Source organism: Talpa occidentalis, unplaced genomic scaffold (assembly GCF_014898055.3).
Source record: "Talpa occidentalis isolate TD23 unplaced genomic scaffold, MPIMG_talOcc4v2.1 talOcc4.5, whole genome shotgun sequence".
Taxonomy (NCBI): domain Eukaryota; kingdom Metazoa; phylum Chordata; class Mammalia; order Eulipotyphla; family Talpidae; genus Talpa; species Talpa occidentalis.
Window position 1 is genome coordinate 36,499,207 of NW_023604861.1, and position 144,179 is coordinate 36,643,385.

A 144,179-nucleotide genomic window follows, 5' to 3' on the forward strand; every position below is an offset into this window, starting at 1 on the left:
CACTACATTAAGTTCATAGCTTAGTTTCCAATCCCATCCTCCATCACACCATTGTATACTTTATCTTGATTTTCCCGTTCCTACATCCCCCTTCCACTTCTTCCACTAATTAGTCTAATAGTCCAAAAGTTATTTTCTTTATTCAGTTAACCTTTCTGTTTTTATTTCTGTTGTCATTTCTTTTTTATGGTGTTTGTCTTTCTCCATCTGGCTAATTTCACTAAGCATAGTATCCTGTAGGTCCATCCATGTTGTTCAAAATGTTAGTATTCCATGTTTCTTTGTCACTACAAAGCATTATATATATATATATATATATATATATATTGTTAAAGATTCATTTATTTATTTATACAAGCACTGGGTACAGTCAGAGTGCAGGAGGGTGAGAGAATTCACCAGAGACAGAGCGGGGAACAGAACAGGCAGACTGATGAAATACACTGCTAAGGGGAGCAGTGGGTGAGACAGGAGAGGTTTGCCGCACCATGGGGGACCCTCGCCAGCTGCTGGGGATCGAACCGATGCTGCAGAGGCTGCGTGCAGCTACGCAGCCCAGTGCTCAAGCACTGCGCCACCAAGGGAGGCCCTACATAGTATTATATTATAACACATACAGTACATCTTTATCTACTCCCTAGTCAATGGATGCTTTGGTTGTTTTCAGCTCTTGACTCTTGTAAATAATTCTGCACCAAACATGGTATATACTGCTTCAAACTGGAGATTTTCTATTTTTGGGTAAATGCTCAAATATGGGATAATTGGATCATATGGAATTTCTTTTTTTAATTGAGGACTCTCCATTCTGCTTTCCATAATGGCTGCACCAATTTACATCCCCACCGACAATGTGCAGGGGTTCCCCTCTCTCCACACTCTCTTCAACACTTATTTCTTCTCTTTTGGATAATAGCCACTCTCACAGCTGTGAGGTGATATCACATTGTTGTTTTGATTTGCATTTCTCTTTTAATAGAGATGATGAACATCTTTTTATGTGCCTATTGGCCATCTGCATGCCTTGTTTGGAGAAGTGTCTATTCAGATCCCCTGCCCATTTTTTAATTGGGTTGTTTTATTTTTTATTGTTGAGTTTTATGAGTTCTTTGAATGTTAACCCCTTGCTGGACATCTGAGATGCAAATATCTTTTTTTTTCCCCATCAGCACATGGCAAGTTTATTAAGGAGAAAAAGGAGAGAAGCTTTTGCACAGACACAGATTGGCAGTGAGCTGCCATGATATGCAAATAAATTCTTCCACTCAGTCTATAACTTATGCTAGCAATACTTGACTTTAAACTGTAAATAATACAAATGGAGTCTTTGTTTTTGCCTGTGTTGTAATCTGCAGCTACTGACATCTTTTAATTCTTGTGCTCTTGACTACAGATTCCTATCTTTGCCCGCTCATAGGGTACTTAACACAAGTTAGAGATCAGAAAATCTTTCATAGAAAAAAATAACAATTGGAGATTAAATTACTTCCTCAAAGACCTAGAAATGATCTGAAGTAGCAGTAGGTAATCATTAAATGAGTGTTCCTTCTAACTTTCCCATGCCCAAAAACACACATTTGTAATTTCATATCTCATTCTTTCAGTTGAATATTTGCATGTAAATACCTATAATTTTTTTGTTCTGTCTCTCTCTTTTGTGAAAATGTCTTCACTCTCTAATCGTCAATTACCATAGTTACTGAAATGCAGTATTGTATATGTGAAAGAACATTTCACATATATAAAAGTCAAGGATTTGGAATTCAGTACTTCTTAACTTGGTAGATGGCCTTCTAAATTTGTTTTAGACATTCTAAAACTCAGTAGCTCATCTTTCCAATGAATATATTTTATGTGACTTCTGAAGATTATTGCTTAACTCCATAAATATCTGATTCCATTAATTTGAGATTGACGTGCTGTATGAGAAATTGAAAATTTCTATCTGAATTTTAACTTAAAAGGTATTATATATTTTTTGTTTGTTTGCTTGATCTTCTTTTTTGCTTTTATCCCATGACTTACTGACAAGTTTCACTCAATTTCTACTAGGGACCTGTAGTTTTACCTGAGACCACAAAGCATTTACAGAAATTGCCCAACTTTATTGAGTTTGCTGGTAATTAGCTCTTTTTCAAGAAAGCTGTTATATTGATTAACTCTCCTGTGCATATCATCAAGACATTCATGATAGTTGTAGGTGATAGCAGGCACACTATCTGTGGTATAATCTAGAAGAGTCTGTTAGTAGGAATTTTAAAGCACTTGTTACCTTGACAACAACAGGTAATGCCTGGCTACTCAGCATGTGTTTCTGCAAGATCCCAGGTAATTCCTTAGATATTAATGTTAGTTTGCTTGTTAAACTAGTATCTCTAAAATATTGGTTTCTAGTGAAAGTGAATATATTTGTTTGAGCTCATAATAGAGTCTGAGGCAGAAACAAAAGTATATTTTTTACATTACACACACCTTGATTTCTCTCATATTTTGACTTACTTGCTCTGAGCAGACATTTCTGGAACAACTCATATGAATGGTCAGTATTTAGAAATCTGTAGCATGTATATTGTGGAGGGCGTGTGTATGTGTCTGGGTGTGTGTATGTTGCATACCTATTTCATCAACTAGTAAGACAAGCATTTATATATGATTAATTAATCATATTTTCTTAAGTAAATATGATGGCATCAAAGTAAATCCCAAATGCTAATTAACTTAAGATTTTTATATCCATTCAGCAGCTGTTAATTCTCTGTGCCACAAATTCTAGGAATTTTAAAGAAACACACAGTTGTACTATTTTATTTAATAAAATAAAAGTTTAAAAGGAGAACATAATTTTTTCTATGTTAAATATAGCTACATTAGCAAATAAATCATATTAGATAACAGTTTCTTTTCTGAGAAAGGACCAGAGCTAATAGTTGAGATGAAGTAATCAAAGCTTAAGTGTCCAAATCACAATGTATATATTTTTTAATGAAGATAAATTCTGAATGTTAGAAAGGTTAACTTTATGGGACCTTTCATTTCTTTAAAAATTATGGCATAGGGGCCTGTCTGGTGGCACAAGGGGTTAAGTACAGCACTATGAAGCAGTCTGCGGCCTCTGCAGCACGAGTTCGGTCCCCAGCCAGCCAGGGAGCAACCCACATAGCAAGGCAGACCTCTCCTGTCTCACCCACTGCTCCCCTCAGCAGTGTATTTCAGTCAATCTGCCTGTTCTTTTTCCCACTCTGTCTCTGGAGAATCCTCTCACCCCCCACATCTCTGGCCTGTACCCCAACTCTTGTATACATAAATAAATATATATTTTTTAAAAAATAATTTTAAAAATTATGGCATAGAATTTTCTCCTTAGTTTGTGTGGTATACTTCTGAAAAATTCTATTACAGAATAATCATCATTTGATATATTAAACTATCACTTCAAAAAACAGATTTTAGTGGTTACAATCATTATAAATAATAGGTTCTCTTTTATTAATACAATTAATTGGTTTACATAGTACAGTATATAATTACTAATATTTTGAGCTGTTAATTAAAATGGGCATGATGGATAAATTTCCAATAGCCATATCTTAGTATTCAGATAACCCTTCAGTAGAGTTTCACCAAGCAGTCTTTCATTCCTTATCATGCTTCTTCCATGATAATCCAGATAGCACCATGGTAGCACACACCCCAAAATAAGATTAACACAACCAAGTTTTTTTGTCATTAATGTTACATGTCCATTAAAGTTTGGCAAGGGGACTGTGTTCATCTTTGTCACTTTGTGACAAAAGCTGATAGCCATTCCTTCTACGCTTACATGATCACAGAAGCAATGAAAAATGCTTCAAAACATACTCTGAAAATTTCAGCTTGGAATTGAGAGATGACACCTAACACATTTTCTGAGCCAAAGAAGCTAGCAGAGCTAAGAGTTAAGTTCAAGAGATTTTGGTGCATACCTTCTGCAGAGGGGAAACGGAATAATTTTGAACAAGGAATCAGTTTAATGCATCTTGAAAGCATACATTCCAGTGGTTATCTTCTCTGACTCCTGTAGAATAAAAATGTGTATGTTTTCATATGAAGAATGTTTTTTTGAAACTCTATGTAGCAGCAGTCATAATTAGGTGTGGCAATAAAGATAAAAATAAAAATTGTATTAATAGAGAAGAAGAATAAATAGGCAAATGCAAAGTAGCTTGTCTTACAGGATCAAGATGATTGTGTCTATTTTAGAAAAACATTTGAGTTCATAAAAATAAAAATACAGTATAATAGAATACTGTGTTGATATCTTCATCCATTAAGAAAACTTGTCAGTAAAAACAAAACAAAACAAAACTTTATTGTGGTTGATAACAATAAAAATCCCCTCAAGTTGTTTGTAACAATAAAAGAGATAAAATGTCTGAATACTGAGATAGTGGATGCATATCCTAGACATAGAGCCAAGAAGAATTCATTTTGGAAACCACATAGGAGTCATGGAAAAAGTGTCAATCTCCACTGTAAACTGAAATAATTGCCAAGAGAAGGGCAGTAATCTCTATGATCAATACATCATTGTGAATTTGCCTCCTTTTATCACATGTGATTTTATTAATGGTTTGTAGATATATTCCATTTACCTAAGACATATATTTGATTTTCAATAAAAAGCTTCATTCTCAAGGCTCTCACATTAATAAAAACATTACAACAGAGTCCATAGTTTTAAATAGTTACTGGATTTAATTTGAAATTGGGTTAACCATTTATATTCTATTTTAGCATATATTAATCATACTTATAAGCAGAGAGCTTTCATTGTAAAAGAAAGAAAAGGTATTACATACCTGTCTACTGGATATTTAGAATTGAAATGTGAATAGTTTTACTTCCACAATGTTTGAGAAAATTTCTAACAAATTGAAATCCCCACTGTTGACAACGATAATCTCTGGAAATGGTGGACATGACTTGAAAGGCATGGAAAGTGGGGTAAAAAGCATTTAATATGTCAAGAAGTGGAGAATTGGAAGAAAAGGTGCACATGCTTTTCTGTTTTTATGGGTATAGGCTGAGAACTGTATGTTCTTTGCATCTGACTCAGTGACTCAATCTCTAATAGAAAACTGGTAATTCTGGCCTAAAGATATAGAGGACAGGGACTAGGAAAGTATAACTACTGGACAAAGAGAGAGGGAATGCTGAAAAGTGGGTAACATATCAGAAGATTCTCAAACTCTGTTCATACACTGCCAATGTCACCAGAAAATTCCTGAACTTCCTGTTCTTTTCCCCACTCTGTCTCTGGAGAATCCTCTCACCCCCCACATCTCTGGCCTGTACCCCAGCTCTCGTATACAACTCAGAATGGATGGCAGCTAAGGGAAACAAAACAAAATGGTGAAATAATATTTGACCTGTCAAATATCATGAAGAGACAGAGCATACAATTTAATTCCAAAGTTTAATTTCTTATAAAAACTAAAAACTGTCTTTACAGGTCCGTAAGAGAATCTGGAGTCTTGCATATCGATGATATTTAAGTTGCAATCTGAAATTATGCAGCACACATACACATGCACACAAAGCAAACTGTATTGTGTGCTCAAGAGAAATGGTAAAAGGAATTCCCATGATGATTCATATATTGAAATGATCAGAGAAGGAATATAAAAGCAGTTAATGTATCTATATTCAGAAAAGTACTAAAAGAAAACAGGCATGAAAAGGTAAGAAAAAGGTAAGAAAAGGTAAGAAAACTTAACAGGGAAAATAACAGAACCAAGTGAGAAATTTAAACATTGCTATCTCTCTTAGAATCTTGGGTCCAAATTCCTTTGAGTTTATTAATGTTTTTTTAAAGATTTATTTATTTATTTATACATACATACATACATGCATACATACATACAAGCACTGGGTACAGTCAGAAGCACGGGAGGGTGAGAGAATTCACCAGAGCCAGAGCGGGGAGCAGAGCAGGCAGAAGGACCGAAGCACACTGCTGAGGGGAGCAGCGGGTGGCGGCAGGAGAGGTCTGCGTGCCATGTGGGACCCTCCTCCGGTGGCCCGGGAGCAGCCGGGGATTGAACCGGCGCTGCAGAGGCTGCGGACAGCTTCGCAACCCAGCGCTCAACCGCTGCACCACGGGGGCGGGGGAGCGAGTTTATTAATGTGTTTAAGTGATCTTTAGATTATTATGATAAACCGAGCATATATATTTATCAAGTTTTGAATAATGTGTATAAAATATTTTATTAAACTTTTACTTAAGACCTGGATTTTCACTCATTTTATCATTAATTATATTTAATGATATATTTGGTGATTGGTCATTTTGCTCAAATAGCTGGAAAGTTGTGTACTTCCTATTATTTAATATTTTCTATTAATCCTATGGGTTTTTATTATTTTTTTTAAAGATTTATTTATTTATTTATACAAGCACTGGGTACAGTCAGACGCACGGGAGGGTGAGAGGATTCACCAGAGCCAGAGCAGGGAACAGAACAGGCAGACTGATGAAATGCACTGTTGAGGGGAGCAGTGGGCGTGGCAGGAGAGGTGGGTCTGCGCGTCATGTGGGACCCTCGCTGGTGGTGGCTGGGCATGGAACCAGCACTGCAGAGGCAGCGGGCAGCTTTGCAGCCCAGCAGTCAACCGCTGCACCACCAGGGGAGGCCCTAATCCTATGGGTTTTTAAAGGGATTTTCTTTCCGAAAAGTGCTCTCAACTGCTTTCAAAATAAAGTTAAATCATGTACATTTCTGAAATTTTTTTAAATGTAGTGTTATTATTCTCTTGTTGATTAGTGCCTTAACCATGAATCTGTAAAGCATCACAATCATACCAGAGTTTTTACAAAGTAGAGACAAATATTTTAATCTAAACCTTGTCATTAAGTTACTCAGATATTAACAGAAAAACTTTTTACTGATGTGATTTTTTTGTCTATTAAACATAGATATTATTTCTAACCCCACATCTTAGCATGGTTATTATGAAAACCATTTCCTATACAATTGTTTGAGAACAGAAACACTCTATCAATAATAATGCTTAAGTATATGTTGATGAATAACAGGGTTATTTTTACCAAGATAACATTTGATGTCACACACTATACCAGCTATTATCTGAAATGTTATAAAAAAAGTAAAGAGGAATGTCATACTTATGCTGCTTAGCAAATACTGAACTGCTACTACTACTTCTTAAACATAGAAATATAAATATTTCACAAGCACACACACACACAGTTTGGTATACATGAAAACAAGTAAATCTTCTCAGGAGCTTCACTGTTTTAGGAGGCTAGGAAAACCAAGAGCAGGAGAAAAACGGGACAAATAGAACACCTTAAGAAGTTGTAAAATTAAACTAGCAGAAAATTCAGTACATAAATGTGAAAGGCAACTGCTAACACAAGTGATTCAAAAGAAAAGTAGAAAAAAAAGTGGGAGCAAATCAACTGGAAATAAACTCCAGATGAAATAATAATCAATACGCTCACAAAATATACTGGACCTGACTTTATTTCTACAAGTGTACTGGAGAAAATTATCTTGAAGCTTCTATTTTAATCTTCTTCTCACCCTGACTCCAAACTTTTTTTTTGTTTGACTGAGTAGAAGGTTTACATCATCAAAGGGTCACAGCAAGATTTTATTGAGGAAAACAGAATAATAATAACCAACAAAATTTTTGACTCTCTCTTCTGTATGTGATTTACATACTAATGTTTGAGAATATACCATCTGAAAATACCAAGGAAAAAAATGAGGATGAATTTTTATATGGCTTTGTAAACTTCCAAAATATTATTGAGTATTTTACATTGCCACTATGCAGATAATCAGTAATTAGGATAAAGGACTCCTATGAAATATGATTTCAGTGTTTTTCACAACTATTAACAATAAATCATAAAAATAGAAAAAAATTCTCCATTAAATTTTGAATAAAAATTAGCACAATGAACATATTTAATTTTTCTTTTATCATTTTTATTTAAAATGTTTCTGAAAACATGGAAATACTTTATATTTTTGGTATACAATTCAAAAGTGATAAACTTTTATTTGAAAATCACAGTCTGATGAAAACCTTCATTATATCTTTCTCCTGTTTCCATTTATCTATAAAATCACACAATTGCTAATTTATGTAGTGTGATATCTCCTTATATTTATTAATTGTAATTTTATTCACATCATACAGAAATACACAGAAAGATACATATTTCACATATATATTTTTAATATATACATACAAATATATAAAGTTTCAAAGTAAAGATAAAAGTGAAAATTGAATAGTACTAAATAATTTGCTAGTTACATTTCTAAAGGGGAGTAAAAATGAAAAAAAAAAACCTTTAGAGATAAAGATAGGGTTGGATAGCATTTCTTAAAAATATAAAAACCCATCTATTCTAAAAGAGAATGTCTTATACTGGTACATTAACTGGTACATTAAAATTGCTGTTTACATATATATCAGTACATCAAGATGTTTCCAGATTTTATTAAAACAGTAGTTTCTTCATCATTATTTTCTAAGTTTTTGTGAGTTGGTTGTAAATCTTTCAAATTTTCATCAATTATCATTCCTCTTGTCTCTCTTAACATTGTCAAGTATAACTGTTAGAATCTTTTCATATATGCATACTAGTACAATAAAATTTTAATACAGTAATATTTTCATATAGTTGTATGAAACAAATACTTCGTTAAAATAGACAATTAAGAGTATGTCTATACTGAAATTATCTTAAAATCCTCCTGTTTTAATATTCATGTCATCTAGATTAATTAATCTAACTGGTTTAATACAAACTCTCATGAATTTAAAAGAATTTAACTTTTAGTTTTTGAAATTTTTCTCATAAAATCTTTCCCAGTTTCTCACTAAAATAATTATTAATGAACATTTACATAATCTCACATGCCTCCATTTTACTTTCTTCTAAAGTCAGCAGAAATGCATAAATGCTGCTTGTAGTTTACACAATAAGGAACTGGCATATAATTGCTATAAGCTCTAAGTGGTAGCCCCAGGCAATACTCAGGGCAGGGGAAACAAAAAAGATAAATATTCAGGAAATACATTCCAGGTGTAGTTTTATCAATACCCTGTTACTCTGGAAGTAGGATATGTATGTAATGGTAGAAAGAGACCTGCATTTCATTAAGTCAATATTGGATACATGTTACTAAATACAGAAAGGGTACTATGAGCTAGTATTTGAATTTATGTTTCTGTGGTACAGCTGAGACTGTTGTTCTACTACCATGCTTGTCTGTTATCACAATAATAAATAGCCAGGTATTTTCTCTGCTAACGATTCCTGATAGGTTGTCCCTTTTTTTCAAGACAAGGAAAGTATAAAAGAGAAAGAATGTATAATAAGTACAAAACTGGACTCAGGAAAAGGTAAGGTTAAGGGGTAATAAAATGAAAAAAATGAAATTTAAAGACTAAGAATAATGAAAGTGAGAAAAGCATATAACAGAAATATATTAAAAATTTCTTTCTTTATTTATTTATGCAAGCACTGGGTACAGTCAGAAGCATGGGAGAGTGAGAGAATTCACCAGCGCCAGAGAGGGGAACAGAACAGGCAGACTGATGAAATACACCTGAGGGGAGCAGCGAGCACCGCAAGGAGAGGTCTGTCGCGACATGTGGGACCCTCACTGGTGGCCGGGGATCGAACTGACGCTGCAGAGGCTGTGGGCAGCTTCGCAGCCCAGTACTTAACCGCTGCGCCACCAAGGGAGGCCCTATTAAAAATTTCTTATTTTGTCATAGGTAACTGACTATTCTGGGACCTTAGAAGTTACATATTTTTAATAACATCAATTTTACTAAATACTCTTTATTTCCTAAATAAATATTTTTTTTACTTGTGCACACAAAATTTTTAATTGTATATTTATTAATTGTAATTATATTTATTAATTGTATCTATAAATTAAAAAAAATTTAAAAGATTTATTTTAATGTATGCATACAAGAGCTGGGGTACAGGCCAGAGGTGCAGAGGTGAGAGAATTCACCAGAGACAGAGTGGGGAACAGAACAGGCAGATTGACTGAAAACACTGCTGAGGGGAGAGGCAGGCGAGACAGGAGAGGTCTGCTGCGCCATGTGGGTTGCTCCCTGGCCGGGCCAGGGATTGAACTCATGCTGCAGTGGCTGCGGATTGCTTCATAGGTTGCGTCTTCCACTTGTGCCACCAGGGAGGCCCTAAATAAGGGTTTTTAATACTAAAAAGTAAAACTGCTAACCCCTATCACTTTTGAAAGCTGGATGAACTGATGAATGGAGAAAGATGTAATATGTATACACAACAGAATACTACTCAGTCATTTAGAAGAAAAAGAAATCCTGCTAGTTGTGACAACGTGAATGGACCTTAAGGAGATTATGTTAAGTGAATAAGTCAGCAGGAGAGAAAAGCCATATCATAGGATTTAACTCCTTAGGAGAATGAAGAGAAACCCAAACAAAACACACAAAAAACAAACTCTTAAGACTCTAAGGACAAAATGGTGTTTGTCAGAGAGGATACAGGGGGAGGAAGTGGGTAGAGGGGGCCAATCAGTCCGTGGGACATGGTGACTAACATTAGCAGGTTTCCCTGGTGAGATATATGCAGTTGCTAAAGTCAGAAAATATACTCCTGGGATGTACAAGTGTTGTAAACTAATGTTACAATAATGAAATGAAAAAGACAAGAAAATCAAGATTTATTTCACCTAATACAGAGTATAAAAAGTTATAATAAGAACTCAGAATTATTAGTAAGCTAATCATATAGGTAAGGAGAAAGGTTATAGATCACCTATTCTCATGTGTCAAGCACCCATTTTCCAGATACAGAAAAAAACGGAGATGTCATAGAAATATGAGTTTGGAGATAATTGTCATGCAGGTTTGCCATCTCTTGCAAAACATTTGTTCTATACACTTTCAATTTTTTCACAGAAATATAGAGCTGCCACTCACATGCATCCTACAATAGTCACAAGTCAGTCTGAATAGAGGTTAAAATGTATTATTCAATAAGCAATACAGAGAGGCTTGCGGGAAATGTATCTAGGACTGGCTGTGAAATCTGGATTGCTTCATGAGAGAAGATGGATGTGATTAGGAGTTAAGATTTTAATTACCATCAACAAACAAAAGATAAGACTCTTTACCAGAGTCTAAATTACTGAGTAACTATGACATTATATTCTATGATTGAGAAAATACAGACTTGATATTTTATTAAATATAGTCATTTGGTGATTTTCCTGGCTAATCAAGGAAAAGTTCACATAAAAGGTCTTTTTATATGTATATCAGTACAATGAAGTCTGTATTAGGAAAAATTTATAGGTTTATATCAAGCAGTCAGTTCACTAGAAAAACCTTATATAAAATACAAAATTGTGATTTTTGTTTTTCCATATGTACCATATTCATTTTTTATATTTCTTTATGTTGTATAAGTTCTCATACATAGAAATATGTAATGTATTAAAGATAATAAATTCATTTTATAAAGTTCTGTCTGTTTTTATTCATCTTTATCTTTACTCAAAAATTTTTATTGAGTGACTACTATTACAGGTAACTTTACAGAGACACTTTGATATACCTCTATTTACTAGCTATGTGACTGAACAAATTGCATATCTTTGTAGTTTGCTCATTAGCAATAGGCAATTAATAACAATAATACATTTGTACAATTGAGAAAAGAATCAAGTAACCAACATGCTCAGGACAATCTTGGAATATAATAAGCAATGTGTATGTTTATGCTGTTATTACTGTCAATTCTATGGTAAGGAGTTCAGCTCCTGGTTAAAAAACTACTGGTAATTTTTCAGGTTCTACCACAAATACTTTTTAGAAAAGCCTGATCTGGCAGGCCTCAAGGCAGAGCTGACTTTCCCATACTGATGGAGGATAAGGATAGAAAAACTGGAAAGGAGGTGTGACAAGAGCAGAAATTGGTTCACACAATGCAATGGCTGGAGGTGGGGGTAGAAGGGGTTAACTTAGCCATTAACCCAGCTATAGGAACTAAGATCTTTAGGCACCAATGTCTAGATCACAAAGCACAAGACCTAAGCAGGTATCAGACTGTTGTAGGGGCTGTCAAGAGAGCAGACCTGAAGATGAACATATGGGGACTGATATATACATACATATGGACCATTGCAGAAGTCTGGCCCCTCTCAAATTCTACATAGTTTATTCAAGGTCAATAACAAACAAACCACTCCATGAAGAAGTGAGCTCCTCCCAAAGAGAAGACTTATCAGTGCAATCTCTGCACTGGCAGGGGGCAACAGTCCTTCTGCCCACCTGTGCCTATGCAGGTGCTACTTTTCACCAACTCTCTCTCTCCACAGGGCAGCATCCTTCCTGCCTGTCCATGACCTGCACCATGCCGGGGGCTTCTCTTCACTGACCTCCCTCAGCAGAGGCAGCTGTCCTCAAGGCTGCCCACCTGCGACCATGCAGGTCTCTCTCTTAGTAAACCTGTCCCTTTTGGAGCAGCCCTTTCTGCCCTCTTGTGTCTATGCAAGTGCATTTTTTTTTTCATTCTTCACTTCCTTTCATAATAAACTGCCCTTTTGGTATAACTAACGTCTGTGTCATGGAGAAACTCTCCTGGGAACTGGCCAGTGCTGGTGAAAGGGGATCTCTGGTGAAACCTTTCCCAGAGTAAACCCAAGGACTCCACTCTCCGAACCCAACAACTCCGAAAATGACATCAATATGATATTTGGTGTACAGTTCAGGCTATATAGTCTCCATAGAGAATTGCAGTCAAGATTCAGGTGCCCTTGCCTGGTCAGAATAAGTAATGTACATATACATATTTATACATAATTCTAAAATGATGCCAGTGCTTCAGGATAAAGAGTGGATTGAGGTCAAAAATTTGTAAGCAAAGAAGACTTTGGCAGATAAATTTATCCAGGACTAAATGCTTTTATATTAGAATAATGGCAAAAGAAGAGGATACTTAAAATATATTTTACATGATGATGTAGAAAACTGAGCAATTTATAGAATACGTTAAGAAAGGGAGAGGGGTGGAATAAGGAGTAATGATCAGTGAATTTTCTCATCTGATTTTATAGGATAATATAAGAAAAAAATAGAAAATTATTATATGTAAAATTCTTAATTTATGTCATTACTTGCTAGGTCTTTTAATAATGCCTTTTGATGTTAGTGCCTATTGCTTTACCTTCCTAACAGCCCTGCAGGTTTTATTAAGATGCTGGGAGCATTTCCTCCTGAACAGCAGTGTGGCTGTCTGCACCAAGTTTTCTACAACCACAATAGCTTGTATTGTCCCCTTAATATAAACCATTAGTATTCAAAAAATGCACAATTATTGACTAAACATCCAAAACATTAAAAATAAAAACAAAAGTCTAATTGTAAACCCTACTTGAAGACTTTTTTCTAGTGAAGAATATCACCATTCCAGATCTATATAATCATCCAAAAATAACCACCAATTGTGTATAAATGATCATGGTAATGAAGCTAAATTCTACAAAGAAAAGGTTTCTGGTTAGGGTCAAATTTGCTTCAGCATGCATTTGCAGAACCACGACATAGAACAACATCAACTTTACAAATACAACAGTGGCACTTTAGAATAAGTAAATCCTGATGATCTCAATAAAACCAACAGTGAACAGAGGCAGTTATTTCAACAAATGGTACCATGAATAGAAATGGGTGATCTGTGCTAAGTCTGCATCTCTTTCTGAACACACACAATAGCAATTGTTCTCTCACAAAGAAGGCAAGATAATAAATCTCAATTACAACTTTGTTCTCCAGTACAAAGAGTTTGCCAAATGGCAAGACAATAAACAATAATGTTTAAGGTAACACATGAAATAGGCCTAATATTTGTAGTTACCAGATCTTTAAAATAACAACACAATTAATTTGAGGGTAAAAAATGAAGTACATGTGTTCATTTTAACTTAGATCTGTGAAGTCATGCCACACAGTGTCAAACCATGTTCCAAACCTAAATATGAGGGTAAAAGACAATTATCATCATGCCAGTTTATCATTTATACAAGTTCTATGACTTTTGTATGACTTTCTAAGTTAGCAATCTTCAGTTTGATGGGCTTACACTTCTGTACCACATAGAGCTAGATCTCTTATTTCCCCCTCTTCAACTTTGGTACCATGTTGCCCTTGCAAAAATTTTCTGAAATCTGAGATTCTCTAAATGAAAAGAATAATGGCAAATGAATGGAAAAGAATGGTAATTTAAGTGAAGATGTACTCTTTTGTTCCTGATCGGTGTAATTCCAAGTAAAGGAGAAATTTTAAAAAACAGTTTTCAAAGATACCTCATAATTACTATACGGGAAAATAAAACTTTTGATTATATTAGTCGCCTTTAAGGAAAAATGTTACACAAATGACTGACATGAAAGTGTAAGAAAGAGAAATTAATTTCATGCTAGATGAATATGATTCTTAATTTTACACATTGTTTAATACAGTTAGCATTCTAAATAAAATATTTTTCTCCATCACAGTTTGCTGAATAATTTAGCATATCCTAAAGGGTCTTGTTTATCTGGATCAAAAATAAGAAAATACAAGCATTATAGTTTAGAATCCAAGCCATAATAACTAAAATATTTTAAATGGTATATGTAAACCCATTTATAATTTCATTCCTCTCACATAGTTAAGGAGTGAATAAAATATTTCCAGTAAGTTTCCTTTCCATTAGGAAAATTTAAAGGAATTAAATATATATATATATATATAAAATTTATTTTCAATTAAAAAAAAATCCCATTCACAAAATTAATTTTAAAATTTCACATGCAAAACGTAGATTGTTTTTAATATGTTACTATTTTAATAGACTGAACCTTAAGGTTTTTATTGTTGTAAAATATATGCAACATACAATTTAACATCTTAATCATTTTTGACTATATGGCCTTAAGCACATTCATGTCTTGCAACCATCACTACCATCCATCTCCAAAACTGCAATACCCTTCCAATCTTTTTGAACTCTCTGCCCTTTTAACAGTGACTTCCATTGCCACTTCGTTCCAGCTCCTGTGAGCACCATTCTATTCTCTCTCTATGAATTTGACTATTCTAGGTACCTCATGTAAGAGGAATCATGCTACATTTGTCTTTTTGTGTCTGGCTTTTTCATTTATTATAAAGTCTTCAAAGCTCTTCTGTGATGTATCACGTGATAAAATTGAGCCCTAAGATTTTGCTGTATTAATCTAAACTGACTTTATTAGAAATAAGCTTACAGTGGACCTTACATTACTTATTCAATCAGCAAACTTTACATTTCACACTACCACATACACTCGAATTTTAATCAATATATTCTAAGTGTTGCTCAGGTGTGCAATTCAAAATGTGAAATCATTATTTAAAAAGAAATTATTTACCTATGAGAATGTTATATTTTGAAAAAGACTGGAAGCAAGAAGTTTTGATGAGCATGTAGACAGAAAGGAATTCTTGTGTACTGTCAGTGGGAATGTAAATTGGTACAGCATGGGTATAAAAAACTTGAATATTCCACACCAAAAAAAAAAAATTGAAAAATAGCTACTATACAATGTAGCAATTCTACTTTCAGGTATTTAGCTGAAGAACATGAAAATACTAATTCAAAAATATATATGCACCCCTATTTTCATCATAGCACTAGTCACAATAGCCAAGACATGGAAACAACCGAAGTCAACACCAAAGGATGACTGCATAAAGAATGCATGGTGTATATACTCAATGGAATATTACATAACCATAAAAATATATAAAATATTGCTTTTTGTCAACAATATGGATGGAACTTGAGGTGATTATGATAAGTAAAAAAGTCAGAAAGAGAAAGACTAATACCATAAGGCTTTACTAAGATATAGAATACAAAGAAAAGCAAAAACATTGCCAAAACACAACAAAAACAGCCACTTTTAGACTTTGACAACAAAATGGTGGTTACCAGTGAGGGAGGGGAAATGGGAGGAATGGATTGTGGGGGTCAATTTTGAAAGCACAGAAACAAAATATAAACTGGGGGGAAAAGTTTTCTGCCTTAGTTAAGCATTACCATAAGCTTTAGAATACTGAGTTATGTCCATTAGACCATCAATGTATTATCTCCCTTAAAGGACTGCAAGCAAACCTCCACTATTCCCCACTGAGTTTCTTTGTTGATCAATGAATGATGGATATAGAATCCAGACTTTACTTTTTAACCAAACAATGCCAGCGAAACAGAGACAGCAGTGGGCACCTGCCCATATTTCTTCTAAAGATAAATATCCTACCTGAGTCCCAAGATTCAAAATGGTTTCTATATACTATGAGCCCCCCATCTCCTGAGAATAGCCATTTTCCAAAGGTTTTGCAACTGACGGTAGGTTCACTGTCAGTCCTACGGATTTGAAAATGAATTTTGGAGCTCTTGGCATCATTTTTACAGGTTTTAATGGTGGAAAAAAGCAGAGGTAACAAGCCACCTGGGAGACAGCAACTTGAGCCCTGTGTGAGAATATCTATACACTCTTTTCTCTGGCATTCTCTTGTAGTCTCTTCCTCTCTTAGCCATCCCTTGTCCTCTCGTAGCCATCTCTGAGTAATGCAGCCTTTGTGTCCCTGACCTCTAGGCTCAGGTGTACACACTTGCACATGTGCTCACAACAATGCTCAGGTGTCCATAGTATACATGCCCCACACCCACACGCCATCTACGGTAACAAGATCAAGGCCACAGGTAATAACCACAGAGGCCAATGGCCTAAAAGCCTGACAAACTTCATTTACCTTCAACCAAATAAACCAAACTTTCCAAAGCTCAGCTGTTCTCTCAGCATTTGGCTTACAAGTGGTGGGCAGCTGATCTTAGATACTTTGCAATAATATTATGCTGGTTAATGGCCCTAAACTTTTGGAGTGCAGTGTAGTGTAGGGTATACATTTATCAAGATGTAAAGACATATTCCATTATAGAGATGACTATAATGCAGTAAAATTCAGGAAAATCTAAGAGGTTCTGAATTGCACCAGCTAAGGAAAATGATCAAAAGCAGGAATACATAGACTATGATGGTTAATTTTGTGTACCAATTAATTGGACTAAGGGTACCTGGGTAGTTGGTTAACATTGTGTCTTTGAGGGTGTTTCCTAAGCAGATTAGCATTTGAATCTGTAAATTGAGTAAAGATTACCCTGACCAATACATGTGGGCATCATCCAATCCATTGAGGGAATGAATAGGGGAAAAAAAGAAAAAAAGGCGGAGAAAATGTGCCGTTTGCTTGAGCCAGGACTTCCATCCACTACAAGGGACATCAGTCTTCATGTTCACAGGGCTCTGCACTCAGACCTGGCAACTTACATTGCACACTATTAGCCCCGTTTCTTGGACCTTCAGATTCAGACTGAGACATCATTGGTTCTCAGGCCCTTGTACTTTAGATGAATAGGACAGACACTCTTCTAGGTCTCCACCTTGGAGTTAACAGTGCATGAGATTGTTCAACCTCCACAATCACGTGAGTCAATTCCTCATTACAAAGCTTCTTCTATACATCTATGTATAGTCTATGGTTTCTGTTTCTAGAACAAGAAGACAGAATATTCTCAGAAATAAAGTTACCCCTTAGTAAAAGTATTTTTGAAAACTTAAACATTATGCAACATTCTGGTTGATAAATGCATATACTCATGTAATGGAAAGCTGGGAAATATAACAATTCATTTTCTTCTTGAAGCAATTCAAATTGCAGTTTTCTTTATTTCAAACATAAATTTCCTTTGTTAATGTTCTCCTATTTATATTTATTTTAACGCAGGAACATGGCACATAACAATATATAGATTTATAAAGACAACATTAGAGTATAGCATTCTGAAGGTTTTAGTAATGCTATAAAATTTATTATTTTCACAAATTAAAATATGTATTAAAAGATAGCACTCTCTTACAATGTAAGAGATGGGGTAAATTATGTATCATATGATTATTAAAAGCAGGTTTTATCTATCTATCTCTCTGAGAGAGACTGAGTGAGCTATAATTTGCCAACTATACAATTTACCCATTCAAGCTATGCAACTACGTGGATTTTAGTATATTAAAAACATATACAATCATCACAACAATTTTAGGACATAATCATCACCATATAAGGAAATCCATACTCTTTATTATTTTCCCTCTCTCCACTCTTTCCTCCCACACTTAGTATACTAAACTGAGTTATACCAAGTTGGACAACCTAATTGAGACATATCACTTTAATTACCTACAGAATTAAATAATCTACTGGACAATTGATGTCTTAGTATTATTTGTGCTTCCACATTTGTGTATGAACTTATTCTGTTTTGAATGTCTGACCATATAAATTTTGACCAAATATTTCTATGCCCCAAATTCTATTTTCTCTTCTCTGGTTACATTTTATACACTGCAGATAAAGAATGACAAGTTTTAATGTGATCTTTTGCTTTTGTCTTCCTCTTTCCTTCACTCCTTCATCCTCAGAAATATTTCAACCAAAAATGTTTGCATCCTAAAAATATCAAGGAATCAAATATTATGACATAATTTCCATCTATAAGTACAATGAAAAATAAGTCATCAAAAGAAGAATCTTCTCTATGACATCTTGGCAAATAAACATTTAAGCTTTGTGTAAAAGCTTCTATACAGGGGGAATACATAGAGCAACTGTAAGCTTTCATTCATATTTTCGCTATTGGAATGTAACTATTCACTGTTTATTGAGGTAGCATTAGTTTATGGCATTATCTAGGCATTAGGTGTGCAGGCACATATATCAATGTCACTAACAGTATATGCTTTATTGAGCTTATCCCCAAAAGTCTTGTTTCCTATCCCACACCATAAAATTGACCCCCTTTACCCAATTTATCCATCTCCCTTCCTCCCTAGAGTTTCCTTTATAAATTCATGCATGCTCATTGCTTCCAGTCGTTCTAGTAATGTAGTCTCTAGATGTCTCACTAGCTCCCTATCCCTCTTTTCCATATCCTGAACTTAACCATGTTCTTATTGTTGTAACATTCAAGCAGATAATCTGATGGCCCTGATAGTTCCCTCTGAAATTAATAATTATCCTTAGGCAGTATCTTTTAAGGTGGCAATTTAAAATAACTAAACAGGGCCTCCCTAGTGGCCCAGCGGTTGAGCACTGCACTGTGAAGCTGTCTGCAGCCTCTACAGTGAGGGTTCGATTCCCTGCCGGCCGGCCAGGGAGATTCCCACATGGCAATACAGACATCTCCAGTCATGCCCGCTGCTCCCCTCAGCAGTGTCTTCAGTCCGTCTGCCTGTTCTGCTCCCTGCCTTCTCTGGAGAATTCTCTCACCCTCCCGCACCTCTGACCTGTACCCCAGTTCTTATATAAATTAATAAATCTTTAAAATAAATAAATAAAATAAAATAACTAAACAAAAATCAATTCCTCATACCAGTCATTGTAGTATAAAATTCATTTATAAGTCTTCATCCCTCTCTCTCCTTTCTGTTCCCTTCACATTACAGAAATAAACTATTTATGTCCTTGTCCAAGAAACTGATAAATCAGTACAGCAGGGTCAATGACCATGGTTCATCTCTAGAGACAGACTTTAGATTAATATCAATTAATCTTTGACCATTCCAGTGCTAGGACTATTCCCACTATAGACCATTCAGCCTAAATCATCCCTTTCCATGTAGCTATAATATATTCGTTGGCATTCAAGAAGTCAAGTAATCTTTATGGCAGTAAAATGGTAGCTGAAAGTCACTAGGAATTAGTAATATTATGTTACTTTTGTCTTGATTAGCAATAATTGGCATTATTGTAAATACTCAGAAACATGTGCAATTTAGAAAATAAGGATATTTTTATAAATCTAGTTTTCTCTTTCTTAATTTGTTTTCTAGGATGAAAATATCATCTCAGTGCTTATCATTTACCTCTCCTTTTCATTGAAAATAGACTTTAAATGAATAAAAACTTGTTCCCAACTGGAGATGATTTTATGAAAATAGTCTGTCAACCTTGAAGCTAAGTGATCATAATCAAAAGTCACCAAACTGTTTAAATTTTACTCTTAGTTACCTCAAATTTGTCTCACTGCCCTACTGATTAGGCCTTACTGTTAATTCATCTGTTTTTCTTCTGTACTTTCTTCTTCACCTTATTTCTGCTTCATAGTCCATCTGCCACTGTTGCCCTCATTCTAAATTTAACCACTGTCATCTTTTCGTCCTCTCCCTGTATTTACTTCAGATAGGCAATGTATATATTTATCAGATAAGCGCTTCATTGGATGATCAATCTATTTCCCTTATATATTCTATTATATTGTATCCTGGAAGATATAATATTTTTAGCACAGTCGTATGTATAAAGAACAATACTTCCCTGCTGTTGATTAATTCTCTGTCCTATGGTTAGTTATTACAGTTGATTCATTATGCAAATATAGAAAATGATCTTAAACAACACTGCATATAAGTAATCCACAAATTATTTCTTCAAGGAGAATTTGGAAATAAATTTTCAATCTTCACTTAAACTTATCTAAGTAATCTTTTAAGATTTATTGTTTTCCTCATAGTTCATGATTTTCCTTAAAAATCTGCATTCAATTGCTACCAAAGACACACATGTCATATATCTTTCCACTTTGTCCTCTGAGAAAGTACGTTATATAATCACATCAATTAAATATTAAGGTAATTTAACAAATTTAGCAAATGTGGTACTAATGAGAGTCATATTACCATGATTAACTTCATAAATAATCCCAAGGAATTAATAACTATTATGACATTATTTTAACTTTCCATTTTTATATACTATGAAGATGAAAATTTTTAAAGTACTACATTTCATATCAAAATGTTACAGTTAGCAAAAAAACAGTATTTTTTCCTTTTTTAGTTCATCTTATTTTATTAATAATTTAAGTCATTTTTTATTTATGTGAATAAAAATGGAATACCTAATCTGTTAACATTCACAGTTAATGTAAGTGCAAATTGCAAAGCATTTTTTTTTCTACTTTTCTCTGATTTCTTTTGAGTATAAGTGTCGTGTTCTTTCTATCTCTATATTTTCATTTCACTTAAGTTTTTTATGTAGTGATTTTGAAGAAGATTTGGAGTAAAATATGCAGTTTTGTTTATTGATCAATTCATTCAGCAAATATTTAGTGAGTTCATACATTTTGATACTAGAACTAAGAAAGATACACAATACTTTGAGAAAGTCACTCCTTTTAGTGAGCTAATAATATCTTTTGTTTAAATATATTTTGCAAGAAAACAGTATTTATCACTTGCTTGACTGAGCTTACTTTCAGGTTTGCTGGCAACAGTCCTGATTTATGCCACTTTTTCTCTTGTCCATCTAATTAACTCCCTTTGCCACTCAAAATTATCCTCCTCTCTAGGATCATTTACATGTTCAACCTCAATAAAGCACATCCAATGCCTGACTCAAGATTGTACCTGAAGGAAATCACATTACTATTAAGCAAAAATTAGTCCACAGTTCAACTTTTATATCAGTTAATTTTGAGTAATCATATCATTGATTAGTTCCAATAGTTATTTATTTTCTATAAAAATAATAGCCTAGCCCATAATCCTATCAAAGTAGTGTGTGTGTATGTGCGTCTGCAATATCCTTATCTGGTTTTGCTCCCATTATGCTTACTTCATAAAATGAGTTTGGAAGTTTTCCATTCTCTTTAACTTTTTGGAAGAGTCTAAGAAGTATTGGCTTTAATTCTACTTCAAATTTTTGGTAGAATTCTTCAGTGAAGCCATCTGGTCCTGGTATTTTCTGATTTGGACATTTTTGATTATTGATTCAATTTCCTTATTCAATTTTGGTTTATTCAGATTTTCTATTTCTTCATGATTAAATATTGGTAAACTGTATAATTCCAGTAATTTATCCTTTTATGTTTTCTGATTTTGGTGTGTAATTGTACACAGCAGTGTCTAATGGGTACAGCAACTATGGAAAACAGTACGAAAGATGCTTTAAAAATTAAAAATAGAACTACCATATGATCCCACAATTCACTTCTGGGTTTATAGCCAAAGGAAATGAAATCAGAATATTAAAAAGTTTATATGTGTATGTGCACTCCCATGTTTCTGGCAGTATAATTAACAGATTCAAGACATGGAAACACATAAGTGAATGCAAAGAAAAAAATAAGAAAAATAAAATAATTTATTGCAGTAAATCAAATTCCTCAAATTTTCATCATAAAAATATTTCATCATGGTATAAAAGAATATTACTGGTCAAAAACACTCATCAAACAAAGAACATAGAAAAATTAACAATTAAAACACATGAATGCAATTATCATCCATATTGATCAATGAAAGCCAGACACTGTTTATCTCAACACTTATGAATTACTTGGCATGTTTTTTATAATTAGCTTATATCCTTGAACAGGAGAATCCAAAGACACCAATGACAAATGAAACCACCTCTACATACCTATAGAGACTGATACCCTTCAAAATAAAATGAAGATCATGTCTTTAAAGAGTTAACTTTGAGAGCCACTGAATCAATCTTTGGCAAAGATAGCTAGCATATTTTGCTAAAAGATGGTTAGATGATATCGATGAACAATTAACAGTTAACAAGACGGTTCTACATCTAGAGAGTCCTATGGATTAGGGTGAAACCAAAGCACCACTTGCACATTGAGATCAACACAGATGCACAGATAAAACATGGAAGAGATTCATGCTTTATTGAAAAGGAGGCAGATTGAGAGAAATGCCTATAGCCTACAGATTGGGGAGGGAGATACGAACCTCAGGGCCACTGGCTCAACAGGACCCTGGGAAGAGAGAAAGAAGTAACAGTGCAGAGGCACACACCATCAAAAGACAGGAAATATATTCAGAGGAGATGGAGGTGCCCCAAGCGGACAACATGGCCATTAAGATAAAGATCATAGAAAGTAATCTAGACTGTATTCCTTCTCCTCCAGCCATCAGGACCCTGTGACATTCACTGACAGCACATAAAATGCCCAGTCTCAGATCCAGAGTAGCAGAGAGTACAGAAATCAGAGGAGCAACAAACCCTAAGCAGTCATATCTCCCTCAGCACATTTCCACCAGTGGCCGGATCCCTCCAGGGCTCCCCACCTCACTGCTAATTCAGCAAATGCAAATGGCATCAGTACCTGTGGAAATCTGCAAAGGAAAATGAATTAAATCAAATATAATCAAACTATAGCACCACATTCAGGAAAAGTAAAAGTAGTTTACTTCTTTAAGCTATTCAATACTATTCGAGATATTTTGAAAAACAGAGAAATTAAAGTAGCAAAATGGGCAAACAAATGATAAAGCGCATGGCAACAAGAGAAAGCAATTGAATTTGACATCACAAGAAGAGCACAGCTCTCAGAGTCCAACCAGAAAGTCACAGATGATTATATCTCCCTATCAGAGAGAGAATGCAAAATCGTTGTAATAGAGACACTCAAACAGATAATAGAAAAAATAGAAAGACAAGTCAAAGTGATAAAAGAGAACTCAGAAAAGCTAATTAAAAGATATTTAAAAATTCAGTAAAATGAATGAGCTCAGAAATAAAATTAACAAACAGAAGGTAGAAATTGAAGCTTTAATTAAAAAATAACAGAGAATCAGGATATAAAACAATGAGTTCAAGAACTCAAGAAAAAGCTTTAGAAACAGAATCAACCAGATGAAGAAATAAAAAAACACACTATACAGTTACAGTTGAGAAACATTGACCCTATTGCTAATAAATATATTTTCTAAAAGTTTCTGATGCATGAATACACATGGTATCAGTTAGAATGTATAAATAATGATGAGTATTATTCTGTAAGTATTCACCGCACTTTATTCTCTAAATGTCACATGGATTACTGTGAAATCAAAGTCAGTTCTACATTCACATTCCTGTATTTTTTAGGTTATGAGGAGGAAAAGGCAGCTGCAAAGAGAAGGAGGAAGAGAGGCAGAGAGAAAGAGAGAAAGACTTGCTTAGTTTGACTTCAAATGTACTTTCTGTTAACAAAATTTAACTTCTTTACCAAGAAGAGGTTAAAGAAGTAGGTGGGAGAGATTTAATGGAGGAATGACTCTTGCCATAATTTTGGGGGAAAAATGATCTGCTTTCATGATGTAGACTTCCTCTTCCAAAACTTCACTTTTGGATGGTTAGGTTTTCCAAACCTAGTTAATTGCAACCTAGTTAGAGGGTATAAACTCTCTTATGGGCTCTAATGTTGGACTATTTGTATTGTTTAATCCAATCAAACAAGACATTTTATAATCTTGAGAAGGATAGGCAATTGCCAGAACTGCTATTTCTTCCCTATAAATAGAGACGTTCTTGTCTTCCTTATATACAGGCTTTCCATAAGGAATAAAATATAATGTGGATAGCAAAATGTTGGTAATAATAAAGAAAAAGAATTATCTGCTATTATTTTTATAATATATTAGTAACTGCCACTTTCATTTTAGTTATCATATTGATTTAGTTAAACTTCTTAACTAAATATTATTCAAATTTAGTCTGTAAAAGAGTATTTTTCCAGTAATATAATATTTGATCATGTTCATAGATTAAGAAAACAATTCATTAGCACAGATTCAGACTTCCACTTTGTGCCAAAATGTACTTGATAAGATGAACTGTATTTTCTATATGTGTATAATAGAAATCATATCTTCCTGACATATTTGGAGTTGTTTTTTAAAGTTCCCAATTAGAAAACTCATATAAAAGCACAATGTGAATTCTGTAATACTATAGCAATTAAAGTAATCTTTATTATTGAGAAACTGCTGTTTGAAGATAAAAGTGGTAAATGTAAGAGCATCAAAATTAGAATAGCTTTCATTGTAGGAACTAAATTTTTTGTCAAAATGAGGGTTTTTATTAATAGAGATGAAAATAATTGCTCCCTTTTAGCTCTAAGGAAACTATCAAGCAAATAACACCAATTGACATGATGACTTGTAAGTAAGTAGAAATGGATCTAATTGAACCTATGTTGAAAATCATGTTACCAGAGTTGAAGCAGCAGTCATAATAGTGCTGTATCCTGAGTTTTTCTTATTCTTTCATCTATCTCCACAAAGAAAACTGATAAGGGCATTGTTTAGATAATAATGTTCTGTCCAGTAAAATTACAAATGAATGAAAAAAACCCTATGATTAGAATCTTATATTTTATTTTATCAAATGGAATATATTCAATAGTCATTACAGTTGTTAAATGAAGCTGGAACAAGAAACAGAATTTTATGATCACACTACAATAAAATTCTTCATGAAAATAGCTTTGCATGTCAGTTAATTTACTTAATGTGAGTAATAATGTAGTATATAACTCCATCTAGACACTAACGAAAGTATGCAAACACTAACTGAACCAGTGTCAAAAAAAATTAATTGTGAAGAGAATTTCTAAACATATTATTTATTAAAAAATAGTAAATTCTTAGATTAAGACAAGAAATTTATAATTTTATGCTTTTCAAGTATATGTTAATGGGCAATGAAAAACAATTAATAATCCTCAGCATTACTTCTGAAACAAAGTTCTTAGAGCAAACCATCCTATCATTAAAAAATAATGCAAAATAAAATTCATATTCAAAAACATTCAAGATACTGTATAAATATTTTTGAGAGTTCTTCCTAAGAAATTAAATGATTAGGGCATCCCCGGTGGCGCAGTGGTTGAGCACTGAGTTGCAAAGCTGCCTGTAGCCTCTGCGGCACCGGTTCAATCCCCGGCTGCTCCCCGTCCACTGGAGGAGGGTCCCACATGGCGCGCAGACCTCTCCTGCTGCCCTTTGCTCCCCTCAGCAGTGTACTTTGGTCCCGGTCCTTCTGCCTGCTGTGCTCCCCACTCTGGCTCTGGTGAATTCTCTCACCCTCCTGCGCTTCTGACTGTATCCAGTGCTTGTATGTATGTATGTATAAATAAATAAATAAATAAATAAATAAATCTTAAAAAAGGAATTAAATAATTATACTACATAAAAGATCAGTAAGTGGCAGTCAATAGATAATTATATTTACAGTACATCATGAGTCACCCATAAGGCGACCAATATTAAGTTTAGCTGGAATAATCTGGGAACATTCAGATTCATATATTACTATGGGTAAATACTTTGTAGTTCTACCTCTATACAGTTGAGGGAAGTGATGAGAACACATTAGAATCTAAAAGATTCCATAACATAGTTTGTCAATAATTGTCAGTCTAATAGTTTCTCTTTTGACATCAGAGGTCTGTATTGAGGATAATGATTGGACCAGTTCTTGTGTCTGCCACAGGTGATAATTTGATTATTACTGATGCTCCTACATGCTGAGGATTGCTACCATTCCATTTCCCATTGATAAGATGTTTAAACCCATTTCAAAATTCTTTATTGACTGCCTGATTTCTGAGCTTACCTCTGAAACTATTAGTCAGACTCCCATCAGAAGATAAATAGTCCATTTTAGAAAGAATTTTTAAACATGTTGAACCAGCACTAGAGTATAGAAAAGACATGAGCAAGAACTGAGGATTTACAGAGGTGGAAAATGTGGAACTTGCTACAACACTTGGAGCTAAGGGAACAAAAGTAAGATCTTGGTAATAATAATTCTAAGCTGATTGGCAGAATCCAGTCAGTCTGACACAAGTGACTAAACTCCAAATTAAAATTAGACTCAGTTCACCTCCAACAAGTACCGCAAGAATTCTCAATGTGGACAAAACCAGCACACCCAAATAAAAGGACTGCAGACCAAAAAAACGGAAGAGAAGAATTCCAAACATTGGGAAACTGAAGATTTCACCGAAAGTTCACACACAGAATCCAGAAAATGAACAGCCAATTAGGTTATGAGCTTAAAAGAAAGAACTGAATTAGAACTTGAACAAGAAGAACTTACTCATTAATCTCAAAAATGGCTAGTCAGAGAACACAACAAGGTTTTCAGGCAGCAAGCCTCTGTTTCTCATTGTCCCTACCTGGAATTTCCCTTTCCATTTCTGCCACCAAGTGTTAAAAAATAAAATTCACAAATGTAGACATCTTATTGGCTTTATTAGATCAGGCAATATGCAAGATTACACAAAATGGAGGGTATTTAGAGAGAGAAATAGGGTGGAACAAGGTTATCAGCAAGAGAAAAGATTGTTTCTTGTAAAGCCACCTTCCCTGGGGGAAGGTGGGGATCTTATTATGTAGATTAACTCACTAGTGCTGATTAGGAAACTCCAGATTGATTACTTTAGGACTGTGTTTTTGGGAGAGGTTGAAATTGCACTGAGATTAGATGTTAAGTCTGTTGTGGGATCCCAGCATGCCTGACTCCAATTTTGGTGTTTTTTTTTTTTTTTTTGTATTTTTAATATTCCACATAACCTAGACTATATGTATCATATTCAGGAAACAAATGGTAAAAATAAGAGAGGCACATCTCACCTTTACTCCTAGCAACTATTTTGAAAATGCTGGCTTCTAGTACACTAAATCTTAGACTCTTCCTGATTAGAGATGATAAACAGGATTATCTCTTTGGGGCAATCAGTAAGGTTTTACTGACTATGAAGCTGTGACTATAGACTGTCAACTGTCCACTATCTACTCAGGTCAGTGGCATGTTAAAAATACAAAAATAAATCAGAAAAAAAAGCATATAAAAGAGCTACACAACTGGAGATAGTGATCATGATTACCAAGAGACTGCACATAATGTATAATCAAAACAGGAATGTGACTGGAACTCAGAGGTTTTACAAGGGTAACTCAGAACTTACATGCAAAGTGCTACCAATCAAATGACAACTGCAACAATCATTATGCAATAAATATAAGGAAGCTAAGTGCTCTTATCTCAGGACATCATTTCCCCCTAACAAGACCACTAAAAGTAGACTTTAGGTTAGCCACAATAGACAAACACAAATAACGGAAGAGCTTTCCATTGATGAAAGAAATTTAATGTGCTTGGTTAATAGAAAAGAGTATAGGGCCTCCCCTGGTGGTGCAGCGGTTGAGCTCTGGGCTGCGAAGCTGCCCGCAGCCTCTGCAGCACCGTTCGTTCCCTGGGCGCCGGTGAGGGTCCCACAAAAAAAAAAAAAAAAAAAAAAAGAAAAGAAAAGAGTATAAATAAGAGTTAAATACTTTATATGTACCTCAACAGTAGCTAGTTTACCAAACTAACAGCATTTTTGAAGATGTCGTTAGTAGGCAGAATGAGGGGTACCCGGGCACCCCAAAATTTGCACTCTAAAGGGATTCTACCCTTCACTGCATAGACAAAGCAAACGCTTAGTGCGTGAGATCTTTAATAGAACGATTGTGCATAGAGAGGGAAGAAGAGAAAGGATACAGTTTCCAAATCAAATATCTATTTTTCCAAATCAAATACCTATTCCCTTATGGGTAAATGCCTAGCCAAACAGGGTTAGTGCCAAGCCGGGCTGCTAAGACCTGAAAGACTACCATGAGTCTAAAGCACCTTCATCAGCATGTGTGCCCTCCAAGTCTCCCTAGTCCTTGGCATAAGTCCAAAGTTGAGAAGCAAGCAGATCCTTCTCCATGGGTCTCTTTGTTTCTCTCCAAGTATCTCCATTTCTCATTTCTCTGTGTCTCCAGCTTCCCCTCTCTGCCTCTCCTTAGGTGGGGCAGGAAACATGCAACCTCCTTTTTTAATGGAATGCCTCTGTTGCAACACTCATTCCAGAATCTTGAAGAGATGAAGTGATTAAACAAGTCACTGACCTCTTAAGGAAAAAGTACACACACACTCACAGAATAAAATATTAAATCATGGATATAATTGTATGTAAATGAATAGGAATGTGACAAGGAATGAATGTGTTCAATGTGTTTTATGAGTGTCTCAGATTCAGATGAGATCATTTATTTCTTGAGCCCTAGGTCTTTCTCATCACTCCTTCCTTGGGAACTCTTGTCGCACTTATATTTACAGCTTTTATGTGCCGTCTCAAGGTCAATGTTGGAATTGTATTAGTTTTACTCATCAAGATACAACTTAAAACACCACTAACTAATAATTGATTTAGAGGTACACATATACAGTTAATTCAAATATTTAGACTGAATATGTCTGATACATAATTTTAAGCAGACTATTATGTTCATTGAGACAACATATGCTAATAAAAGTGTAAATGAAAGCATGGGTCTAACATTAAAGATTATATCAAATAAAGTATAAATTAAGCTACTTATATATGTAACTATGTAACTAGTTATTATATGTAATATATATCTAGCTGTTATATAATCTATATTGAAAATTAGTACTTATCACACTAACTAAAATAACAGTGAAGTACGACAATTCATATTTTGCAACTTAGGTCATGAGTCAAATGAGAAAAATATGATTTTTTTTTTCCTTGCAGAGGTATCAACAAATATCTTATTTCTATTGACAATTAATGTAAGCATTTACTCAGAATTGAAAATGTACACTATCATAATAGTATACAATAATGGAAGTGTTATAGGACAGGGAGAGGGTCAGCCCAAACCCTGCAAACCTGCCTATTCTAAATGGGTTCTGCCATCCGCCGCATCAACACAAAACATAGGAGACTTTAATGGGAAGGAACTTTAATAAAACTAGGAAACAATACAGGTAAGGCAAAGAGTCTAGTTTCTAAATGAAGCACCCAAAGTTACCCGTCCCCTCGTGGGTAAAAGTCCATCCAAATGGGATTGGCCCAGAGCAAGGCCCCAAAGCCTGCCACAAGACTAAAGCATCTTCCAGTGGGTACCCACAGAAAAGGGTCACAAACAACCGGACAAGCCCGGAAGGAAAAGAGCAAAATCAACATCAAGATAAAAGCTGCCATTGTCACCTCCCCACGGGTCTCACCCACATCTGTGTCACCCAGTCCACGACCAAAAGACAAGCGCAGTTTCTTTACGTGTCTCTAGGCTCCATGCGCCTCCTCCAGGTCTCCTGGCTCCATCCTGCTTCCTTCCTTCCTCAGTCTCTTCTCCCCTTCTCCTCTTCCTGCTCAGCTCCACCCTCCCTTGGGAGGGGCAGGGAACCTCCCCCTTTCCTGGGACCACCCTGTTACAGAAGGATTACTATAACTTTAGCATTTATGAGAAATTATTGTTCTTGCACTGCAATGTCAAAAATTTATATATTTCTCCCAAAGATTTAATTATTTTAAAATATGCTTAAGAAGAATTTTCAGATGATTATCTCTTCAAGAGAATTATCTCTTCAAGAAAAATTATTGAGTTTCAGAACATTTGCTTTTGATCCAGATACATATGTATGCAGTATCCCTCTATTTTTTCATAGCCTAGCACAATGTCTTATCTTTAATAAAAAAGAAATTAAGTATCTATGAAATTAATTAATCAATTTAAAGTAAGAGCAAATTTTTTTTTTTTAATATTTTTGTGTGTGAGTTTGGCTACTGTCTCAAAATTAAAGCAGTGGATTCCAGAATGTTTCCATCTTTTTCCTATAATGGTTCTCTCATGTAAGGTACTATACATAAGCACAAAAAAAATGTAATACAAATAAAATACTTTACTATCTCTTTGGTTTTAGGCTTAACCCTGTTAATACATGCAGGCACTAACTTTGTAATAATTCATGTAGCTAAAAAACTTTTGCTAAATCCTGGGTCACTGTAATGTTACATATAAGTAAGATTTTTAAACCTTCACTGACCTCCTTCAGGATGCCTAGATTTTAGACTTAAATGAATAAAACTTAAAAAGATAGCCCTTTAGACTGCAATTGTAAATTTATGACAATGCAGAGGAAAATCAAAAGAATAATAGAGCTTGAAAATGAAAACCCTTGGCTGGTCATTATTTGTGACTCATTATCAACAAGAGCCATAAACCAATATGTGTCAGGCCTAATAAGCGCATAAGAATACTGAAATTTAGTATATTTTATTGACTATTTTAGTTAGGCAATCTTTGCATACCAAGGGGAATATTTACTCAATATATTCTTCCAAATGTGCTAGAAAAGTAGACTAAACTTAAATGTTTCACTGTATTAACACAGCACATTGTAAACTCATCCAAATTAAATTCATTTGGTATCTTGCACCCAAGATATTTATTTACCCTTGTATATACAATGATTTTACATTTTACCATGCATATTTACCTCCAGATGCCCAATGAGATATTAATTCTTAACTTTTAAAACATTAAGAAGAAAAATATTTTGGGCTTCCCCAGTGGTGCAGGTGGTTGAGCGCCACATTGTGAAGCTGTCTGCAGCCTCTGCAGCACGGGTTCGATTCTGGCCTGCAGGCAACAATCCCACATGGTGTGGCAGACCTCTCCTGTCTCTCCCACTACTCCCCTCAGCAGTTTATTTCAGTCAGTTTTCCTGTTCTGTTCCCTGCTCTGTCTCTGGTAAATCATCTCACCCTCCCGTGCATCTGGCCTGTACCCCGGCTCTTGTATATATAAATAAATCTTTTTTAAAAAAGAAGAAAAACATTTTATGTAGTGTGAAATACACTACAGCATACAATAGACAGCATACAATAGACAAAGGCATTCAGGGCCTCCCTGGTGGAGCAAGGGTTAAAGACAGCACTATCAAACTAGCCACTACAGCAGAGCTCCACCGGGTTGGCAAGGGAGCAACCCACATGGCCCAGCAGACCTCTTCTGCCTCTCCCTCTGCTGCCCTCAGCAGTGTATGTCAGTCAGTCTGCCTGTTCTGCTCCCCACTCTCTCTGGTGAATCCTCTCACCTCCTGCACCTCTGGCCTGTGCCCCAGTTCTTGTATGCATAAATAAATAAATCTTAAAAAAAAAAAGAAAAAGGTATTCAATATTTATAGAATGTAAAATTCCGCCCCCTTTGCCCATCTACAAAATAACACTGCAAAAAAAAAAAATAAATAAAGTACCTTATATTTACATAGAAACATACTATCAAGCCCATTTTGTTGTCTGCTGATAAAATACAATAATAAAGTACACATCTTTGATAAAGTTTTAACAGATTAGAGTCACATGGTATAATTAGCAGTTTGGAAAGTTAGATATATTTTTTAAATATCAGGAATTTACACTTGCCACTTTACTAAGATGCATTTTCTGTACAAAGATATTCTTTTGATTCATCTTGAAAACACAAGCACAAACAGTAACTAGCCTATTTTGATATTCTATCATACTACTACTTAAGACAGATAACAATATAACATAGTTGAGTGCTGTTTTTCCAGTTCTGTTCTAACTCATTAACTGATTTAATATAACAATTCTTTAAGGTAAAAGTTTCCTTTTATCATTTGGAGATGAACTATATAATATCTCCAAGTTCACACTCATTCGTTATTTTCACATCAAATACATATTATCTCCCATTTGCTTAAGATATAAATACTAACAGGTAAAACTCCTGTGTGTAAGGAGAATACAGTTTTCTGATTTTTTCTATGAATTACTGAAGAGGTTGCAATAATATTAACCTTCTGTGTTGTTTAGTAAAACATACACAAAGTACTAAAAAATTTGCACCTTATACTTTCAGGAAGAACGAACAAAAGCAGACTATTCATGCTAAAGTTCCAGCGTTGCAAATTTATATTTGTAAAATAGATCTTGATAGTACACTCTGAGTCAAACATTATTTATGAAAATTGTAAAGCCTAACTACATTGATTCTAATCATAGGAACATCAAATGGATCTAAATCTTTTGCTTTCTATCTGAAATAATACAATTTTCTTTACCCCAAGGCATAGTTTAAAGAAAACACTAAAAAATCCACTAAAATCTGTGATGGGAAAATATAAAGAGGTTTTGAGTGAAAAAGAAAAAAAAAACACACATAAAATGGTGTGAGCCAAAGTGAGGTGATTAAGAAGGCTATTATCTGGATGTTTTAGATTTTGAATTCAGATAGGCAGGCAAGCATTACCTGCTATCTTGTAAATCTCCAGTTGCAAAGGTAATGCTCTGTGTTCATTTATCTGAACTCAAAATCAGACCCCAAAATGGAATCTTTATACAAGATGCAGTATCTCAGGCATCGAAAAGTGGTGATGGGTTTTTTACAATAAAGCTTTGAGTTAATATATTGCCAAAGCCTTACGGCTAGAAAAAGTAAGCAGAAAAAAAAAGACATACTGTCTCTAGGACATCTGAGATTTGTATATCTTATATTTCATCAAAATAAAGGTAAACAGTTCCTTTAAAAAACTGACATTTTATGCAGCCTTGAATCAAGCTTGAAATAATACGTTACATCATAGCATTGAATCATATTACTCAATTTTTTTTTTGATGATCACCTTAATTAACTGTCTCCAAGCAAAACAGAATAGTCCATCAAGAGAGAGAGAAAAAAAAATTATGCTTAAAACCCATGGAGAGGTTTCTGCCTTCACTTTCATGATCAAAGTTGAGGGTTTATTAGACCCAAGGATGCTGTCATTCTTTGGGTCTCTCTTTGGATTGTTTAAATAGGTACTTCAAATGTTCTACACTTTCTCACTAAACCAATGAAAAGAAGATTGAAGGAATGTCAGTGCCATTTCCCTTCAGGTGACCCCTTTCCCAACTTATTCCCTTTCAATTTTTTCAAAAATTCCAGTAAAGGAACATTTTACAAAGCATATGTCTCAGAGATGCAAGAAGACTTGATTGGATGCATGTGCAGATACCAATTGAAAAATCCTTTCTAGGGCCTCTCTCATGGTGCAAGGGTTAAAGTCTTAGCACTATCAAGCCCTGTGGTCAGCCACTGCGACAAGAGTTTGATCCCTGGCCGGGGAGATAACCCACTTGGCACACCAGACACCTCTTGCCTCGCCCGCTGCTCCCTTCTGCAGTGTATTTTAGTAGACCCGCCTGTTCTGCTCCCCACTCTGTCTCTGGTGAGTTTTCTTATCCCCTCTCCTCTGGCCTGAACTCTAGTTCTTGTATACATAAATAAATTAATTAATTAAACAAATCTTTAAAAAAAAAAAAAAAGAAATATCCTTCCTAATAGATAACTCTGATTCCCTTCACTCATGCATTCCCATTTCTACAGTTGTCCCATAAAGGCATTGTTTTTGGTTTTTTTTGCAGAGTTCCCAGGCTCCACCTGAAGATACACAGTATACAGAATGGTTATCAGTAGTACTTGAGGACTGATTAGAGAGATTATTTAAATGTGCAAAACTGGCTTTTCCTATAGGGATTCTCATTCGGTTGATTTAGGAGTGGATAGGCATTTGTATTTTTATAAAATATTTTAAATGATACTAATGCATTGTAAAGGTTAAGTCATAACTGGACTGGGTCTCAGTTCTCTGCCCATTGGAGATAATGCTTGCGGATTGTCTTATAACATAGTGAGAATCATATAATAAATGCAAAGTTAGATTTATTTGCAAAGTTATTATATAGTATTTTATCCAATAACAACATGTTCTCTACAGAAAGACATGGTATTTTCATGCCTTTTAGAAGATCATGTTTTAGGAGTCATTTGCCTAATGTTCAGTTCCTGTCAAAACATATTTAAGATACCTATTTTTAGGGCCTCCCTGGTGGTGCAAGGGGTTGAGCACCGCACTGTGAAGCAAACTGCGGCCTCTGCAACATGAGTTTGATCCCCAGCCGGCCAGGGTGAAACCCACATGGTGAGGCAGATATCTCCTGTCTCGCCCGCTGTTCCCCTCGGCAGTGTATTTCTGCTGATCTGCCTGTTCTGTTTCCTACTCTGTCTGTGCTGAATCCTCTCATCTCCTGCATCTCTGGCCTGTACCCCAGTGCTTGTATGCATAAACAAATCTTTAAAAAAAAATACCTATTTTTAGTGTCTCTTTATATTACATTCAAAACTATTTTATAGAGGGAAGGAAAAGATTCCTCTTTGCCTAAATTAATCATACAAGTAAATAAACACAAATAAAATTAGCATCAGGATTCTTCCTTTGAATTGGGAAAATCTATTGCCCCATAGTTGTTATGAGAAGAAACTTATACAAGATATTTCAGATATCAAGAACTATTCTTAAACAATTGTGCAATTAAATCCTATGACAACTGCTTATGTAGAATTGTAGAATATTCTTATTACATGCTTTTCTAAAAACCTCAACAATGAAGTAATTCAAATACTGTAGATATTCAGACAGAAAAAAAAAACAGATGAAAGGGAGAGGTTTCTATTTTGATACATTATATTTAATAAGGCAGTTAAGTTCATAAAACTGATATGGCAAATTAGTTCCAACTGGCTTTCTGGATTCTGAAGTGTGAGCAAATCTAAGTGTCAGATAATGACATGAAAAAACACAATGAGAATATCTTACAGTAAAGGCAACAAGCAGTGGCGGTAACTTCCTAGTTATGCCCTATTAAAGAACACAGACTTTTTGTTCAAAAAGGTTCAGCTCATTTAACACAGTGAAAAGAACTGTGATAATGATCTAATGGCATTGCTTTCCATGGAGTGGATTTTGAAGCTATGGCTTTTTATTTTTTGAAGCAGGAACATCTTAAGGTCTGGAGGAAAAAAAGGTAATGCTTTTTCACATTGTAATTTCTACATGGTCAAGTACTACAGAAAATTCAAATGGAGCACAATTCGAGAAGATGGTTTCAAGAAAATGTATTTTTATAGTAATTATGGAAAATATACCTTCCTTCTTGCCACATAGTATTTTTCTTAAAGTGGAGAAATTTACTTCAGTAATAATGGTTTAGGAGTAAATATTTTGACTAATATTAGTTTGCATTGTATTATCAAGTTGATTTTTTTTCTTGTTCTGTAATTTTGACTGAAGCAACTACTCATAATAAATAGCAAGGATACTGAGAAAAAAACTAGAGCACAAATTTGTGGAGAATATTTAGATTTCAAATTTCTATGAAGAAAAATGTTAAAAGGAGTGAACATTATTTTGCTTCATGAAATGCTTCATCTTTTCTAAATCAGGAATACGTGGAAGTATAGTTTTCATAAGTCAAATATCTGCATTTTTCCCCCTCATATACTGCCCTTCTTATATATTAACACTTCCTTATAACACATTGCATTCCTGTTTTTAAGCAACATGGCTTTCCCTTTCTTTCTCTTCACGAAATGGAGTGTCAGCTATTGTCACTCATTTTCATAGAAAGTATTTCTGAGTTGGTGTGTGATGCTTATATAAAATATAATTATACAATCTCTTAGAAGAGTAATAGGGTATTAACATATCACTGCTCTGTATGTAATGATATTAACAAGAAACAAAATGTTTTCTATGCTAGAAATATTTAAGTTCTGAATGGATGAACTAATTTAATTCTGATGATCAGGCTAAGAGAGGTACAAATGTCTCTTTATTTCAATGACTGGCTTCAAAGTCAGGAATTCTGGTTTGAAAGTTCCCACTTCAACTGGGACCCAGGATTATCTTAGTCACAAGAACTGAAAATGTCACAAGAACAAACAACATCAGAAGGAAAAAAAACAGAAAGTCACTAAAAGAACATCTCTCAAGCCAAATTCGAAGCACAAAGACTTGATTTAATCCAATACAATAATTATATCAGTTGACATCAACACATTTAAAAAAACTCTAAAATAATGCAGTGTCCTGTAGAGTTCAGTATATCAAGATTTTTACTTATTTAATTTTTAGACAATTTCTAATTTTAATGGAAGGAGCTGAAATTTTTTCATTTGCCTTTTCCAAATATTTGATATAATGCATTACCAATATAACAGAGAGAAAAAAACCTTTTCAAATGAATTTGTTTTTAAATCTGTGCAGAATATTACACTATTTAAAGATACAGCCAAGATAAGAGCAAAAAGTAAAGTCATGGGCAGCAACAAATTTGGGGAACAAAAATAAGTACATTTCTAGAATATGAGGTATTACTAACACCAAGATAGAAGGTATTTTCAGGACTTTGTTATTTATAATTTTCCATTAAAATTGGAAACTTCAAAATTTACAATTATAATTGCTAAGTATGTGTGAAAGCATTGTCTTACGATTTTTGAAAAGGTTATGTCAGAGAGTGCATGTTTGTAAGGAACAGAGATACTGATAGGAAATAATAGTCTAAGAATGGAGAGGAAGATGCTGGTATTTAGACAACTTCTCTCCAAAAACATGAATGATTGAGTAAAACTCTGTGATTTTGTATAGTGAATGTTGCACAGTTGAGTCATTTACTTTATGTTTTATTTTTTTTTAAGATTCATTTATTTATGCATACAAGAGGTCGGGTACAGGCCAGATATGTGGGGGCTGAGAGGATCCACCAGAGACAGAGTGGAGAACAGAACAGGCAGACTGACCGAAATACACTGCTGAGGGGAGCAGTGGGTGAGACAGGAGAGTTCTGCCTCACCATGTGGGTTTCTCCCTGGCCGGCCAGGGATTGAACTCGTGCTACAGAGGCTGCGAACTGCTTCATAGCATGGTGCTTAACCCCTTGCACCGTCAGGGAGGCCCCTGAGTCATTTATTTTAAACCTCAAATATCAGAAAGACCTGCAAACACCATAGCTGGGAGCATGGGGGTTAAATATTAAAATAAATTAACACAAATTATTTAAAATGTAGAAAAATACCCAAAAAAGATTACTGGTGTCATTCCTGGAAATTAAAATTTAAATTCAAAGAGCTTTTTAGAAATACAAAAGATAACATCAAATATTGTGGTTTTATTGTCCTGAAGGAAATTAAACAATTTACTATTGAATTTCATAATCTTATTTCACCGTTTTGTTTCCCCTTTTACTGGTTATATACACCAGTATCTGTATTCTCCTTGAAACCAACTTTATTATCTTACTGATTTCCTCATTAAGGTGATAAGGAAATCTTCAACACATGACATGTTTGAGAATAATATTCTTAACTTTTGCAAAAAATACTTTGACTATATATACTAATCCTCTAATAAATGCTATTTACAAACACATTGTAGTATTTCTGTATTCACAGATGAAAATTAAAAAATATTAAAGACAAAAGCGAATTATCTTTCTCTTATTAAAGGAAAGGAAAACAAATTTATTGGAAATAATCTCAGAACTCTGAAGATATCAAGTTCATTTTTAGAGAGCCAACAGGAAACATGGTGTAACCCCAGGATTTGATCTAAAATCACTTGGAGCTGCCACTGATTATTGGTCTATATATGTTATGATGGATTCATACAAGTTATTTCATTGTCATTTAATTGCTATAAATGATAAACAGTCCTGTAGTCCTGTTCATTTCTATTATGGATGTGATTACTTGATAATGCTTGGACAATGTTTAATAAATAACATTAGGGATGACCAACCATGTACCCAGATCTTGTACATGAGTACAAATGTTTACCTTTGATTTTTTTCAGAGTATTTAAATTTTTACTTTTATTTTTTTAACGATTTATTTATTTATTTATACAAGCACTGGGTACAGTCAGAAGCATGGGAGGGTGAGAGAATTCACCAGAGCCAGAGTGGGGAACAGAACAGGCAGACTGATGAAATACACTGCTGAGGGGAGAGTGGGGGTGGCAGGAGAGGTCTGCAGCCATGTAGTACCCTCACCGGTGGCCAGGGATTGAACTGGCACTGCAGAGGCAATGGGCAGCTTCGCAGCCCAGCGCTCAACTGCTGCGCCACCAGGGAAGGCCCCTTAAATTTTTATTTTTATACATGACTATTGTTCTCTCATTTCTCATGACCTCAAGCAATACATTAAAACATAGGTTATTAAATACTTATTTTTTTGTATAAATTCCTATAAGAATCAATCTCTAGGAGATTTAAGCATGAGTTTCTGTTCAAATCAATGGTCTATTTATCAAGAGCAATATCTATTTCCCTATTTTGTATGGAAATAATGAAGAAATGTTAAACAAGACAGCTTTTCTCAAAAATTAACTAGGGCATTAATAAAAACTCATGAAATCCCTAGGAATTAATGATTTGGCTCAGATAATATCACATCTCACAGAATATCTCCTTCCATGAGTCATACATAAATGTTATCTTTCCATGCAAATGGCCAACAGGCATATGAAAAAATGTTCAACATCACTTGTCATCAGGGAAATGCAAATCAAAACTACCGTGAGATACCATCTTACACCAGTGAGAATGGCACATATTAAAAAAACTAGCAACAACAAATGTTGGCGAGGGTGTGGAGAAAAAGGAACTCTTCTGCACTGTTGGTGGGAGTGCAAACTGGTCCATCCACTATGGAGAGCTGTGTGGAGATTTCTGGACCTACTAAACATAGAGCTTCCATATGATCCAGCAATTCCACTCCTAGGTATTTACCCAAAGGACACAGAAACATCAATTCCAAAGAGCACCTGCACCCCTATGTTTATAGCAGCACTATTTACAATAGCTAAGCTTTGGAAATAACCCAAATGCCCAAAAATAGATGACTGGATCAAGAATATGTGGTACATATATACCATGGAATATTACTCAGCATTCAAAAAAGATAAGCACATGCAATTTGCAGCAACATGGATGGCGCTGGAAGGGATCATGCTCAGTGAAATAAGCCAGAAAGAAAAAGAAAAATACTGGATGGTCTCACTCATAGCAGGAATCCAGAAAATTAAATAAGGGACCAGGAAAATGAATAACTATAAGAAAGTGAAAATCAAAATCAACAAAAAACTATGAACCAGAGACACTCTATGGTGGGTAGGGGGCGGGAGGGAGGGATTGGGGTCAAAATAAGGGGTTGCAATTGTATGGGAATACAAAAATAAAATTTATTATAAAAATAAATAAATAAATAAATAAATCTGAGTCACTGAAAAAAAAAATGTGATCTTTCCAAACCGCATTATATTCAATATAAGTCAATAATTTTAAATATGGCAAATATAACTAGCAACTAATTCTATAACCAGTCTGACACATTTTTCAATAACCAGTTGACAAAGGCTGACAATCTGGCTTTAAATCGACAAAAACAGTTTCATCTGGATCTGCATTTCTTTTACTTTTATTTTCCTGATTTATTTTCTTCTATTCTACCCCTTTAATTGCATTTAAAGTAAATCACACATGTAATATTCAATTTTATTTATAATTAAAACATTCCATTCTTAAATTTTGGAAAATTTAAGTGTTCAAAGTTAGAGAGCTGTTATGTGTTTAAGAAGGGAATTCAACACAGCCGATTCACTAAAAAGTCACCCTTTTAATTATCTACTACATGTCATTAGTTTGGTTAGTGACAAGCTTATTTGAAATATACATCTGTGAAACATATATTGATAGAGTCTAATAGAAAATAATCATTTTTGTGGTTGAAAATAATATGTATTGTTCATTTATTCCATTTTACATTAAAAATAGCAGTAAGGCACATCCCCAAATTATTGACTATATACTTGTTCATAAAATCTTACAATACATGCTATTTGATGAGGTCAAAGTAGCTTCTAAAGTGAGTGATCACCATACTTTAGATCTTCCGCTAGCTACATAAAATTTGAATGTTTTAGTATTGTGGAAATAAACACATGGTCTAAATAATTTATATAGGGAGGTATATTTATATATGATATACACATACATGATAAATAATATTGTGAAATCTATGTCATTTATGTATATATAACCATATATGATCTCAACAGAAGATAGAATAATACTTTTTTACTTATTAGAAATGTCAGTTTGATATACTACTTTAAAAATGACTCACAGTTTTGTTCCTAATTTATTACATCAGGGGCCATTTGAATAAAATATGATGCACAAAAAACCTCTACACAGAAATTAAAGAATTACAGGATGACTGAATGCAGATGTTATCTAGTAGGAAACTCAATGTATGCACAAGGTAACTGACACAGACTGTGTAGCCTAACTAGACCAATCATGTCTATATTGGTAGAGAGCTGATTGAAGGAAAGAATTTCTAGTCCAAATTACTATTGAAATAAAACAGCATTTTTGGTTTTTACCGTATTTTCAAATAATTTACATTCCTAGCTATTGACCTTTTCCTAAGTGTTAAAAAGATTGAGTATAAGGAATTTGTATGTCTGTAAGATCTTTTAAAAGAGAGCAACAAAATTATATTTTTGAATTGGATTCATTTATACCCTTTCACAAAGAAGCTGGTAGAAGACAGAGAGGACTGGCCTAGAGGCACATTTTCCTCCCTGTCTTTATCAGGAAGAATTTTAACCATCTTCAGTTTTATTTATTTTCTCTATATTTGACATGATCTATTATTGAGAAGGAAGAACAGTATTTTCTCTTCTAATAGAGACATAATATTCTCTTTTATAATCTTCCCAGTAGGTAAAATATAAATAGCTAACAGAGAAGTCTGTTTTGTCCCTTCTAAAATCACCTGAAGACAGTGATATTCAAAATTTAAGGAATTTATGATTTGAAGTTGTATATTTAGAAAAAAAAAGTCCTTCTGAAAGCATAAAGAGCTATATGCCAATTAGCTTTTTAATTGAATTTGATTTTTATTTAGAATTTCTAAATAGGCTACCTTAGTGTATATTAAGCAAACTATATTTAAGACATTGGAAATACTTTGCTAAAAAGTGGATATTGAAAATATTAGAATATTTCATTCTTTCTTGTTGATCCTTTTTCCTGGCAGCATACATAACTGATAGCTGTAAATGACTCTTTCATTTTCCCTTTAAATTTTATTGGCCCCCAAAATAGATGACTGGATCAAGAAGATCTGGTACAGATACACAATGGAATATTACTCAGCAATTAAAAAAGATAAGCACATGCAGTTTGCAGCAACATGGATGGAGCTAGAAGATATCATGTTCAGCGAAATAAGTCAGAAAGAAAAAGAAAAATACCAGATGGTTTTACTCATAGCAGGAATTTAGAAAACCTAAATAAGAGACCAGGAAAAAGACTAATTAATACAAAGTGAAAATCAAAATCAACAAGTAACTATAAACCAGAGACACAGTAGGGGGTGGGGAGAGGGAAGGGGAGAGGAAGGACTAGGGTCAAAATAAGGGGGGGTGCAATTATTGGGGAGTATAACCAAAATGAAAATGCATACATTGTGCAAAAATGAAAATTGATGTAAGAATTATATAAAATAAAATACTAATTAAAAATAAATTTTATTGGCATTGTCTTTGTAGTATTTCTACCTTCTGACTTTTTTCATCTTTTATTTTATGGTTCCAGATTTTGTCTTGTAGTTTTCTCATTTGTCTAAACATAAAGCACTTTTTCTATATTCTTATCCAGTCTATACTTCAACTATATTTTCATTCACACCTATGATTTCATTCTTTACCAAAAATGTTTTTCTTTTCCTTGTAATTCTATTCCTCACTTTGAAATCACTAATATTTATAGCTATTTTAATACCAATAGGGCTCCTTTGTGACATAAATTCTCAAAAATATGCATTTTGGATAAAATAAATGTTACACCTTTGTTCATTTTTTAAAACCAAACATTAATGAGACCATACTGAAGTTCAGCAAAATATCAATAACCTTACTTGTAATTATTTTCCATTTTTGCTATCTTGAATTTTCTGCTAGCTCAAAGGTATAACATAAAATATGAGCATGGTAAATGGCTTTGCTTATTTAATGTATGTTTTATTTAAGTATTACAGACAGCACCTACAAATAGCTAAAAACACTTCTTTAAGCGATCATTCATTAATTTTTTAATGTCAGTAGATCTGGGTAATATAATATTAAACATATTATCTAGTGTATTTGGAATGTTTTATAATAAAAAGTTCTAGAACAAGAAGACAACAGACTAAATATTCACTGTTGGTCCTCCTATTGCCTAGGTGCTATAATTTTCTGAACAATAACTATTGCTAAAAGAAATAAACACATCTTGGAATTTGCTCATAAGTCTCAAAAGCCATGATGAAACCAACACTATAGCTATAGATCAAAGTAACACTAACAAAATGCATCCTACATTTGTAAAGTAATGTGACTTTTCTCAAAAATCTTTCACTACATCTGAGACAGTTGCATTTTGTCACTCTAAGAATCGAAAGAAATCTGCATCTCACTAACTGCTGTTGGCATTAAGTCTGCAGCTTTCCCACCAACTAATCATACAGACTATGATTAAGGAAATTTGGTGATAAGGAGCTTTGGTTAGAATTGCATGAGACAGATTGAAATATTAGTCTCAGTGGAAATTTGACTTTTGCAGTTTATGTATTGTATTTTGCAGTTTATGTCAATGAAGGATACTTTGAATATACCATAATTATCAATGCAGAAAAATGGAAAGAAAATAGCATTTATGAAGAATTTCTGTCACAATCTGAGAATAACAGATGTTATTTACACCTTAAAATAGCTGTTTTGTGTTAACAATCTTATCAAGAAAAATGAAGTGAAAGTTCCTCCTTCCAAAAGTCATATATACTTTCATACTTATATACATGGTGGAACCTTATACAATATAATCAGAGTCAACCATTCTAAGAGCCATAATGAAATTTAATAATGGGCACGTTACCATATGCTTTGTTTGGAATCTTGTGGTAGGATACTTCTTGCTTTATAATTACCACTTCTCCAAAAGTAGTATTTAGGAATTTATTTTCCCAACTTTGCATGCACAAGGTCACTGAAACATGTTTAAGAGTTTGTCAGACTTATGCATTAGGAACAAAAACGATAAGGAAGATGCTGCCACAGAGAAGCTATTTTCTAGCTGTAAGTGTATCAGAGCAGGGGACAGATGTGGCAGGGATACTTAGCCCTACATAAACTTTGAAAGCTGCAGTACCTATGACCAGTAGAGAGGGAAATGGACTTGGTTAGCCATTAGCTGGTTCCTTCCAAGTCTGACTCAAGGCTCCTAGGGAGGTTATACGAGCTAGCCTTGACGCCTTTGATATTTTGTATTTCAACGAGGTATAGTCCATTCTATAATTTACAGCCTTAACTTATACAGAGATACTTTAACATGAAAATCTAAAAATCTAATGCAACTGCCATTCATTAACTCCCCAAGTGGAGAAAGCGATTTAAGAAAATTTTAAAAAATGCAGAGAAAAAAATGTTAATGGAAGACATGTTAGAGATATCTAAATACCTCTACAGAAAATAATTGGGTGTATGATTGTTTTTCTTTTTAGACATATCTTATGTTTTGGGGGGATATTTTCATTAAATATAAAGTGATACTTAAACTATGTGTTCAGGAAATATAAAATTGTCACATGTAGACTAATAAATATTACACTGAAGAATTAAAAATAAGTAAATTTATGAATTTATATAGGAGTACACAAAGGTAGTATAAAAGTTACCATAAAGTCTATACTGCCAACTAGTTCTTGCCCCTGAAGGCAATGGTGATTTGTATTCCCAAATCTTCGTGGAGAGACCCTCACTTTATAGGATATTACTTATGGTTTTGTTTATGATCACTTCATCTAATTAAATAATGAAAATAATGTGTGTGTGCTTTTTAAATATTTCATAGAGCAATAGTACTTACAGACTTCAAAATATCTTCAGAAAACAAAAAAAAAGGTAATTTTTCATGTTGCTATTTATTTTTTGAGATTTAAAAAGGTAAAGTTGGTTGGCCCAATACTAAATCCCTGCCTCTTATGCAACCTTTGTAACTTTTTTTAAATTGAGATAACATTGGTTTATAACACTGTGTATGATTCAGAAGTACATGTTCACACCTCTTCAAATATATGTTGTCACACTGCACATACCATCAAAGTACCCATAATTTTCCACTCTAGATCACTGGGCATCCTTCCTCTTAGTCCCCCACCCCCACCTTTCCTTTGGAATGAGAAGTTTTACTCTGATATAGCAACTTAGGTAGTAGACCAATGAGGGGCATTCCCCAGTTCTGATGACAAGAATAAAATAGGAATTTTATAAGAAGGTTGTATCCTATTATGTGCTCTGCTTTTTGAGCTGTCCTTTAAAATTCCACTTTAAGTTATTCTGGAACAAATTACTAACTTTGGGATAAGCTTCAGTTAAGCACTTGTTCATGACAAGTCACTAGCACCCACTTCATCTATCACCAGTTATACACATTGTGAATAATTATATCTTAGAGTGTAAGAAAATTCTATGTTGAGTTCTACCTTTTTATTTTCAGCAGCATTTTCCACTTCCTTTCCTTAGTAAGGAACACAATGGCAATCCATTTGTGTAAATATTCATTTGCTATGTTTTCTTTTTTCTGCTAGTCTCTAAATCCTCTATGATCAGGGATGAAGTACATGACATTCATTCCTGAATCTCCAGCATCCAACTGCTATATATCATATAAGAATTCAAAAACTGAATGATGAAAGAATTAGACAGCATAAATATGGATGTCTCTATTTCTTTATTTTTCTACTACCTCCCTATTTCCTATTTCTACTGCATAAATAGATCTGTACCACAAAGGTCATAATGTTTAAAATACTAAATTCAAAACCTTCTTGTTATTCCCTTTGAAGTTATTCATCATGACACTTATTTTGGATGAGACTATAGAGAAAATGGATAAGATATAATATTATACTAACAGCATGGCTAGTATTAAAAAAGTCATTACACAACTGGGTAATGTATAAAATAGCATATTTTGTACAAAATATATTATATAATATAACATACTTCTAGCCTAATAGAAGTGCTTGCAAATAACTTAAAATAAATTAGGCATGTATTTCAAAGCAGTCAGATGATTACTTACATTTTACTGAAATAGTGTCTTTAAATTTCTTACTACAAACCATAAATCATGCATTACCATCTTTGGCCATCAACAATTTTCAGTTTTCTCTGTATTTAAAATGTGTGCTTCAAATAACAGTGCAGTTGTTCAGTTCTGATCTAGTCGTTCAGAATTGGTACAGTAGCTTTTTCAATTGTTTTACAGGAAAAGTATTCACCTTTTCTAAATGAAAACTCACCAAAGCAAACAATCATCTGCATCAGTGATTATCCTATTTTCCATATCCCAGTTCTTACAGATTTTGCCTTGGAAAATTCCATACGTATTATTTCTTATTCTGGCATATTTGTGAAAAGTACTATATCCAGCAAGCATAGATCATCTTATAGCAAAGGATTATTACAATATTGCATCATTTTACTATTTTAATCAGATTATTTCTTTTATTGTACAGATAATGATGTATGCTTTTTTACTATGTGGCAAGCAAGATCATTCAAATGTTATTTTACTTAACAGCTAGTAGGGGCTTCCCTGGTGTCCTGGGGGCTAAGTCTCAATGCTATCACTGCAACAGCCTGAGTTCGATTCCCAGCCAGGGAGCTAACCCATCTATGGTGCAGTAGACTTCTCCTGTCTCACCTGCTTGCTCTCCTTTCAGTGTATGGTGATAAAGCTGATTCTTCTGCTCCCTACTCTGTCTCTGGTAAATCCTCTTACCCCTCTCTCACCCCTCACTTCTGGTCTACACCCCTGTTCTTCTACACAAGAAATAGAAAAAAGAAAGCTACTGTCTCATGTCTAATAGAATTCAAAATAACAGTAACAAATATATAAATGTGCCATATCTATCAGCTGTTTTGTAACCATAACCAGTAGTTTCCATCATGTATTGATTTATTGCTCTAAAATAAAATATAGACAGTCTAGCTATTCAGAAAGTAACAAACTATTACTTAGCAGTACAATCAAATTGATAGCAATGCAGTATTCTAGTTCCAACTGTTGAACTTCATAAACAATCTCTGGCATTTGCAATCAAGGGGTTTTGAATCAAGAAAATGAATATTTGTGTTATACAGATATACTGTGTCCTTCAGATAAAAGTAATTGCTAAAGACTTACAGGGATGATTATGTAGATGAATACAATTTTGTTTGCTGAAACTTAAGATTTTTGTAGGACAAAAATCCCTCTTTTTCCAAAGTGCTAAACAGTCATAACTTAATAATATGACTGATTTAAAAGAAACTTTAGAAATGTAATTCATCAGGCAGCTATTGTTTTCTGATTCAATCTTGTACTTTAAAAGATTCAAAGTTCATAATGTTCTCCTTTTCTCATAATTTACAAGTTCCTTTAAAAAAATATTGTTCAATAATTGTTACCACTTTCGGAGAAATAGAGATAATTGAATTCAAGGAATATGGTATGATTTAAGTGATACAAGCCAGAGGATTTGTATTCTTCATTAAACACTGGAATGGAAAATGAAAAAGTTCAAGATGATTATTTTAATATTCCATAAATTGTGAAATAAAGATTTCAAGTTTTTATGTTGTCCATATTTCATTTATTCTGTGGCATATATAAATGGCAAAAATTCCTTTAATAACAACATTTCCAAGAAAATAAAATAATATATATATTTACTATCTCCTTCCATTGTCTGTCTAATAATGGATTAGATGTATCCTGTCAAATGTCCATTTGTTTAATTTTTTGTTTTGATAAATAACCATAGTACATCATATATTTAAGGAATAATAAGATACTAAGATTACATCAATTACTGTGCTCAGAAATTTGTGTATGGATTTAATCTCAAAATATCTAGTTCCAAAAGAAGCAGGGTAATATCATTAGATCACAGGTGTCCATATATTTGTAAAGTTGGAGAAGAAATGAAGCTAAGACAGGAGCAGTTCAAGTTTAAAATATGTCTTAAAGAACTGATACAAGAAAGTCACACTTTGGTAACCAAGAAAAATATATAACAAAATCTAAGGGAAGTAACATTGAGAGAAGATTTACCTCTTCTGGAGATTTTCACAGATATATTATACATTTACTTTAATCTCACAATAGCCTTGTGAGAAATAATTATACCCAGATGCAGATGAGAATATCAGGATCTTAAACATTGTTTAACATACAAATTTGTAAATGGCACCTCTGAGATTTAAATACATACCTGTCAGTTTTAATATTTTTGTTTGCCATTATGCAACATGGTCTATAATGTAGCTAAAAATATTTTTCCCTCAGTAATGAGAGGTACTTATTCTAATGAATTAAATTGATTTAGTTTGCTCTCCTGAAGAAAAAAGTGGTAGATCTATATTGGCAGATATAAAAGGGAAATAGAGGTAGATGACAGAGCATGGGTTTTAAATTAGGCATTAGTAATTTAATATCTACTTCTAAAATTTCAATAAGTTTTAGCTATTATAAAATCTACTGGTTTTATTTCTATGCATAGTATTTTGGAACAAAAGTAAAACATCCACATGAGCCACCGTGTTCCAGTCTATGGAATCATAGTGAATAAACCCTTTAGGAGTTTTTTCTTTTTTTTAAAGATTTGTTTTATTTTTATGCATACAAGAGCTGGGGCACAGGCCAGAGGTGCCAGAGGTTAGCTTCATAGGTTGTGTCTTAACCCCTTGTGCCACCGGGGAGACCCCACTTTAAGAATTTTAATTTAATTTGACATGAAGTAGATCATTTTGTCCCCATTTCTACCACTTGGATTTTTGCAGGGAGGAACTATTAGTAATTGCATTTAGAGATTAATCAGAGCATCAAAAATATTGTTCTTGGGCCTCCCTGGTGGCGAAAGGGGTTAAGCACTGCACTATGAAGCAATTCACAGCCTCTGCAGCACAAGTTCAATCCCCAGCCAGCCAGGGAGAAATCCACATGGCGAGGCAGACCTCTCTTGTCTCGCCTGCTGCTCCTCTCAGTAGTGTATTTCAGTTAGTCTGCCTGTTCTGTTCCCCACTCTGTCTCTGGTGGATCCTCTCACCCCCCGCATCTCTGGCCTGTACCCCAGCTCTTGTATGCATAAATAAATAAATCTAAAAAAAAAAAATTCTGTTCTTATGGCTTGCTTGTTTTGGGAAATTTTTCCAGATAGTAACTATAGTTTTTATTTTTCCAAAATTTGACAAAACCAGTAGATATCATTTTTCTGATTTTAAGTGATAGCTGAAACATTATTTAGAATTAAACTCACTAACTCCAAAGCCTGATCGCATCACTTATAACCAGAAGTGATTTGATATTTTTTAATGAGAAAATAAAACATCAGGGTTTCTTAAGTAAAATTGTAGTGCAGACAGCATAATACTTGATGATTTTCTTCATTCATCAGATAAAGCACCGAGTGTCATATCATTGAATTATTTTGAGAAAAAAAAACCTAAATGCTGTAATACAATGTAAAAAAATTACATCCCAATGTTAAATTCAACCAAAGGACAGATTAAGAACCCATTACTGCTATCACACAAATTGAAATTTTCATTTTATAGCCTTGAGATTGACTTAATATGATATGGAGAACTAAAACTATTTTTTAGTGAGAAAATGCTCCAACATTTCTATGTTTAAAAAGCAAGATCTCTGTGATAGTTTCTTGCACTTTCAATACTCTTATGTAAAAGACAATTGTCCCTGTAAAGATCGTTTTTTAAAGAAATCATTCAAGTAACATTAGTTTATATAACAATATGTAATTTCAGGTATCCAGCATTATTAATCAGCATTGGAATCTACCATATTAAGTCCATCACCAAAAGTCTAGTTTACATCTTTCATCATACAATTGAACCCTTTGACTGATTTACCCAGTTTTCTTTCCTCTTTCCTTTTGTTTGGTTTATTTTGTTGTTGTTTACTTTTTTCTTTATTTCCATATGTGAATGAAATCATGTGGTGTTTGTCTTTCTCCATTTGATATTTCACTAAGCATAATATCTTCTTGGTCCATCCCTGCTGTTGCAAATGGCAGGATTTCATTTTCTTTATAACTGTGTAGAATTCTATTGCATACCAATACCACAACTTCTTCAGTTAGTCCTCTGTTTTTGATAGGCACTTAGGTTGTTTCCCCATATGCGGATGCATATATCTCTTTGAATTAGTGTTTATATAGTCATTAGATAAATACTTAAAAGTGTGATAACTGGGTTTTGTGGTATTTCTAGTTTTAATTTTTTGAGAAATTTTCCATAATAGCTGCATCAATTACACTCTACCCAACAGACAAAGTGAAACTACAGAAAATCAATCATTTTAAATCACTACTTTGAAGTAAACATTTAGACAAGCAGATGGTATTTAGTATGATGGCATGAAAGTCCAATCATTTCAGATTCCAGAGGATTGACAAACTTTTAGAATTAAGAATCTCCTTCAGCAGTTGCCTTTTTTTAATTCCTGCAGAAGTTTATTTTTAATTTATGATGAACTACATTTTAAAATGTTACTGAAGTTTGACAGAAAGAATTACCATTTTTAAAAATTCTATCATTTTCATCGCAGTGACATTGGTTTTTAACACAGTATATGATTTAGGTACTTAGGTTTGTATCTCTTCAGATGTATGTCATCACACAACACGCGTCACTAATAATCTTCCACCACAGTCCATGGTGCTGTTCATCCCTGTACTCAGCAACATCCACCCTCCCCTTTGGATAACCTCAATTCTGAACTCAGATTTCTGGGGCTTGCTTTGGTTTGGTTTTGTCTGTCCCTTTGTTTTATTTCTTCATAGTCTGTGTATGAGTGAAATTATCTGGTGTTTATCTTTCTCCTGACATACTTCACTTAGAGTAATCACATCCAGTTCTATCCATGTTGTTCCAAATGGCAAGATTCTTCTTTTTTAATAGCTGAGTAGTATTCCATTGTGTATATGTACATCTAAGAAAGCTTCCTCTTAAGGAGAAAACAATCCATATAAATTAACACACTAGTGATTATATTGTTACGGCAATTTCCCAGAGAAATCAGATGGCACTCAGAGAGGTGGAGAGAGAGAGAGAGAGAGATTTGTCACACCGGCAGACACAATGGGATGGCTCCCCAAAGGGCTGAGCACCCAAAACCAAAAATGGCAAGGTTTTATACAGCTTGTATGAGGAAACTTGCTATCCCATCCATCATAGCATAAACATTCTTTTATTGTTCTGGAAGGGGGTTCAATGTAGTCATGGCTACCACTGTGAACAAGCAGTGCAGTACACCCAGCAACTTCTCCACTCCAGCAAGCAACAGAATCAAGGCGGTAGACTCCCCCAAGCAGCAGGCTTGGGAAACTTCCTGCTTCAATATGTACACTTAAAAGCTTACTATTTGGGGGCCTCCCCTGGTGACGCAGCAGTTGAGCGCTGGGTTGCGAGGCCTGCAGCGCCAGTTCAATCCCGGGCCACTAGCGAGGGTCCCACAAAAAAAACCAAACAAACCAGCTTACTATTTGGGGGCCTCCCCTGGTGGTGCAGCGGCTGAGCACTGGGCTGCGAGGCTGCCCACAGACTCCACAGTGCTGGTTCCATCCCTCACCACCTGCGAGGGTCCCACAGGGCTTGACAGACCTCCCCTGCCGCTCCCGCTGCTCCCCTCAGCATTGTACTTTGTCAGTGTGTCTGTTCTGTTCCCGGCTCTGACTCTGGTGAATTCTCTCACCCTCCCGTGCTTCTGACTGTACCCAGTGCTTGTATAAATAAATAATAAAAAAAAGAAAAAGACAAAAGCTTACTATTTAAACAACTTTTGTTAGTAAACCAATGTGCAGATTTCATTCAATAAATTAGGGCTAGAGTTAGTAAGCAAAGATTCTTATTAGTTAAGCATTCAGTTCATTAATATATACTTTAAAACTGTGTCATTGCACAACAAATGAGACACTGAATATATGCACAAAAAACCTTTTCAGTTATATTAGAACTTTCATCTTAACATTTTTCATGATTAACTTATACAAAACAAATTTATCATCTTGTTGCTATACCGAGAATGATAGATATGTTTTTTGCAACTTGTCCTAAAATTTGTAAATCAATTTTATAGATGAAAAGAGTTTTATTTGAAATAAGTTGCTTTTCTGGAGTGAAATATCTTTGCTTTCTCAAATCTTGTTTAGTTCCTTCTCATCTGTGGCCATATTAACTGAAACTTTGTAACCAATGCAATAAGTTTTATTTTATCAGAAAACTTTCTATTTCATGTCGCAGCCTGATAACAGATAATCTTTAGAAAGGAATTACTATCTTAGGACAAACTACTGTAGACCCAAAATTTGAAGTTGAAATTCAAGTTAAACATCCATTTTTTTCTTGTTATACAAATAAAATGGCACAATAGAGTTCTAACATGTTTGAAAGTATTTTGAGCAATTTATTGTTTTTTTGGAAAAACAGTGAGAAGCTGTGTTTCGAATAGAGGCTATTTGGTCCTAACACATGAGTGACAACATTCACAAGTAAAATTTATATCAAAACTATTTTTGTGTGATAATTCAGAAGTTAAACAAATCACTTGAAAAGAGAAAAAAAGGTCAATTAAGTAGTAAACACAAATCACATGTTAATTGCTAAATTGTTTGCTATGTTCAGTGGTCCCTTCTTTTAAAATTAAGTGAAAAATAATCCATATTTCAGTCAAACTTCTGTGGCTAATCAATAATTAAAACTAGGCCATAGTGGGCCTCCCTGGTGGCACAAGGGGTTAAGCACCGCACTATGAAGCAATCTGCAGCCTCTGTGGCACAGTTCCATCCCCAGTCTGACAGAGAGCAAGGGAACAACCCACATGCGCAGCAGACCTCTCCTGACTCGCCTGCTGCTCCCCTCAGCAGTGTACTTTGGTCAATCCGCCTGTTTTGTTCCCCACTATCTCTGATGAATCCTCTAACTCCCCTGCATCTCTGATCTGTACCCCAGCTCTTGTATGCAAAAATAAATAAATCTTTAAAAAAAAAAACTAGACCATAGTTTGTTTGCTATAATTTTATCTTTCACTGAATAACATAATAACCCAAATGAAAATAGAAATACTACCAAAATACATCAGGTAAAGTACAATCTAAAATTTAAACAAAATCCTGCCTAACCATCCAGAAAATTTTTAATAAAGAATTCTAAAAAATAATAAAATCAATCTTTGTATCTTCTAAATAATAAAAATGAAGTAACCACTCTACTATGTATGCACATTTAGTATTTAGCAGTAAGTTGTTGTAACAGGCAGGGAGCTTTTCCAATTTGACTTTAAAGGCAAAACAATTGCAGGATAAAGGAAAATTAGAATAAAAACACATTTTGTTATATACTTTCCTTAACTATATTGATATTGACATATCTCCAGAGCCTATTTAAATATTCTGCTGGTGTTCAAGAGGAGAAATTTTGAAGTGCTTGGCCCTTGTGACAGATGATGACAGCAAACATTTTCATTTTCAATTTAGTCATATTCCCCAGAAATAAGAGACTATGACCTCTTCTCAAAAGAGGGATTAATTTATCAACACCTGAAGAAACAGAGTCTTAATTGATGTGTGTTATATCATAACCAAGGAAATTACCATGAGAAATATATTGTTTTTTATTAAATACACAAAACATATATTACTATCATCCACAATGATTCAATTATGATAATTTACATTTCACACCTGAAAGTTATTTACACTTAAAATATGCTCTAGGATTAAAAGCGATATATTGTTAGAGAACACTATTCATGATACCTGAACTATTTAAGTTTTCCTTAACCCTGCTATAAATAACATTTATATATATGTACTTGCAATGAGATTTACTGTTTCATATCAACCCACATATATTGAAAGATCAACATTGACTTGTTATTTACTCTGCATTCTTTGTTTTAGATTTTTTATTACAATTTACAATGATCATGCATCCCCCACACCACCAGTTATATGAAAAATTTTTTTAAAGATATGGTCAGATTTTTATACTAGTAAAGTTTACACAGCAGGAAGTAGTATAGCTGCCCATCATTAAGGTCAAAAATGTTCTCTCAACTATTCAGACAAGTTGTTCCAGGTTTCAAGTCTCCCAAATTAAAGTCTTAAATATAAAATTTAATTATAAAATTGCCACCATCTATATATTTCAGTCATTCTTCTTGAACACTCTCTATTACAATATATGTTTTTAAAAAATATAGTCAGAAATTTCCTTATGTTCTCAAATAGTAATGAACCATGCATCATAGCTTCAAAGACTACAAACACAGTCTTATGGATCAATTTTCAGGGAATAAAAACAGGAAAGGAAACATTATAGAAAATTGAAGTGTAATCCTCTAACACAAAACTAAAAAAAATACATAATTAACTTTTTTTCACTTTCAATTTTCATTTTTTAAATTGAAGTAACATTGACTTACACACTGTATATATTCATAGGATCACATTTCTTCAGATGTATGATACCACACCCCTCCCACCACCAATGGCCTTCCAAAGAATATTAATAAAATTAATATTTGCTCACTATTAACTAACATGAACACACACACACTCACCATAGTAATTATTGGCTGCAATCATTCTGTACATATTCTTTTGAAGTATATTTTAAATATCTACCTAATATATCTGAAAGACTGAGCTATAAGGTATGAAACATGATGTGTGTTTTATTTTTATTTGATTCCCATGCATTATTATCTTAAGCTTAAACAACTAAGTGCCCTCCATTTTTGTTTATCTTTTCACTGTGTTTATTTTTTTAGAATAGTTAAGATCAATGAACATCCATCAACATGTAGATTATATATTTAAATTACTGAGACTTCTGATCTTAAATATCATATATTCTTCCAGGGGTTGTGACTTTTATAATTTATTTCATAAGTTGTAAAGTATTTAAGAGTAAATTAACATAATGATTACATTTAATAATTCATATATTTTGTTTTCACTTACAAACTCATTTCATTTCATTGCATGTCCTACTTATTGTTAATAGAAACAACTGAATTTTTTTAGGTTTAAAAATCATCTCAACATTTTAAGTCTTGATAAAAATCAAATGCAAATTATCTATATTTTAATTAACATATTTAATTATATCAATCACAGAACTTCATACTCTTAACATTTATCATCCCAGAGTATGAACAAAAGTTTCCAGTTTTTTATATATATGTTGGACATCTCTCTGCATTAAGTTAGTCATTACTACCTTTGTTATTATTTAAGTTTTGTGGTATCACTGTTGGTTAAAATTGTTGTAGCAGTGCTACAGGTTCAATATGGATATGGAAAACTGGAAAACCATACTCTCAGGAACAAGATAGACACACGTCTAAAATGTGAAATGGAAGGACATCAAAGAAAAATATCCTGGAATGGACTGGTCTTTGTAATAATATTCATTCTAATTCAGCTATCTGTATATTGTACATGTACATGTAAGCTGCCATTTGTGTGTGTATGTATAAAATTTAGAAAAACTTATAACCATCCCATTGAATTTGAAGAACATCAACAAATTTACAGTGAATTTAGACTTAATCAAATTTAAATTTGCTCAAGAGTTGAATTATCTTTTCCTACTGAAAAACCTGTTGCATGTACTTTTCCACAATGTGTACATGAAAACATTTATGGCTAAGTTAAATTATTTGTTAATTCATAAGGAAGCTATTTTATTTTTAAACTTTTTCCCACTCCTGTTTTGCATACCCAAAGGGAAAATCCACAGTTTAGAAACTCAAATGCCATGTCAATAAAACTTTAGTTTTGTTAGAACTTAGGTTCAGCTAAATATTTGAGATGTTTTTCTGATGAGTACATACTTACATTGCTCACTTTTAGTGCAAAAAGTTCACAAATGTTGTTACAGAGGTGTCCTGAAAAACAAGTAAGAGGACTATGATGAATGGGTGGTCGGAATCCCAAATGATTTTCTTCTGAAAGAAGACTCAAGAAATTTGCAATGCAAAGTTATTGCTCTGCAAGCACAGAAGACCAAAGATGCAGATATAAAAGTTGAGGTCCCTAAGAAACCATTGTTCTTCCTCAGCCCTCAGTAGAATTTTGAGTTACTCAATGTTTATTTATGTGCTAATGATATGAAACAGGCTTTGTTTATTTACATGGGCTTATACATAAATTGATAATTGGATTAATTTCAAGCTTAGCAAACTTTAGGAACATTACAGTATTCTGGTATTTGTGATCTGGTCTGTTTGTGGCTGAAGGCAGAGAACATTCAGGTTGGATTAAGACATGATATTCTGACAGTCCATGACATTCAGTGGCAAAATAGCTAATTAAATTATTACCTGTGGTCACCTAGAATGATATGTCTATAAATGACAAGACTTTAAGAGACTGAGTCACCTCTCAAAAAGAATAGAATGAAGAGCATGAGGAATTCAATGCTCTAGGGTGGGCTGGTTGCTTTTAATTTTGCTGGACAGCTTAAATAAAATGCATAACAAGCTCAAGGTTCTAAATTCTCTGTTCAGAACTCAGACAGACAACCAAGGATTTTCAGGGTCTCTCATTTCTTTTTGCCTCTAGGCTTAGATAGATGAAAATCAAACTAGAAGCTTGATCCTAAGGGTTTTCAATTTATGTAGGTTGAATTAACAATCTGACAATGCATCAAATGTGACAGAGCTTTGATAGGAAAAGAATAAAACACTGAATGTAAGTATAAGGACATATTGAGAGATTTGGATTCTTAAAATACACCAAATGTCCAGACTCTGAATCAACCTTTATTTCCAACTGAGACATCACCCCATCTGATGTGACTATTCCTGTCCTACTCAAATATCTTAAAATTATTTGACCAAAGCAGTTGGTTCCAAAAAGAACTTAATCCTTCCCACATTTCATACTCAACAACTCTCTTAGTGTCTCTAGAACGATATTGAATTCCAGCATGTGTATGAAATTATATATTCAAACATATGAAAAAGAAGTTTATATTCATAAAAGAAAAGAGTTTTGCATAGATACTTTGGAAGTACACAAGATAATGTATTTTAAGTGCACCAGATGAAAAAAGGGAAGAGAAAGAATGAATTTTTAGTTGAAGATGGATATAATGATAGGTATTCTGGATATGGATATACTGATAGGAATTTTGAGTTTATTTTGTTATCGTGCATAGATAAGATCTTTGCTTGGACAGTTATGGAAATCTTAATTCAAAAATCGTTCACACTAACATAAACGGATAATCTAGACATTCCTTTGAATATATAAAGTAAGGAAGTGAAGGATCTAGGGACATGTTTGACATGTGTGATATCCTAAATTATTCCCCAAATAATGAGGTCTAGAAAATTTTCCTTCACCAAACTTTGGAAATATCCTTAATAAGGACCACACACATCTATGAAAAGGCCAGGAGTGGAAATTTTCCTGGAGTCTTGCTTGGTAATGGGGAATGACACAGCATTTGAATGGTATTCTCAGATACAAAGTTAGCATTAGAAGGATGGGACCAGAGAAATAATCAGACTGATTTGATAAGTAGGAATCTCTGAGGTGGTTGTTTAACATAGAGTCCACAAATCTGGGATTATTTGTCAAATAGATTTTCCCCTGTGTGAATAACCAAAATTATGCTTGGTTTAGCAAACACAGCACTAAAATATTTAAGAATTGTTTCTATACTTACTTTCAGTGAACATATAAAGTAAATTTAAATTATTTGATAAACTCACAGTGTACGGAATTAAGATAATGGCAGGTTATCTGAGAAATAATACCCAAATATGCACTATAAATATTTTTGCTATCATTACTCAATATAGCTATAAGCATTCACCAGAATCATTTTTCACTGCTGAAAGAGAAATTAATTAAGTGGACAACAGCTCAAAGCTAATGCTAATTTCTGTGGTTTAGTGTTGTCCACTGGTAAAAGAAAGCTTGTAGCTATCAAGTTATAATATATAATTGGTAAGGTGAACAGTTAAGTACCCAGTTTTTTAAGTCATGGTTGAAATGATAACCCACAAGTAACAGTCTTTATGTTATATAGAGAGCCTAGTGAGACCCATGGGAATTGCACTCTTCCAAAATATAAATCAAAGCAAAAACACATTCCTGATGTTATCACACATTTCATTACTGTTACATTTTTAGAAGACCAGGAAGGTGGTGATTTCCATTTCATCCCCATATAAATTCATCTTTTTAACTAAATTGAACACAAATAAGATATGTTTTTTTTTTTATTTTTTTTTTTTATAGTTTTTTTTTTTTTTTATAGAGGCATGTTTTTATTTATTTATTTATTATATTTGTTTGTTTGTTTTGTTTATACATGCACTGGGTACAGTCAGAAGCGCGGGAGGGTGAGAGAATTCACCAGAGCCAGAGGGGAGAGCAGAGCAGGCAGACTGAAGAAGTACACTGCTGAGGGGAGCAGCGGGTGGCAGGAGAGGTCTGCGCACCATGTGGGATCCTCTTCCGGGGCCGGGGAGCAGCCGGGGATCGAACCGGCACCACGGAGGCTGTGGGCAGCTTCGCAACCCAGCGCTCAACCGCTGCGCCACCGGGGAGGCCCCATAAGATATGTTTTTTAAAAATATATTAAGCTTGTTATTAAAAGTTCATTCAACTTAGGGGCTTCCCTGGTGGCACAAGGAGTTAAGCATTGCATTATGAGGCAATCCGAAGCCTTTGCAGGATGAGTTCGATCCCCGGCCGGCCAGGGAGGAACCCACATGGCAAGGCAGACCTCTTCTGTCTCACCGGCTACTCCCCTCAGCAGTCTATTTCGATCAGTCTGCCTGTTCTGTTCCCCACTCTGTTTCTGGTGAGTCCTCTCACCACCCACATCTCTGGCCTGTATCCCAGCTCTTGAATGCATAAATAAATAAATCTTAAAAAAAAGTTCATTCAATTCAATTGAATTTCACCTGTTAATTCACATGTCTGCTGCCATATAGGAAATTGGCACAGCCAATTCTAATAAGCAAAGTCTATTTAAGACTATTGAAAACTACACTTTTAACCAGTGACATTGTTAGGGAGAAATGATGTCCTGAGCTAATCCCATACAGGCTTTGTGGACCTACCCCCACTCCAGACTAAAGCCATCAAGACATTGGGAAAGACAAATCCCGTCACCACCAAAGGGAGGGTGGCTGGGACCTGAGGGTGGAGTTGGGCAGCCAGGTTGGGTATAAAAACCAAACACGTGGGCCTTGGGCTGGCTCGCTGTCGCTCGCCTCCTGGCTACACAGCTCCTGGCTCGCGGCCAGCTCTCAGAGTGCCATTTGGGATTCCAGATTGGCGGATCGGGTAGGACTCATTTAAAACTTTGTCTCCCACTTTTCTCCCTGAGCAGTACATTTCCTCATTTCCCCTTCCCTTGTAAATAAAACTTTTATTAACCTTTCACGTGTGCCTGCAGTAGAGCATTGATAAGTCCTTTTAAGCGCGCGGGTGAGGACCCACAGTCAGGCACCTCGTTTTGTATGGGGGTTGCTCTACAACAACATGAGATCACAATTAACCTACAAAGTCAACTCTCCTACTCGGACCACAGTTTAGTCAACATTCACCTTGACAAGCTTACCTTAACATAGGATGTCATGCTATCCATTACATTGTAGCATTTTGCTAATACTTGAAAATCAGGAATTGACAGACATTCTAAATGACACCAAATATCCCAAATTATTATACCCTCAAAAAATGTCTCAGTTTGAATGATAAATTGCATATTGGCTTTATTGAAATTTTATTCACAGTATATAAGAATAATATTTGTCACTACTTTTTAAATACTTATTCTTTAATATAATTTTATGTGATCATTGCTATGGCCTTCACCATTAAACTATGCATAGTAGGTTGCCGTCATGTTATAATTGTTAAATCCAAGGAACTTAATCCATTCTTAAATTCTTTGTATTAGTTAGCAATTACTTCATCACTAACTACTACAATTCCTAGTGATTAAAAAAAAGCATCACTATTATAGCCCATATACTACTATGGGTTAAGAATCTGAGCATGGTTTACCTGGGTCTGGTGATTCTGTGTCTCTCACTGGCTGTAAACACGCATCATCCAAGGTTGAAAAGATCTTAAGGTTTGATTGAGAGTGAGTCTGTTTCCAAACTCACTCACATGGTTGCTGATGAATTCGGTGCACTGTGGGATATTGCACTGAAGGCAAAGAAAAGAAAATCATTGTTTACAAAATGTTCACTGTGTGTCAGCTACTCTAAGATACATGATATTACTTTGCTTAAATCAACTTATTAGTTATTTTGTATTGTTAATTTCACAATATTAAGATCATACTGTATATGTGCATGGAATGAAAATTATAAGAAACAATCAAATATAAGTAAAATAAAACACCAAACCCTGAAAATAGTCACTGCAACTATTTTTGTTTATACCTGAACCTTTGTAGGCAGTGTGCTTCCTTTCTGACTAACACGTGGTTCTGTCCCATTTCCCCACATTTTCCCAGTTTAGATACAATGAATTGATGCTATTCACAATAGTTGTGTTTCACAAATTTGCTGTGAAGATTGAATTAGAAAAGGGTGAAGTGGCACAAGGGTTAAAGTCTCAGCACTATCAGGCTGTCACCAGCCACTGGGGCATGAGTTCTATCCCTAGGCAGGGGGCTACACAGATGGCACAGCTGACCTCTCCTATCTCACCTGCTGCTCCCCTCAGCAGTGTATTTCAGTCAGTCTGCCTGTTCTGTTCCCCACTCTGTCTTGGGAAATCCTCTCACACACACACCCCCCCCACCCCGCACCTCTGGCCTAGATCCCAGTTCTTGTATGCATAAATAAATAAATAAATCTTTAAAAAAATAAAATGAAAGAAAAGAGTGAAGTATTGCTGCAAGGGAAAGATAAAGTGACAGAAGCATCAAGTCATAGCAACCGATATAATGCATAAACGTGTTTAAAGGTAACTACATAAAATACACTGTTGTTTCATTAACATTAAACTCACAACCAACAGCATTGTAACTCAGGTCTGAATTAAATTTCTTGTTAATACAGCTATGTTTTCCATAAGGCAGATGGCAATCTTCTTGAGTTTAGGAACAATATTCGATCAGGGTGATTTTTTAAAGACAATGAACGTCCTTATAAGGAGAGGGAGATTTGGAGAGAAACAAATATATGTTGGTAAGACAGCCATCTGAAGATGAAGGAAAAAATGGAGTGATGCAGCTATAGTCAAGAAATATCAAGGACTGCAGGCAATTCATCAGAAGCCAGGAAAAGGCAAGAAGTAATTTTTTACTACAGCCTCCAGAGGGAGCATGGCCTTGCTAACACCTTGGCTCAGACTACTAGCATCCAGGACTCTAAGAGAACCCATTTCTGTTTTAAGTTAACCTAGCTTGTGGTAATTTGTTATGGCAGCCCGAGGGAAACTAATTTAATCAAGTTTAATCTTAGCATGAAATATTAGGAAGGTAATATAGTTCTATGCCAAGTTACCCAAATAGTTTAGCTATATCAGGGATGCATGCTTATTCCTCTTATTTTCAAATGTAAAGTAGTTCAGGTGAGTAGTAGGGTGAGGGGAAGGGGAAGCAGGTGTGTAGTTTATTGTTTCATTAAAATGGTACCATATTTGTCCTCTAGGAAGGCCAAATTTATGAAAATAAATATTCCAACTTTATAAATAAACTCTAGAAAATTTGCTGAAAAGAACTTTCTAAATTGAACAAAGAAAATCATCAAATATTTTGGAGTTGTATCCTCTTAGAATTGATGTGGTTCCTTGTTTCAAGGCTACTGATTCAGATTATCCATTATCATTTCTAAATATATAATGCTATACTTCCTACTAGCTTATGAGCCCCATATTTGGAGACAATATCTATTATGCTGCTATTGTAGCCTCTGTTTTTTTTAATAGAGTATAGCACATGAGAATAAATATCTATGTAATTATAAATTATTTGATATATGTGCATGTATATTAATGCTTTTAGAACCCAAGGGCAGTTTTTTAACCATATATATGCAATTTTATAATAATATATATTGCAAAACCCAAACATGTTGTCATGATACTGGCGTTATATCTAAGAAAAGAAAGGAAAAGAAAATTAAGAAAAATTCATGTAAATGACAAATAACCTACACACATATATAATTTCATTTCAAGATATTCAAAAGAAGAGCTTATCAAGTTTTTATTCTTTCCTCTTCATTGGTAATGAATGACAAACATAATGCTATCTAAGAATATACAGAGGCTTTAGATAGGGAACTGTCCTTTGTGGTACTAAGAAGGCAACCACACAGAGCTTCCTTGGTGGCCTCGGGGGAAATTTCAGTGCTATCATCTCTGCAGCCTGTGTTTGAAAGCCAGCCAGTGAGCTAACCCACATATGGTGAGCTAACCCACATATGGCACAGCAGATCTCTCCTGTCTTGCCCGCTGGTCCCCTTAATAGTGTATTTCAGTAAATCTGTTGTTCTGATTCCCACTCTGTCTCTGGTGAATCCTCTCATCCCATGTACCTCTGGCTTATACCCCAGTTCTTCTACCAAAAAAAAAAATAAATAAATCTTTAAAAATAAAAGAAGACAACCATAACCATACACATCACATGTTTAAAGAGAAACATTTCTACTTTGGCTATTTCCAGGTGGTAGCATTTCATTTTATGTGTTTATTATTGTTAATGATATAAATACTATTCTTTTAGTATTTACTATTGTATCTTAAGAAAATTAGCAAATACCTAATAGCTAATGACATTAATTTATATATGATACCATGGAAGGGAAAGAATGAGTGGATTGGGAACACAATGGACTGTGATGTGGGAGGTGTGGTAATAAAACCCAAAGAGAAGAGATCCTACACCTTTAAGTCACAGACAATATTGTAAACCAATAAAAAAAAATGGAGGAAAAAGTCTTAAACAATGCCTGACATGACACAATCAGCATTTTATAAACAGTAATTGCTATTAATACCTTTGTAATTACTGGAAAATTTTCAAGAGATAGTATGTGACAGGAGAAATCACAGGTCTGAAGATGGGATACCGGGGATTATCAAAATTTCCAACTTCGGGCAGAAATAGTGCTTACATGTAATCATTATGAAATGAGTAAGGTTTTTCATTTTCTTATATGTTTTATAATTATAAATATAATCTAGAAGGATCTGATGTTTTGTCAGTAAAGTATGATCTATCAGGAGCCAGTAAATTAACAAATTTCAAGCAGGAAATATCTGATAAAATGATCAAAATGATTCACTAGATGAAGCTAACTTCAGATTATTTTAGCTAATGGAATGTAGATTTAATTAAATACCTTGAAAGTCAAGTAGCCTCTTCTAAACTAGACTGTTATTGATTTAAGTACTAATTAAATTCAATAAAGATGTAGTTCAATGCTCAGGTATCTTGCTTTTACTTGGGAAAATTCTAATGTGAGGAAAAAGTTATGTAGTTTACTAAAAATCAAGCTTTAGAGCCTAGAGTTATTTTTTAACTATGATTAACTTTAAATTAAACACAAAATTTATTTTTAAATAATAAAAATTATATATTGGGGGTTATAAAGTTAGTATCAGTATGCATGGCCAAAAAATGTACAGTTTAGGGCCTCCCCGGTGACGCAGCCGTTGAGCGCTGGGTTAGGAAGCTGCCCGCAGCCTATGCAGTGCCGGTTCGATCCCCGGCTGCTCCCGGCCACCAGAGGAGGGTCCCACATGGCGTGCAGACCTCTCCTGCCGCCCGCTGCTCCCCTCAGCAGTGTACTTCGGTCCTTCTGCCTGTTCTGCTCCCCGTTCTTGCTCTGGTGAATTCTTTCACCCTCCCGCGTTTCTGACTGTACCCAGTGCTTGTATAAATAAATAAATAAATAAATAAGTAAACAAACAAACAAATAAAAGAAAAAAAATGTACAGTTTAGTAATAACTCTTTGTTTTCAAAAGCAGCTGCTTTTCTATAAATTCAATTCAATAGGTACTAATTGATAAACTGCTACTTGTGTACTCCAGATGGATTATTAGGCTTTGAAAATACAGTGTTTATGTCAATAACACAGTACTGTAGTTCTTATCACATAAGATTGGCTAAAATTAGGATCTTACTCAACTTACCATGAACTTTTTATAAAATGACAATTTAAATAATATATCAGTAACAGGATTTTTAAAAATTCCTGTTTTTATTCAAAATATATTTAATAAGTATTTCATTAATGTTTTTCCTTTAATGTTTAGATAATATACAAATTGAATTACTATTCTACCCCTGTTTCCTATCATATTATCATTTTTATGAACTAAATATATATTGTGGGAATAATTATAACTGTTTCCTGAGAATGTATAATGGTATCATAATGGAAAGATTTTGAGTAGACATTTCTTTTCACCTGCCTCCTCTTTCTGTCACATGTAGATCACTAAACTTGGATTTAGAGGACTAGGACTATGGAATAACTAAGAAGATTAATGGGGAGATTAATATATACTTGTGGTTAAAATATGTAATCTAATACTGTGGAAAACAAGGTGAGCAGTATAAGTACCAACATTCTCTAGACAATTATAATGAAAAGTGAACAGAGAAATTATTTTCCTCTTATTTTCAAAAGAGAAATGTGTATCCCATGAAATACGTTATTATCTATTCAAAAAGAGAGCCTGTTAAAACTACTTCAAAATATGTGCTTTTCTTGAGACAAGCATGAAGTAGACATTGGGGACACAAATGCAATTTGAGACATTTCATTTCTACATTACTTATATAGTCTCTGTTATTATAGCTTCTTTCATAGTTAAAGAAGAAATGGAACACTGAACTTTGTGTCAACCAAAGGGAATAGAAAAACAACCCCAAAACTCAATACTGTTTAGTTCAATTTATGAAGTGATTTGAGGCAGGTAATTCAGATACTGGAAAAACTGTCTTTCACTTAAGTACCAAAAAAATCTAATTTAATGCAGTTGATATCTTCATTCCAGCTAGGAAAGCTGTTTCATCTTCATTTTAGTCTAGATGGCTACTATATGAAGTGACAATGGGCTTACATGCTCAGGTTATACATTTATATTTTGAAAAGAGCTGAGATACCTTCATTTTTCAATTTCATTGCTTACTCCAGTAAGGCTCAAAACGCGAAATGGACATAGCAATTCCACTATTTTAAATTACTTCAACTTCACAAAGAGGAAATGATTAGTTGAAAATAAGCATATGTGTAAAATTGGAAGATATTAATGTTGTCCATTCTGATATTTTAAATGAATAAAAAGTATTGATTTGACTCCATTCCTTGGATAGCTCTGAACAACTACCAACATTTGAATGTCAAATATTTTTGATACATTTTTGCTATATATTTTGATATATCTTCTGTTTTGTAACAGGCTATTTTTATTTGTTTCTCTCACTCTGTCTCTATCTCCTAATGACCAACATCCTTTATTGAAAATATTATGTTATCAAAATACAGTAATGCGTGGATACTAAATAGTAGAAACAAGAAATTTAATTATAAATAATACCTATTAAGATCAGAAATGAGCTTTCATTTCAACAAAAGAATCAGATAACTCATGTAGAAAATGAGGAATGGAAACTGCAAATAATTGGTATTGCATTAAAACCGTGATCTAATTATATTTGTTATATGCATTTTTGTCCATTTTAATTCACGCACAGGTGTTCATTCATAAGTGATTTACTTGGGCCTTTTCTGAAATGCTATCTTTGTAATATATCTTACATCCCTCCCTTTTTTCCAAATGTGGTCCAGAACCTCATTATCTTCTGGGTATATTAAAGTCATTGCAAATTGTCTTATTGCTAAACTATTTATCTATACACTATTAACTGGTAACTCCCTTTGTTAGTCACATTTTTACCTGAACTCACCCTTTTTAATATCCTACCACCATCTAAAAGTTATTGGATAATGTATAAATAAAAATGCTTAGAATTTATGTAATTCTACAATCTAGTAGAATCTAATTGGCATAATCAAGAATTTTCTGTACTTACTTTAAGATATTAGTTTCAAGGGGGCTGTCTTTCAAATCTAGAAAAGTGAGTGTTTATGAAGCCGATGAAGTCAAAACACTACTTTGAAAGAAATATCCCAGAAATTGCAGTTGTCATATATGTATGTAACTAGGTGTCAACAATTGAAGCAAGCAAACAAACAAAACAAGTAAAAACTATTCTAGAAACCAGATATCTTTACAAAATTCTGTGCTACTCATTCCCTTTTATAGCATATTTACTCTTCAACATTCATCACTATCACGGTTGATTCACCTGTTAGGATAACATGCTGCTTTATTTCCTATCTACTTTTTTTAGGTTAATTTTGTTTTCCTCCTGGACAGATGATTCTCATTAAATTAGATAATCTTTCAGCACCATTACCTGGGAATGTCTGAAAAACTCTAGTTTTAATTTTCTTCCTGAGTGTCTTATCTGTTTTAACAAAAGGTATCCACAACTCCAAAATAATAAGATCGATCAGAGTGGTGACCTGATTAGTTAATAAAATATGCTGTGCATATAAAATATCAGAAGAAAATAGGTGGTATCTCAAAAAGCTTTAAGTAAAAGAAAATACACATTTAAATGGATTCACTTCAAGCTCAAAGAAAATGGAAATGGAATTTTAAGGCATTTGACCTCAGCATATTTAGAGACCCCAAAACATTACATTGTGACTGTGACAGAACAGTCACAAGTGGATTGAGATTACTACCAAAATATTTCCCCAGATAAAATTTCTGTGGTATCTGGTATTGATAACTGGGGTATGGAAGTATAAATTCAAACTTAAATACACAAAAAATAGTAAAAATAAAATAACAAGTATTAGGCATTGCTGAGTGGCTATTGAGTAAGATTTGCTTACATCCCTTCAAGTCAGTATCTGGATCAGCTCTGGGTTCAAATGTCTCAATAAAATAACAAATTATTTCATTAGTGAGTGCTACAAAACACAGAGGAACTGACACACATCTTTCTAACATACTTCAAAAAAATGAAGAAAAGGAAATGAATATGAATATATTTTATGAGGTCAATATTACCCTGACACCTAACATAGACAAAGAGATCACAAAACAAAACAAAAAAACTACACATTAATATCCTTGATGAACACAGATGCAAAACTCCTCAACAAGTTGTTAGCAAATCAAATTGAACAATACATTACCAAAAGGATCGCACGCCATGAGTAAGTGGGATTTATTCCAGGGATGCAAAGACAGTTCAACAAAAGCAATTAATGCAATTCACCACATCATAAAAGGAAAGATAAAAATCATGAGAGTATCTCAATAGATGTAGTGAAAGTGTAACAGGGTGGTCCCCAGGAAAGGGGGAGGTTCCAGGTTCCCTGCCCCACCCAAGGGAGGGTGGAGCTGAGCAGGAAGAGGGGAAGCTGCAGGAGAGACTGAGGAAGGAAGGAAGCAGGATGGAGCCAGGAGACCTGGAGGAGGCGCATGGAGCCTAGAGACACGTAAAGAAACTGCGCTTGTCTTTTGGTCGTGGACTGGGTGACACAGATGTGGGTGAGACCCGTGGGGAGGTGACCATGGCAGCTTTTATCTTGATGTTGATTTTGCTCTTTTCCTTCCGGGCTTGTCCGGTTGTTTGTGACCCTTTGCTGTGGGTCCCCACTGGAAGATGCTTTAGACTTTTAGCAGGCTTTGGGGCCTTGTTCTGGGCCAATCCCATTTGGATGGACTTTTACCCACGAGGGGATGGGTAACTTTGGGTGCTTCATTTAGAAACTAGACTCTTTGCCTTACCTGTATTGTTTCCTAGTTTTATTAAAGTTCCTTCCCATTAAAGTCTCCTATGTTTTGTGTTGATGCGGCGGATGGCAGAACCCATGTAGAATAGGCAGGTTTGCGGGGTTTGGGCTGCCCCTCTCCCTGTCCTATAACAAAAGCATTTGATCAGATCCAATATGCATTTATGATAAAGTCTCAAAATGTTTACAGAAGGAACACATCAACATAACAAAGGCCATATATGACAAATCTACAGCTAACATCATACTCAGTGTTGAAAAACTGAATGTTTTTCCTCTAAGATTAGGTATAAGGCATGTATGCCCACTCTCACCTGTTGCATTAGCAACATTGCAGTGATAAAAAAAAGAAACCAGAGCCAGTCGTGCAGTAGGCTATAGGAGGCAGGATGCCTCCTTTGGAGAGGTCCAACCAGGACTCCAATCTTATTAACAAGGCATCCACTGATTAGTCCCTGGGGCACAAAGCACATCAGTATTGCCCCAGGGTGATCAGGCATCCCGCTTTTGTCTAACTTGAAAGGAGCCTTATATGCTACACCCACACTCACCAACACTATTCAACATGGTTAGTATTCGAAGTCTCATCTGGAGAAATCAGGCCAGAGAAATGGAAGAGAAAGACTCTCAAATGGGAACGAAGTAAAACTATCATCATTCACAGATGATAAGATAAAATAAATTAAAAATATTCTAAAGACTCCACTAACAAACTACTAGAAACAATAAATTCGTAAAGTAAAGAAGCGAGCTACAAAATCAATATACAAAAGTCTGTTGAATTCCTGTATGGAAACAATGAACTGGAAAAGAAAGAAACGAAGAAAAAAAATCTGATTTGCCATTTCATCAAAAACATATACCTAGGGGCAGACTTACAAAGGAGATAAAAACAAAAGACCTTTGTTTCTCTTATTTTTTAAATTTTTTTATTTTTTTTTTATTTTTTATAGAGGCATGTTTTATTTATTTGTTTGTTTGTTTGTTTGTTTGTTTTGTTTATACAAGCACTGGGTACAGTCAGAAGCACGGGAGGGTGAGAGAATTCACCAGAGCCAGAGCGGGGAGCAGAGCAGGCAGAGGGACCGAAGTACACTGCTGAGGGGAGCAGCGGGCGGCAGGAGAGGTCTGCGCGCTATGTGGGACCCTCCTCCGGTGGCCGGGGAGCAGCCGGGGATAGAACTGGCGCTGCAGAGGCTGTGGGCAGCTTTGCAACCCAGCGCTCAACCGCTGCGCCACCGGGGAGGCCCTGTTTCTCTTCTTTAACTTAGAATAGCAGGAAAGGGAGGGGAAGCTGAGTCCGGTAGTCTTGGTCTCACACCTGGTGTGGACTTGTTACAGAGCAGGGAGAGGTGCACCCCAGACTCCCCCAAAACCTGCCTGCTCTAAATGGGTTCTGCCATCCGCAGCATCAACACAAAACATATGAGACTTTAATGGGAAGGAACGTTAATAAAACTAGGAAACAATACAGGAAAGGCAAAGAGTCAGTTTCTAAATGAAGCACCCAAAGTTACCCATCCCCTCTTGGGTAAAACTCCATCCATATGGAATCGGTCCAGAACAAGGCCCCATAGCCTGCCGCAAGTCTAAAGCATCTTCCAGTGGGGACCCACAGAAAAGGGTCAGAAACAACCAGACAAGCCCAGAAGGAAAAGAGCAAAATTAAAATCAAGATAAAAGCTGCAATTGACACCTCCCCACGGGTCTCACCCACATCTGTGTCACCCAGTCCACGACCAAAAGACAAGCACAGTTTCTTCACCTGTCTCTAGGCTCCATGTGCCTCCTCCTGGCTCCTTCTGGCTCCATCCTGCTTCCTCCTTCCCGGTCTCCTCTGCAGCTTCTTCTCTCCCTGCTCAACTCCACCCTGGAACCTGGAACCTGGAACCTCCCTCTTTCCTGGGGACCACCCTGTTACAGATTGAGAGGTAATTCCAGGCAATTAATCAACCCTGCCTTCTCTCCTCTCCCTAGAGCAAGCTCTGTTCACTGCTTTAGGGATCCTAAATTTCAGGGTTCAGTCTCTTTATTGTTCCCCTTTGAGGCATGAGGCACATGCTGTGGGCTTAGGTTACCAGGCCAGGCTTCTAGAAGATGGACATTGTGGGGGCAGAAAGGGCTGACCCCAGATTCTCTGAAGATCCCAAAATGCTGATACCTTGAATGCTGAATCCTAAGTGCTGCTTTTGCAGTCCCTTATATTTCCTACCATAGTCTCCACCTGCACCAATACTTTGTTAGTATTTCACCTGGGGCTCTCCATCCTCACCAGCAACCCCCTCCAGGGTGTGCTGCCTGTGGTAGTGTTTGGCTTCAGCATTTCCCCCCAACCCCTGCTGTTACACTGACAAAATTTAGTAACATGGCCACAAAAAGCTACAAGTAAATCAGCAATATTTAATCTTACTAGTGGCTAAATATTCTGATTTACAAACACAATTTGTAATGATATGGTTTGAAAAACAGAAGCCATTCCTTTAAGACTCCAGATTAAATGATAATTCGTCACTGAGTGTGCTTCTTGGAGCAAATTTACATTCCCAGTCGAAGAATATTTCTAGCTGAGTACCTCTCTTTTGAAGGACTTTAGTGGAAATGACCATAATGCACAACCAAGAACATTTCAATTTTCAACTATTCCCAGTGATGTTGCTTTTGCTCTATTGAAAAAATTAGTGATACAACTTCCATTAAATAACAAGCATCAGATTGCCAGCCTGCAGTATGTCTACACTTGATGCCTGCAACCCATCTGTTCCCATTTTCCAATGTCATATATTATGCTTCTGTCATGTAGAAACTACTTTCAGACTCTTTTCTATTTTTTTTTTTCAGTTATCATTAGAGTCACCTGAGAGTTTCAAAAACACATAAAGTAACAGCAATTTAAATAAGAGAGTAGTTTGCTTTTCCCCTTCCTAGAAGTAGGCATAATAATATGGTATTTCACTCCAAATCTGCAGGGGTACAGATTCCTTTCATCTTGTTTCTCTATATGGTAAACTTTTTCAAACCCCAGGTCATATCTTAAGCTAAAGTGACTGGTGGATTTTCATTTCTACATTGACAGAATATGGAGGAAAAGGGATATTCTCTAATATTAAAAAATATATATGCCTGGAATTTAGAGGTACTGCTTCAGCTTTTATATATGGAAAAGAAAAGTTTAAGAATTCAATCTAGATTCAAGGAAACAAAGAATGTAGCCAACTTATTTTAAAGTCCTTTCGGGCATGTAAATCACAGACATCCTGGCAAGCAAACTAATGATGTTTGCTAGTAGCAGAGTCTATATCTATAAGTTACCTTTACCAGGAGATATTTAGCAGATTGTCTAGGATTTTTTTTTTTTTTTATAAAAAACAAATATGAAATCTGTGGCTCTTTGGGGAATGCCTCACTGGAAAATGTCACTGAAATTTCATCACTATCTGAATATAAAATGGAAATGTTTCACATTTTTCACACAATGTAAGAGTTTCCACACATCATTTAATCACTTACATATAAGTTGGGACTTAAGGAAACCCAATGCCCTGAGAAAGAGTCTGGGAAGCCACACTGGAAGTCATGTAGCAAGCACTTCCCAGGATACCTTGAAATTGAGGACTTGAAATTATTACTAAATACTAATAGGTAACATCTCTTCCTTGTCAGAGATTAATTTGATAAGCAATAATATAATAATGTAATATGTGTCATTACATAGTAATATAAAAGAATATAAATAATAAATATAACGGTATTTTATTCTTGACTAATAAAGTCACATGTGGATGCAAATTAGGACAAAATATACTTTCATTCCAAGAGATCATGACTCCATATAAGTAGCAGGAATTCTGAATTTACCTTATAAAAAAAGAGGTGATTCATATTGGAGGACAACTGGAATCATTGAAATTAACTTCTGACTATATATCCTATATAAATTCTCATAAATATGAACCAAAAGGTATAAAAAATGTTCACATTCAAAAGTGATAATTAATGGGGAATCCTAAACAGTAGTAAGAGTTGCTTTTGTTACTTTGTCTCCTCACCTGAAAAGTCCCATTAGCAGTAACTGCAGGGATAGAAAGAACAAAAACATGGGCCTCAGTCCTTTGATGACTGGAATTTAGAGAAATCAACAGATTCTTCCAGAGATGTTCACATAGACAAAACCCATGATATTTCTTAGTCATCTCCAGAAAACTCTCATTTATTCTTACTTCAGGAATTTCCGCAGGTGATCATTAGGTTTGGCCCGCTGGTATTGTCTTTTGCCAGTCTATTAAGAGTCTGTTTCAGGGTTTCCCCGGCAACTCAGGGTTTAAGTCTCAGCACTATCAAATGATCACCAGCCACTGTGACATGAGTTCAATCCCCGGCCAGGGAGCTAATCCACATGGCACAGCAGACCTCTCCTGTCTTGCCTGCTGCTCCCCTCAACAGTTTATTTCAGTAGATGGGCCTGTTCTGCTCCCTACTCTGTCTCTGGTGAATCCTCTGAGTCCCTGCACTTCTGGCCTATATCCCAGTTCTTGAATGCATAAATAAATAAAATCAAATTTTAAAAAAGTCTGCTTCTTTATTCACAACATAATCCCCACATAGAAGGGATTGTGGTGGGCAGAGGAGGCCAACACACATGCATTCAAGTTCCTAAGGCTGTTGTTCATGAGCCATTCTCTCATGAGAATGTATTATGTGCTTATGTTTTCATGAAGTATTTCTGTTAGTATCTCTAAATAAACATATAAAAATATACCTGGTTGACTAAATGTTATCTGTTATGTTATTGTTAAGAGTTAGAATTGGGACCGAATCTTAAACATCATTCCATTAGTTGCCTACATTATCTTAATTCCTTAATAATTATACAATTAAAATTTTCTAAAAACTAAAAGTATATATCTTATGAAAACACAGAAATAAGGAAATTTCTTTGCAGGTAGTGGTCCACATTTACAAGGCATTCTGGACATAGAATGGTTCACTTAATAATTTACATATTAACAGAACTACATACTACTTTTGAAGACTTTTATAACATGATTTTCTGTGCAAGTAGTTTATCAGTCAAATGATCTGTTCTTCAAATTAAACATGGCAGTTTACATTGAACACTTGAAAAAAATTTCTCTATGGCAACATCAATAGATATATTCACAAGACAATGTAATGTTAAATCCAATACTACTAGACTGTTTCTATTTAACTCACCATATTTCTAAAGTCAACACAATCCAGATTATCTCTTAAATGTGTTTTGTATTCAGTAAGCACCTTTACAAACACCTTTTAAAATATACTTTTGGAAGAAGGTAAATCCCCTATCAATTAACTAGAAATTCTATATGCCATAAAGATCAATGGCTTAGCTACCCTTGAACCAACATAGAATATAACAGCTGAAATTTTATGTTCCCTTTCCACGATTACCCACTGCATTTGCAAGCAATGTCAAGTGTCTAATTCTCTAAACACATTTCAATAGCTAAGGTGAATTAGCTTTCCTATTTTCTTTGGCTCAAATTAATATCTAAGAGAGTTCTTCAAAATACAATATGATTAGTCATCTTTAATCAAGTGAATACACTGACTAATAAGAATCTGCCTAGTGATCACTCTCTGGAGAAGTACATTAATCTATGTACTTCTTCACTTGTGTCTTCCACCCAGAGAGAGGTCACTCATACTGTCTTCACGGTGCCATTTTAAGTGCATCTGAAGCTGGGTAAATAGCCCTCCTGCCTGCAAGAAATGATAATTCAGGTCCTTGGATAATTTAGAAGTTTGCAAACCCAAAATGAGTATGTGAGGACCTTTTAAAATTAAGGAAAAATAAGCAGGTTATCAAAACATTAGCTTTGTTTCTAAATATTCCTTTTCAAAAACAACAGAATGAAAATATTTAAAAGTGCATTTTTATTATATTTAAACATTATTTTAAACAATATTCATAACATAATCTAAATGTACAAAGACCTTTAGGTAGGAAATCATGTAATATGTCAGAGTTAAATTACAGATTTTTTTAAAAAGGGGAATAAGATCATTTTTTTACAGATCATTTTTCATAATCATGTTATAAATAAGATGCATCTACATTTAAAATTTGTAAGATTCAAATAAGCTTGAATTAATGATGAGAAGTAAACATAAATCTTGAACTACTTACTCAGAAATGTATTAAAACCACAATATCCTTGTGATAATATGTATTAAAAGACAATAGTGTCACATCTCCAGTCATAGTCACAGCCTACCTGCAAGGAAGTTTGCATTGACTCTGCAATATATTTAACAGCCCTTATTCCTTATACTTTTTAAAGAGTAAATCCACAGAACCTAGGGAAAATGAAAGTCATATAGTCCCAAATTCTCACTGTATTATGATGCTTTTTATTTGCCATCAGATGTGGTTTTTGCAACTTTGAAGTTGGTGCAGAGTGAAAGAATATAAGTATTTTCATGGTGCTTGTCGCCTGACTTTAGCAAATTTATTGCTCCTACTCTGTAACATTACCAAGAATGGATAATTTTATGTGGATTTTATTTATTTATTTATTTATTTATTTATTTATTTATTTGTTTATGCAAGAACCAGGGTACAGGCCAGATGCACGGGAAGATGAGAGGATTCACCAGAGACAGAGCGGGGAACAGAACAGACTGACGAAATACAATGCTGAGGGGAGCAACAGGCACGACAGGAGAGGTCTGCCCCCCTATGTGGGACCCTCGCCGGCTGGCCGCGATCGAACCAGTGCTGCAGAGGCTGCAGACAGCTTCACAGTGCTGTGCTCAACTGCCTGCCCCACCATGGGAGGCCCTGTGGATTAAATGTAGAGATTAAATGTAGACTACCATGCTCTATCAGGTGTTATTTCCCCCATTTTCACTAAGGAGAAACATAGTACTTAATTAGGAAAAATAAGTTTGTTAGGATGACTCAAGTAAATGAATGGCACAGGCAAATCAGCTTTGAAGTTTGTGTGCTCACAAATTTTACATGTGAAATTGATAACAAATGAGTGTGTTTAATATGCCTGGTTAGATGTGATTCTAGTGGGATAGACTATTTGAACAGTGTATCTAATAGTTTTTTATTTCACATGAACAAATGAGTCATCTTTGTGTTCTAGAATTTGAATGGGAAGTCAATTATATATTCCCTACATTGATGGAATTACATTCTAAGACCAGATTAGGGATCCAATAGACAACCTGCAAGTACAGGAAAAAAAAAAAAAGATACAGCATTAAGAATTGTCCCATTTTGAGACCTCCCTAGTGGCACAAGGGATTAAGACTCAACCTATGGAGCTATTGGCAGCCTCTGTAGCACAAGCGCGATCCCAGGCCAGGGAGCTATCCACATAGCACAGCAGACCTCTCCAGACTCACCCACTGCTCCCCTCAGCAGTATATTTCAGTCAATCTGCCTGTTCTGCTCCCTACTCTGTCTCTGGTGAATCCTCTCTCTCTCACACACACACACACACACACACCGCCCCCCACCCCCACAAACACCTCTGGCATATACCTCAGTTCTTGTATGCATAAATAAATAAATCTTTCTAAAAAAAATTTGTCCTATTTTGATGATTAAGGATCAGAATTTTCAAAAGCTAAGTTAGAAAGAAAATCAGACAGCAAGGAACTGAATAAAGAGGAATTAAATGCAATAAAGAAGGAAAAGGATTTCCAAGAAAAAGGACACCACTTGAGATCATGTTTTCTCTAGCTGAAGCTGGGGAAGAGTGTGGAGGGATTGTGTTGGATAATGGAGAGGCAAGAGGAAAATATAGTAACATTTGTTATTTGTAGAAAATATTCTAGGTAGCAAATGTGATGGAAATACCAGTGAGGAGAGACTTGGGATAGATATCTGAAGAGAAATTATTCCAATTGTAAAGATAGAGATGATGAAAATCTGAACTACAAATGTAGCAAAGAAGAGAAATTGAATTCTACACAGTATTTTATTATTGTCTTTTCCTAAATAACCTCTCAGATTTGTAATTAAGGAGATATGGTTCTTGCCTTCCAGTTCATTCTTGAACAATGATGCAAATACTGATACAATAGCAGTTTTGATCTTAGTCACACAATGATCTGAGAGACTTAGAAATTAACTTTTGTGGATAGTACAATAAAAAATTTAGAAAACAAGATGAGGAAAGATGTATGAAAGAAAGTGACATAAAAGAGATTAACTGCATGCATGTCTCATCCCAGACTCAAAACACATGTATATGTGTATAATTTCTCAATATGCAAACCTAATATAGTCCCAAATAAATGGAAGGACCATTGATGGTTTCTGGATGCTGATAAACATATCCTAATGTGTAGAATAGTTTTACAGATTATGTATATGAAAAAATTATACTTATGCACTTTTCCATATTGATATATATTACATACCAATGGCATTAATCTTTGAAGTCTTAACCAATGGTTAAGTCTTGATTGACTTAACAAAACAACACAGACTGTATGGTTTAACCAACACAAGTTTTCCTTACAGTTGTGGAGAAGTCTAAAATCAAGTTGTCAGCAGATTTTGTTTATCATAGGTCCTCTTGTTTTTTTTTAAGATTTATTTATTTATGCATACAAGAACTGGGATCTAGGCCAGCAGTGTTGCAGGGGGGTGAGAAGATTCACCAGAGACATAGTGGGGAGCAGAACAAGCATATCTACTGAAATACACTGCTGAGGGGAGCAGCGGGTGAGACAGGAGAGGCCTGCTGCACCATGCAGGTCAGTTCCCTGGCCAGGGATTGAACTCGTGCTGCAGTGACTGCTAATAGCTTCATAATGCTGAGACTTAATTAACCTCTTGTGTCAGCAGTGAGGTCCCCCAAGACTCTTTTGATGGTTTGTAGACATTTTCTCACTGTGTCCCTAAATAACCTTTCTTGATGCAGACATCCTTGTTGTCTCTTTATTATTTTATAAAAGACTCTGGTTCTACTGGAGGAGGGCCCCACCGTTGTGACCTCATGTACCATAATTACCTCCTTGAAGGCACAACTCCAGATATGGTCATGTCAGGGGCTAAGGCTATAACATATAAAGGGGGTTGCCACAGTTCAGTCTGTAAACAATAAAAAAAGATAGTAATAATGTCAGAATAAAAGAAAATAATGTCACAAAATAAAAACTATTACGCAATAATGTCAGCATCTGTAATCTGAAAAGTATCCCATATAAATCACCTTCCCTCACTCCTTTCATTATCTATTCTTGTATTTTCTTTAAACAACTTGATACAATAAACTTGAACACTCTTCTCCCCTCCTCACATCTACATCTACATCAATGATATTGTGCATCTGCCATTAACCAAGAGATGCACTCATCGATGTTTTTTGATGAAAAGAGTTGGTAACATTTGTCCCAAAATTTAGCATATAATTTTCATTGGTGCTTTTTGAGGGGAAGATGTTTCCTTTAGACTGATCTTTATAAAATAAAACTACATTGGGAAATGTATCACATCTCATATTTTCAAACGTCATTCAACTGTAAATCAAATTTATAATCTAAATTAGTGATGTAGGAACTGTTAATTAGGAAGTACTTGCTATGACATTAGTAGTAATTTAAGTGGCATAAACTTTATTAAGGCAAAATTTTAAGTGTCAAGTTTCAAAACTATTAGAGATTAAAATTGCCTTAAACTATTAAATGTTATAAAACTACATTATACATAGAAACATTTACACTGAAACTTAATTTACCAATATTCTATTTATCCATTTCTGTTGTTGAATGATACACAGGAGGCAGAGTCTGATCTGGGATTATACTGCTTGTTCTTAGAACTTGGCAAGCAATTTTACAAATTTTAGTTACCCGAGATAACAACTTTGAAGTTGGATGAACTGTAATCCTCGAATAAAATCAATGTAACACCCAAGATTTTCAATACAAATCATACACAATACATTTCAAAAGTAAAGGACTGAAATACACAGTAACTAATCCATAGCCTCAGGGGTATATGAACAGCTGGCTTATTTTTCACTACTTATAAGCCTTTGAATTTCACTGTACTATTTTCTGCATTTCAGCTTCAACATGTGGTGTTTGTAACATCCTTAGTAATAAAACCTAGATAGTTGTCATAAATATATGCCTCTAGTTATGACATATAAATCATAATCATATAAATAAACACAGCTATTCAAAAATAGAGAATGATTTGCAAATGATATTGTGTACTGAAAATAATATTTGAAATAGCTCTGTCAATTTTGTAGTCCAAGAATATTCTATGTCTACTTTTCTAAGTGGTCAAAATTAGAATGAAATTTTGGGCCTAACATAACATATGAAAGTATATTAGATTTCCATTAACACATGCATAAAATGGAAGAAATCCATTTGCTATTTTGATATATCACTTTAATTTTCTAATTTATAGCAAATAGATCAATTTATAGATTTTTCATAAGTCTTTGCATAGCCATTTTTATGGATATACATGAAGTCATAAGTTATGCTTACACCAACTAATCTAATACAGGGAGATGCTAGTACTATATAGAATTGAACATAATCCTTCAGAAGTCTGAAGTAAATACTTAATATATTTATTTTCTTATTAATTAAAAATTGTTGCAGAAGATGCTTTACAGAAAATCCTAATTCCTTCCATGATTCACTTCATCAACCTATGTAAATAGTGATTCAATACAGTGTTAAAGGGCACTTTCTATATAAGTGGAATACCACAGCTTTTGTTGTATAGAACTGTCTGCCCACTATGGCCTATGGGTCCAATCTGACCTGCCTCCTGTTATTGTAAATAAGGTTTCCTTAGACCCCTGACTCATGCTTTCATTTATATTTATTTTCTACATGTATTTTCTCTCAACAATACCAGAGATGTGCTCTTGCAACAAAGACAGTATGACCAGCAAAATAAAAATGTTTCAGCTGGCTCTTTATGAGCAGGATTGGATGGGGTGAGAGAAATCACTTTTCCTATAGATTAAGAAAAGTGAGGAAAATAAAAAGCAGAAAATAAACTCACGTTTTAATCACCTGATGCCTCAGTTTCCCATATTTAAATGTTAACTAAATTTGAATTCTTTTAGAGGATATCAGAATGACACCAAAATGATTTTTATTGGAATAAATTGCTTTCTTTAAATGTGTAGAGATGAGATGAATTTTTCTGGAAATGTATACATAAATTTAAATATATTTTCTAAACAGCACATACATAGAATTCCCCACTATTTCACTATGGTGCTATGGAGTCAATTTGATTTCCCAACTGAATGAATCTGCTCACACCTTTTTACTCATGAAATGAAGAAGTGAATGGATTGTAATTTATGGTTACACTGTGTAGTGGTCACCAGGGGAAGGAATATAGTTATATATTGAAGTATATATATTTTTTATTTCCTTAAAACCCCATTCTCATCACCCTCAATGAATACTAAATTTATCCCATGTTGCTGTTTCTTGAGCTAAATGAATAGACTAGAAAATTTTTCTTCATTAATTGTTCCATGAATGTCAAACAAACTTCCTTTATTAAAATCAGAAACAGAGATCAACCTTGAAAATTCCCTGAGCAGACAATATCAGTTTAATCATCCAAACAAAACTGAATTTAGCTTAAGTTAGCAAAACTAAATCGACCTGGGCCAATTCTTGCTGATGTTTCTGAAAATCACAAGTGAAGCTTCAACTGATCTCCAAAGTTGACTTGAGGTAACCACTAACCAATTCCCTCTCATTTATGAAAATGCTAATATTATAACAATCTCTGTTAAGAATAAATGTAAAAATATACATTTATAGAAGTTAGAACCTATAGCCCCCAGAGAGATATAAAGACATAAACCTACTTTCTCTCAATGAAATTAATTTGGAAAAAAGTAAGCTAAAAGCATTAAAAAGACAGTCACTGCCTTCTCACCATGTAAGGTTTTTCTGTTGTTGTTTTTTGTTACTTTCTTTTAAATAATATACCCTTGAGCCTCATTATATTTGGTTTGATTGCTCCTAGTTTATGAATTTTCTCTTTGGTGTGTTCACAACAAACTTTTACTAATTACTACTTTGGTGACTCAGTGGTTTTATTTCTGTATTTCTAAACATTTGACACGTTATAACAAAATTGGAAAGTTGGTTTTTAGGTTAAATGATGAACTGCAATATTAAGAACAGGCATAAACATATGCCTATGTAAATCAATGATTACTGTTTAGAAAAGGTTTGTAAATTATAAATTTGTAATTAAATAATCTGGAGTAATGAAATTATTAAAGTGAGTATGTATTTATTCCCATGAAACCATAAATGGGATAACTATCTTTTCTGAAAGAACTTCTTAGAATTACGTCACAAACCCCAGTTCCTTCACCATCTAGTAGATGATTACTTAATGTATTTGAATTTTAGATTATTATTTTAAACTATGAATTTTTTATCCTGACCAGGAAAAAGTAAAGAAATGTACAGATAGCACTCCGAAACTTGTATTGCTTTATTTAGACATAAAATCTATTCTGGAATTATGAATATATCCTTTTGATCATCAAGCAAAATTATCTGAATAACTCATACATTTCTTTCACATTTAAAGCACTCTAACCCTAAAATAATCATAGTCCCTCACAGAATAACAACATGATGGAGAGGTCAAATTTATTGTGAGTCTGTTGTTCTATGCCTGCTACTTCAAACTCTCTATAATATAAAATGACACTAAATAATGTCAATATATTTTGATCACTGGAAGAATAAAAGGCTTCTGAAAGGATGCAACACTGACTTCTAACTTAATTTCCCATCCCAAAGAGAAAAACTGAAAACTGGTCATAATAGCTTGCTTCTTGAAAATCAACAGAAGAGTTTTTCTCTGCAGTCTACTATGATGTACTCTTTTACAGGCATCTTTCTCAGCAAAGTGACTTCCTATCACCTCTGCTATGTTATGTTCATTGTGAGCAAGTCACAGTTTCCATCCTCACTCAAGTTGAAAGCATTACACAAACTAGTGAATCATTGGGGATTTTATACCTTAAGAAGTCCTGGTCTACTGAATGAGCTGTTTATCATTCTTCAACTTTGGCAAAAAAAAAAAAAAAATTAAATATGAGAAGTGAATCTATGGTTGTCTCATACAGCATTTCATAGTTTTAAAAACATTTAAATTTTTCAATTCAGGCATAGAGTTTTAGTTTTCTTATTTCATCCAGTGGGCCTAATCATGCATTTTTCCTTCTTCCTTACTTTGTTTTTAGATGACATATTAAAAGAAACTGTGTTTAGGGCCTCCCTGGTGGCACAAGGGGTTAAGCATAGCACTGTGAAGCTATACACTGCTGAGGGGGACAGCAGACCTCTCCTGTCTTGCCCGCTGCTCCCCTCAGCAGTGTATTTCAGTCAGTCTGCCTGTTCTGTTCCCCACTCTGGCTCTGGTGAATCCTCTCACCATCCCCCATCCTCTCACCACCGCACCTCTGGCCTGTACCCCAGGTCTTGTATGCATAAATAAATAAATCTACAAAAAAAGAAACTGTGTTTACACCACATATATACAAACACAGGCACACATACATACTTTTGTGCTTGTTATATGTGTGTCTATAAATTATATACATGCCATATTCCACATTGTTTTTGGAAGAACTGAAATTAATTTATGCATATGTATATCAGTAAAAAATAATTCACACTTTCATTTTCAGTTCAAGTTCTTCTATGTGCTAGATAGACTGTCATCATTTTGTATCTCTCAGGATTGTTACACAGAAGCTATTTAAGTCTTTCTTACTAAACTACAAAGGAAAAAAATGAGTGAAATAGTTCCTTAAGAGTACAAAGTGATGGCGTGCAGACCTCTCCTGCCGCCTGCTGCTCCCCTCAGCAGTGTACTTCTGTCCTTCTGCCTGCTCTACTCCCCGCTCTGGCTCTGGTGAATTCTGTCACCCTCCCATGCTTCTGACTGTACCCAGTGCTCGTATAAATAAATAAATAAATCTTAAAAAAAAAAAGTGCAAAGTGATAAAATCCTTTTTGTTTGGGTATATGCTACTCTTCACTGATTAGAATTTCATTTAAATAATTTTAAGTAAAAGAAAACTAAGGTTTACTCATAATTTGTTTTATGTTTTCACGTGTTTGCTTTTTAATATGTGATGAGATCATTTTTCAAACTGTAGTGTGCTTCTTAGACATGCTTTATTAAACCTGCTGAATCAGAAATATGATGACTTTGGGTGGAGAAACTGGTTCTGTAACAATCCCCAAGTGATTAATAAAAACAATATTTGAACTACATTTTCATAAAAAAATATTTGAACTACATTTACATTTATACATTTGAACTACTAAATGCATATGTTCTGCACAAAATATATAATATATACATATATATAAAATGGTATTTTATTAGTACCCTCACTTTACTTAAAAAAAAAAATTACATTGATTACTTGGTCTGAAACAAGGGAAAAGACATAATTATTGACTCCGCTGTCAATAGATTCAATGAAATATGACTTTATAGTGTATAACTGTCCAAAACTAGGCCTTAATTTTTCATAATAACAATAAGAATTAAATTAAATTATTAAATAAGAATTAAATTAAATTGTTAACAATAAGAATTGAATTAAATTATTAATTAAATTATTGCTATTTACAGTTTGGCTATATAAAAATTAGTCTTTATTGGAAGCAGTATGCTTTGATTTTCTTAATCTTTGTAGGTAAAATTTAATAGACATAGAGAATGTTTAATTATCACATATATAATGCATTTATATAAGCTACATAAACACATGAAGGGTGAGGATTAGAGTTTTTTTCCATGAATGAATAATCCACATTTCTTTTTTTAAAAAAATTAATTTATTTATGCATACAAGAACAGGGGTAGAGGCCAGAGAATGGGTGGTGGGGAGGTGGTGAGAGGAGTCACCAGAGACAGAGTAGGGAGCAAAATAGGTGGATCTACTGAAATACACTGCTGAAGGGATCAGCGGGCAAGACAGGAGAGGTCTGCTGTGCCATGTGGGTTAGCTCCCTGGCTAGGGATCTAATTTGTGCTGCAGTGACTGCAGATAGCTTTGTAGCTCTGCAAGTTAACCCCTTGCACCACCAAGGAAGCCCAACAATCCACATTTCTTAATTTCAGGGAAACATTTTATAATCTTTTAGAGCATATGTTCTCTATTATACTTACTCTAGCACATTACATATGTTTGAAATAAGATATTAAGAAATGAAAAACTCTCAAAGTTAAACACTGTAAAAGATTGGCCTATAATAATAGGGAATATTAATTGAAGGAAAGATATAATTTACTGAAGAGTTCTGTTTTCTATTTAATAAAGTTGATTTTGGAAATAAAATATACTATTCTACAAGATACATTCTTATTTTTCTTAGTCAATAAGTTATGTGGGGAATATATAAAAAGTACCAATATTACCCTAACTCTGATGTTTAACTAGGTTCATAAATAAAAAACTGTAAGGAAGCAATACATATATTTCAGAATGTTTATTTAATATTTCATAAAGACTGTTAATGTGGTTTAGTCCATTGTTTTATTTTCTCAAAATATGTTAATATTGTAGAGAAGTATATAAAAATATTTATGGTATATGTCAATTGTTGAATAATTTGGTCTTTATTGATGAAATAGCAATTTTCTTTGTAATTTATATTTGCATGTTTAGCAAAGTTTCATCTTAGTAGAAGGCCTAGAATTAGATTTTTGAGTTTATTGTAATATAAAACTTCATGCTTTGCAAAGAAAGTTTTAGAAAATACTGCAAAGACATTTTCATAAGTATCTTCTGTTTCCTGATAGACCCTGTCTATATGTAATGTTTTTTCTGTAAAGACTAGAGAATTAGTTTCAGTAATAATCTTGCTTTTGTGTTACAAAATGCCTGAAAGTGGGGATTTTTAGCCAAAGGCAAGAAAACCTATGGCTTTATTGTTAAGAATTTGAAATGCTCCTTATTCACTGAATAATAGACACTGGCTTAAATTCTTGAGTGCTCCTCTTGTCACTCTTAGTGCCCTATACTCGCTTAGATGATCACCCAGTTTTCCCCATCATCAAAAAGGATTAGCATTTGTCCTATCAGGGAGTCCTGAAACTTACCAATACTTCAGAATTGATTCATTCTAAGTGGCAAAGGTCAAAGTAGACAGTCCCTCAAAGTCCAGCTTTTAGGTCACCACCATTGGTTACCTAAGGAGACATAAGAGAATCAATTTTATTTACAATTACTCTCCCCACAGGGTATGGCAAGCTGATAGTCCAAGACAACCAAGGAAAAACTAGCCATTGACATTTTCTACTTTCTTCAATTTCCTCAACCAGAGCATGGTCAGATGTTAGGGAAAATGGCATCTATTTAGGAAAATATCTAACAATATATATCTAACAATATATATCTAATATCTAACAATATATATCTAACAACAAAAATATCTAACAACTAATACTTACTACATGTTTGATTAAACATTTAATTTTCTTCTTTGGACTTTTTTATTAGATTATTTCCTTTTTTACAATAAAATATTTCTTTCATCTTTATTTCACCCCTTTTTATACTTCCTTTTTTCATGATTTATTTATTTTATTTATTTATACAAGAACTGGGGTACAGACCAGATGTGCGGTAAGGTGAGAGAATTCACTTGAGACAGAGTGGAGGACAGAACAGGCAGACTGACCGAAATACACTGCTGAGGGGAGCAGTGGGCAAGACAGGAGAGGTCTGCTGAGCTATATGGGCATCTCCCTGGCTGGCCAGGATCCAACCTGCGCTGCAGAGGCTGCAGACATCTTCACAGTGTGGCGTTCAACTGCTTGCACCACCAGGGAGGCCCTACATCCTTTTTTTTTTTTTAATTTTTTTTTTATGCATACAAGAACTGGGGTACAGGTCAGAGATGTAAGTGGGGGTGAGAGGATTTGCCAGAGACAGAGCAGGGAACAGAACAGGCAGACTGACAAAATACACTGCTGCGGAGAGCGATGGGTGAGACAGGAGAGGTCTGCTGTGCCATGTGGGTCACCTCCCTGGCTGGGGATCCAACTCGTGCTGCAGAAGATGCGAATTACGGGCCTCCCTATGGTGCAGTGGTTAAGCGCTGGGTAGGTAAGCTGCCTGCAGCCTCTGCATCACCGGTTCACTCCCTGACTGCCAGGTGAGGGTCCCACATGTCACGCAGACCTCTCCTGCCGCCCACTGCTCCCCTCAGCAGTGTACTTCATCAGTCTGCCTGCTCTGCTCTCCGCTCTGACTCTGGTGAATTCTCTCACATTTCCGCACTTCTGACTGTACCCCATGCTTGTATAAATAAATCTTTAAAAAAAAAAAAAAAGTTGCGAATTGCTCCATAATGCAGTGCTTAATCCTTTGTGCCACCAGGGAGGCCACCTTTTTATACTTCTTTACTTTGGAACTCACTTCAATTCATATTCTATAATTCACAGTATGAATATCTGTGTCTATCCTTGGTTAAGTTTCTCTAGGATAGGTGAGCTTTAAATATGATTTCACTAAAACATATTGCCCCTAGGTATTCAGCTTATGCTTCTGAAATGAAAGGATTAATAAGTGAACTAAACAATCAACTGATAAGTATAATTTTATTTTTTGCTGTATCATTTTTATTGAGACAATATTTGTTTATAGCACTGTATATGATTTATGGATATTGGTTCACACCTCTCACTTTTAAATATTCAAATTTGAAGAACGGAACTGAAATTGAAACTCAATTCTCTATTTTTTGTGATGCTCATTTTGACCAAAAAAAAACAAAAAACATGAATGTAGCTTTGAAGTGTATCATCCCTTTTCAGGTTAGATTTAGAGTAATTGAATGTAAGATGGTATTTCCCATTCTCTTTAGATTCTAGTTGATTTTTATTAGCTAATGTGACATTCATAAAACAGAACACAATATCAAGTGATAGAACAAGGAGAAAGCAGCAAATGTACCACAAAAGAAGAATCTTGTTAATTGAATTGTATTCCCATCCTCTTGAAAAAGTGACTTGAAACGGTGTTAAAGAGTGAGCTAAAAATGCAAGAGTACCTAAAACAATGTTCAAAGAGTGTTAACAACAGGGCGATGCGACAGTACTATGGCAGGGTCAAAGGACAGTGCTAAGGAGTGGGTCAGGTCACTGTCAGCAGGTTCTTTCTTACCCATGCACACAATTGCAAGACCACTCTGGCGCAGGGTCCAACAACAGGGTTCATTTAACAAACAGGAAGTTGGGGAGTAGAACAGGCTAATTGTGAAAGATGAGGTGACACGACTACAGTCCACAGCAACAGTATGAAGCTGGTCCAGATGCTGAACCAGACAATGATGGACTCTACTGCACCAAGAAGTGTTGCTGGAGAACCAGAGGCTGTAGCCAGCTGTTTGAGACACTGAGTCCAACAACATTCCTTGCAGATAATGTCAGTGTCAGGTGCAATTTTCAAGTCTCTGTGCAGGTCTGGAGTTCTGGTGTTCTGGAAGTCTGAGGTCATGTGCTCTATGATTCTTTTGCACCAGAGGTCATCTGCTGAATCCTTCTTCAAATGCTTCTCTTTTCAGAGGCTGGCTGCTGACTCTTTTCAAAAGTGGACCAATGAATCCTTCTGAATAATCTGAATATTAACTAACAAATTGAACTGGGGCCCAATTGGTCCATTTAGAATCCTAGAGCCAAATATAAAAAAGGGGAAAAACCCAACCTGGCCTAAACTAAGGTCAGGGCAGTTTTATAGCCCTATTGGCTCTAGGGAATCAGAACTTGACTGGCTATAACAGGGGGCAGAGGATTATTTACAGGTGGTGCAGTGAAACAGACATGCATACCGGCCTAACTGCCTCTGAGCACTGTGGGATTTAGTTTCATGCTTATTGTGTAATTTAATTATGAAGTTTGATTATTAGTTTGAAAAGTTTAGGTGATATACCAGAAAAAAAATGAATAAAATTCATAATCCCATAGGTGTTTGTTATTTCCAGCAATGATCTGTTTTATTATGCTTTAAGTAGATTCCCTGAGATGAAACTATAGGACTCACAAATACATAATTGATTCTATTACATTTAGTCAGTCTACAGATATTTGTTTATATTTTAACTTTAATTTTTCTCTCTGACTTATTATTTCTTCCCTATCATCTCTCTATAGTTAATGATCTCTAGCTCCATACACAATACAAAATAAAAATAAGATGGGGTTTCTTCTATGGTTGAAATAGCCCCATATGTGATCCTTAGAAAATAAAACATTTATTAAACAAACATGGGATAAATGCCTTAATAAGATTTTAGTGACTAATGGAAGTGTAGGAGTTCATCTAGTACTTCTGTGAGCATTAGAATTCCTTCTCTGCCTTATTGTTTTGTGACATTGAGCTGCCTCTTGATCATGTCCAACTGTGTTTCAAACTGTCTGATTTCTGACTCATGTTCCAGTTGCTTGGCCCTGACACTTTGGTTCAGTGCTCATTTTGACCATAACTGTACTAAATCTTTTTTTTCCCAAATCAGTATCATAAAGAAGTGACATAGAGTTAAAAAAAAAGAAAATAAATCTCCCTAGGGTCAGCTGCCCATGGTTGGGCAGTCATCAAATACTCTGAGGATATTAGCGAAGAGAGTGAGATAAGTTTTAAGTGAATGGTAAGAAGAAAAATGTTATACAAAAAGAGGCAATTAAAGAATAAACACGATTTAGAGGATCCAAAGCAATATTGATGTCAATTCCGTGGAGTAGGAAATATACCTACTTTATACTATGTGTGTACCCAGTGTGTACCACAAAGACTGTTAAAGCAAGAAAACATCAAATATTTGATAATTAAAGGAGAGAGAAAGTAAACTTTCTCTGGAGTCCTTTTGGGGTTATTATCACTCTTATTTAAATAACCTGAGAAATTGTGGGGCATTAACTCCCTGTCTTCTTTTAGAAATTAATAATACTTTCTTGAATTCAATCATTGACTGCACAAGGCAAAATGCTATTTGGTGTTTTATATCCAAAAGGCCTCTGATAATGTAGCTATTTATCATGTATAATATACCAGATTATAAATAAGGGGAAATAAAAAATAATTAATTAAAATATTTACTATTAACATAAAATGAATTTAGTTCTTAGTGTTTTAAGCTGTAAACTTCATTTTTAAATTTTAATACTAAAATAAATAAAATGAAGAGGACACAATACTTTCTCTCCAACCATTTTGAAAATCTAGTCATAATTGAAACAATATGCATTTAATATTGCCATAGTGTTTCAGAATTAATTTAGATAAACTATTAATCAAAAACTGTGTTTCATTAATCTATGTTTTCTTTATTGTTAATTAAACCCCTATCAAACACTAATTGCAATTGCTCTAGAGAGTCCTCAATAATATTTATGCTAGTGTTCTAATAGAGAAAATGTGTATGAGTGGTAAAATTCTTTAAAATATTTATGTGAGTACTGTATATTCATTCAGCTAAGATACCTTTTGTAAACTCTCCTAAGTTTCAGTCTCTTCTTGAGATAGCAAGGTAATTTATGAACTTTGTAACTACTAATGAAAACACAATTATTTTTGAACTAAAATGAAAATATTCATATCATTCTTTTTTTGAAAAACATTGCTCATTTTATTAATTATACAGAATAATGTGCTATTTAAATTTGTTTTATAGCAATAGAATACACAACTATATATATATTTTTTATTCTTTGCAAACTATAAAATTATTTCAGCTTATTTCCCACAAATTTGAAGTAGTGTATATCCTTGAATTATTATGTGGGCAATATTATGTGGGCATGATATTCTGATCCCTTTATTCTGTTTCCACAGAAAGTATAATGTGGTCAGAAAGTTATGGGTGAGTTATGGGTGAAACATGGAAATTCTCTAGCCATTCTCTAGGAAATTCTCTATGCTGCTATTTCTATCAACTCTTTCAGAACTCCTGTTTACATAAGCTAAAAAGACCTTTGAGATGTTATTGGACATTGATGCTAAAATAGTTCTATTTCCTAGAGATTTCATAATGTATTTGCTGTCCGTGGGTCAGACTGTGCTTAATGGAATCACATGATAAATGTTTTGATAAGTCCAGCTTATGCTAGGTTAAATCATATCTATCACTCATACTATGTTTATTTCTCCTTATCCTGGGTATATTATTATACTAAATAATTTTCCCAACTGAAAGAACACCTACAATGTCATCTCAACACAGATAATGTTATGATGATAGAAAAAGTCAAGAGAAAGGATTTGGTGCTCCCACTCCCAACCAAAGTAGTAAATAGCAAATCAATTCCAATGCTGTAACTTCAAGGGGGTTACAAGAATTAATGTCATATTGAAGGATTGTAAGCTTGAAGGATATTGATTCTCATCACATACACATTCCTACTTCCCAGTATAGGGATAGATTGTATTTGAGAATAGCTGTAGTATGTTTTAAGATTAATCACCTGCAAATGAAATTACTATTAGTTTGTGAATAGTGATTATTTGCGATATGTACTTATTACTTGAACAATCAAATAGTCACTGACAATCAGTCTGAAACTTTTAGTATAGGAAACATTGTTATCTTTAGTCCAAGGAACAAAGAATATCATGACTAGATGGCTTTTCTCTAATAAAGACAGCAAATAAAGACAGTAATGCACATTTGCTACCTTATCCTAAAATTCACCTAGGTCTAAACTATTATAAAAAAAATTCAAGGTACATTTGTCATATCAAAATTGCATAAGCATTACTATAATTTATTATGTAGCTTAAGTAACATTTTACAAAACTGTAGAGCTGTTCCTAAATGTTTTGACAATGGATGTGCATGTGAAAGTTCAGAAATAAAATTTAAGTCCTGCCACCTAAACATGTTTTCTAGTTGATTTTTGTCTAAGAAGTGTTGGACATTTCCCCTCCAAAACTAAGCACAGAACTGTAACTTACACCCTCTCACTAAGAAAGTTGAAATATTGGTAACATTCTATAGATTTTTTTTTATTTATTTATACAAGAACCGGGGTACAGGCCAGATGCGTGGGAGGGTGAGAGGATTCACCAGAGACAGAGCGGGGAACAGAACAGGCAGACTGACTGAAATACACTGCTGAGGGGAGCAGCGGGCGAGACAGGAGAGGTCTGTCGCACCATGTGGGACCCTTGCCATCTGGCTGGGATCGAACCTGTGCTACAGAGGCTGCAGACAGCTTCACAGCACTGTGCTCAATTGCTTGTGCCACCAGGGAGGCCCGTCTATAGATATTTTTTAATAAAGTATCCTGAGGCTCTCATTTATCCTCTAAATGACTTAGAAATTGATAGCTTTGGATAGGTTTCAGAGCAAGATAATGTTTGCCAGCTGATTTCAGTAACACTACAGGCAACATTACCACTCCATAGTTATAATTCTGAATATCAAACTGTGTCTGATGGAGAGTGAGGCTGTAAAGATATTGTAGAGATCCATGATGGCAAAATTACAATAAAACATAACAGAATTTGGAGCCAAGACATCCCTCCTTCAGTAAACAACTGTTCCTTACAGAAATCGCTCTTGTTCTAATAATATCATTTAAAGATTAAGAGGTCAACCAATGAAAGCTGTGAGTCATGGCATCTGACCTACTTGGACTTTGTTTGATATATGTGACACATATTAGGTGTTACTATCTGCACTCCACCAACCAGTTGATGCACATTATTTCAAATTCTTACTCTCTCACCTGTTTTCAAGGGCACTTGCTTATGACTAGTTGACTCAAAAAAAAAAAAAAGACTATAATTTGCATCACAGATTACTCTTTATGACAGGCTGAAACCAGTTGGGAGATTAAGTTCAAAGAATTGCTATAGTCTAAGTCAATTGAACAGTGATCTACAAATGGAGAGAACATAAAGACATAAATCTGAGCAGAGTATATTATACCTTATTTTTCTGGAAATGAAGAGAGAATGAGATAAGGATTCACATTAATGCATTGGGAATGACTAATAGTTTTAAATGGAGTCTTGGAAGAAATAAGATTGAAGAATAATAAGGAGACTAGAAGAATGTTTTGAGGACTAACTACTAAAAAAAAAAAGAAACAGATTTGATTTGTAAGAATGTTTTTGTACCATGTGAATTCTTTCCTTAGAGACACACTATGAATATGAAGGAAACTACAATCACCCAAACGTGAATTCCCACAACAAGACTAATGTAGTCACCACAACTTCTCAGTGTTCAATTTGCCAATGACAGGGAACTGAGCACCTAATGGTGCTGTAAAGGAGTGGAGAAGCAAACTATTCAGCAGTAAATTATGCTGAAACTATTTTTCTTTTTTTTTTTAAGATTTATTTATTCATTATACAAGAACTGGGGTACAGGCCAGATGCATGGGAGGATTCACCAGACAGAGCATGGAACAGAACAGGCAGACTAACGAAATACACCGCTGAGGGGAGCAGCGGGCGAGACAAGAGAGGTCTGCCCCGCCATATGGGGCCCTCGCCGGCAGGGATGGAACCCGCACTGCAGAGGCTGTGAACAGCTTCACAGCACTGCACTCATCCCCCTGCGCCACCAGGGGAGGCCCGAAACTTTTTTTTTCAAAGAAGAGTTGGTACTGTATTTTCATGGAAAGAAGTACTGTTTTTGGAATATCTTTCTTTACCATTATTAAAATTATTAACTCTGGGCCTCCATGGTGGTGCAAGGGGTTAAGACGCAACCTACCAAGTTATCTGCAGCCACTGCAGCACGAGTTCGATCCCTGGCCAGGGAGCAACCCACATGGCACAGCAGACCTCTCCTGGCTCACCCGCTGCTCCCCTCAGCAGTGTATCTCTGTCCATTTGCCTGTTCTGTTCCCCACTCTGTCTCTGGTGAATCCTCGCACCTGCCGCACCTCTGGCCTGTATTCCAGTTCTTGTATGCATAAATAGACAAATCATTGTGCAAAAATGAAAAATGATGTAAGAATTATATAAAATAAATTTTACAAAAAAATTATTAACTCCTACATGAAAATTTCTCTAAAACCAGCTGTTCATTTCTTTGTCATTTGACATCAGCAGGGTGGGTTTTTGCTGGAGTATCCACCTCCAAGATGGCATCTTAATTTACACATCTATTTCCTTCCTCCCACCTTCAGCTCTACTCTTTGGACAGAGTTAATTTTTAATAAGTTGAGGGATTCTTGGAAAGTTATTACTGAATTTTATTCCAACTCAGTTTGTTTTTAATTTTTTAATTTAAATTGCAGTATGGGAAAAATGATACATATTGTCTCACATGCTCTGCAACATAGTGGTTATTTATATTTATTTGTGTCAAACAATTTGATCAACAAATGCATGAAAAATTCCCCGAGAATTTTCTATCTGGTGTGTTTATTTGGTTCTTTGAATTTGTCTTAGTGATTTAAATAAGCCAAGAATAAAAACATAAAAAAGTGGCAGTTTTGAGGGTCAAAAGTAGTGGAAGCGCAATTGACATTTGGTGGTATTGGTGGTGGAAGCGGTGCAGCTTTAAACTAGACAATCCATGTCCTCTTGGGACAAGATGGCCCTCACAGATTTCTGCTGTGCTAATATTCAGTAGCACTATTATTTCTTAGATATCTTCTCTGATTTTGTAAGTCTATTCATCCTGTTTTACTGGTGAATTTATGGCTATAAAATAATCATTAAGATAATTGTTTTAGTATTTAGATTATTCAGAATTAATTTCTGTTGCATGCAGCAGAGTCCTGCCTTGTAAGCAAGTAGACATAAAGACACATTTTAAATATATTTTGTGTGAAAAATCAATAAGCTGGGAATTAAAATTTTAATGACCCTTTAAGTTTCTTTTGTTTTGAAAATTTTTCTGCACCAATGTGATTGAAATTTACCTCACAAAATATGCAATTCATCATATGCATACTCCATCAAAAAGTAAGAAATACAAATCTAAGGAGAGTTTCATAAATTTTCTATAAAATATAACTGAACACTGACTTCTTCATTGTGGGGAAAAAACATTCATCACATAATTCTGTGTAAGAAATACAGGTTTTTATAGAATACCAAACAAGATTGATTTGTAGCAGTTTTATAAAGAATACAAGCATTAGTATTATACCAGTATTGCTTTACCCTGAAGTATTGTCATTATATTTAGCCATAAAAAATCCGATAGCACTGAGGTGTTATTTTATTATTATTTAAGGATAACTATGTCTACCAAACACTTATACACACAAATTGATGTGCCCTCAGATGATACAGTACTCAAAATTTTTCGCAGTACTTGGCTTAAATATGACCATTTCATTGGAAAATTCACTGCTACCACTCAAAGGAAGGTCAATATGACTTTGGGATATGTTAACTGAAAACATTTTTATTAAATGCAACTTAAACTAGAGAAAAATTAGTATTTATTATCACATAAAACCTAAGTAAATATAAAATTATGAGTTGAAAGTAAAAATAGTTCATCCATTAAAAATAGTACATATTATTTACTCTCAAATTTTGTCATAGCTAAGTACTTTATAAAATTTTAAGTTTGTGTTCCAAATTATGTAATACTTTGCTCATTGAGACAATTCTAACATTGAACAATAAATAATTGAATTTCATGAACATGACATAAAATAATTTATGAACAGTAATATAAGGATAATACACTGTGTTTATAAATGAACTTTACAAAGAACCTTTATTTATAAAGATAGGTGATTCAATTATACATAGGGTTTTTTTATATTACATTCCTTCACTGTTTAGAAAACAATCTAATGCTTAGTATTAGAAATACAAAGCTTATTTCAATATTGTTAATTTTCTTTTGCAGTTAATTTCATTTAATTTCAGTCATTATATATATATTTACATGTCTTATATGCAATATAACATATCATATATACATGTACACACAGACCAAACCAGTGTTTTCTTTCCCAAGAGACTATATAACTCTTTATCTTGACAATGTTGTCAAACTATTTATAATCTTCTCAGCCTGGAGTAATTGTTCCTTTATCAGGCCCACTTCACATTTAGTGAATAAGTATAATGTTATATCACACTGAAATACATGTTAGTATAATTCTGTGTATCAGCTATTGGTCTGTGAGTTACCTGATGGAAAAATGAGTATTTGTATCCATTTTTATATGTAGCATCTATACTTGTATCAAGTATGGCATATATACACACAAATGTAGAAATGAATTAATAACTGTACCTATTCTTTTCATGCTTGATGCCCCAGTACATTTAAGCAGCATGGTTCCTGACTCAGCAGTTTTTCTGAATGTTTAATGAATTAAGGAGTAATTTTCATTGTGAAGATTCTCATTTTTATTTTTTGGTACTTAATAAACTATAATAATGACACAAATATAGCATGAAGTAGATATAATATAAAATTAGATTATAGTTTATTACATGTATAGATATCATATATTATTATTGTTTCAGCTACCCCATGTTTTCTGCTCAAGAACAGTGTTCAAAAAAGAGTTTAATCTCTAGTATTTTTTATTTTATTTTGTTTTTCCTCGTGAAACTGAAATTTCAAACTGTGGTAGTCATTTTATTGACCAAGAAATATATCTATTTCTTTGGAAGTTTATAAGTTTCACCAATGCCCAAAATGATAATTCAGACTTATTGAATTACAGCAATCTACAATTTCCTGAATATTAACTCTATGTGTAAGTAGTTCACTTAATCAAGCAAACACTGTATAAGGATTATTATTCTCTTTGTTTACATGTTAGAAAATACGGGCCCAGAAAGCAAATGACTTTCCCAACATGACAGGGTTAGAAAATGTATCTAAACTTCACAAGACAGTTTGTCTCTGGAGTTAGTATCTATAATCCCAACCTTAAGTGATAGAGGAAATCTCCATTTGTTAGTTCATCAAAATTGAGCATGATGATTTTGCCTTAGCCATTCCTCATATAAAATAATACTGTCTTCAAAATAAAAATCATGCTTCCCAACAATCCCCAATTTTCCTTTGTTTATATCCCAACCTCTTCCCTCCATTAGACAGAATATGTATGTATCACCACAAAACAAGGATCTTGTAAGTAATAGCAGCTCTTTAATAGGCAAGTAGTCTGCGTTTATTTGGTAGGAAATCTGTTTTCCAGCTAGAGCTGTTTGCTAATCTTGGAAGAAGGATATATAAAAACTCTTTCCTGCCAAAATATGTTCCCCTCTGCCAAAATATGTTCCCCTCTGGTGTTGGAACTAAGACTCACAAACTAGAGTAAGAAGGATACCAAACCCAAAACACTCAAACTTATCCTGAGCACCAAACAAGTGTAAGTAATTAATATGATCTATCAATAGTAAACTGAACTTTGCATCTGCTCTTACAGCACATTATGAGTCATTCAACTACATTTTTCCACAAATGTCTTTAAAAATATTGTTTTTTAGTCATCTTTTAAGGACAAATAACAGAGATTAGTTTAATCAAATGAGACAAATTTCCAAGTGTACCTCAAAAATTGAGCAAAGAATTTGGAGGGAAATCTTTGTTGGACAAAGAAACACATATCTTAACATTTCTATCAAAGCAAAAATATCTTTTCTGAACCTTAAGAAACAAAAAGCAAAATATTATCCAAAATGTATAGGTGAAATAACACTTTATCTTTCCATGATATAAATATAATATTCTTTTTTATGTTGTATTTTAAATTACCCACTACAAAAGAAAAAATACTCATATTTTGAAGTAATTAAATTTCTTTTTATCCTTGTCCATGTAGAGATTCATATCTAGATAGTTTGAGAGAATTTTCTTTAAAAAAATCAAAATTCAATCCATATAGGAGAAACAGTGATTATAAAGTCTATAATAATATATACTTTAATTTTATGATGACTTATGCTATACATTATATATAACTGCATATTTGAATTTTTATACCATGAATGATATGAATGCATACATTAATGTATAATTCATAGGATGAATATTTCCATTAGTAAATCATTCAAACATTTTCTGACATAATGTGCATAGGTAAACTACTTCAAAACAAGTAAAAAATATATTTTCAGTTTTTTTGTTAATTTTTTTTTTTTAAACTTTTTTTTTTTTTATAGAGGCATGTTTTTATTTATTTATTTATTTGTTCGTTTGTTTCGTTTATACATGCACTGGGTACAGTCAGAAGCGCGGGAGGGTGAGAGAATTCACCAGAGCCAGAGCAGGGAGCAGAGCAGGCAGAAGGACCGAAGCACACTGCTGAGGGGAGCAGCGGGCGGCAGGAGAGGTCTGCGCGCCATGTGGGACCCTCCTCTGGTGGCCGGGGAGCAGCCGGGAATCGAACCGGCGCTGCAGAGGCTGCGGGCAGCTTCGCAACCCAGCGCTCAACCGCTGCGCCACCGGGGAGGCCCTTTGTTAATTTTTTATTATTTAATTCTTTGCTAAAGATTCCAGCTCTTTTAGATTTTATAATGCTTTCAACAGCCTCATATAAAAATTTATTGACAATAGGCATGTTCACATAATTTTGTTGCATGCCAGAAATATGCCTAAGTATATGCAGCAACTGAGAAAATCTCTTTATGCCATTCAGAAAATTCTTGCCATTCGTCAGAAGTACAAGAAATGCAAGCAGGAAACAATTTGCAATTCATTTAATAATCAGTTTCAGCATGAGATATATAGGGTTTAGAGGACAATATGCTGTCATTATCTAAATGACTCCTTTTGAAGTGGATTTTTGTGAGCTAATATGTAAATTTGATCCTACATTTAGAAATAAATGTGATGGACTTAAACATCAGTAATAGTCTGACTTAGCAACAATAAACTGATGGTTAGTGAACAATAAACTGATGGTTATTCATATGCCTAATTCTGAATTCATATTCACAGATTATATACATATATATTCAAATTTTTATATATATATATCTCCAATCCTAAAATGAGGTGTGGAAGTGTAGATAAAAATAAAACAATGCTGGGCTTCCCTGGTGGCACACGGGGTTAAGACTCAGCACTATCAATCTATTGGCAGCCACAGAAGCACTAGTTCTATCCCAGGCCAAGGAGCTAACCCACATGCAGCAGACCTCCCCGCTGTTCCTCTCAGCAATGTTTTTCAGTAGATCTGCCTGTTCTCCCCATTCTGTTTTTGGTGAACACTTTCACACTCTCTTCACCACACTGCCCACACCTGTGGCCTACACCTTAGCTCTTGTATGCATAAATAAATAAAATAAATCTTAAAAAAAATAAAATAATGCATACAGCGATTCTCTTCTTATAGATTCACTTATTTCATTAGAATTGCATTTTTCTATTAACATTAGTGGGAATTTTCAACAAGAATGCTTTTTTGTACAACCTGCTACTTTGTCTTTTCATGTTGATAAAATAAAATATAGGAAGAAAAATAAAGAACAACATCTTTAGAATTAAGCATTAACTAAAATAAAAACATAAAACTTTTTAAACTTAACATGCAACTGAAGAAGTGAAATATAAATCAATTCTAATGTAGATTAAATATTAAAAAATAGGGAAAATACACTTAAATGATTTTTTAAAAAATATTTCAGTAGCACTGTAAAAAAGAATGCAGACAGAATACAACATGGAATGGATAAGAAAAAAAAAAATAATCACTGACTACCTGGCTAAATGGCAGACTAATGAAAATGAATTAGACCATGTAGTTTATATCACTCAATTACACCATATAACTTCTGTGAAGTATAATTTTAGATGCCCCCAAAATACAGTTGGGATATTTTCTGTAAAGGAGACGATTTAGTGTTGTTCAAAATACATTGGTAAGTAGGTGACTAAGTTTCTGGCTAGTTGTACTAAACAGTTCCTGAAAAGGACATGTGAAATCCCAAGCATGTTACAATTTGGATCCAGCAGTTTTAGGAACCATGATGATGGTAGCACTACAACCTATGCTACTACATTAAGAGAGAGAGGACTGAGTAATTTGGTGGTATCTTTCCATGCTCCATCAATAAAAAACTTTGGAACAACAACCAAAAAAAACCCTACAAGGTGCAACATAATTTCCCATATTCAGGGATTGGATATGGTCTTTCTTTTTGTTTATATCAAATATTCTTATAGTCTCAAGTTAGATAAGTCAATCATACGTAAGTTTCTAGAAACACTAGTGGAAATTATTTTATGTGCCTTAAATATAAGTACCCTCAAGTTGGTGTTATTTGGTTTACATTTTAAAGATAGGGAAAATTGAGAACAGTCTTGCAAAGTATGCAATGCATTGCAAAAATGCCTTTAGTCCCTAGAATATCAAAGTACTTTCTTTCATTTAGTAATTAAATATATAGATCGTGGTTTCCTGCAATTCATACAAATACATGTATCCTTGATCTTTAGAAATTCATGCAATCAACTGTGTCATGAAAGTCAGTCTAGAACAGAGACAAACAACCTTCAAAAGAACTCATTTTCACAATGCAACCATTGAACAAGACCTTAGCTTTTATTTTTCCATTAACCCTGTTCACACTGCACTTAACTTCATGGTTAACCAGCTGTCTTGCAACATAACACTTAAGGTTAAGAATATATGCATTGTCAAATGAGCACAGTAAAATTCACCGTAATTAACATTTATATCTCACATTAATTGAAATAAAAGTACTACAAATGGAGCATGGTCTGATAAGAATTACAGATTAGAAACAAATCAACCTTAAATATTTTCCTTAAATAATCTAAAGTCATGATTTCTGTTCTATTTTGATGAATGAGATCATAATTGATTATGAACAAACTGGATGTACAATATTCACATGATTAGTTGTCCTCTGGATACTTCCACTCAGATCTGAAAATATCTACACCCACACAGTTTACTCTCCATCTACTTTAATAGAACTTTGCTATTCTATTCTATTTATCAACATAACTTCCTTATTCTTGAAATTATTTAAATGATCATATTCAAAATTCTTTTACATAAAAGGGAAACCTTTATTTTTCCTTCCAGAAATATCTGTGGGAAAGTCAAATGTATATGACACCATTCAGTTCCTTGATAATAGTATCAAAGGACTGTTCTTTTTTCATATTTTTTAACTAAGATTTTTTTAACTTTTTCAGAACAACAAATAAATTTACACTTATGTAAAAACACTCAAAAACTTCAGATAAAAAAAATTCCCTAAGCTATTCCTTGGCCAAGCTAGAGAAAAATTAGAAGAAAATGTAAAATGATAATTAATTTCTTTTGGATCATCTACATCCTAACTAAAAACTAAATGCTTTTTATCTCTCTAACTCTTCCCTCCAATCTTTGCTCCTTATTTCCCTATGTCCCTAGTTGTTTCCTTGAACTGCTTTCTTTCCCTTTGACCTGGAAAAAGTCCAAAAACTAGGTCAAAATCACTCTTAGAACAAGAAAAGCCATTTTAAGATGTGCTGTTGCACTGAAGTAACAGCCATCATCATGTTTCTAATCCTATACAAGATCAATAGAAATTTGAAGAGGATATAAGTTAGTTATAAGAATGTATAACCAGGGTTCTTAGATATATACCAATTATTCATATGATTGGAAAACTGTTATCAAAAATTAATGGGGGTCTCCCTGGTGGCACAGGGGTTAAAGTCTGTGTGCTATCAAGCTATCATGAGACACAGTACCTGAGTTTGATCCCCAGCCAGTGATCTAACCCACATATGGCGCAGTACACCTCTCCTGTCTTGTCAACTGCTCCCTTCAGCAGTGTATTTCAGTAGGTCCTCTTGTTCTGCTCCCCGCTCTGTCTCTGGTGAATCCGTTCACTCCCTGCCTCTGGCCTCTTCCCCAGTTCTTGTATGCATAAATAAAAAATAATAAATATTAAAAAAATGATGGAAAAGATAGTATGGGAAGAATCTAAGAGTGTTTTTCAAAACTCCAAATTGAACAAAAAATCAGAAGTGTTGGAAAATCCCAAAGATGTTGAACATGGCATTTTGGAGTCTATCTAAAAATGGCTCAGTGGCTGAGTGCTGGGTTGTGAAGCTGCCCTCAGCCTCTGCAGCGCTGGTTCAATCCCCGGCTGCTCCCCGGCCACCTAAGAAGGGTCCCACATGGCACGCAGACCTCTCCTGCCACCCGCTGCTCCCCTCAGCAGTGTGCTTTGGTCCTTCTGCCTGCTCTGCTCCGCTCTCTGGCTCTGGTGAATTCTCTTACCCTCCCGTGCTTCTGACTGTACCCAGTGCTTGTATAAATAAATAAATAAATCTTAAAAAAAAAAAAAAAAGCTTTTTCTGTGAAACTATCTTGTTAGATTTAGTCCTCTGGGCAATAAAAGTTGAATCTTTTGTAGCTTTTAGAAATAGCCCTTTAACACTTTTAAATAGCCAAACATTCAGGTAGACCATAAAGCATGTGTAAACCCAGAATTTTCCTCAAATTTTGCTGATATTTGTTACTTTGCTGCAACTTAGTAGGTATTAAGGAAACTAAACTCCCAATTTCATGTTCTCTCATATTCAAAAGGAAGATTCTCTCAAAATCCTTAATGAAAACCTTGAGAAAATGACTTCCAGAAAATATGAGTAAATGCCTTACTTCTCTTTCTGTAAAAACAAGTATATGGGCAAGACACCTAAAATCAGTGTTATCAAAACTTTGGCAATTATTCAAAGCCACAGATGAATTGAAAGTCTTTTATCCAATAAAAATTACTAAACCTTGGTAAGATAGCAGGTATTATGACATTTAATCTGGGACTATTACCATACCTTCCTCTTTCCCTTTTCAATGGTTTGATTGTCAAAAATCAGTAGTAGTACAAACAGCAGAGATTACTGACTATTTTTAGGAGATTTGTTATTAGTATATAATCCACCTGCTCCATGTAGAGGATAGCTCCTGAAAATACTCTTCTAGAATCTTTCAACCTGGGATAATCCAGTATATTCCTAATATTGAATAGGGAAAACAGTTAAGAAAATGTTCAATGGTCAAAGTCAGTAATCAATACCTCTTCAAGCACTGTGTTTCTGAAGTATGTATGAAGGTGAAGGTCCTTTCCTGTCAGCTGTCAGCACAAGTGACTGCAGCTTGAACTGAAAGAGATCAGACTTTTTGTGGCAGTCATTCAGAAAGTAATGTCTCCAAATACTGTTATTTATGTTAATATTAAAAATATTGATTTTTAAAATATTATTCATTGAAAACCAACTTTTTCTATTTCCAGTGTTCTTCCCCCAAGTTTCCAATTGCAAAGCACACATAAAAATAAATGTTAAAACTTAAAAAATTTCAAAAAATTGAAATGGCTTTAATATGCTAAGATATATAGCAAGAACTAAGCAAGCAGATGGGATGAACAGTAGGCAGATTGAAACTCATATTTGATTAGCCTAAGTAATGCCATCTGACATCCAGCTATGAAATTGTAGTAAATTATATTTTCTGGATATATCCATATGAAATCTATTGGTAAAGTAAAGAAATAACATATTGAACAATCGAGGTTTACTTCTCATTCTGTCAATTCTACAGCAATTTTGGTCCATACCTAATTTTTCTTCTTAAGCAATTAAATCCAATAATGCAAAATGCCTTATGTAACAAGTCTCTGTTAAAAATATACTTAATAAAATAATGCTAATGTGCTTCCAAAAATCAACTATACACAGAGTAAAGAGTGAAAATCCCATATATATAACCAGCAATAATAAAGCCATGTCAACCTATGCAATGGTTTTGATTTGATTCTAATTACAGAAAGATGCTTAACTATCCAATGATTTTTGGGAATTCCAGCTGAATATCAAAATTGAAAGCCGGAATGTCAACTGAAAGTGTATGTTCAGTGTTGTGTTGATTATTCTCCTTTAACTTAGTAATACTAACTGAATGAATGGCAAATCACACATCCTAAGAGTAACTTTAATTATATAACATTTTCTGTGATATGCTGAAGAAATACAATGAAAATTTTAAGATTTGACTTATTTTAAAGATTTGTTAATTACTATATCTAGATTACAATAATACCACAATTCTGGGCCTCCCTGGTGGCACAAGGGGTTAAACACAGCACTATGAAGATATCTATAGCCTATGTGGCATGAGTTCGATCCATGGCAAGCCAGGGAGCTACCCATATGGTGCAGCAGATCTCTCTTGACTCACCCGCTGCTCCCCTCAGCAGTATATTTTAGTCACTTTGTCTGTTCTGTTCCCTACTCTTTCTCCAGTGAATCCTCTCACCCCCCACACCTCTGGCCTGTACCCCAGTTCTTGTATGCATAAATAAATAAATCTTTAGGGGGAAAAAAGACACCACAATTCCTTTAAAAAATTACCTGAATATTTCCAACTTACATAAAATTACTTTAGTCTTTAGTTTTGACAATCATGCTAACATTTTATCTTGCCTTTACTCTTTGAATACAATTTTCAACATTATGTTTCCTAAACCCATCAGTAAAAGAACCTAGGAATATTTTTTTTTAAACTGAGTTTGCTATACTTTTTCAATTAATAGAGGTTATGATTATGGTAAGAATTACAGGTGACATTCATGGCACATGGTCTCCAGCTTCATGGACAGCTCTACCAATGCCAAAAAAAGCCAGTAAATCATAAATTACTTCTAAGATATTTCCAATATTTTCATCACCTAACTCCCAAAAATAAAACATGAGAATTATCTGCATTAATTCCAAGAATTTCAGTGTATGTGTTTCTTTTACAGCATTTAAATGTCCCATTAAACTTATTTGTTCATATATACATGCCTCAATACACTATAAACTCCTTGAGATTAATACTTTTTTTTATTCTCAGTCTAATATACATTGCATATTGCAAATTTCTAATGAAATCAATTCCCATTTCAATTCCTCTACTTAAACATTCAGATAGCATTTAAGTGTTATTAAACATGAATGAAAATTATCTGGGATTATTCTCTGTCCATATTCAGTTCTCCTGATAAGCTCTGTAGAAAAAGGAACTAACAGTTTTCAACACTGTAGTTGAAAGTCAGTTATATATATTAAGCACAAAGTTGGTCATGACTCTGTCCAATTAATACCTAACAGGGAAAGTGTGAGGAAAGTGTGACGAAGGGGGTAAAGCGAGAAGGCGTTCAAAGGACTGTGGCAGATAACGGTTGCTTTTGTGGTAGGTGTGTTGTGGCTGCATGAATTGAAAAGATGTGGAACTATACTTCTAATCATAGGCAGTGCCATAAATCTATGTCACCTAAATATAGAATAATACACTAAAAACAATTAAATCTATGCATTAAATAAACCTCCCTGAAGTAGGAACAAATAGTCAATAAAGTGAGAATTTATAAATTCTATATCATGCAACAGTTTATGAATATGTTTTCAGAAAGAAAAATAACTGATGAGGAAAATAGCAAGTAAATTATCCAAAGTAACTACATAAAACAAAAATAACAATTGTAGATTAAAAGGGATCAATGAGTTCATAGAAACACACACAGATCCACAAACAAAACTTTATAATACATCATGGCATTTCAGAACACAAAGATAATATAAAAATTTCCTAGAAGAAAACATCAAAAACAAAACAAAAAAAATCACCCAAGTTGCCTATAGCAAAACAGATTACTCTAAAATAAGTGATAATCAAAATGAAATTAAACTTCTCATCAGCAATAATGATGATAAAAATCTAAAAAATATTAGGAAAATGATACTCAATATCAAATTATAAAATTCAGCTAAATTACTGAATAATATGGCAAAACAAAGATGTATATATGTATAAACGTATACACACACACACACACACACATTTGCTTTATATATATGAGGAAGTCCTCAGAAAGTTTTCACAATCCATATCTTGACATGTTATGTATGATAGGTTTTAGCAACAAAAGAATTTCCTTATGAAATTAAGGTAACAAAGGCTCAATCATGTAGGCAGTGAAATTATACCCCTAGAAACCCTTGCTGTTGCTTTCCTAATAAAATTATACAGAATCAGAGTCTCCCTGGTGGTGCAGGAGTTAAAGTCTCAGTGCTATCAAGCTATCACCAACTACTGCAGCATGAATTTGATCCCCAGCAAGGGAGTTAACCCACTTGGTGCAACAGACCTCTCCTATCTCACCTGCTGCAACCCTTCAGCAGTATATTTCAATAGGTCCACCTGTTCTGGTCCCCACTCTGTCTCTGGTGAATTTTCTCAGTCCACCCCCCTGCACCTCTGGCCTACAACCCAGTTCTTGTATGCATAAATTAAAAAAATTATATAGAATCAACATAGAATTTCCAAGAGGAATGTTGTCAAAGGATAGTAGCATCTAACAATTCAGAATTTAAAATCACGTAAGAAGATTTTAAGACTAGTAGAAAAAGGAAGAATATTGAATAACAACATTTTGAACAATTTTGCATTAGTGTATGTATAGTGTGACAATATTAACAAATTTTATTTCAAATTTGATTCAATATACTCATTTAATATTAATAACAATAACACTAAGAATACATTTCATATAATCTAAGATTTACTTGAGTTTAAGATACACCATCACATCATGGATTCCAAAGGTCAATCTATTGTAAGATATACTATTCATTTATTACCATAGAGAAAAACACTAAAATACCATCCTTGACCAATGGTAAAAGACTACATATTAAAGGTGATGAAAGAGGGAAAATTGTAACAATAACTAATACTTATAAAACAATTATGTGCCTAGTTCTTGTTCTTTTTATACATAAACTAATAGCATTTTAATAGTCATTCTATAAATTGTGTTCTATTTTTTCAGCTTTCCTCAAATGAGTAAACAGAGGTGAAAAGAAATTAAGCCCCCCCCAACCAAGACAGCAGTTCTAGAAGACCTTAGAGCAATTATTGAAACCAATTATTAATGTAGACACAAGAAACAAATATAAAGCATTCCTTGAATTTACAAAGGAGACAGTATAAGATGATATATATATATATATCTGTCCTGCAATGTATGTTGTCTGGGTGTCATGAATTATGTTAAAATAAACTTTATTATAACAGGCATTGAATGTGTAATGGTAAAGCATATTATTTAGTAAAATGCAAATAGTGTGAAAGAAAAGACAAACTAAGAAAATGCAAAATAAACGAATCTGAAGAGCAGAAGTAAAATAGATGAAGTGGGATACTATTAATTTTTAAAGTTTTTTATTATAATATTCTTAATATTTATGTATCAACTTCATAAAACTAAAATGTATACTTATTTAATTATAAATTCTACAATTTAAAAATAACATGAAAATCCATTTATCAAAACTTAATAGAACTCTCCAGTTCTTCATGATGTGATTCTTGTTCATTCTCCTCATCATATTGCTACTAACTCAAATTACTAAAGAACAAATTCCAAAGCTAAAATTGACGTGCAAACTTCCTAAGAACTGGTTAAAGTAATGTCAGCTTCATCATTCTGCTAAGGAATTTTCCACTTGCCTTAACCTCTTTGCTTCTTAAATCTTCTCATAGAAACCTTTCACCTCAGGTCTATAAATTTGTGAAAACTACTTTATCACAGATTGCTCCCTTGATTTTGTAGGTTTAATTTTTTCTCTAATCTTTATTTCATTAATCCTTTGACTCTTAAACTCTTTCTCACTCTCAGTTTATATTATTTTCCCAAGGTTGCCTTCCATGAGTGGACATAACTTTTGCTATAACTTGTAATTGAGTTTGAGATACTCTGTTTATAGCTGCCTTATAAGGCTGTCATAAGCAGCACCAAATCAAAAAAAGTGACAGTGATAAATTTTTTAGCTAATTTGTTTCTAGGTTTAGTGCTGTCATTATTTATTGAAAGGTTTTTAAGGGATTAGGAAAATTTATAAGTGGTAAAAATATATAATATATTCCCACCTTATTCAGAATATAATTGTTAATACATTTCAGATAGAAGGAATACCATTCCCTTGTTAAATGATATTTAGAATCTTCTTTTTCCAAAATAACCTGCTTTAAATATTGATACATATTTGAACTTGAATTCTTCAAGTGAGCCAAATATATACAATTACATTTTATATCTTTTAAATCATCATAGAAAAAACTGTTTTGTCTAATCAACAAGTGCAATTTGAAAACTGTCAGCTATTAAGGAAATGTCAAGGGCCTTTTATGAAAAATTGTGAGAAACTTTTCATGAAACTGAATATATATGTGATGATCATATTTTGTCTTTCACCCATGGACGTTTGTATGTTAAAACTGGATACCCTTGAATCTGTTTTATGGGAAGCATTTTATTTATTTATTTTTTTTAAATAATAAATTTTATTTTTATATTCCCCCATACACTTGCAAACCCCCCATTCTGACCCCAATCCCTCCCCTCCTGCCCCCACCCCCCAAAAAGTGTCTCTGGTTCATAGTTTTTTGTTGATTTTGATTTTCACTTTCTTATAGTTATTCATTTTCCTGGTCCCTTATTTAAGTTTTCTAGATTCCTACTATGAGTGAGACCATCCGGTATTTTTCTTTTTCTTTTTGGCTTATTTCGCTGAGCATGATCCCTTCCAGCGCCATCCATGTTGCTGCAAATTGCATGTGTTTATCTTTTTTGAATGCTGAGTAATATTCCATGGTATATATGTACCACATCTTCTTGATCCAGTCATCTATTTTTGGGCATTTGGGCTGTTTCCAAAGCTTAGCTATTGTAAATAGTGCTGCTATAAACATAGGGGTGCAGGTGTTCTTTGGAATTGATGTTTCTGTGTCCTTTGGGTAAATACCTAGGAGTGGAATTGCTGGATCATATGGAAGCTCTATGTTTAGTAGGTCCAGAAATCTCCACACAGCTCTCCATAATGGTTGGACCAGTTTGCACTCCCACCAACAGTGCAGAAGAGTTCCTTTTTCTCCACACCCTCGCCAACATTTGCTGTTGCTAGTTTTTTTAATATGTGCCATTCTCACTGGTGTAAGATGGTATCTCATGGTAGTTTTGATTTGCATTTCTATGGGAAGCATTTTAATGAAACATCAACCATGAAAAACAACTTCAGGTTGTAAAAAAGTAGCATATATTGTTATATTTAATGGGTAAAAATAAACTCTTTATACCCTTTATATTTAGTTATATTAGGTACAAAAAGTATAGGATTAGGTTTTCACCACTAGAGCCAAAATCATAAGTATTATTGGTTTTATATATGTTAAATCATTACAGAACAATCAGAAACAGCATAAAATGTAGTTAGCATTTAAAAAGCTACCCCAATAGAAATATTTTATAATAATGCTATCTATATGTATATCTTTTTTTATTGCTATAACAATGTTTTGCAACACTGTATATAAATTTAGAGGTATTGAATTACACCCTTCAGATGTATGTTACCTAACCACACTCACCACCAAGTAACACATAATACTCCACCATAGTTTGATCTCCACCCCCACCCATCCCCGCCATATCCTTCTATGGTAGCCTCAATTCTATAGCCAGATTTCTAGGGTTTGTTATTGGTTAGTTTTTGTGCAACACTTTGTTTTATTTCTCTATATTCCACATATAATTTAAACCATCTGGTATTTGTTTATGAACACTTTTATCATTCTTCATTGTCACCTATAACAGTGAACAAACTGCAACTATTAAATTTTGGAATTTAAATATTTTATCACAATCATCCAATTACAGAATTGGAAATGATTCAGAGAACTATATAGTACAGTTTATATAAAATTAGCTTATCTAAGAGTTTGCTTTTAGTAGTGTCAAAATTATAAACCAAAGTTTCTTGCTGTCATGTTTGTGATCCAATTATTACAAATTAATATAGTACAATACACCAACTGGAAAAATGCTAGTATTAAAAAATAGTAGTTCTTACTATCATCTCTTTGCCCATTGCATTCATGATTTTTCTAAAATTCTGGATCAAACACCCAGTGTTCAGAGACAAAATAATCAGTTCCAAATAATTTATAAATTATTGTATTGTTTTCACACACTGAAGAAACCTTAGTTATTTGACTCAAGAAAATTTATTTTGCTTTGTTTTATCCCCCTAAAACTGTCAACTGGCACTATTAGAATTCCTTAAGTTAGATTGCAAATGCAGAATGTGAACACTAATTAATCCACCTTTCATATACAGCATCTGAATACTAATGTATCACCTAAAAATCTAACAGTTTGTCTATTAACTTGATGGTACTTTTGTTACTGACCTATCTGGATTCTATTGCTTAGTCTCAGAAAATCAGAGTATGACCTGAGACAGTCTAGGTAAAATAAACTGTGAGCTGGTAGGATAAGAGTTGCCCTAAGTCCTGTTGGAACAAGTGGACTAAATCATTTCTTGGTGAGGCCTGTCCAAACAATTTGACATGTCACACTGAGCATAAGGAGACATGCTAGACAAAAAGTGTCAGATTCTCACTAATGATTATCTTCCACTGTTCTGGAGGAAAAGGCTGAGAGTCTGCTTGCACAGCTGGAATGTAGCCCCATTGTGCATGATCAGGCATATAGCTTAACCCAGAACAAGCTACAACAATGCTCTCTTCCACCCCACTGCGGCCTCATGAACTAGCCTTTAAATATCTCCTAACTCCCAGGAACAAAGTTGAATTCTCTGTTTTGGAACAGGTTCCCTCAAATCAAGCCTTGTCTGGTTAATCTCTGTTGAATTCTTTTTCTAGAGTTTAGTTAAAGTGTGAACTCTTTTGGGCCTGGGTCTATAACAGAACCACTAGATTGTTTCTACAAAGGAAGTTTTTTATTAATGAGTGGGTGGGGGTGTTATCAAGCACTGAGGTTATCAGTATCCTCAGAAGGGACAGAAATATTTCATTAACAATTAAGCAACCATAGGCCCAGAGGGATATAGTAGAGTGACCTCTGAATCAGGGGTCATGTTATGATCCTTAGCTCAGACCCAACCATACTGTTTAACTTAAAGAAACAATTAGGCTGTAACATAATCAAAAGGACACTTATTTGAGAACAAGAATAATAATCTAGTTCACAACTAAGTCACAGTTCTAAGGTTTTACAATCAGGTCAGGATATAGGAGACTTTTTAGGAATCAGTCAGAGAGGTGATCTGAACTTCTGTCATTTGTTGAGGATTTTTTTTTTTTTGATAGGTTTCTAGTGCATCCGTCTTTCATGATTGGTGGGCAGAAGACGCCACAGAGAATTCTGAAGAATGGGGAACTGTTGTCAAAATCAGCAGATGATCTGTTGGTTTTTAGTAGTCACCGAATTGCTGAGTCAAGCGGTTTAATTTTCACCTAGAAAACTCAACCTGCCAGTTACAGACAAGACGGAGTCTCACTCAAGCACAGGTCCTACAGTAACTACAAGTCACATGTGTTTTGACATTTTTTGGTAAAGCAGTCATCTGTAAAAGTCTTTGTATTTTTTATGCATTTTGATTTTTAACTCTTATCAAGGAGCGGAAAAACTTTTAAAAGGTTAGGCAGTGATGACATTAGTGCTAGCGTGAATCCACAATCTAAAAATGCTGCCAAAGACCCAACTCATAATGTTTAAAACTTTCACAATCAATTAACTTAATTTGACATTCCTTCGAACAAGTCCATTGTGCATTTTAATGTAAAAAAAAAGAAAACTAAAAACATATATGATATCTTAAGATAATATTGAAGTGAAAATAAGATTTTGTACATGTTCTCTCTGAGAACAGAACAAAGATCCACCTGTCAGCCAACCCCAAACCTAAAAAAAAGTCAGTTTGGCTCATTTTTCTTTCATTAGTGTTTTAGAAATGCATTATGCAGAAAAGAAGCAGATTGCTAGTAATCTAATCACAAAGAAGGTTATAGCAACCTCCTAGAACTCAAAGCAACTGCCTCCAGGCAGACTTCTCTTCAGATAAGGGGAAATGCAGGATGCAAAGAAAGGTATTCTCTATTATAAAGCTTTTAACAAAGAGTACAAAGGAAAGAAAAAAAGGTCTATTAGCTTTAGAAGTAGAAATGTTGCCTTAGAGAAAGTATTACTCAATCTAAAAGAATGCTAGCAAAAAAGGAAAAACACTTGGAAAAGCAGGTTTGAACCCAGAAGTTACACTTTATGTGACAGTAGCTCATGCTAATCATGACCATAAATCTCTGCCAACACATATTATAAATTAAACTTGAAAGCTGTCAACTGGGAATATAATAACAAAACTAACAACATATTATCTATATTTATTATTGTATTATTGTTTTATTTTACTGAAAATTGTAACTGCTTTAATGACATTTCAAAATAGTTTAGTTTATATATTTTAAAATTAATAGCAAATAAATAGTGAATTTTAATCAGTATAATACTTTGATCCTTTCTGGGGTTCTAGATGAAAAAATGTACAAATATGTAACTATACAGAGAAACTGTATGCTTTAAAAGAGTGTACAGAGAGCAAATGTAGACAATAATGAGGGCTGCCCAGAAGTCTAAGACCAGATTCAGCACTTCACAGCTTTAATTTTCTTAACACTCCCAGGCAAGGAAGTGTGTGCTGCTATGAAGCCCATATGAAGAAAGCAAAGTACTAAGAGGTTAAGTACCTGATTTCAAGACCAGGCTGTGACATTCAGGATTGCTACTCTTGCATTTATGTACTAAGGAAATGTACTCTGGATGATGTTGTTTTGGAGAGGTGTGGGATTCAGTGAGGGCGTCCTTGGGTTACCTCTGAGAAAAACTTCCTTAAAGTTTCCCTTTCAGAGGAACATGGTGAGCTTCCCCATGAGGCAGAGACCTTTGGTTAATCCCAAAGAGCAGATTTACAGTATTAAAAAAAAAAAAAAAAGGAAAGGGAAGAAGACACTTACTTGCACAGACACATGCAGGAAGGATGAGCTGCCACTGAACAGGACCAGATTGTTAAGAGACACCTGCATAGTCACAGGCAGGCAGGAGAGCTGCCTCTTGCCAGTGCAGAAATTGTACTAATACTTGTGCTCTTCTTTTTGGGAGGGATTCATTCCTTTGTGGAATTATCTGTTGTTAAATTCATTGCTTCTAGGGTGTGACTAGGTTGATATGTAAATCGTGGGGACTCTCAACAATGGCCCTCAATCTCCATATCTCCACTTCTGGTCTGGCCTCCAGCCTCCAGATACTTAGCTGGTTGAACAACTGTGTTTATCATTTCCACGCCCAACTCCAGTTTCTGGTTTTGTTACACCACCATTCTGAGTTTTCTACTCATAGTCACCATCACTGCTGGCTTTACCTAGCCATGTTGTCTTTGAATCCGAGGGCAAGTAAGGGAGAATTAGGCAGCCTCAAGGACAGTGCAGGTGGGGACCTCGGGAGAATTAAGGCTTCAGAGATGAGGGCAACAAGAAGAATGTAACTAATTCCACTGGGAATAATAAACATCCCAAGATTAAGGTCAACATTGTCACCAAACTCTGGCCTCAGTTTCCTTCAGCTAATAAAGGGAGGTGGAGTTTTGGAAAAGGAGAGTGGTTTAATTTGTTGACAAATTAGGAGGGCAGCAGACTCATGTCTGAAAGACCACCATCCTGCCCTTTGACAGAGTGCAGGGATATTTATGCAAGGGGGAGATGAGAAGAGGTCAGCACTGAGACGGTGGGCGCCAGTCTGTTTTTCTTCAATAGCTGATGTTTGACTTTCTCTTCCCTAAAATGCAGTGGTGCTCATTTGGGAGACTGGGTCATAAAGTAAATCTATCAAACAAGGGGGAAGATGCAACAAATGGAGAAAGACAAACCTATTAGATAAGGAATGTAAAGATCCCCTGCTCAGTAGCAGATTAAGTGAGACAACGGAGAACTAACCAATCACAAAGATGATACAGTTAACAAGTTTGTCTTTCCCCCATTTTTTTGCAATTCCCCTTATCTAGCATTAACAGGATTGATGACTTGTCTTTCCCATTTGTTGCAGCTTCCCCTCCCCTTGGGAAGAAAAAAAAGCTGGCGCCCACCGGTTTCCCTGTAGACCCTTCCCCCTCGCCCTAAGGAAAACAAGTTGGTGATCACCAGTCTCTGTGCCTTGACACCTTCCCCTTCCCTTAAGATGAATGAGCTGACACCCATCCATCTCCCTGTTGAGCTGGCGCCCACTTGTCTCTGTGCGGACCCCTTCCCCCTCCCCTTCGCGGATGCCTACCCATCTCCCCCTGTATAAATACCCCTGCCCACTGCCAAAGAGCAGGACGGTGGTTTTTCGGACGTGAGTCTGCCGCCCTCCTCATTTGTCGACAAATAAAACCGCTTTCCTTTTCCTCAAACTTAGTTTCCTTTTATTGGCTGAGGGAAACTGAGGCCGGCGTTCGGTAACAAAGAGACTGGTGAGGCTTTAGAATAATGAGGGAAAGAAGGTATATATTCCCTGAAACACGACTCCACTTTGGCTCCCTTGCCCCTCCCATGGCCTGGGAGTTCCGCTTTATTTCTGTTCTTTTTCTCAATAAACTTTTTCTTTCTCTAAACAAACCTGCCTCTTCTCGCTTGCTTGCCTGAGAGTCTGCGAAGTTCCTGCTGCGGCTTCGCGAGACACCAACCCGTGGTGGTCTAGTGGCTGGGACTCAGTGCTGCACCTGCAGCCTGGGATCTGTTCCTGGCTGGGAGACTAGGCCTGACAATTCAGGTATCATCTTGAAGCAAGTCTTACCATTTTTCTTTCTATTAATTGATATATACAATTCCAAAATGGAGGATATGTAGAGTGTCTCCCAAAAATGAATCCCTTTGTCGTAAGTATCATTTTGAACTGAACATTTTTTAAAAGATATATTTATTTATGCATAGAAGAACTGAGGTGTAGGCCAGAGGTGCAGGGAGTGAGAGGCTTCACCAGACACAGAGTGGGGAGGAGAACAGGAGGATCTCCTGAGATACACTGCTGAGGGGAGCATCGGGCAAGATGGAAGAGGTCTGCTGTGCCCTGAGGGTTAGCACCTGGCTGGGGATGGAACTCCAGTGGTAGAGGTGACTGCACGGGGAGACTTAATGCCTAGGCCACCAGGGATTCCCCTTGAGCTGAATATTTTTACAAAGCTACTATCACAGGAAATCGCTGAAAAAGAGTTATTACCCTTTCGGAAGGGAGTCTTCCTCTTTGTACCAGGAAGAAAAGGATGATGATAAATTACAAGATACTCCTCAGTTGTGAAGGTACTGGCTGAATCTGCATAACCATCTCATTCTTATTTGCTGTGCTTTTCCTGATAATTCCCTAAAATATCCCCAATTATTTCTATATTACTTGCTCTCTCACTGTGCATCTATACCTACATGTAGATCTGTGCAATTGCTCTAGTCTGTTTATATACCTACATCTTTATCACTGTCAATGATTTGTGATATTTACATGATCTTTATGTATTTTATTTAAAGAAATCCCTAAGGAATAGGTATTATTTTAATAGGCTCTTCCCTAAAGTCATCAACTGAACTTTTTTAGAGCCTGGATGTTTCATCAGTATAAACTTAATGGGTAATGGTTTATTTATTCTGTTTAAATTATTAAAAGATAAACTGAGGCATATTAAACATTTTAAGTGTTTGAGCAAACATCAATTTAAATAGGGCAGCACTAGACTGGATGTGGTAGGGGTTTTCTACCAGCAGGAGCTGGGAAAAAGACTTTATAGAGAAATGCAGGAAAGGAAAAATAATTGTTGATTGACTACGACTGTAGGCCTACTTGACTGTTTGTGATTGGTTGTCCTTGGCTTTTTGATTTAGTAAACTTGACTCATTTGCAAGCTTAGATTTTGATTTCCTTATTTAAGCAACCAGGGCATTTAGGGCAACTTCAATCTAATGTTGTCTTATTTAATTATTTTAGAAAAATGCAAAGGAAACTTGACCTTTGCATTACTAACACACTTTTTTAAAAGAAAGTTGACATTTTAACTATGTCTAAATGACCCAAAAAGATTATCCATGGTAGGGCAAAGTGAATTTGACTATTCAAAGAAAAGGCATTTCTTGGCTTATGGGTAGTATAACTCTGAGTGCACTCTTTTTGTTAAACCATGTACATACATAAGGAAACTTATTAAACTAAGTATTTTGGAGTATTTTGATTAACTTTATATTAAGACAAAGAAGAAATGTGTTACCAGCTCTTCTCTGAAGAGTGAATATAATTCCCTGAAAATAACAAAGATTATAAAATAATTTGGAGGAGAAGGCTGCCAGTAATTGGAAAGCATTCTTTCATTCTTCTGTAAAATGGAAGATAAAAATCGAATCTATTAAGATGACTGTGGAGAGGAGTGAGGGGAAGAACAGAGAAAGAAGTCTAGGTACCATAGTCATTATACCACTTTAAATTGGAAGGTAGGAGAGAAGCTCGTTTAGGAAAATGAGAAAGGCAGATACAATCACCCACAAGATCTTAGCATTCAGGGAGACCAATTCAAATCTGATTTGAAGGGAGCTACAAGTCAGTTTAAAGATATGTAACACAATCAATGTGACATGTAATAATGGTCATTTCTAAACTCTTGGATAGGGAAAAAAAAAAACTGCAAGGTAGAAGGCTAATGAGGGAAGAGCTGCTGGTTTATACATCTAGTGCCTTGAGATCTGTTGGTTATGAGTGTCATAACCCACCAAATATCAGGGAATTGTCATTCCAGGAAGTGTGCAAAATCACCTATCTGGTCATTATCTTTACTACCTATGAGGTACTTTCAAGCAAAGAAAAATGCATGAAAACATTCATCAGTGACTTTTCTTAAAATATTGGTTTTTATAACTATGTAATATTTTAAAAATCCAAGATTTATTTTGGAATCAAAAAGATTAAATGGAAAAATTATTTTGTACTTGTAAGAAAAAGTAGATGCTCAGTGACATCTTCCTGTTAGAAATACAAGGAGCCACTAGTGAGATAGTAATGACATAACATTCTTATGCTCATGAGATGATCCTCTCTAAGGACAATTATCTGGCATCTGTCACATTACTTAGTGCTTTGAATTTTTAATGATCTTATTTGCAACCTTGCATTTAACAAAGACATAGGAAAGGGAAGAGTAAAGTGCTCATTTTAAAGAATGAGGTGCTCATTTAAAGGGAAGAGTGAGGTGCTCAGATTATTGATTAACTATTATAAATAGTGCAGAGATAGAAGTCAATTAGTTGTAAACCTAAATATCTTTCTACCTAATTTATCAAGAAGTTATAAAGTATTATAAGGGATTAAAAATGTCACCCTAAAATACGTATTTGGCAAAAGGTTGATTTCATGGGAGGGACTTTGAAACCTGGGTAGGGATTGCTTTTGAAAAAATATATTTATATGTAAACTTCTCTCTGTGAGGCATTCTTTCAGGGGAACTCTCCATTGATTTTCACTATAGAATGCTTGCCTTGGTCTGCTGTGCCTTCCTTGGTATACTCCCTAACTAAACTTCCTTTTACTTCCCCTAACCTCCCTTGTCTTAAGCAACTTACTTAAGGTGCCAATTGAAATCAATTGGGATAGGGACTCAGACATGCTGGTTCTCTTCTACATATACAGGAATCATGCATATCATTATTGATTTTTGATATTTTTCTCTTATTAATTTGTCTGATGCTTGTTTGATTATTTGCCAACCTAGAAGAACCCTGGAGATACAGGATGATATCCTCTGAGTAAAATATGTGCAAAAATATATCCACTGAATGTATATCTTACATATCACATATCATATATCAAACAACTGATTATATTTGGATGAACATAAATGCTCTCCAACTGTAACTATTTTGACTAGGTACTTATTTTAAAGTCCTAAAATTTAATTTGTTTGCCATTTCTTGCTTCTTTTATCTTACTTATACTTTGCTCCAGAAACACAAAATAACAGCTATAAAACCCCAAGTAAACAAACAAACAAAAACCCAAATCTATCCTAACATGATTTCTAGGAAATGTATTATTTTAAAAACTTTATCCATTCTTATTGTGACTGAGAAGGCTGCAAGCAATGCACTTTATTTTACTCAGGGAGATAAGGGCGAAATAATAAATAACAGGGAAAATGACAAAAACATCCAACTTGTTATCTAAACCTGTCTGTGACTTCTAGGCATTCTTAGCTCTCAAAATGAATTTCAATTCCTCATAGGTGCCAAGGAAAAATATGATCCTGGAAGGAGAGATTTCATAATTAGAATAAAGCATCGCAGATAGAAAATGATGGAAGCAAGAGGCTTTGGACAAATGCTATTAAGGTCATTGAAGTTTGTCAACAATTTTTTTTCAGGTCATCTCTGACTTGAATGAAAATAAACTTTATTGTCCATCATCAGTGACATTTTAGGAAGTTTCTGGAGGATTGTGATTCAGGGAAATTTATATCTTTTCTCAATTTTTATCATTTTTATAGAGCTGAATTTGGTTTAAAATAAATTCTATTAAATTTTTGAGAAAAAATTCCCAACAACAATTCGGAATATGTAAACTCTGAAGAGTGTGAAGAAAGTGTGGAAAGTCAGGTTATTTTTTTTTTTTCAGTATAAAAGAACTTTATAAAATTTAGGAGGTATCATTATGGATTTGATGGTAATATTTAAATGCATTTGAAATCTTTTTGTTATTAAAAATTAATTCAACTTATTTATTTATTTTGGTGCTTAGCAGGAAGTAACATAAGCCTATTATTCTCCTCAAGCTGGTTGCTCTGATAGTGAAGTTGGAGGAAGTATCCCCAAAGCAGCCCTGGGCTCCAGGGCTCCTGGTAATAACCCCTAATCTCCACACTGCTTCTATCTCATTTTCCTTTCAGTTACTTCTTGTTCTTCACATAGTATGAATTATCATAGTAATGAAGTTTATGATTGTTTTCTGACAGAAACTCCCTGGATAGAGAAAAGCATAAATACTAATCTGGAATCTGCACCACCCCAGTACCATCCCAGATAGTTGGTAGAAATTTATGGTAACATATTTTCCATAATGATAATATTATACCGAAAGGTATAAAAGAAATATAGCTGGTTTAAAAAACTGTTTTACAACATCTCCCTACTTCAATGTATCATCAAATGCCACTAAATACAACACATTAAATGTTTAAGAAAATATCTAGCTTTTTTTACTATGGTCTACTGAGTGCACAGAATTATCATAAAGGTTTGATGTAGTAAAAGTCATAGAGGGATTTTTTTTTAAAGATTTATTTATTTATTTTAAACAAGAACCAGGGTACAGGCCAGATGTGCAGGAGGGTGAGAGAATTCACCAGAGACAGAGTGGGGAACAGAACAGGCAGACTGATGAAATACACTGCTGAGGGGAGCAGCAGGAGAGACAGGAGAGGTCTGCTATGCCATGGGACCCTTGCCGGCCAGCTGGGATAGAACCAGCGCTGCAGAGGCTGCTTACAGCTTCACAGCGCGGCACTCAACTGCCTGTGCCACCAGGGGAGGCCCAGGATTTTTTTTTTTTTTTTGATCATTAAGTTGAATACCAAGATTTTGATCCTCTTCATTATTTTTTTTAAGTTTTCCTATAATTTATCTATTTCTTTTTTGTAAGTGTTTTCTTCATATTTTTTGTGTTAGGCATCAAGAATTTTTTATATATTAAAGGTTTGAACATTTGCTTATCATGTTTGCTTAAACTATATCCACCACTGTAATTTGTGCCTTTGTTGCTGCTAAAATTTCTATCTTACAAACTCTGTGAATTTCCCTCTATGATTCATCCATTTATTTGTATGTGTTGAATTTTTTTTTTTCAATTCCCAGTATTATAAATATATTCTTATATGAATTTTCCACTCTTTTTTTTCCTTTTCTGGTGTTTGAGATTGTGCATGAAGTAATGATCTGGTTTACTTAGTCTTCCTCTAAGGAGGGCAATTTGCCCAAAAAGTTATTTCAAAACCCTGTATTTATTACCTCATTGTTTTTTTTTTTTTAAAGAGGCATGTATTTTTATTTATTTATTTGTTTGTTTTTTGTTTATTTGTTTGTTAATACAAGCACTGGGTACCGTCAGAAGTGCGGGAGGGTGAGAGAATTCACCAGAGCCAGAGTGGGGAGCAGAGCAGGCAGAAGGACCGAAGTACACTGCTGAGGGGAGCAGCGGGCGGCAGGAGAGGTCTGCGCGCCATGTGGGACCCTCCTCTGGTGGCCGGGGAACAGCCAGGGATTGAACCAGTGCTGCAGAGGCTGCGGGCAGCTTTGCAACCCAGCGCTCAACCGCTGCGTCACCGGGGAGGCCCACCTCATTGTTTTTTAAGATCCTACTCTTTACCCATAAAGTTTGATATATCATACCATGATCAGGTGTTTGTGGCAGGTAGAATTATGCCTTTCTGAACAATACCCACTTCTAATCCCCAGGTTGTGTGAATATGCTAGCCTTGGTGGTAAAGGAGAACTAAGGCTGTAGACGGAATTACTTTGCCAGCTGGGTGAGTATTTACTTGCTCCTGGTATACCTACTGTAATCACATGGAACTTTAAAATAGAAGGAGGGGATGAAAGAAGAGAAGGTGATTGAAAAATGACTACAAAAGAATGAATGGTTAAAGAAATATATTGCTACTGGATCTGAAGATGGATGAAGGGAGTCACAAGCTCACAAGCCTAGGAATGTGGGTGTCCTCTTGAAACTACAAATGGCAAGGAACTAGATCCCTCCCTAAGCTTGCCAGAGAAAATCACTGCCCTGTTCTGGCACCAGGTAGCACAGGACAGGTACACTATGGATTTGGGCAGAAAGATAAAGAAAAGTCTTGGAGCCCTCAGTAGATTTTTCAGGCTTTACTGCTCTCTCAGGGAGCCAGAGACACAGGCACACCAGACGGGGAGGCAAGCATGCAAGGAGGCAGGCATAGCCTGGGAAGGGGTGGCTGGGAGACAGGCAGTCAACAGAGCCTCCCAGGCCACCATGAATCTTTACACCTTTTCTTTGGGCTCTCTCTGGCACTTTTTCATGGTCTCACCTCTCTGTAGCCACGCATCTTGTCATCTCATAGGCTGCTATTATATCCCTGACCTCTAGGCTCAGCTGTGCACATTTACTTATGTCCGCACCCATATTCTAGATGTCCACAATCAGTCATGCATGCCCTGTGTCCACACCCCTGAGTGCCTTCTGAATTAACACAATAAGGCCACAGGTGACAGCCACAGAGCCTAGTGGTATTAAAAGCATGATTCACTCACTTATCCTACACCTGTGTAGGAGAGATCCTCCCAAGATATTCAGGATAGGCCTCCCTAAGATGTTCCCAACAGGCCTCTTCAAATATCCAGAAAGGTCTTTGCTCAAGTCCTGTTATTTGGTATGTGAATTGTTTAGAATTGAGGTCAACTAGGTTCTGACAGCTCATGAGAAAATTTTGTCAATCCCTTAACTACGTAAAAGAATGAGACTTGAGGGAATCACCTAGACTTAGGATTCTTACCAAGAATAATTTTTCTGTTTATCTACATGGCAAAGCAAACATCTAATTGCAGAACAACTAGCCTTCATCATATTAGCCTCCCTCTCATTATATGATTCTCCCTCCTCTCTCCTTAAATCTAAAGTTCCTACCCAATTCCTTATTAGAATATCGACCCTCATTCTCCTCACTGACTTCAAAATACACATCTCTGTAGATTCCCCACACCTTACATAGTAAAGTTTGTTCTCTTCTCCTTCTAATCTGTTATTAATTGCTGGATCATCCTAGGAACAAACCAGAGGGCTAGGGGATAAATCCTCTCTTCCTATATATGGGAACACCTGATTTTAGCCCAAGTATCTGACTTCTATGCTACAGAACCACAAAATTAAAAAGTTCTTTAAGCTGCTAAATTTGTGGTAATTGTTATAGCAGCAGAAAATGGGTATGAGTATTATAGTTTATTTTTACTGATCTCTGGGTTGGAAAAGTCTTATGAACTTTCTTTTTCACTCTTACTCTCATTCTAGAAATGTGCAATAACTGCCTTCTAGAATCTGGGATAGAGTGAAGTTGGGCAAACATACGCATCTGTAATATTTCATGGGATAAAAGCTCTGAAAAATACAAGATAATTAAGTGACAAAATTTGTATTTTACTGAAATATATATGAAGAATAGGTTTTTCAGGCAGTAAATAGGGATTCCTTTTAGAGGCATTAGAATATTGAAGTCCATTAGTTAGGAGAGAAGTCTGGTCAGGAGATAGAAATTTTTGAATCATTGGTGTTTTGTTATTGTTTTTGTTTTAAGATTTATTTATTTATACAAGAACCGGGGTATAGGCGAGATGCGCGGGAGGGTGAGAGAATTCACCAGAGATAGAGCAGGGAACAGAACAGGCAGACTGAGGAAATACACTGCTGAGGGGAGCAGCGGGCAAGACAGGAGAGATCTGCCTTGCCATGTGGGATCCTTGCCGGCTGGCAGGCCGAGATCAAACCGGCGCTGCAGAGGCTGTGGACAGCTTCTCAGCGTGGTGCTCAACCACCTGCGCTACCAGGGGAGGCCCTGTTTTTGTTTTTTTTTAAAGATTTATTTATTTTTATACAAGAACAGGGGTACAGGCCAGATGCGTGGGAGGGTGAGAGGATTCACCGGAGATAGAGTGGGGAACACAACAGGAAGACTGACAAAATACACTGCTGAGGGGAGCAGCTGGCGAGACAGGAGAGGTCTGCTCGCCAAGTGGGATTCTCGCCAGGCAGCTAGGATCAAACCCACGCTGCAGAGACTGCAGACAGCTTCACAGTGCAGCGCTCAACAGCCTGCACCACCACGGAGACCCATCATTGGTGTTTTTAAAGCTAAAGGTCTAATAAGTGGCATAGCTTAGTCCTAGGGAGTAAAGGAATCCTGGAGCTGTCAGATTTCAGGTTTCAGAAGAGAAGGAAAAATTGACAAAGAGAAGGTGGTGAAAAAACAAGTAGAGGGAAACTTAAATTTTATCATAGTAACAGAAGATAATACAAGGTAAATCCTGTATATCATTGTGAAAATTGTATTTTGTTGTTTTGGTGGTGGTGCTATTGCACAGGTAGTTGTAGTAATGAAATATACCAGAACAATTGATAACTTCTCTATTTCCCATATTCAATCCTCAAACTCTTACTTAATTTTTTTTTTTTTTTTTTTTTTGGTGGGACCCTCGCCGGTGGCCGGGGATCGAACTGGCGCTGCGGGCAGTCTCGCAATCCAGCGCTCAACCACTGCGCCACCAGGGGAGGCCCTCTTACTTCATTTTTTTCAGAAAAAAAAGTATTATTGTTGGGCCTCCCCTGGTGGCACAAGCTATCAGCAGCTACTGCAGAACAAGTTTTCTCCCCGGCCAGGGCTGACCAACATGGACAGCAGACCTCTCTGTCTTGCCTGCTGCTCCCTTCAGCAGTATATTTCAGTAGATCCACCTGTTCTGTTCCCCACTCTGTCTCTGGTGAATCTTCTCACCCCACTGCACCTCTGGCCTACACCCGAGTTCTTGCATGCATAAAGAAATATGTTTTCAAAAAAAGTAGTACCATTTATATGACCCACAACATTAATGGATGGAATAATGATATATGTGTGTGTGTATATATATATATATATATATATATAATTTCATATATATATGAAATTTTATTTTTGTTTACTAGTGGTGTTAAAAGAATATGAAATCTAGGCATTGTTATAAAGTCTGAAATAATGAAATTTTCCATTATTTTAATTCAGTATGTTCTTTTAATTTTAATATACTAACATTGGCAATTTTATAAAGATCTCTAATATTTCTAGTTATTCATGTAATATTTTAATCCTGAATCTTTCATAAACATGGTATTCATTGGTATTCTCTGAATAATTCCATAATATATACTTATTGAAAGTATATTTTTGCATATGTTCAAATATGTGAGCATCATCTTTACAGTTTATATGCATATGATAAAAATATGAAATTATTACCAGAAAACGAGATCCTTCTTATGTTGTTGCTCAAATCTAATTCATTTTAGTACCAACAAATAGCTCTATACAAATTAAACTTCTGAACTTGCAGTTTAAACATCTTTATATTATTAAGATAAATGAAAGATTGATGTTATAAAGGAAGTGCAATTTTAAGAGGGTTAAAGCAGATGGTTTATCTTTTAAAAGAAAATTGAAAAGTGAGAAGGGCAAAGAATATACTTAGTTCATGATTTCCCATTGAGGGTCTTAATGATAACATCTGTTAGCGTTGCTACAAAAGTGGCTGGCAGAGGAGGACAGGAAGTTACATTTGTCCAGTAATTGAGCAATGCAGCCAGCATGTTGATTGGGACAGAGAGAGAGAAATAAAATGAAAGAAAGATAGTCAGAGAATCCTTGAAGCCAGCTTTAATAATATCCAGGAGCAAAGAGTAAGAGACAACTGGCATTTTGACAGAATAGATCAACTGCTCTGCAGTAACCTTTTTTTTTTTTTTTTTAATTTTTCCTCCTTTAATGTATAAGGTTAACTGCTGGTTTGCTGTACAGATTCTATACTTAGCAAATTGTCATAGAGAAACGTTAAAAACAGTGTGTGTGTATGTGTGTGTGTGTGTGTGTGTGTGTGTGTGTGTGTGTTAAACATTTATTGACAAGCTTCATTTAGAATCTTTTCTGCCAGAGAAATTTTATTCAACATTCAGTCAAATCTTGTTCAATGCCAGCTATGTTAGGCAGGTAAAAAGAAAGACAAAACAACTCTGCTTGCTGATTAGGAAAATGATACTTTCGGGTGGCCAGAAAATACTTAGAAATTTACAAAGCAATTCCAGTTACATTGTCTGTTTAATTTTTAGGACACCCTTATAAGTTAGGTATTATTTTGCTCTTTTTTAAGTAAAGAAAATGAAGCTCAGTGAGGTGCAAAAAAGCATTAGTAAGTGATGGAGATGAACTTGAATTTAAAATTCCCAAATTTAATGGTTATCTTATACATATTTTTCAGAATATAGGTATATTAAATACAAATTTACTCAATCAGATGTTCCTTTCAAATATTATTAAGAGCTCTTAATATCAATGGACTTCTAGGATTGTGCAATTATACTAAATTTTATGAGCTATAATTCTAACAAGAATTCTCTTACATGGCAATAGTCTAGATATTGAGCACACATTTAAATATGAAGTCATTTTTAATTAAAGAAAAACTCAACAGATAAGTTTAAAGTGGCACCCATAATAATAAATCACCAAAAGCATTCAGTTAGATTTCATTAACTAAGAAATTAAAGATTATCTATTATAACTGAGGTTTTTTTTATTTGACTAGATTTTTTTTTTTGTAGTTTAACAATATAAATAAGTTTGCCATTAAGATTTAAATATTTGGGCCTCCCTGGTGGTGCAAGGTGTTCAGACACAACCTATTAAGCAAGCTGCAGTCACTGCAGCACAAGTTCGATCCAGGGCCAGGGAGCAATCCATATGATGCAGCAGACCTCTCCTATCTCGCCTGCTGTTCCCCTCAGCAGTGTACTTGGGTCCTTCTGGCTGTTTTGTTCCCCACTCTGTCTCTGGTGGATCCTCCCACCCACCACATCTCTGGCCTGCACCCCAGTTCTTGTATGCATAAATAAATAAATCTTTTTTTAAAAAGATTTAAATATTTAAGACAACTATATATTTTGGCACCTCAATTTTTTTTTTAAGATTTATTTATACAAGAGTTGGGGTACAGGCCAGAGTCGCGGGAGGGTGAGAGGATTCACCAGAGACAGAGCAGGGAGAAGAACAGGCAGAAGGTCCAAAAGCACTGCTGAGGGGAGTAGAGGGCGAGACAAGAGAGGTCTGCAGCACCATGTGGGATTCTCCCTGGCCGGCCAGGAATTGAACTGGTGCTGAGGAGGCTGCAGACAGCTTCACAGCACTGCACTCAACATGCTGCGCCACTGGGGAGGCCCACCTGAAATACTTTGATTGCATCTTTATTTATAAAATATGTGCTCATTACAAATGTGTTCTTAATAGCATCTAAGCCATGAACCACAAAGGGATTATCTGTCACCATGCGTTAAAAAAGTAATACTCAAAGAATGTAAAAGCACTAAAGGGAAGGGATACATGTAGTCCTATGCTCATTGCAGCACTACTTATAATAACCAAGCTATGGAAACAACTTAAGTACCCAGAGAGAGTGGTTTAGAAAGATAAATATATATATGGGAGTATCTACATTATCTGTACACACATACATACACACAACACACACATGGGAATACTATTTTTGAGTAGTAAAAAAAAAAAACAACAGATAAACTATTGATTTTTGTGACAAGGATGAACTGGAGGGGATTTGCTAAGTGAAATATCAAAATGAGAAAGACAAATACTGGATGGTGTCACGTACATGTGGAATATCAAGCAACAAAGCAAAGGGTCAGATAAAACCAAACCAGTAACAAACCCTAGAAATCTGTCAGTACAATCAATGCTACTAGAAAGGAAGGAAGCAAAGTGGGGAGGGGGTTTAATTGTCTATGGTGGAGGAGTTTTGGGGCCTTAGTGGTGGGTGTGGTGTGGTGATATACACCTGAAGGGTGTGATCCTATACTTCTAAATGATATAGTGTTGTAAGTCAATGTTACCTCAATTTTAAAAAATGAATATAAAAAAGGAAAGAATAAAAAAATCCTCTAAACAGACTATTAAATCAACTTGTGCTGTCTTTAATAGATGAAAATGTGATATTTTTATATTTCTTCAAAAAAAATATTAATCCCTTCCTTAGTTCATGATATGGTTCTGCAAGATGAAAGAAAAATACTTATTTTTTATTTTATAGGTTGAACTAAAAGGAATTTTTTTTTCTTTTTCTTAGGTTAGCAAAAATCTATCAATAAAAAGAGTAGAATTCACATTTCCCCTTTTTCCATCTAGTGTGCTAACATTTAAACTAAGTTTATTTAAACAGTTCAAATCTTAGTCACTACTATGTAAATGTTAGGTGGGATTTTGATTTTTATATGTGTACTACAATTTAAACTCATAACAATTATTTTTCATTTTAGTTTTCAAAAGACATTTTATTGTGCTTGCATTGATTTAATAAAATGGGTCAAAATTCAAATGTGAAGTAAAATTGAACCATTAGGAGGATTTTTTAAAAGGAAAGTTAAGAAAAACCTATTTTTATAAGAATTGCCTCTTCCAAGGCACTAACTGATGAAGAGCAGATGTTCTGTGGTATATGCTATATAATAGTGCCTCCTCCTTTCTTTACTCTAACCTGTCCAGAGCCGCCTGGAGCATGCGCCGTGTTGCGCAACACACGTGCCATTAATTAGTTTTCGCTTTACCGTTTTGCCTGCTGAGAAACCACAGGTGTTTCCTATTAATCAAATGAGACTGGGAGGTAGGATGGGAGGAGCTACCAGGATATAAGAAGAGAACCACGAGAAGGTCAGGAGGTTATTGCGAGAGAGGTTATTGCGAGAGAGATTATTGCGAGAGAGGTTATTGCGAGAGGAGCAGAGAAAAGGTCAGGGAAGGTAGAAAGACAGGGAAAAGTAAAAGAAAGGTAAAGGAAAAATAAAGAAGTAAACGCTAGCGTCAAGTTGTCTCAAGCCCCTCATTTCAATCCTCAGCCCTTCTCTTTTTGTGCCTACGAATCCCGCGGGTCGGGACACTAACCTTCTGTTTAAACACCCTTTTCCAGACCATTTTTCCCATAATATTCACTAAGTGTGTAATTTGGTTATTACTTACTATGAAAGTGAATAATTTGTTTCTACACTAAGTTCATTGTTTTATTATCTATCGCTTCTCTCCCATAAGCATATAAACTTCTAGCCTGAGATCTTTCGTTGGTTTTAAAGAACAAAGAAGTATCCTTAGAAGATGCACAATTCAGGACCTCCCTGGTGGTGCAAGGGGTTAAGATACAACCTATGAAGCTGTCTGCAGCCTCTGCAGCAATATCCCCGGCCAGGGAGCTACCAACATGGCACAGAAGACCTTTCCTGACTTGCCCACTGCACCCCTCAGCATTGTAGTTCAGTCAATCTGCCTGTTCTCCCCACTCTGTCTCTGGTGAATCCTCTCACGCCCTACACCTCTGCCTGTACCCCAGTTCTTGTACACATAAATAAATAAATCTTAAAAAAAAAAAAAGAAGATGCACAATTCATAGTTTTGAATGAAGGAATGAGTGAATCTACTACTACTACTAGGGATAAAACACCTTCCCAGCTATCCATCTGTGACTTACATGTAATTAAGTTGGGGAAGCTGCTCTCTTTTCAGAAACTTCATGCTGGGGTAAGACAAAAGGGAAAGTTTGAGACTTCTGAGTTGGGGGAGGCAACTATCCCATTTGCATAGTCACTAAAAAAAATACACATTTACAGACTGTGTCAGATGAAATCATAGGCACTGGGCATAAAGATTTTAACAAGCACAGTTCTTGTTTTGAGGAACTAATAATATAATGAGGTGTATAGCTAAGAACATGATATTTGAAATAAAATCTGATTATGAGTCTTGACTCTTACTGGTTAAGAACTTGGACAAGTTAACAAAAGTAGAAATATTTCAGTCTCCCCATCTGTTATATTTGGGGGTAATAATGAAGTCTGTCTCATTGAGTTTCTGAATAAGAAACACTATCTAGTATAGAAGAGCTGAAAGGCTCCAAAAGCAATGGACAGTAGTCATAGCAGTTTTCATTGTAGAGCTTGATTACTAGAGTATGAGTGGTTGTAAAAGTTTACTTTTTGTTTGCCTTTATTTTTTTTTCTCTTACATTTTCAGATTACTTTGTCCATCCCTCAGTAGCTTTTATGGAATCTGAGTTTGTGATATATAAAGTGTCAAATATACTCTCATTAGAAGCATTGCTTATTTTGCATGTGAGAACTATTGTCTTCAAAGACTATGAATTACACAAGGCTATCTGCCTGACATTTCAGGGAACTGCTTCTCTCCTGCTTGTGGGTCTGATGGCACTGTCGGTTATGTGGTCTGTTCCTTTAAAAGAGCTTAAAGGATTGAGCGTTTAAATCAGATGGTTTTATAATGGATTCATATTCCCTGAACAACACAGAGATTTGTTCAGATAGAGACTTGCAACTCGATCCAAGTTACTCAAAAGATTTTTTTTTTCCCCAAGTCATCTCTGTAAGAACTAATTAAGAAAACTCATTGTCTTTGAAACATTAACTGTCTTTACTTGAAACTACTTCAAGTGACAAGCTCCCTTAACTATTGGGAAGACATTATAGCACTAAATCATGAGACCAATACGGGGTGAGAAGCAGAACCAAGAGATAACAAGAAAGTGCTTACCATATTGTTTGCCCCCCTTTGGTTGGACAATGCCTAAAGCCATCCTTGGACATGGGTTGTGCAACCATCCCGGGCCAGGTAGATTCTCTGTCAGTTAGGGCAGCTTAAAAGAGAAACTTGGAGCCCTTGGCATCATCCTCACAGGTAATTTTAAGAGTATGCAGGGGAAACAAGCCGGTAAGGAGACAGCAACTTGGGCCCCCTGCACATCGCTATACACTCTTTCTTGTGGCCTATTCCTCTCCTAGTCAATCCACTGTCTCTGAGTAATGCTGCCCTTATAGCCCTGACCTCTAGGCACAGGTGTGCACAATTGCACATGCGCACAACCCATGCTCAGGTGTCCATAGTAAAGCATATTTGCCCTACACCCCCTACCTTAACAAGATCAAGGCTGCAAGTGATAGCCACAGGGGCCAATGGCTTAAAAGCCTGGCCAATTCATGTACCCACAGCATTCTCGTAGTGAGAAGCAATCTGGAGTTGAATTTCTGCTACAGAGATATCTAGGACAACATGAAATTGTCTTTAAATTTTTGAAATTGTCTTGAAATTTCCCAAGGAATCAAGTCTTACCAAAGTCTTACTCTAAAGCTAATAACTCGATCAGTGTCAATTCTTTCTTTCTGTTTTAATATCAAAGTTGAACACAATTCCACTAAAAATACCCTTACCTTGGGATGTTTTCTCCTGAGAGGGTCATAATACAGAGACATCCTCTAATCAGTCTCTCTTGATAGTGCTCAAATGCAGTCATTTAAGATATATTCCTGAAATCATTGAGGTACTTTTAAACCTTGAGTTTTTATGGATTTTTCAAGTATTCCCTCAGGATAATTACAAAAATATAAGAGATTCTCATAGGTTATTACATGTAAAATAAAAAATTCCTTTTCCAAAATTACCATTTTTTGCAAATGAATTTTAAGAGAATTTTAGATTGATGCCTCTCTCTCTCTCCCCTTTTTAATTTGGATTATTTTCTATTTATATTCATTATTCACCTTAGCACTCTAATAGAATCAATAGAGATGTTGTAAGGGGCAGGAATGGACACAGTGCAGGTTTTCTGATCCCATGCAGACCGGGTAAAGGAGGAATTGGAGTCCTCAGTGGTTTTGCAGGCTTATATTGGGATTACCAGGTACACGGCAGACAGGGGTGCTGGGTGGCCGGGAGGCTGGCAGTCCTCACAGCCCCCAGCAAATGCGCACTCTCTCTGGGCTCTCTGGCGTTCTCTGCTTCTGCTTCTTGGCTTCTCTCTTTGGCTTCTCCTGCTTCTTTCTCAGCTTCTGCTGGCGTCCCCGTGACGCCGCCCTTAAAAAAAAAAAAAGCACAGTCTTAGCCCAGGTGAATCTTACCTACATCTGCCCACACCCTACTCCAGGTGCCCGCCATCAGGCATGCGTTCAGGACCTCAAGGATCCATCATCTATCCTGATGGCGGGAGGGCAGAAAAGCCTGACATTTTCTTTACCCTACAGATGTAACAAGAAGAAACCTATTTCTAGCTTATAAGTTACACACATTTGTCAATATTTAGAAAAAACTGAATAGTCCTCTAAATTTTAAAGGAAAAATGTTGAAACTTTTCTTTACTTTTCAGGTTTGTCATCCTGAGAAGCAGTTATGGTTGTGCTGAAAATCCTGCAGTTACAGTCCAAAACTACTCTGTCGCAGCACCATTCAACCTTGTGCAATATTTTCTGATTGTTGTTTATTGTGGTTTTGATTTCTTTCTTTTTAAAATCAATGATAGCTTTCTAGTTGTATAGTTTGTTTTCTCTCAAAATCTTTTTTCCCTTGTTATTTTCCTGACTATCATGTTTATGTGATTAGAAATAAAATTACTAAGATAAATGGAATTCTTTTTTAAATAGAAGTAAATAATCTCTCAGTGAAGGATAATGGTATAAGACTATTTTACATGTTAGTAAATAGGTATTAATACATTTTTTTTCCTAGTTCAGACTCTTTTGAAGCTGAGTGTGTGTGTGTGTGATGTGTTGCTTTGTTTCATATGTCATGTCACTATGTATGTTCAAATATATTGCTACATATAACACTCTGCTTACCATTCAAGGACTTAATTCTTTCAGTGCTATTAGAAATTATTGTTCGGTGTCTAACAGGTTTTTTAAAAAGCAAATGGCTTTTACAGAGATGTTTATATTTTATCATATTTTCATGATTCACATTATCAATACGTGGTATGAACACTCTCAATATTTTTTACTGTTGGAGTACTAAAACTGGTCTCCAGTCAGCAAACACGGGTAGACAGAAACCACAGACCTAAAAGTCATATAGCACCTTTATTAATTGCACATTATTCTTTAAGATGTGACTTTCCTCCTTACTGTCACCATCTTGTGAAAATGTATAACAATTATTGTGATAATCTGTTAATCACAGAGTTATGTTCTGTGCTTGGGGGGTGGGCAGGGAAATGACAAATTGTAGTAGAGTCCTGGATCTCACTGCATCTGGATATTACCTTTTATATGAACCTGTGAGTTCTAACACTCATGTGCAATATTAAAAATAGAAAACAAGAACTAGCAAAAATCAAAAGTTAATGCTGCCACAGGCATATTGCCAGTTAGAGCCATATACTGCTGAGACATTGGTCTCTGGGGTTTTTCAGTGACTGTAGTGTGCGGCATTGCTTGAAGGAAAGTATATCTAGGATAGATCTTTACTCTCCACTGAATTACTTAGAACTGGAGATATTGAAATTCAACACAGGATTATGGCCATTCACTGATACATAGGGAATTATCTAGCTGAGATAGCTTGGGAAATGTAATGTGAACACTAGAGTACTACCTGTCCTAAGATAGAAATTCATGAGAAATGCAGAAAATGAACCGCTATAGTCAGGGATGATATTTTTCAATCTATAGCTGTTAATAATGACATTTATTAAACTGATTTTATGGATGTACTTGTCTTCATAATGTCTATATTATTTAATAACTAATTAAGCTACTTTATTTCAAGGCAATGTAGTGTAGAATGCAAAGTAGCAAATCAGAGAACATATGTTTAATACAGGTAATGACATTTGAAAAGTTATTTGCATATATTTATTTACGTTACTGACTTGCTGAAAATTATCTTTTAGTAATTCAAATTTAGCTTTCTAATTTTTTATTATTTTCTTCAGTCTGAAAATACATATAAAATAATAAAAAAATTGAGCAATAAACATGATCATCAGTCTTGAAATATCCCTAGCATTTCCCATAAGTGATAGTAATGTATATTTAAAAAAATCCATTTATATTAAACAGCAGTGAAAGTGAGAGTACCAATTTACCACTACATTTAATCCACTGCTTTCTCTTTATCCAGGTATTATAATAAGTCCTTAATGGTTTAAAGAGATAAAAATGTGATACCTTCACATACAGACATACTTGAATATATTCTATTCAGCATTCTTTAAAATCTTTCATACTGAAGCTTTTCCTTTTCTTCCATAGAGCACCGGGTAGGCATATTATACTATGTCACATTTCTACTAAATTAGAGATTCCATTCCTTAATTTTTTCGATCATTTTATCTTCATATTCATGGCCAACATTATTAGTGTGCTTTATTTTGGGAGAATATTAAAAATAGTTAAAATACTAAAGAAATTCTCCACTTAAAGAAATGCTTACTTTCAGAAGATGAAGGTGAATGCAGAAATAGATACAATACCAAGTCTTGCATTATGTAAGCTATATAATCAGCTACATATAGCTAGTAAATTTACACAAGATTCACACCAATCTGTCAGTAATATCTAAATGACAATAAGCTATGATCGCATTGGGTGTGAAAGTTAAGTGTGAAAACTGAGTGTTCAATGTCAAACTGCCAAGAATTACTATATTTTAAAATGAAATCATACTACCATAGCTTGAAAAGAAAAATAAATCGGTGTTAGCTTGCAAAGATCTGAATTAGACCTTCTTATTGCACCTTAGCTTTTTCCAAATTATATTTTCTGCCAGAGGTGTTAGCAGCCTTTGGACAAAGCTGAAGGCAAAAGAAGAGCCCGTGACTTGATTTCAGCACACTGTGAACTATGGACCAGTGAGTCTGGGACTTGTGTTTTATCCTAGCTTTCCTCTGCGTTGAGGATTATATTATTGCCATCTTCTCAGTGGTTGCAGAAGATTAAAAGGGATCCTGTGAGAATTGGCTACAGTACAATGGTTGAACTACATGAGTTTGAACATTTGTAGAAAGCATTTATTGGTTTTGAGATCTTATTTTTTATAACTCAGAATAAAGAATAATTTCTCACTATTTTATTTCATACAAAGTTTACTTACAGAGACATTTATGACAAATATTATATAGAATCTTTAATATCTTAGTTTATAATTTGAGATTATTAAATATTTGTTAATATTGACTTTAAGCCAAGTCATACATTTTAAATAAGTAAATAAAAACAGATTAAACCTATCTTTATTCTCTGAATTGAAAAACACTTAACATTGATGCTTTTTTCATTTTGCCAATATTTTATCAAACTGAAAAATATTGAGTTTTGTCACTATTAAATAATCCTCATTGCTTAAATGTGCAAAAAGTTATTCTCTTATTATCTAGTACTTGAATGAGAGAAATTTTCGCAAGTGTAATAAATCCAGAGCACATATTAATAAAATTAGTAAAATAAAATCTTCTTCTAATAATGTAGTGACTTCTCCACCAAATCAATTCCATTTGGAAGTAAACCTGTTTAAGCAATAGAAATCTTTCTAGATAGGATTAAACAACAAACTCAATTAGTTTTAATCATTAATGCAAGTGAAACAGATTTTAACTTAATTAAAGCTAGCAGAAGTAAAATGCCTTGTAAGATAATGGGAGATAATGGAATTTGAAATCCCCCTTCCTGGCAATAATATCACTAGGACTATCTGTTTGGAAGGAGACTCTACAAAGATGTGACTGGTTCTAATAATTAAAAGCAAACAAGTTCCTGGAACATGTTAAAGAGAAAGCTAGCTAACTTCTAGTTAGTGCTTGACTTTTACCAAATAAATCTGATTGCTCTTGTTCCATTTATACTAATGAAAGAAATGCCTTTCATAACTGAAATATATTAAGGATAAAATGCTATTGAATATTTTACTTCTAGATATGGTTAAGAGAAACTACAAAATTTTGGAAGTTTTGTCATTATCCTTTAAACATGTTATAAAGCTTTAGTCTCCTTATTTACTTTTAAAACAAGGATATAAAATAAGAAAAGAGTAATTTTCTGATTAACAATTGTCTGCAATAATCACAGTGCCCTGCATTCCATTTAGTTGCCAATTTCTTTTTGTTTTGCATCAACATCTGTTTTCTTGATTTAGGTTTGGTCCATCTATTTTATGGTACAAATTCTACTGAAATATTTTTAAATATTTTCTGTTTATATTAGATATTTCATATTTAGTTTTCATTTGATGGAGTTTGTTTATATTTACCCCTGCAGTCATTTGGGAGGAAGAATGAGTAAAGAACCAGGAATATTACTGAGCAGTTCAAAGCCCTTAGTGGTAAGTTTAAATCTGTTTGGAAGTATATAGTCTTTCATCCAAATCTTAGCAATATAAGAAATAGTTCTTTTAATGTTCTTTTCATTTTAAAAATCAGCTAAGTATTTGTATTAATTCTTATTTGTATATTCATTGCGTAAAATATTTTCCATTCTATCATCACAATTACTTTTAAAATAATCAAAAATTAATTCATAATTAACAGTGACCTTCTAGGGGTTACCAATGCTTTACTTTTATGTTGGAAGCTTTTATTTATTTATTTATTTATTTTTTAAATAATAAATTTTATTTTTATATTCCCCATACAATTGCAGCCCCCCCATTCTGACCCCAATCCCTCCCCTCCCGCCCCCGCCCCGCCCCCTAAAAGTGTCTCTGGTTCATAGTTTTTTGTTGATTTTGATTTTCACTTTCTTATAGTTATTCATTTTCCTGGTCCCTTATTTAAGTTTTCTAGATTCCTGCTATGAGTGAGACCATCCGGTATTTTTCTTTCTTTTTGGCTTATTTCGCTGAGCATGATCCCTTCCAGCGCCATCCATGTTGCTGCAAATTGCATGTGTTTATCTTTTTTGAATGCTGAGTAATATTCCATGGTATATATGTACCACATCTTCTTGATCCAGTCATCTATTTTTGGGCATTTGGGTTGTTTCCAAAGCTTGTTGGAAGCTTTTAAAAATACAACATCTTTAATACTAAATGCTCTTTCAAGGTAGTATGTCAAGACGTAGTTGAAAAGATCATTAGCATTTGTAAACAAATTGGCTTTTTTTGAAATATATATTTTTTGTTGTTAAAGATTTATTTATTTATTTATACAAGCACTGTTAAAGATTTATTTTAAAGATTTATTTATTTATTTTTTTGTTTATACAGAAGTGCGGGAGGGTGAGAGAATTCACCAGAGTCAGAGTGGGGAACAGAACAGGCAAAACGATGAAATACACAGCTGAGCGGACATGTGGGACCCTCGCTGGCAGCCGGGGATCGAGCCGGAGCTGCAGAGGCTGCAGGCAGCTTCGCAGCTCAGCGCTCAACCACTGCGCCACCAGGGGAGGCCCCCAAATTGACTTTTCATATTGAATCAGTGACTTAAACAAATAAGAACCAGTAGAATTAAAGAGGAATTTTTATGACTTTTAAGTTTTATATTTCAAAAACACACAGTAGGAAAAAATACTGTAATCACTTTGTGCTTATATAAATTGACCCTCTTTTCAGGTAAAGGAAGTGATTGTTGATATAAGATCACCTTATAGCAATGTTTTTAACTTTTTGCTTAATCTTTGCTTTTTCTTTGTAATCAAACCACCTTCATAATTTTCATTTTCAAGGAATTCAACTGATTACAAATTTATTAAAACCCATTCTCAAAACACAATGAACAATGGCAATGAAGAAATTTTGCAAAGAAAAACTTTGTATTTTTTTTTTTACCATTATTATCACTATCAGTATTTCTTGGTTTTAAGTATTCTCAGAAAGTATTTAAACTTTCAAAACTCTTGGGGAAAAATTGCTAGCTATGATTCATTTAGTTTTATTAATGATATAATTTAGTTTAGGATGCCAAGGAAAAATAATGATACATCTAGTATAAACATATAGTGAATTTAATTTAGCCACTCAAAGGATATAATTCACTCCTCTCATGGATCTTGTTGCTTTGTCTCCTTAACCGTCTTTCCTTTTAACAGACTTGAGAAACTAGATGAGGGCAAAATTCACATTACCTTTGCTCCTATAAATGAAATGGAGTGTGACTGACTATGTTGACATAGAATGATATAATCATCATAAAAAATGGCACTGAGTATTTCTGAATTTCTTTACTTGAAGATGCAGGCCAAAAGAGAAGGCACTGGAGGAGGCAGATGAACTGGGTTGGCTGCTAATGTCAAAGACAGCACAGAACCACCGCCATCAGGGACCTGGACTTCACAGAACCCGCTGCTCCAACTGTTTCTTGGTAAGCAGAGATTCAGGCACCTGTCCAAGGAGGAAGCATCATCCATGGGAGCCAGCACCAGCCTCATCCAGAAGTCCAGAGACCCCTGCTTTCCCAGCACCGATCCTTTCTTACGGCATTGGCATCCTTGCAGATACACAGCACAGAAAAATAAATAAATAAATAAATAGAGAAAACATCGCTAAGGGTGCCGCCAAGAAGACCCAAGTGCAGCTTCTATCAACAAGACTAACACCACCTGGGGCCTCCCTGGTGGCTCAGGGGGTTAAGCACCTCACTGTGGGGTAGTCTGCAGCCTTTGCAGCATGAGTTTGATCCCCAGCTGGCCAGGGAGATACCCACATGGTGCAGCAGACCTCTCCTGTCTTGCCCACTGCTCCCCTCAGCAGTGTATTTCAGTAGATCTGCCTGTTCTGTTCCCTGCTCTGTCTCTGGTCAATCCTCTTACCCCCTGCATCACTGGCCTGTACTCCAGGTCTTGTATGCATAAATAAATCTTCAAAAATAAGAAAAGACTAACATCACCAGCTGACAGCCAAGCCTGACCCAAAGGACAGTTGAGCTATGCCCCAATCTAGACTACAAGGACATGTCCCCTGTGGTGTCTCAGCTGGACTGGGTGCTGGAACCTAGACTCTGTAGCCCAAGTAGCATACCCCATGTGGAGCCCTGAAACAGGCTGATTTCCTAGGGAGAAGCCTTTAGGGCCAAGTTTGGGATACCCTCATCACAGTTGTGAGACAAACAAAACAACTTTACTCATTTTTTTTTTTTAAAGATTTATTTATTTATATAGCACTGGGGTATAAGCCAGAGGTGAAGGAGGGTGAGAGAACTCACCAGAGACAGAGCAGGGAGCAGAACAGGCAGAAGGATCAAAATACACTGCTGAGGGAGCAGCGGGCACGACAGGAGAGGTCTGCCCCGCCATGTGGGAATCTCCCTGGCTGGCTGGGAATCGAACCAGCACTGCAGAGGCTGCAAACAACTTCACAGCACTGCGCCCAACCTACTGCGCCACAAGGGAGGCCCAACTTTACTAAAGCTGGTTTCTTGTATCTTTTCATAATTAGGCATCTATATGATTTATGAAAAAACATAAAATGCACTGCCTTTCTCCTTTTAGAACTTTCTAGAATTGATAAAACATTCAGAATCATATAGGTTTTACAAATTAATTTCTAAAATGTAATGGATTTAATATTATTAATTAAAAATTAAGTAATAAAAACAATCATTTTATATAGAAAAAATATCAGTCTAACACTAATTTAATACAAATAATCCACTAGGGTCAATGATTTATGAACAATCCACCTAGAAGAGTAGATAGACACATAAATCAAACATTTTTGCAAATGAAGAATTTAGAGACAATTAAATGCCTTATAGGCAGAAGATTCAGGAGTTTTGTATAAAAATTTAAAAATATTGATGATTGATGACTATAATGCTTAGGAGATACCATTAAAGTTTTAGAAATGGAGTATCTATAAAATTATCACAACAACAGTGAGATGATATACTTTTTATCACAAAAAGTATTTTTATAGGATATGGTACAAACATAAATCTGACAACAAAATACCTTCATAAATCTGCCTTGAGGCTTATTTTTTAGTCTCAGATTTAAGGAACTTTTGTTGTCTTCTGTTTTATCATAAAAGATTTTAATTACCATACTACATAAAACTTATGAGTAAATAAAATTCTCTTAGTAAGGAAATGTTTATTGGGATCACTGTTAATTCGACATACAGAGCCTTTGTCTTCAGTCCATATTTATTAGTAAACTGACACAGAGTGATTATTTCTTTGGCTAATAAAGTCAACGTGCTGACAACTGAAGAAATTCAATATTTCTGTTTTCATATTAAGAAAACAAATCTAGTAATTTTTTGCTTCCATATCTGGTAATGTAGGATAAAAATTACATGGGTAACATTGTTCACCAAATTATTTTTTTAATTTTTTTTTCCCCAATGATATTTGTATTTATACTCACAAAAATTAAAAATAAAAATATAGTTAACATAGAAAGGGAGAAACTAAAAATGCATTAAAAACTTAGATACAAGATTTGGAAACGATAAAACTTTGCCTTAAAGGAAAAAGTGGGGAAATCATGAGTTTGATCTTGGCAATGACACTAAAAGCCCAAGCAAAAATTTCAAAACAATATTTTAATGTTTACTGGAAAATTTCTTTCTCTATTCCCACTTATGTTACATTCTGCATGCATGTATGTATTGTATGTTAGCCCTATTATTTGTACTTTTAAAGCTCAAAATAAAAGATAAACTGATTCCCATTTATGGACTTTCAGGGAACATGTTTTCATGTTTCCAATTAATGAAGGACTTCTGAACAAAATTATTACTAGCCGAGGATTAAATTGAGAAATCAGAAGGCAGAATTGATTGTGAATTTGGATTTCTCACTATTTGTGATGCAATAGGGGCATTATCATTTATGATTACATAAATGATGTACATGGGGTAGGGATTGGGGTATAATCTCTTGCATACTTCAAGTCAGTAGCACAATAGTCACTAAAGTCTTCTTCAATGTTCTTTGGTTTCAGATATAAAAGGAAGGAGAAGCTTTAGGAGGTATAATGCATTTGATGCTTATGTGGTTAAGCAATGATAAATATAAGGATTATGAGGTGGATTGATTGGATTGGTGGCACTGAAAACCTTTAAGAAGAAAATTATTAGTGGCTACTTAATGCATCCAATTGACAACTTGAGGCACGCTATGATAGGCAGAAGTCCTTCGTGACATCCTTGATTTCTTGCAGCCACATTGAAAACTATGCTGAAAATCAGATCTATGATGTAATTTTGTAGATGACAAAATGACAAACAATAGGACATAATCATAATCATAATAGGACTCCTTAGTGAGTCTTCTTTTCAGATTTTGACATTTGGGTGAAACACTAAAATATGGAATGATGAGGGTTTTGTTAAATTAATTTTTTAGAGGTAAAATTGGACTAAACCATGGTATATGATTTGGGATATAGGATAACATGTATGTTACCACACCAAACCCACCACCAAAGAACAGCAGTGTTCCTCCACCATAGTTCACTGGGTCCTTTCTTTCCTTTTTAGGGTCCATCTTACTCCCTGGTAGTCTTAGTTTTATAGTCAGCTTTCAATGTTTTGGGTTTTTTCTTTAACTTGCTTTTGTGCATTTCTTTTTTTTTTTTTTTGATTCTTTATATCTACATGATGGAAATCATCCAGTATATACTTTTCTCCATTTCTATTCATGTTGTAGCAAATGGCAAGATGTCTGCAATTAACATAGGAGTGCAAACATCACTTCAAATGAATGTTTTCATATTCTTCAGTGCTATCAGTGTTTTCCATATAGGCTAGACCAGTCTACATTCCCACCAGCAGTGTATTTGGGATTCTTGTTCTCCACACCTTCACCAACAATTGTTGTTCCTGGTATTCTTGATGTGAGTCATTCTCGACGAGGTTAGGTGGTATCTCAGTGTGGTTTTGATTAATATTTCCCTGATAATAAATGATGGTGACCTTTTTTTTTTTCATGTATCTTTGGGCCATCTGATTTTCTTCTTTGGAGAAGTATCTCTTTAGATTCCATGTCCATTTTGATTGGGTTATTTATTTCCATACTGATGACTTGTATGAGTTCTTTGTAGATCTTGGATATTAGCCCCTTGACAGTTGTAAGATATGTAAATATTTTCTCCCACTTGGAAGAATATCTTTTCATTTTAAAGACTTATTTTTATTTATTTATGCATACAAGAACTGGGGTGTAGACCAGCAGGGGGTGGGAAGGGAAAGAGGATTCACCAGAGACAGAGTGGGGAGCAGAACAGGTGGATCTACTGAAATACACTACTGAGTGAAGCAGTGAGCGAAACAGGAGAGGTCTGCTGTGCCATGTGGGTTAGCTCTCTGGCAGGGGATATAACATGCTCTGGTGGCTGGTAGTAGCTTGACAGCACTGTGTCTTTAACGCCTGTGCCACCAGGGAGGCCCTAAAATGTGTTTATTTAGATTATATATTTAAGACTTATCTTTACTAACACCATCTAAAAAGAATTATAAAACTGTAAAAAATATTGTGATACCTCAGTGTGGCATTTATTTCAATAATTTAAAGAAGATTTTACTTTTTTTTTACATGTTTTCATTTCATACATACACCAAAGTCTTAGAGTCAAAAAGGAAAACAAGATAATAAAAGAAATTATTTTCTATACATTTTACCATTTACAATGGTTTTTAAAAATCAATTTATTTTGTATCAAACAACACTGAAAATACAATTACATACTCTTCTGTAATGCAAACGTAAACTCTGAAATAAGTAAAACATAGTAATTCATATATTCTTTGAATGACACCTATGAGAGCTCTAATAGCATTTTACATCTAGGTACTGATACTGCATATGCATAATATATTATCCTAATTAGGAATGTATGATTCTATCTGTCCACAGAAGACATTTGACTGACATGGTTAATTTTCCACTTTGGGTCATTTAATTTTATGAATATTATTTTTTCTAATAATTTTCTGTTTGGCATAAATTATACTTCAAAAATTACTTTTCTTATTTGAAATTCATAGTATGGTAAGCCTTTAAGTGTCAACTCAACTCCTGTGGTTCAAATAGCAATCTATTATGATTTCCATATTATATTACACTTTTAACATCATATCTAGAAATAATATTATTTGACTGGTATGTGTTTTTATGGACTAGAAATGATATACTCAAAAAATTATAGGGACCTCTTCATGATCTAAATTAAGAAAGAAAAATATATAGGAACTGAAAACAGGAAATTATGTTTTATGTAAATTGGCAACTACTACTCTGCTCAAGTGCTCTGTTACTCTCTGGGAATGTGAGTCTGTTTTTGCCAAAGAGTCTTACTTTTGGAGAGAAACAGAAATGTATGTTTTTATGTGAAATAGTTTGATTTTTAGTGTTGTTAATTAATTTACATCTTAAAAAGACTGAGTGCCAAATAGATTATGAGTAGAGCGTCAGTCTGGTTCCATTAACTGGCAACTAACTCACAAACTGCTATAGAGCAAATGAGGATGCTTGTTCTGCTCTATGTCATTACTAAAAGTATGGTAAAGATATTACACCCATCTGTCAAATGATAAGATCATTATCTAATAATTTTAAACAGAATGATAAAAATAGCAATATTTTCTCAGCAAGATAGGATGCTTTTGTTAAAGATCTCACTATATAGTGGTAGAGATTTAATTACGTTGCAGTACTACAAATATAAAGTCACATGGTTTGAGTTTGGATTCCTTCACACAAAAATGTAATCTTTTAGTATTCTCAAATAATGACCAGTATTTTGAGGGATTAAAAAGAAAGCATTATTTACTATTTATAAAAGAAAAAATTAAGTTGTGTAATAGTTTTGTAACTTCTAATTAAATAATTTTATTTTATTATTTTTATTCATAAGCATGGCAATGTAAGATGTTTTCAAAATATTCAAACAATCCCTTCACCCACAATTATTATTTCTATTATGTTCAATTCAAAGTATTTTCTGTATGTATTTCTGTATGTGTGAATATGTGTGTTTGACTTTTTTCTATGACAGTGATGGAAATATCACTGGAAGAGTACTATTGGCATAGATAGACACAAAACTAAAACTTTTGCTGGTTAAGTAGCAGTCTTTAAAATGCAAAAACATTCTGCAAGTATTTTCAGACTTTCTCTCATTGATCCTCTATTAGCAGCTTTGATGGAGCCAGAGAATAAGCACCACTCAAAAAGGAATTATGTTTAGACTGAAATCATAATAGAGTGATCATATTCCATGTATTACTTGACAATTTCAATAGTTATTTTAGATAACACGAATAGAATCTTTTAACATTTTTTTCTATTGATTCAATAACTTGATTCTAAACCTATTGTTCATTTCAAGGCTTATCATTTATTCTCAGGTTATAATGAGAAGTGACTATATTGACTGGAATTTCATTTTTTAGAGTAGCTATCAATCCTATGTTTTATTATAATTTTTATCAAACTTCCCAAAATATGTCTATATAAATACCAGGCATGCCAACTGGCACATAAATTCTACACCCAAGAGTTTCTAGACATATGGACTACTGAAATAGAGAGTAATACCTTATAAAAACCTTAAAGTATTTAAAAATCTTGAGAGGGCCTCCATAATGGTGCAGGTGGTTGAGCCCAGCGCTGTAAAGCTGTCTGCAGCCTCTGCAGCATAGGTTTGATCCCGGCCGGCCACGGAGATACTCATATGGCGCGGCAGACCTCTCCTGTATCCCCTGCTGCTCCCCTGAGCAGTGTATTTGATCAGTCTGCCTGTTCTGCTCCCTGTTCTGTCTCTGGTGAATCCTCTCACCCTCCTGCACATCTGGCCTGTACCCCGGTTCTTGTATGTATAAATAAATAAGTCTTTTTTTTTTTTTTTAAGATTTATTTATTTATACAAGCACTGGGTACAGTCAGAAGCGCGGGAGGGTGAGAGGATTCACCAGAGCCAGAGCTGGGAGCAGAACAGGAAGACTGACGAAATACACTGCTGAGGGGAGCAGCAGATGGCAGGAGAGGTCTGCGTGCCATGTGGGACCCTTGCCCGGTGGCCAGGGATCGAACCTTGAACCGGCGCTGCAGAGGCTGCGGGCAGCTTTGCAACCCAGCGCTCAACCACTGTGCCACCGTGGAGGCCCTGTTTATAAGATATTAATTGCCAACATAATAGCTTACAAATTGATCAACAATGCAGAGTTTAAATTAAGACTTTTCAGGGTTTTTTTTTTTTTCCATGCATATTATGTGATTTGACGTGAGTTATATTTTCTTTACCCTACATTAATTGTACTTCAGTATCTAAGAATTCTTGGTTTCATCCGTTCTAAGATCTATGTAGTCATTGTCTTTTACATGTTGCCTCCCTCATATATTCTTATTTTATTGGATACATATTAGATGTGATTGTACATATGTTCACTATTCTTATTCTCACTTTTTTAAGGTTAGTAGTTCCTGGAAATTTATTTTTTATATCTACATTGAAATCATATTTATTACATTTTTTTACTTCATGATTGGGGAGAATTTTTGTGTCATAACAACAGTGATTTTGGCAGATATTACTCTATTTTACTTATGTAAATTTTTGATTAATAAAATAATATTTTTCATAATAGGAAATAATCTAACTTTATTTTTTGTTAGATATTCTTATGAAAGTAAAAGAAATATAAATTTAATCAAAATATCTTACAAATATAAAAATTCTGAAACTGGAAGTGCACAGTCTATTCCATATGAAATTATCAACTTTATTGTTGGGAAATTGGATTAAAATTTAAAAATACTAATAAGTTTTTCAGTCTTACAATCAAAAATGTATCCATCTACTGTTGACAGTATACTTTAGCTAATAACATAAGGGTTGAAAATGTTTTAACATTTAATTCCTGTTCTATTCTCAAGGAGTGCATATATAGTTAAGTGAGCTGTGTTGACTGAATGAATGTAGCTAAAGCTACACACACACAAATACATAAACACAGAAAGAAAGTTGTGTGTGGTATTCATACAGAAACTAAAAATAAAATACATTCAGTTATAAATCATTTCATTTTTCTTCTACATTATTTACTGTAAATATATCAATCTATATTTGGGGATTAAGATTATTGCCTAAATTATTTACATCTCTAGAGTACATATTTATATTCTCATTATGAAAATATTCTAATTCATTTAACAAACATTGAGGAATTATATCTTTGTGTGACTTTCTAATTTAAGAAGGTAAAAAAGAAAAATTGAATAATTACTACTTTTTGTAAACCTAATAGATCCGGACAGGTTTTACCAAAGATGTAGAGATATCAATTATTTTATCTTTTGCAATTATATTATACAAGTTAAATATGAAGCTAATCAATTTTTCTTTAATATTATATGGCATCAAATTTTGCTAGATTTTAAATTAAATACAATCTAAATCCTCTCTGATGGAGGACCTTTGTAAAGGACAAAATTTCCTATATAGTGCTTTAGGCTTGTCAGGAAAGGATTTTAACATTGTAACAAATCAGATAAGGAGTAGAGATTTACTAGTCTCAAGGGATCCACAGTCTTTTTTAGGTGACTTTTAAAGGTCTTTTTTGAGTGGAAGATGTAGAAGACTAAGAAATAAAGTAAAGAAGTGACTGCTCATGATTCACACTAATAAAATAGTAGAATCAGAATGCATGCACACATTACAAATGCACAGGAAGCAGCTCAGCTAATTCCTCCAAGGTGAAATTTATATATTTCTTTGCGGGAGAAGTACAGCTAGGGGAGTGATAAATTGCAATGCTCCTGGGAATGAGAATAGAGTCTTGGTTCCATATTCTATTGCCAGATCTGTTAAGAGGTACAGGGAATTGTGCAGGCCCCTTAGCATTTTTCTGTGAGTGGTTTTCCCCTCTATGGTGTTTTAGAATAAATCTCAAAAACTGGTAGATAGCATTACAATTTGATGTCACGTATAGAGCTCTATAACTGGCAACAAAAACTGAAATAATTTTTTTTTTTTTGCTTGTTAACAATAAAAAAACTGGACATTCAGATTTTGGTTTACTTTTCCCCCATTATGCATACTTTTATTGCTTTGGGAGGCTCATACATATATTTTGTAATTTGTATTTTTATTTATTGAACTAACATTGGCTTACAACTTTGTGTATGATTTAGAGGTAAGGGATAGGTAGTAACATACACTGGGTGTTTTATTTTTTGAAGATTAGTTACAAAGTTCAATATGATATCATGCAAAAAACATTTTTATACTCTTAATAAACTCAGGTGTTCAATATGAAATACATTTTCAGCAATTTGAAAACAGGTAGAAGACAGTGATCTTTGAATGAATGGAAACAAGACAAACAACTATGATTGCACAAGCTTAGTATCTGAAAATACTTTCCTATAGAAAAATACAGTGAAAAAAGCAGGAAAATTAAATCTTAAAACCCAAATTGACAAATACAATGCAAATCTAATTAGTATGAAATAGTAAAGAAGGCATTACATTTTAAAAAATTAGGACTGCAAATATGGTTATGAAAATACAGTTGATGCTGTACTGCATAAACTTGTCTCTTGCAATTGCAATTAAGTTGAGCTGCGGTGATATTTGTGATCCCAAATAATTCTCTACTTTGTCTATTGTATATTTTGCAATATTAACTTCAGAGATATCAGCGAAACCTTCTGTTTTTGGAAACTGAGAAGTACTCATTGACCAACTTCTGAAAGGAAGCCAAATACATTGTTCTCAAAATGAGACTACCTTTCATGTCCATGGTGTGACTCTTCAATGAAGGGTTTGGATTATTTTCTGTATACTCAGTACAGACAAATGCATTTAAAGTGAAAAAATGTGCCTCCCTGGTTGTGCAAGGGGTTGATTTGCAGCACTATGAAGCTAACCACAGCCACTGCAGCATGAGTTTGATCCCTGGCAAGTGAGCAACATACATGGTACAGCAGACCTCTCCTGCCTCACCCACTGCTCCCCTTAGCAGTGTATTTCAGTCAATCCACCTGTTCTGTTTCCCACTCTGTCTTTGGTGAATCCTCTCACCCCCATACCCCTGGCCTGTACCCCAGTTCCTGTATACATAGATATATCTTAAAAAAAATAAAAT

The 144,179-nt window shown here is 34.7% G+C and overlaps 1 long non-coding RNA gene across 2 annotated transcripts; it reads right to left on the bottom strand.

Moving 5' to 3' along the window:
- Positions 1-55,675: 55,675 nt before the first annotated feature.
- On the bottom strand, positions 55,676-100,758 carry LOC119259729 (uncharacterized). 2 transcript variants are annotated; one of them, XR_005128535.2, is made up of 6 exons: positions 100,682-100,758; positions 83,791-83,880; positions 80,688-80,733; positions 76,658-76,737; positions 59,856-60,002; positions 55,676-55,708 (listed from the first exon to the last, which is right to left on the bottom strand). It is a non-coding gene; the product is annotated as an uncharacterized LOC119259729 (long non-coding RNA). The 2 variants fall into 2 exon arrangements; XR_008554208.1 differs by lacking the exon at positions 100,682-100,758 and adding an exon at positions 99,351-99,371.
- Between the last annotated feature and the right edge of the window lie 43,421 nt (positions 100,759-144,179).